The sequence below is a fragment of the Chlorocebus sabaeus genome, chromosome 5, assembly GCF_047675955.1.
Source record: "Chlorocebus sabaeus isolate Y175 chromosome 5, mChlSab1.0.hap1, whole genome shotgun sequence".
Lineage (NCBI taxonomy): Eukaryota > Metazoa > Chordata > Mammalia > Primates > Cercopithecidae > Chlorocebus > Chlorocebus sabaeus.
This window is the reverse complement of record NC_132908.1, coordinates 20,371,544-20,515,722: the sequence shown is the minus strand read 5'-3', so window position 1 is coordinate 20,515,722 and position 144,179 is coordinate 20,371,544. Positions and strand designations below refer to the sequence as shown.

The following is a 144,179-nucleotide window of genomic DNA, read 5'->3' as shown; positions in this document are numbered from 1 at the left end:
CGAGGGAGCAGAGTAAATAAAAGCATCAGGGAAAAAGGACACTGGGAACCAAAAAAAAAAAAAAATGATTTCTTTTCAACATCTGAACGTAATAAGCATAATTTATAAACTAGATTAGAAAAGAACTTCTCAGCACATTTATAATGAAAACTGCTGATGCTAATGAGAGCAATAACATTTAAATAGAAATCTGTTTACCTTTGGGAAATTCATGCATAACTTCGATGCTGTACTGATTGACTTAAGGACCAGGAGGGACTGGACTGATTAACCTTCCCGAGTTTTTGTTTTCAAAAGGGGAGTTGGCTAAGGTGCAACAGCCTGCCGAGAACTCAACAGCCTAAACCTGTGATTGGGAGTAATTGGAACCAGTGGAACCCAGGCCAAAGCAGCCAACCTGGCCATATGCTACAGTTCTTTCCAGTATGAGCATCCCAGGCTTCTTTGAAAACCTGAAGAAAGCTATGCTCCCCCTTCTCAGAAAAACACACAAAAACGCACACACCAAAACTTTTGCATTTAATTTGTTTTACATTGGAAAGGTATGTCACATCAGCAGAAGTTAAAAACTGTCAAAAAAAAAAAAAAAAACTCCTATTCGAATTATTTTATAACTTATTCTAAGATAAAAACTCCTGATCTAATTATTTTATAACTTATTCTAAGATAAAAACTCCTGATCTAATTATTTTATAACTTATTCTAAGATAGAAGTCCTATTTAAATGGCAAAGGAGGTCAATCCAAAATTGCAAATAAAACAGAAATGTTTAAAATTTTCTTCTTCTCAAAATCACATTTTAATGAGAATACTACAGTTTATTGACTTGAATTAAAAGTTGGCTTTGTGAAGTAGTCTTTGATATCAATCCCAAATCAATTTTAATTTTTCTATTAAATAGTACCAAGGGTCAAAAACGCTGAACCCCCAAAATGCACAGGAAAAGACAAAATTAACATTCTCATTGCTTGCTTTGCCAAGTTAGAGTGGGGCTATGTCAATAAACACCAAATCCTCCAAGACTTTGTAAATTAAATTCATGTCGCCTGTTTTCTTTTGTCCTTAAGTTAACAAGGCTGGGTCAATGAGGGAAGAGTTTATGAATCTATCATTAAATTTGAAGATGATCTGAGTGTAAGTGACCTTCAAACGACTTCATCAGTGTTTCAAGGTGTTTTCAGATTTGGCGCGCCATGAAATTTATAAGGCTGTCATTTTTGACTCCAATCTGCAGAAGAGCTTTCATTCAGCCTTGAGAAGTTTGCAGAGTTATCCCCCTACAGGGTAAGGTTTTGGTTCACACAGCAGTTCAGAACAGAGACTTAACCACTGCAGGTTAACTTTTTTGCCAAAAAAAGCTCATGATTTTTCTGCACTGACCGTAATAGTAACTGAAGGACCTTGCATGGAAATATTGACTTCATTCTGGTGAACAATAATTTCTTCCAAGTAAGTCCAGTGGTAAAAGAATTTCCTGCCAAATTGTTCTACAAAGGAGCTTTTCTTTTTATTATTATTATTATTATGCTTTAAGTTCTAGGGTACATGTGCACAACGCGCGGGTTTGTTACATATGTATACATGTGCCATGTTGGTGTGCTGCACCCATTAACTCATCATTTACATTAAGTATTCCTCCTAATGCTATCCCTCCCCACTCCCTATGCAGCTATAAGAAGGATGAGTTCATGTCCTTTGTAGGGACACGGATGAAGCTGGAAACCAACATTCTGAGCAAACTATGGCAAGGACAGAAAACCAAACACCGCATGTTCTCACTCATAGGTGGGAACTGAACAACGAGAACACTTGGACACAGAGTAGAGAACTGCAAAGCTTTTCATACTCTCATAAAGGTGAAAATTCTGCCCCATGTTCAATCAAGAGCTTGGGGGAATTGTTTTCTGGAAAGGCAGCATGCTTGTGTGTAAACAGGAAGAACACGATATTCTACATCCATTCAAGTAGCAAAAACTGCTCAAAAGGTCAGGTTTTAGGGCACGAGACAAGACTCCCTTCAGGATTTTGGCCGAGTCCCCATGCCAGTGTAGAAAGTAATGAAGCACGCAGCATCTCCATTAAAACAAGGAAGCCATATGTGTTGTAAGGCATGCCAGATGCTGTCATCCATACCCAGACGTTTTTCCCAGTTAAAGTTGTGTCTGAAGAAAATAAACTATTCAGGCATGATGTTTCCAAAGGGACCCGCCAAAAGAAAATGTTTCTTCTGAAGGCGTCAGAATGCACATAGTGGATGAAGGGTAGTACCTCCGCACTGAAAGGCATCGGCAGTTTCAAGCAGTTGCAAGCTGAAGGAAGGAGAAATCGCTGCAATTCCTGCTGTAAAATATCAGGAAGAAATAAATGTTCATCTTTTGGAGTAGGTGAGGTTATTTGATAGAGGTACTACTTTATTGATTTCTCTGCTCCAAGTCATAAACCAGCTTGATCACTGTTAAGGTACTGGTCTTCTCCAAGGTATCCCCAATTGTACAGATACTCTGTATTTTGGCAATGTGAGTGACAATGTTGTAGAATGTTTCTAGATACGGCATTGGGGCTGGAACAAACGTAAGATCAGGTGGAGTTCCAGCCTTTCCAAATTTAAGATTTGTCTCAGGAAACACACCTACACTGCAAGATGCTGAGATGGAAGTTGCTTCTCCGGTTGTGTTTGTTTGATGCACCCATTGATGAGCGATTTGCATTCACAGAACCATTGTGGCTTTAGTGTCCCATAATGTTCAATGAGGAAAGGGAAACCAAGGGATACGTCAGTTGCATCATGCTTTTATCTCTTGATACTTCCCAATTCAGCTAAGCTTGATGTGAACAAAGACAGATTCCCTTGAGTATTAAGGCAAGGCATATCTTCTTTAATTTTTGTCAATGAGAAATTAATATAGGCATTGACACAACCATAACCATAAACTTTGCATTTACCTTTCCACAACTGTTTGAAATGGAACAATACCTTAATCATATAATTTGACACCAAATTGTTTTCAAAGATGACTTTCAAAGTAACAGAAAGAAAACTGGAAGAAAAGCTGTGTGTGTGTGTGTGTGTGTGTGTGTGTGTGTGTGTGTGTGTGTGTCTGATTCACATAAGTCTTTTGAGATGGAGTGTCTCCCTGTCGCCCAGGCTGGAGTGCAGTGGCACGATCTCAGTTCACTGCAACCTCCACCTCCCAGGTTCAAATGATTCTCCTGCCTCAGCATCCTAAGTAGCTGGGATTACAGGCATGCACCACCACGCCCGGCTAATTTTTATATTTTTGGTAGAGACGGGGTTTCACCATGTTGGCCAGGCTGGTCTCGAACTCCTGACCTCGTGATCTGCCTGCCTCGGCCTCCCAAAGTGCTAGGATTACAGGCATGAACCACTGTGCCTGGCCTGATGCACAGAACTCTTGATACTCATCCATATACCCCTTATCTGATCCCTTCTTTCTCCTCCCCTACTCTAGGTTAAGAAACTCTGCAAGTAATATTGATACTAGACTCCAGCCCACCAATGCTTTTTTTTGTTTTGTTTAGACAGAGTCTTGCTCTGTCACCCAGGCTGGAGTGCAATGGTGCAATCTTGGCTCACTGCAGCCTCTACCTCCCCGGGCTTGGGTGATCCTCCCACCTTAGCCTCCTGAGTAGCTGCGACCACAGGTGCACTCTGCCTTACCCAGCTAATTTTTTACTTTCTTGTAGAAACAGAGTTTTGCCATGTTTCTCGGGTTGGTCTCAAACTCCTGGGCTCAAGCAATCCACCTGCCTCAGCCACAGTCATGAGGATTACAGTCATGAGCCACTGCATCCAGCAAATCCACCAATGCTTGTACAGACTACTGGGACAGCAACTTTAAGTGGGGATAATCAAATAGAGTTATAATGAATTGCTCTGACCAACCATACCAAGGGACAGAGATCTCTAGTCAACATACATTTCAAGCCCAAATTGGCCCACATTCCCTATTCTTTTCTGTTTTATACTCTAATGTTGTCCAACTCCTTATTAATAGACAGAGTTCTTCACTGATAACTGATGCTCCCTTCGTGATATCTGTAGAGCCTGGATTGTTAGAGCTTAGACCCTTCACTTTCTTCCTGAGAGGCAATGTAGCCTAGTGGTCGAGTGAATAGGTTTGAGCCAGGTATAGTGGCTCTTTTTAATCCCAGCACTTCGGGGATCCAGGCAGGTAGATCACTTGAAGCCCAGAGTTTGAGATCAGCCTGGGCAACAGGGCGAGACCCCATCTTTACCAAAAAAGGGAAAAAAAAGTGAATAGGTTTGGAAGTTAGATAGGCCAGAGTTTGACTCTAGTTCCACTATTTGATTTTTTCAATAGCCATGTGGCCTCTTTAAGCCTATTTTCTCATCTGTAACTAGATATTAAAGGAAATAATGTATCTATAATAATGTCACTCCATTTTTGATATCTGACTGCTGCTAGCTTTCAAGCCCCATCCTTTCCTCTTCCTCTTCTGCCTCACATCTTAACAGGCCAATAACAATGCCTGGGTGTTCTCTTCTTTGGTGACGCCAAGAAGTTCAACACTATACAAGCCTGACATGTGGGCAGGAACCCACAACCCAACCTTATCCCCCAGCTACCATCAAATCCAAGCCAACCTCCATTCTTTGCTTTCTCAAGCCATTTTGGACCTACTAGGGAAGGCTGCCTTGCTCATTACGTGAGTAATAAACCTTGTCATAGTGTGTGTGTGTGTGTGTGTGTGTGTGAGATATGAACAAATCTGGAGTGACAGAGTCCATCCCACTTTTGCAGGGTGACCACAACTGTGTGGGTAGCATGCCTAGGCAATGACCACCACCACCGGGGGTCATTCTTCTTTGGCTTTGACTTGTGAACAGGCCCTGCTGCCTGCTGGCCTGCATGCGCTTTGAGTTGTGCCGCTGCTGGCAGGCTGGCTTGCTCTTTGAGCTGAGCTGCTTTCTGCTGAATTTGCTGAGCTTTCAAGCCTCTGTTATATACTTAACCAACCTAAATCAGAAGTTCACTAATTGGCATTTAGAAACAGGAGCATGGGATTGGGGCCCTCCTTAAAGTGACCTTGGATCATGTGTCTAGACTCCTTTGTGTGTCTCTTCCAGCATAAACCATGACTGCCACTAGGCTCAGGGGAATGACTCTTACTCTGTTACCATTCGTTGTATGTCTCAACCAGACTAGAGCCCCCATTTTTTTTTTTGTACTTACAAATCTGTTTTTATTTTTATTTTTTATTTTTTATTATTATACTTTATGTTCTAGGGTACATGTGCACAACGTGCAGGTTTGTTACATATGTATACATGTCTAGCCCCCATTTTATAGAGTGCTTGGGGAAAGACGGATACCCTATGCCATATGCATGCCATCCAGTGGTCCCTTGCATGGAAGTATATGCTGAAGTCATACTCCTAAAATCAGGTGACTCACTAGGACCCTACAAAATGGTTTTGCTGCTGCCACTGCTGCCTATATGTTTGTCACAACGAAGATCTCAATCCTGAGAGTTAGATGGAAAAAAAATACGCTTAGGCCCAGTGTATGATGTTCCCCTTCCTGAGTCCAAGTGAATCTCGCCAACATGGCACAAGTATACATGTGTAACAAACCTGCACGTTATGCACATGTACCCTAGAACTTAAAGTATAATAATAAAAAAAATTTTTTTTAATTAAAAAAAAATTTTAAAAAATATGCTTAGCACCCTGGTGGCATAGCCAAAGGGTTAATTTAAACACAACTTAAATCCTGGGTTCTTAAACCCAATAAAGCAACCATTTCTAAAAGGGAGGCCCCTAATTCGGACTGCATTAATTTCAGGCTCTTTGGAAGACGAAATTTCTAAATATAAGCAAGGTAGAGAACACCCACTCCCTGAAGCATATCCAGTAACCATCAAAAAATAACAACAGTAACATCTGGCTCCCAGAGCCAGAGGAAACAATAACAGCAACAAAAATCAGAAACAGAGGTCCTCAATTTGACCCAATTGGAAATCCAAGATGCACCAAAAGAACGTATACCATAAAAAGATAAAGATTGGCCTTTACAGCTCTGCAGTATAGATTGTGAATTCACTTCAAAATCTCCTGAGATGTACCAGTTGGCAAATTTTAATGGTCTTCATCAACAAGGGGGCTGAAATTATGGTCATACCTGGGATCCCATTAAATGTAAACAAGGTACCATCTATAATCTTGGGAGAGTTACTGAACATAAATAGAAAACAAATAGGTATACCTCTCCTTAACCACCAGAAATATTGCCTTACCTAAACTCCCCCTAGCTAAAATGCCCATGGCCCCAAAATATCTCAGAGCGTGCATGGATGCTCTAACCCAAAGTGTGATGACTTAAAGTTAAGTTAGGTTTTTGGCACTTACAATGGGCTTAACCTCCCTGATACTAGTTAGAATATTTAAGACCTCCCTGACCCTAGTTAGAATATTTAATAAGATCTTGCCAGACGTGGTGGCTCACGCCTGTAACCCCAGCACTTTGGGAGGCTGAGACGGGCAAATCACGAGGTCAGGAGATAGAGACCATCCTGGCTAACACAGTGAAACCCCATCTCTACTAAAAATACGGAAAAAATAAGCCAGGCATAGTGGCAGGTGCCTATAGTCCGAGCTACTTGGGAGGCTGAGGCAGGAGAAAAACGTGAACCCAGGAGACAGATGTTGCTGTGAGCCAAGATCGCACCACTGCACTCCAGCCTGGGAGATAGAGTGAGACTCCGTCTCAAAAATATATATATATATATTTAATAAGATCCTGTATAAATCAAAACAAAGCATTTAAGATTGAAACTCATTATGCAAGGTCCATTTTGAAAAGGGAGTGATTATTCCCACTAGTTCTCTATGTAATAGCTCAGTTTGACTTGTCTTTTACCTTGGAAGGAAAGAATAGTGCCTCACTATAGATACTGAAGTCTTTTTTTCTTTTTTTGGGACAAGGTCTCTCTGTCACTCAAAGTGACTGTAGTGCAGTGGTGCTATCATACCTCACTGCAGCCTTGAAATTTTGGACTCAAGCAATCCTCCTGCCTCAGCCTCCAGAGTAGCTGGGACTACAGCTGTGTACCACCACACCCAGCTAATGTTTTTTTTTTAAATTTTGTATAGAGACAGGATCTCGCCATGTTGCCCAGGCGAGTCTCAAACTCTTGGCCTCAAGCAATTCTCTCACCTTGGCCTCCCAAAGTGCAGGGATTACAGGTGTGCAAAAACCATTGCACCTGGCTGATACTGTTATCTTAATGTCACAATGCCTTACCCATTGAGGTCTTCATACCCAATATTACTTAAATTATTGACTTCATCGAATCAACAACTTGTAAATACCTTGCAGTCATAGATTTAGCTAAATCTGTTATGTTCAATGTCTGTTTTTATAGTCTCTTAGCTGCGGTTTGTCTTCACCACCAAAGGGACATGATATACCTTTGCTGGAGCACTCAACAGGCTTGCCATTGCACACAGTCTTTGTGGGCAAGATCTTAACCACATTCAGTGTGATGGGGCTTGCTAGAAAGCTGCTGCATTCCATCCCTAACCAAGACATTTGTGAAAGAGGAGAGGACCCAAAGGTTAACACAATTGGCAGAACTTCAGGAAGTAATCTTAGCACGGGATGCCTGGGCTAATAATCAGTCCCATCCACACGTTTTTACAGACTCATGGACCACTGCCAACCGTCTGGCCATCTAGTCTTGCCAATGGCAGGAACAACAATTTCTTACCCGGAGTTTCTGCCTTTGGAGTACAGAACTCCATGAATCTCTAGCCTCATAGATACCCAGGATATAAAATCAAGGTCACACATGTCTCTATACATACACAAACCACAGTACAAAGTCTCCCTAAGACACTTCGTATATCGTTTTCTGTTCTGAACAAAGCGTGTATTGCACTTCTCAACAGATATAATGAGTCATTCAACGGGACTTTCAATTTCCTTACCAGCCTCAGGACACAAGCCTCATAGAGAACCATAATGGCTTAATTAAACCAGTTCAAACTCAATTAACTGAAACATGGCATGTTTTAGTCATCAGTCAAACATCAAGGGCAAATTGCAATGAAAGGCCTGCCAACAATTTTGACTCTGGGTATATAACCCAAAAGAATTGAAAGCAGATTATTGAAGAGATATTTATACACCCCTCCATGTTCATAGCAGCATAATTCCCAATGGCTAAAACCTGCAAGCAATCCAATGCTTATCCATTGACAGATAAATGGATAAGCAAAATGTGGTATATCCATTCAACGGAATATTATTCAGCCTTAAAATGGAAGGAAGGCCAGGCACAGTGGCTCACGCCTGTAATCCCAGAACTTTGGGAGGCCAAGGCAGGCAGATCACGAGATCAGGAGTTCAAGACCAGCCTGGCCAACATTGTGAAACCCCGTCTCTACTAAAAATACAAAAATTAGCTGGGTATGGTGGTGGGTGCCTATAATCCCAGCTACTTAGGAGGCTGAGGCAGGAGAATCACTTGAACCCAGGAGGCAGAGGTTTCAGTGAGCTGAGATTGTACCACTGCACTCCAACCTGGTTGACAAGAGCAAGACTCTGTCTCAAAAAATAAAAGGGGGAGGGGGAAGGAAATTCTGCAATATGCTACAACATGAATGATTTTGTAGGACATTACACTAAGTAAAATAAGCCAGTCACAGAAAAACAAATACTATATGGTTCTACTTAAAGGAAGCACATAGAGTTGTCAAAATTAGAGAGACAGAAAGTAGAATGGTGGTTGCCAGGGGCTGAAGAAAGAGAGAATGGGGAAATTATTGTTTAATGGGTACAGAGTTTTCATTTTACAGGATGAGGATGAAGAGTTACGGATATGGATGCTGGTGATGGTTGCACAACAATATGAATTTATTTTATACCACTGAACTGTGCACTTAAAAATGGTTAAATGGTAAATTTTATGTTGTATATTTTACCATAATAAAAAAATTGTAGAGGGAAAAACAGTCTGCCTCCACTTTTGATATAGGACTGCTAACATCTTCCATCCTGCCTCTCACCCTCTGCCCCACATCTGGGCAAGCTAAGAAAGCCTGCTGCTCTCTCCTCTGGCACCAGCAGAAAATTCATACCCAATAAGCACTAGCCCTCCCACCAGACCCATCCCATCCCCATCCCCATCCCTCACCATAAATGCTAAGGGAGTCTCCTTGCCTCGTTTTCTGAGGCCATATTTGGACCTGCTTGGGAGTCTGCCCTGCTCTCTCAGAAAGCTTTATTATATGATCTATAAACCTTTTCCTACCCTCTTGGTGCATGTGGTGTATCATCAGTCTTGATATCTAAAACAAATTTTGGGTGGTGAGGTCCATGTCTTTGCAGAGTGACCACAATAGTACCTGGCACATTATGTGTTTAATAAACAGAGATTACCGTCATATTTATTTTATTTTTTGAGATGAAATTTCACTCTTTTTGCCCAGGCTGGAGTGCAGTGGCACAATCTTGGCTCACTGCAACCTCCATCTCCCAGGTTCAAGTGATTCTTCTGCCTCAGCCTCCCAAGGAGCTGAGATTACAGGTGTGTGCCATCACACCTGGCTAATTTTGTATTGTTAGTAGAGACGGGGTTTCACCATGTTGGCCAGGCTGGTCTTGAACTCCTGACCTCAGATGATCCACCCGCCTTGACCTCCCAAAGTGCTGGGATTACAGGCGTGAGCCACCGTGCCTGGTCTCTGTTATATTTATTTCTCTACTTAAATTGATGGATATATGCAAACCTGATCATTATCATACTTATGCTTGGATACAAGAGATGCAATAAACTAAGTGATGCTTGTGATGCCAAAGATGTCAGAACACTTTCTGGGCCAATGGCAGATATCTCATGTCACCAAATGCTGAGGGTCCACGATAAAAAGAGCACTGAATGAAAACTTAGAGGATAAATATCTCCAGGTTGAGGGAGAAGGTTGCACATATTGGGTGCTCAATAAACATTTGTCGAATGAATGAATGAGTGAATGGCCACAGTCTGTGGGGCTTGGGAAGTGATTGGATATAGGGCAGAGAAAAGGGACAAGTCAAAAATAATTCAGAAATCAAGAACAAGCACGTTGCCTTGATACACTTCATTCCTACACTTGGCAAACTTTAGTGATTAAGGAAACAATGTTTTAAAAAAAGTTTTGGTGATGAGACATTCAGGAAGATCTATCAATAAATAGCAAACCTGATCCTTTTTAAGACACTGTATATAAAAAAATTCCAAAAAGATTAAAATCAGTGCAGAAACCAAAGAACCATTTTTTTCTATATCATATTGATCATTTCAAGTGGAACTGTTAGCTATCTTAGATAAATTGTGGTTCTCAATTGCTTTTGCCTCTAACTCTGAACCACCATTCCTAAAGGAAAACATTCAACCAGAAAATTTTAGCACATCACAATCTCTCTAAAGATTAAGAAGTCTGTGTGAAGGACTGAATGTATAAATTGAAAAATTTTTGCTGTCACCTTCAGGTATAAGTGAAATCATTCTTCATATCCCCTTCCTTTCCATCTGTAGCTCACCTATGTCAACTTTCCTCTCAGAAGTGAAACAAAATTAAAGCCATGACACTGAGTGTCAGTCATGGAGGGACACGTTCCCCGCTTAGCCTTTGCTGAAACGTTTCCAGAAACAACTATCTAATGCCAGGTCCTCAACTAGTGGGCTGCATTTTTCTACTCGTTTGTACATAATCCAGAAGTCACATTTTGGGTACACAGTTTCCACTGGGGTAACCTCATTAGGCCTGGCCACCTCTGTGCTTCTTGTGAAGTCTCTGATTTGAAGGATTAGTATCCTTTCCAGACTGTGTGGGTTGACTTTCACCCATCTGGAGTTGCTTGGAACAAAAATAACTACCTCAACTCCTTGCCACGAAAAAAAGATAACATTAGAGTTCTCAGAACAGGGTGTCATTACGGGTTGTGCCTTGTCAGCTACAGGTGAGATATTTGAGTGGCTCCTCAAGCCTCCCCACTCCCCTCTCCAACCTCGCTACATGGTCTTCTCAGGTCTGGTATTTGACCTCCAGACTGCTGCCCAGAAAGCAACTCAGAGCCCAGCAACACCATGATGGTGAAACACAAAGATCTGGGCCCCCAACTTCAGAGACTCCACTGGTTGCTTTTGTGAGCTCTTTCTATGTGACTTTCAGAATGGCAGCCAACCCTCTCGATTGTTGGTTGATCTGAATATGTAAAGCTCAGCCTTCAAATCCAGCAAACAGGATAGAGTTCAGGTGCTGGGGAATGACCTCGGTTGGCTGCTACATTGGAAACCCTGGTGACAATCATATATGGACCTGGGAAAGTAAAGAAACATAGGAGATCAGACTTTATGACTTTTCTAATCTCTCTATTGGGATCCTTTTTGGAATCAAGATGATTTTCCTTCTAAAAAGGTCGTTTTATTAGAGTAATGGGCAAGGTAGACATACCTCAATAGAGTACACTCAAAATTTCTTGCATGCATGTGCTTTCTCCTGCATGCATACGCTTTCTACCACAATGTGAATGAGCCTACCAAAGCTAGCCTAATGGAGGATGAGAGACCACGTAGAGGAGAGCTGAGGTGCCCCAGGCAACAGCTAGCCTACACCCACAGCTATTTTGCCTGTGTTCCACTTGTCCTATTTGCATAATATTATTCTTTAAGTTAACCCATTCTTAATTTATTGTTTTAATCTTAAGCAATAATATTCAAGAACTAATAAGTTTGGTGTATTAGTTATGTTTTCCCATAACGTATATTATACTAATAAATGTCCATTCAAATTTTTGTTTGACTGCTCAAGTGGGTATCATTTAAAATAATTCTATATACTATATATAACAGTTAAGATTTGGGCAACACAACAGAAAATGCATGAGTTTATTTTATCAGAATTTTTTAAACGGTATGGGAGAACTGAAGAAGTGAAAAAGGGAACCCTTGAGTTAACAAAGAGATAAAAACTATATGAAGCAGTTACTGCCCTGAAGGAATAAAGGGAAGAATATGGAAGTTTGGAACCACCAGGAGCTGGGACCCTATGAGGAGAGGGTTAGCCCCTGACAATGCTGGTCTCTCTAAGAGAGCTCGTGAGGCTGGTTCTAGCAGTATGGGGGAAGAAACTGGAAACAGGAACAATTTCCTCTGTAATCAATAGCTCTTACCAGGGTAAAGAATCACTGCTGAAGAGATGTTACTGGAAGAGCAAGCAAACAAAAAGGAGGGTGTCTCTTCCCCTTCTTCCTTCCTTCCACTCTCCCTCATGACAGAGCATCTGGCTGGTGACGGGAAAAGGTGATGTACAGAGCACCACCCCAACATCACACAGGCATCTGCTGACCCACAGCTGACTGCAGATGAGGGAGGTCAGCCTAGGTCACACAAATGCCTCCCAGCTGAGTCTAGCCTAAATTGCCAACCTGCCAAATCATGAACTCATGACTATTGTTTTAAGCCACTACCTTTAAGGGAATTCAGTACGCAGCAATAGATGTCTGATCCCTAAAGGCCTACAAGGCTATAGAAAAGCTATCTCCCGTAATCCCAATACTTTGGGAGGCAGGGGTGGGCGGATCAACTGAGGTCAGGAGTTCAAGACCAGCCTGACCAACATTGAGAAACGCCGTCCCTACTAAATACAAAATTAGCCAGGCGTGGTGGTGCATGCCTATAATCCCAGCTACCTGGGAGGCTGAGGCAGGAGAATTGCTTGAACCCAGGAGGCAGATGTTGCAGTGAGCCAAGATCGCACCATTGCACTCCAGCCTGGGCAAAAAGAGTGAAACTCTGTCAAAAAAAAAAAAAAAAAAAAAAAGAGAGAGAGAGAGAGAAGAAAGAAAGAACTCTGTCAAAGAGAGTGAGAGAGAGAGAGAGAAAGAAAGAGAGAAAGAAAGAAAAAGAAAGAAAAAGAAAGGAAGGAAGGAAAGAAGGAAGGAAGGAAGGAAGGAAGGAAGGAAAGAGGTAAGGAAGGAAGGAAGGAAGGAAAAGAGAGAGAGAGGAAGGAAGGAAGGAAGGAAGGAAGGTAGGCTATTGCAGAGAAAAGTCTAGAAGGGTGGGTTCATGGGTTCATTGAGAGACAATAGCTTAACAACCAGCACATCATAGTTGGCGAAATACTATCATTAAAAAAAAAAAAAAAAAAAGAAGGCTCCAAAGGGAAATGCCAGTTTGGGCAAATATGCTTGTGTGTTGCTAGAGAAAGAATTTGGAACAGGATTTTCAGACCCACTTAAGGCCCAACAAACAAATTATAATTTAGACAAGTCTGGGATTCTTCACAGCTCAGCTTGTGGTGATGGTATTAGCTTCGCAACTCCAAACAAGTTAAGTTGCCTGTGTGAAATCCCCTCAACAACACCTCACTGGCAAACCTGGAGGTGCTGAAAACAGAGCTTTCAATTCTTGTTTCCAACTAAGGGAGTTGAGTCAGCAGATGGGCATTATGTCCAGCCTTGAGAAAGGACATCGCAGAGTTTGTATCCTAAGAACTCATAACCATGATGGCAAGGTAAGACACAAACTCTTGAAAGTTTCCATCACAGTGCAGCACAAATGACCTTGGCCATGTGCCCTGTTATTGCTGGTTCCTGCTTAAAAATCTCCTGTGACTTCCAACCACACGAATTTCCTACCTGGTTGCAAAAATGTCCGTGATAATTCACCCCTCCCTCTATCCTGTCCCCTTTACAATGTGACTTGGCAGCTCCTCCCATCAAGAGTTAAAATCTATTTCTTTACCCCTTGAATTTAGGTTGGCCATGGGACTTGCTTTGGCCAATAGATGTGACCGAAATTATGGAGTGCCAGTTCTGAGCACAAGCCTCAAGACGCTTTGCATGCAGCCACTTTCTCTTAGAACCCTGCCACCATGTGAACAAGCCTGCCTGAGCTAGCCTAATGGAGGATGAGAGACCATGTGGAGGAGAGCTGAGGTGCCCCAGCCGACAACCAACCTACCCCAGAAGCAGAGGCATCTGCTGACCCACAGCTGACTCCAGATGCATAAGGGAGTTCAGCCTAGATCACAAACGCCTCCCAGCTGAGTCTAGCCTAGACTGCCAGCCTGCCAAAGCATGAAGTAATAAGTGACTATTGTTTTAAGTCACTACCTTTTGGGGGAATTTGATATGCAACAATAGCTCTCTGATACATTTCGGCCTACAAGTCTATAGAAAAACTACACTGCCTCTCTCTCCAACCACACAATTTCTTTCTCTTCTTCTCTTTTACTATTCTAATTCCTCTATGTTATAGTCTGTGTCCCAAAATTCACATGTTGAAATCCTAATCTCCAAGGTAATGGTATTAGAGAGTAGATCTTTGGTAGGTGATCAGGTCATGAGGGTGGAGCCCTCATTAATGGGATTAGTGCCCTTATAAAAGATAATCCAGAGAGCTCATTTGCCCCTTCTGCCATGTGAAGATACAGTGAAAAAAGAAGCAGGCCCTTGCCAGACACGAATTTGCCAATGCCTTGATCTTGGACTTCCCAGCCTCCAGAACTGTGAGCAGGGAGTTTCTATTGTTTATAAGCTACCCAGTCTATGGTATTTTGTTACAGCAGCCTGAATGGACTAAGACAGTCTACCTAGACCATTATTTCCCTTTCATCACCAACCAGCCAATTCCAGCACATCTTTTAGATCTCAGCTTAAATACTCCCTCCAAGACCTCCCTCTATCTGTAATATGAATGAAATCCATATCTCACATTCTTCACAGAATCCTCTACTCTTTCCTTCATGGCACTTATCATAATTTGTAATTATATATCTAGCTGTGAAGTTCTTTGTTGTTAAACATCTACCTCCTCCACTCTCCTAGAAACTCTACAAGGACCTCCCTGCACCCAGTGCCTAGGCAATGCCAGACACATAGCAGATGCTCCATTAATTATCTGTCAAATGACTGAATGGCTTCCAAGTTAGTTAACTGGGCACCCTTGATAGTAGCTTCTGGCCTATTTGAAGGATCAAAGAAGAAAGTGGTGCTACCTTCTCCCCTGCCACTATCTTGCCCACCTGTGGTGCCAGTTCAGAAGGCTTGGAATGGATGTGACTGATATAGATGTAGAATTATTGCCTTTCTCGGATCATAATTCTGCCAGGCTCTGAGTCCATGTGGCATACATGGCTAATTGTCCTCCAACATTTATCCCCTCTTCCTCCAGGTATACTCTCCCATGGAGTTTTAACAGGGCATGTGGCCACCCTACTGGGATCTCACTTCTCAGCTTCCCTTGCAACTGGATGTGGCCTTGTGACTAAATTCTCACGAACAGAATGTGAGTGCAAGTGATGTGTCAGTATCTTCATCACTTTCCTAAAAAGGGAACTGCTGGTCCTCAACTTCCTCTCTTTTACCCTTCCAATGAGCCAGAACATGCATGTGATGCTGGTGAGTCAGCTTCAGTCACATGAATAAAAACAAACCCCAGGAGATGACTAAGCAATAAGACAGAAGGAACCCAAGTCCCTAGATAAGTTCACGGAACCAAGCTACCTATCCAACCCTGGGCCCACCTGGATTATAACATGAGAGAAAAATAAGTCCTAATCGTAGTTTTGAAGCGTTGCATTTTAGGGTTTCTTTGTGACAGCAGCCTAGCCTCTAATCTAACCAATATACCTCACCAAGTCTCCTGCTCCTAAGGGAGACAAAGAAGCAAAAAGACTCTCAAAATATCATCCAAATGGAATAGATATAGACCGTTAATTGGCCAGGCATGGTGGCTCACACTTGTAATCCCAACGCTGTCAGAGCTCAAGGCGGGCGGACCACTTGAGGTCAGAGTTTGAGACCAGCCTGACTAACATGGCAAAATCCTGCCTCTACTAAAAATACAAAAATTAGCCGGGCGTGGTGGTGTGCACCTGTAATCCCAGCTACCCATGAGGCTAAGCCAGGAGAATCGCTGGAACCCAGGACGGGGAGGTTGCAGTGAGCCGAGATCATGCCACTGCACTCCAGCCTGGGTAACAGAGTAAGACTCTGTCTCAAAAAAGTAAATAAAAATAAATAGAACATTAATTAATAGATGTAGCCTTGGTCTGTGACCAAAGCTCAGAATGTTATGATATTCCTTTCCTATGTCACCCCAACTTGCCCCTGTCATCAGACAGGACAAATTCCCCACTGGTCCTTTGCACTCACAGCTGTTACTTTTGAAATGGGAGCTTAGCCTTCACTGCCCTGGTTCCTCCTTAGACTCATTTGGGAAACAGGAAACGTAATTATTTCAGCCATAACCTTTATCTCATGAAGTCTGACAGAGTGTAACTAATGGTAGGAATTAAAACATTCTAATTACCAACTCATGACAACTCCCGAAAAAAATCATTTTAACTCATTACACATATTAAATTATGACACGCTTAATGTCTAAACCTAATAGATTGAGTACTCAGGAAATCCCTTATACCGGTAGATACCTTCCCTCCTGTACTTTAAGAAAATCTTACACCAATATGCGGGACTTCTCGAACTTTTCTATCACAGTTTTCTTAATAGGAAGGAGAATTTGTGCCGAAAGACGTATGAGAATTTAGCACAAAGTAACCCTCTACAAGCAGAGGATTTCTTTAAAGTGTCATGTTTTATCTCAAGATTCCATTGCAAATGTTTATATTCTCTGCTTGTTTTAATCTGAAATACTTTTCCTTTGCTTGCCATCATTTTTAAGGAGTTGAAAATACAATCAACCTCACTCATAATAAAGTAAAAGCAAATTAAAACTATTATGATATATTTTCACCTATAAAATTGAGCACATCTTAAAATGTGATAATATTTCTATTAACAAGAGTGTGAGAAAACAATTCTCAGACAGAGCGTAGTGGCTCACACCTGTCATCCCACAGCTCTGGGAGGCCAAAGTGGGAGGATGGCTTGAGCCCAGGAATTCAAGACCCACCTAGGCAACATAGTGAGACTTTGTCTCTACAAAAAGTAAAATATAAATTAATTGGGTGTGGTGGCATGCAGCTACTGTCCCAGCTACTGGGGAGGCTGAGGCGGGAGGATTGCTTGAACCAGGGAGGGCCGGGCTGCCATGAGCCATGATCACGCCACTGTATTCCAGTCTGGGTGGCAGGACAGGACCCTGTCTCAAAAAAAAAAAAAAAAAAAAAAAAAATCCCTCTTCCCTGATTGGTGGGACTGTAAGCTGGTGCAACCTCTTGGGAGGAGTGGGTGGTTAGAAAATGCGTATCAGGCTGGGCGCGGTGGCTCATGCCTGTAATCCCAGCACTTTGGGAGGCCGAGGCGGGTGCATCAAGAGGTCAGGAGATCGAGACCATCCTGGCCAACATGGTGAAACCTCATCCCTACTAAAAAAATACAAAAAATTAGCCAGGCGTGGTGGCGGGCGCCTGTAGTCCCAGCTATTCGGGAGGCTGAGGCAGGAGAATGGTGTGAACCTGGGAGGCAGAGCTTGCAGTGAGCGGAGATCACACCACTGCACTCCAGCCTGGGTGACAGAGCGAGACTTCGTCTCAAAAAAACAAAGAAGAAAAGAAAATGTGTATCAAATTTTTAAATGGAAAATTTAAATCGACCCATAATTAGACCCTAGGAATTTACTCTCCAGATATTCTCATGCATGTGTGCAACATATATTTGCAAAGATTTGTATCCAGCACTATTTGTAATTGCAAAACTCCAGAAGCAACCTCAGTGTCAATCCTTAGAAGACTGTATACATGAGATACTGTACATGTTGGTTGGGTTCTCTGAGAAGCGCATGCCCAGATAGAATGCAAACGATTCATTAGGGAGTAACACCTCTACCAGAAAAGGAGAAGGGATAGGATTGGGCAAGAGGGGCCATTAGAGCACAATTTAGAGCTAACACCATTTCAGAAGACAGCAAAGATGACCTGTTAGAGAGATGGTCAGGCCCTTGTACCCTCAGTCACTGGCTGGGAGCCACTCCAAGAAGAGCACCACCATGACTTAACAGCTAAGGAGACCCTGAAGGAGCTCCCAGGTTGAGGCTATCAGCTCCCCACTCCCTGCAGCTGGACAGAGAGCCTTTTTTTCTTTTTGAGGAGGATCTGAGCAGCTCACCTCCAGGTATGGCACAAGGGTTATCCATAGGATGAAGATGAAAGACATGAATCTAGATGTATTAACATGGAACAATCTCCATGATAGATTTTTAAGTGAAAGAGTAATAGTAAATTGCAAAAGAGAACACAATGTTTTGGGACTAGGTAGAAGTGATAACCGAACAAGTGTGAATGGAGTAAAACGCCACTGAATTGTACACGTGGAAGTGGCTAATTTTGCTTTGTGAATTTCACCTCAGTTTTTTTGGTTTTGTTGTTGTTGTTGTTGTTGTTGTTGTTTTGAGACGGTGTCTCACTCTTGTTGTCCAGGCTGGAGTGCAATGGCATGGTCTCGGCTCACCACAACCTCCGCCTCCTGGGATCAAGCAATTCTCCTGCCTCAGTCTCCTGAGTAGCTGGGATTACAGGTGCCTGCCACCACGCCCGGCTAATGTTGTATTTTTAGTAGAGACAGGGTTTCTCCAAGTTGATCAGGCTGGTCTTGAATTCCTGATCTCAGGTGATCCACCTGCCTCGGCCTCCCAAAGTGCTGGGATTACAGGCATGAGCCACTGCACCTGGCCCCACCTCAATGTTTTAAAAGAGAGAGAACACAGCATGCTGTCTTTTGTGTTAATTTTAAAAAGGAAATGAATTTGTGTGCATGCATAAATGCTAGGCACAGAATCTCTCTGAAAGGAGCCATGAAATACTCGTAATATGGTCTCCAGTCAGGAAAGAGACTTAATTTTCACTGAACGCCCTTGGTGCTGCTTAATTTTTACCATGTGCATGTAATCACACCCCCTCTTTAAAAATAATTAAAGATGTTTAATTGTTCTGTGAAGGGAACATCACTTGCCATCAAGAAAAACGAATGAAAAATTTTCTGCGAGACTATTATTAGCAAGACCCTGTTGTATTGATCGTTCAAGTTCAGAAAATTCAGTCTGCATCAAGGGGCACGAACATCATATATCAGGTTCAGGTTGTCCTCTCTCTCAGGGTCAGAGTGCTTTAGGAACACAGACACAATAAGTTTCTGGAATCAAATGGCAAATATGAATACTTGCTAGAAAAGAAGAAAAGGATATATTATTGAAAATTCCTTCACCAGCTGCTATACCATTCAGCATTGGGAAAATCAGCATGCCTTCTTAGACTTCATTATTTTAAAGATGGCAAAATAGCCAAGTCACTGATGTCTCCCCTTTCATCAAAATGTAAAGAACTAGCTGCCTCTGGGACTCTTCACCAATTTTTAAGTATGTCTTTTGAACCCATTTGATGGTGTCACTCAATAAGGGCACCTTTTTCAACTTGGCTGCCTCTTTTTGACCCAAAATAATTTCAACTCTTTCTGCAGCTCCAGACTTCACCAGGATTTCTATTATTGCATGTACCTTTCACGGTGATTCTAAACCGACCTTGAATGAAGAGACAAACAATTTTTTATCTATTTGTTTGATTGCACTTCTCATTGTACTGCTCCAAGACAAGACTTGTCTTTCGAGTTGCAAAAAATACTAGCGCTGTATTTCCAAAGTCAAACAAGTGGCTTTTCAATGTCTCTGCAAGTGTTTTGTTTCATGCAGTCAGTGCTCTGACTTTTCTCGATGGAGAGACATATGGTTTGGGCCCATTTTAGCAACTCTATAATAAAACTGATTATAAAAATAAGCATCTAAGAATATCTTAGGCTTTTAAGATTGACACCACTGCTCGCTACTCAATTGCTAGTTGTGGTCGGCCGTGCACGCAGTGTTTTTGTGGTCAAGTTCACTGTGGCAAGCTCAGAGGTCATGTCAGATCACAACACAGGGACTTTGAATTAGGTGGACATCCGTTCATTACGTGGCACACATCACCAGCTTCAAGGTTTTGCTTCAAAAACTCTTCTGTCTTCTGGGTGAAAGTATAACTTTAAACCTACTGCTCTTTAAGAAAGAAAATGAAAAATGACACTAAAGTCCCAAAAGCCAGAATTGTCAGCAATCCTAGGTGCAGTTCCTTCATTCATGCATTCACATATTCATTCAATAAATATTTATGGAGGTCCCATTTACATGGCAGCACTTCATGGGGCCCTGGAAATACAATAGTGAGCAATAAAAACACACTCCCTCACCAGGTGGAGCCATGATCTATTAGGGAGATACAGATGTTAAATAAATTATCACACAGGCCGAGCTTGGTGGCTCACACCTGTGATCCCAGCACTTTGGGAGGCCAAGGCGGGCCTATCACCTGGGGTCAGGAGTTCAGGACCAGCCGGACCAAAATGGTGAAACTCCATCTCTACTAAAAACACAAAATTAGCCAGATGTGGTGGTGCACGCCTGTAATCCAAGCTACTTGGGAGGCTGAGGCAGGAGAATTGCTTGAACTGGGGAGGCGGAGGTTGCAATGAGCCGAGATGGCGCCATCGCACTCCAGTCTGGGCAACAAGAGCGCAACTCCAACTCAAAAAAAAAAAAAAAAAAAAAAATTATCTCACAAACAAGTACATAATTCTATATTGTGAAGTGTCCCCAAGAAAAATATGCTACTCTCAATAAGTACAGGAGGCTTACTTTAATTTGGAGAGTTGGAAAAGTGATGTTTAAAGTGAGAACTGCAAGACAAGTCATTTCGTCAGTGCAAAGTGGAAGGAAAGTATTTTAAGTAATAAGGAGAGCATGAGTAAAGACCGTAGAGAAGGAAAGTGAGGATGCAGTTGGAGAAACGAAAGGACCACATTGGTGGGGCACCAGGATGAAGGAGATGATGAAGAAGAGGTAACCAGAGAGTCTGGCAGGGACAAGGTCATGTTGGGTCTTGAAGGCCAGCATGAGCATTTGAGATTCTTAAAGTAATTGCAAGGGAGACTTTGAGGGTTTTAATGAGGGCAGTATCTTTATCAGATGTGCATTTGTTTGGGGTTTCTCTGGATTTTGTTGAAAGAACAGTTTAAGCAGGGGACAAATTAGGAAGTGAGAGAATCGAGAGGCTGTATATGTTGAGACACGATGGTAGCCTAGGGTGACAATGCAGGAGATGGGAAGCAGTGGATGAATTGGGGATATGTTTTGAAGGTAGAATAGATGATGGCTGGGAAGACAGTGACTGTTCAAGGACATGGGGGTTGGGGGAGGTATTAAGAACGTTGAGAATACAGCTAACCACATACCCTTTTAGAAACAGTCTTCTCTGAACATCTCTCCTGTCTCCAAGCCTCAGTTTCCTCATCTATGAAATAAGAACACTATTACTTCCTTTTTAAGGTTGCTAAACTGGTTAAATGAGATTACGCAGGGAAAGCATCACTAGTCAGTGCTCAAAAATATGCTTTTAAAAGTTTCCCCCCTTTGCCTCATACTCTCAACTTTGTCCTTTGTAATATTATTGTTCTTTAAGTGGGCCTGGTTTTGTCCTACCTTTGCCCATTCACTCACCGCCCCCCCACCCACCCAAATCCCCTCTGTATTCTGTTTATGCAAGACTGAGGTTACCACTTCTCAGTCCATTGACTTATCTCTCCTCACTCATTTACTTTCTTGTCCCAGGCAATTTATTCTGCAATCTTGGACAAAAATCTGAATTTTCAGCCACGTGTGGTGGCTAAGGCAGGTGAATCACTTGAGGTCAGGAGTTTGAGACCAGCATGACCAACATGACAAAACCCTGTCTCTACTAGAAATACAAAAATTAGCTGAGCATGGTGACATGTGCCTGTAATTCCAGGCATGCCTGTAATCCCAGATACTCGGGAGGCTGAGGCAGGAGAATCACTTGAACCTGGGAGGCGGAGGTTGCAGTGAGGCAAGTTCACACCACTGTATTCCAGCCTGGGCAACAGAGGGAGACTTCATCCAAAAAAAAAAAGGATTAATTATGTAATCCAGCTTTGAAACACTCTTTGGCTATACTTCTATATGCTTTAAGGAGGAACAAAACACAGATAGTCCCCAACTTACATTGGTTAAACCTACAATTTTTCAACTTTACAATGGTGCAAAAACAATATGCATTCAGTAGAAACTGTACTTCAAGTACCCATACAACCATTCTGGTTTGCCCTTTCAGTGCAATGTTCAATAAGTTATGTGAGATATTCCACACTTTATTATAAAACAGGCTTTGTTTTAGATGATTTTGCCTAACTGTAGGCTAATGTAAGTGTTCCAAGCACGTTTAAGGTAGGCTAGGCTAAGCTATGATGTTCAGTAGGTTAGGTGTATTAAAGCAAGTTTTACTTAAGATATTTTCAAGTTACAATGGGTTTATTGAGATGCAACCTCATTATAAGTCAAGGAACATCTGTACTTCAGAAGTCATCAAAGTTGCAAGAGCAGAACACAAGTCATATGAAAAGCCAGGTAGACACAATGCTATAAAAAATCCCTCCATTGGGCCAGGCGTAGTGGTTTATGCCTGTAATCCCAGCACTTCGGGAGGCCGAGGAGGGAGGATCACGAGGTCAGGAGATCGAGACCATCCTGGTTAACACAGTGAAGCTCCGTTTCTACTAAAAATACAAAAAATTAGCCAGGCGTGGTGGCGGGTGCCTATAGTCCCAGCTACTCGGGAAGCTGAGGCAGAATGCCGAGATCGCACCACTGCACTCCAGCCTGGGTGACAGAACAAGGCTGTCAAATAAAAAAAAAAAAAATCCCTCCATTGTCAGAGTGTGAGCTCCCAGCCCATTATCCCAGAAGCCCAAGATTGCAGCAGTTCTCAGGTCTTGTGATAAAGGTTGTCTCCTATCCTGGGGCTCTCAGGACCATGATGCAAGAGTCTCCCACCAAACCTGCCAGCCTCAAGGCCCTTCCCACCTTCCTCAGCCTAAGTCCTGAAAAGTTCACTGGGCCAAATGGTGAACCACACACTTATTCCCCCATAACCCTTGGCACAAATGTCTTCATATATATCCACCAAGCTTACCTGTAGTACTGAGAATAACAACAGTAGCTAGCATTGATTGGACACTTCTAAGCCACTTACATCCATTATCTTACTTAATTCTGATCAAGAGTTGGATAAAATAATCCACTCTCAAGCCAGCAAATCTAAACCAGCCACTCTTCCGTATGGATTCCTGCTCTTATGGTCACAAGGGCTTGCCTTCCCCACCTTTATTCCTAACCCTTCTGGAAAACCTCTGCTCCTCCTTTGCTGAGATGGAAAAATGTAAAAGTGAGAAACCATTCCATCTTTCTGAGGTGTGGAGGGAGGAAAGCAATCACTCCTGCCTTGAACTAAGAGTGTGAAAAATAAGCTTAACTAAACCTGAAATACATTGTCAAATGCCTTTGAAAAGACTTATAAATCAAATCACATTTGTCCATCTCTCTGCTCTTCAAATTATCATGCATGCACCTGAAGTTTAAGCAAAGAAATCCATTAAACAAACAAACCTAAAATCATAAAACCCAGATTTAGAGATTTATCCCCTCAGTCTAATGAATGTCCAATTCAGAACACCATTTTGTCTTCAAAGAGCCCTGAAGGCTCTTATCTTTGTTATCTTTCTGTACTGTTAACAGAAATATTACATCTTTGAAAAGAAGAATAACATTATTCCCAGAGCTAACACAGAAAAGGCTTTGAACTATTTTAGGAATAAATCAACTCACAGTTACCAATAAACCAAAAGGAATAAAAAAAGCCTATTTCAAACCAAGTTGACTACTCTTACATATATTCAAGTGTCAACTTACAAATCAGTGTTAAAACATACATATACACTTTCTAACTCTCCTGAAATGTCACCCAAGCCCCCATTCAATCAGTTAAAAACAATTTAATTCTTTCTCTAGGGAGGAAATCAAGTTATCAGGTAAGTAAACCTTAAATACCATTTCGAGGCCTGATGTGGTGGCTCACGCCTGTAATCTCAGCACTTTGGGAGGCCAAGGCAGGTGGATCACTTGAGGTCAGGAGTTCGAGACCAGCTTGGCCACATGGTGAAACCCTGTCTCTACTAAAAATACAAAAATTAGCCAGGCATGGCGACAGGCACCTGTAATCCCAACTACTCAAGATAATCTGCATACCACTTGTGGGTAAACATGGGCTTTTGTCCAAAGCCCTCCACAGACCCATTCCTTAACTACCATTGTCTCTCAGGCTTCAATCTCATTTGAAAGTCTGGATTTCCAGTTCCGCATACTGCAAACACAAGACCCATTCTTTCTGGTTCTTATTTTACTTGGAGATTAAAATATAGGCTGGGCGTGGTGGCTCATGCCTGTAATCCTAGCACTTTGGGAGGCTAAGGTGGGTGGATTGCTTGAGGCCAGGAGTTTAAGACCAGCCAGGGCAACATGGTGAAGCCAATGCCTCTACTAAAAATACAAAAATTCTCCGGGTGTGGTGGTGTGTGCCGACAGTACCAGCTACTCGGGTAGCTGGGGCATAAGAATCTCTTGAACCCAGGAGGCAGAGGTTGCAGTGAGCTGAAATCTCACCACTGCACACCAGCCTGGGTGACAAGGCGAGGCTCTGTCTCCAAAAAAAAAATTAAGTTTCTGTCTTACAATATCATAAGAAAATGGCTGGACAGGTTTTCACCAAAGTTGGAGGGTACTTTTGTGATGGGTTTGGTTTGAATTGGCTTAAAATATAAGACACATAGTCCATAGGGAATTCACCTATGGACTATGCTGCTAAGAGAATCTCAAAGAGATGCACTGCTATGCTCTGGAGTTTTGTAAGGTCAGGAGACACATGCCATATACATCAAGATGCTGTCAACAGAGAAAACCAGTGAGGTTTCAAACAGAAGCCCCAGTCCATTTAACTAAGCAGCCACTCCTCATTGCAGGTGCTGGCCTGGGCTTCGGCTGCTTCTCAATGGGCAATTCTATATACTCTGTTCCCGGGAGAAACGTAGCAAAGACCCACTTATTAAATGATGTTTAACAATCCTCCAGGCAATTGTGTGACAGCTGGAATGAAAAATCAGGGGCAGATTGTACATATAAGGGGACAATTGTCTGTATTTGTGAAAGTTACCCTCCAGAGTCTGCAAGTTAAAAGGCACACTTTAATCAATTTGGCAACTTGTGTGGCATTTTCCTCCACTATTTGTAGGATGCTGGTATCTCCTTAATAGGCACTGTTTTCCTTTGCAACACATAATGACTTCTTGAACACGTAGCAGCATTTCATTCATTCATTTAACAAATATCTATTGAGTTACTACTATGTGCCAAACACCATTATAAAGGTACTGAGGATACAGCAGTGAACAAGATGGACAAAAATCCCTGGCCTGTAGAGCTTACATTCTGGAGTGGGTGTGGGGAGACAGTGAACCAAAGACTAAACAAACTATGTATCGTGCAGGTGTGTCATGGGAAAAAACGAAGGAGGGAAGAAAAGTGGAAAAGCAGAAAATGTCAAGAATGCATTTTTGTAGGGGGTGGCCAGGGAGGTGGCCAAGAACTGATATTTGAATTAAAGGAGGTGTAAGTAAGCAAGCCATGAGGGAATTTGGCAAAAGAGTTTTGGAGGCAGAGGGCACAGCCAGCAGGTGCAAAGGCCTGGGCCAGGAGTGGGTCCAGGGCATGGGATGGATGGGGAGAAGGTCAGCATGGCTGAAGGAAGTAGGGGGCAAGCTCAAACAAGTCGCAGGTGGCAGACTGAGTGTGTTGGACCTTGTAGGCAATTTTAAGAACTTTAGTTTCCACTCATTAACATGGAAAACCACTGGAAGGTTTTGAGGAAAGGAATAACATAATCTGCCTTTTTTTCTTCATATGCCCTGAAACAGCATACTTCTTTGACCCTATCACCACTTCTACCTTTGGAAAAGTTATGGTGTGTTACCGGATGTTGAGGATAGCTTACTGTTCAATGTACAGTAACCAAACTGAATTTATTCTTTCTCAAGATAAGAGAAAGATAAACCAGGTATGGTGGCTTTCTTAGATAAGCCAGGTATGGTGGCTCACACCTGTGAGCTGAGGCAAGAGGATCGCTTGAGGCCAGGAGTTTAAGACCAGGCTGGGCAACACAGTGAGACCCTCATCTCTTAAAAAATTTTTTTTAGTTAGCCAGACATTGTGGCCACCTGTAATCCCAGCTCTTCGGGAAGCTGAAGTGAGCTATGATCATGCCACTGCACCCCAGCCTGGGTGACAGAGTGAGACCCCCATCTCTAATTTAAAAAAGAAAAAAGATTGGATAGGGTCTGGTTAATACAACTAACTCCCAAAAATTCAAGTTTTTCATGTACGTCTTTTTTTCAAACAGCTTTAATTGACATAAAATTCACCCATTTAAAGTTTACAATTCAATGGATTTCTATATATTCACAGTGTAGTACAACCATCACCATAATCTTCATTTCTTTCTTTTTTTTTTTTTTTTTTTTTTTGAGATGGAGTCTAGTTCTATTGTCCAGAGTTGGAGTGCAGTGGTGTGATCTCAGCTCACTGCAACCTCTGTCTCCTGAGTTCAAGTGATCCTCTCACTTTGACGTCCCAAGTAACTAAGATTACAAGCATGTGCCATCACGCCTGGCTAATTTTTGTATTTTTAGTACAGACGGGGTTTCACCATGTTGGCCACGCTTGTCTCAAACTCCTGGCCTCAAGTGATCCACCTGCCTTGGATCCAAAGTGCTGGGATTACAGGCATGAGCCACCATACCTGGCAGTAATCTACTTTAGAATTTTGTATCATCCCATCACCACCAAAAAGTCTTTGCCCATTAGCAATCACTCCCCATTTGCTCAACCCTCCCCACAAAACCCCCACCCAGCCTTGGACAACCACTAATCTACTTTCTATACATTTGCCTATTCTGAACATTTCATACCAATGGAATCATACAACGTGCGACATTTTGCGTATGGCTTCTTCGAATAAGATTTTCAAGGTTCATCTATGTTGTAGCATATACCAGTACCTCAGTCCTTTTGGTTTTTTTTTAACAATCTTCACCATTTTTAAGTGTACAGTTTCATGGCAGTAAGTATATTCACACTGTTGTGTAAACATACCCACCATCCATCTCCAGAACTCTTGTCTCCAAACTGAAACTCTGTACCCATTAAACAACTCCCATTCCCCGCCCCACCCCAGTCCCTGGACTGAAACTCTGTACCCATTAAACAACAACTCCCATTCCCCACCCCACCCCAGTCCCTGGCATGGCAACCACCATTCTACTTTCTGTCTCTATGAATATTATGACTTGTACTTCATTTTTTAAATTGCCAAGTAATGTTTCATTGTATGGATATACTGTGCAACAATGTATCTATCCATTCAGCTAGTGGACATTTGGGGTTTTTTTAAGCTTTTGGCTATCATGAATAATGTTCTGATGCTTCGTGTGTATGTATAGATGGATAGATAAATTAAATAGAAGATAGATAGGAGAGAGAGAGAGAGATTGGAGACAGAGTCTCACTCTTGTCACTCAGGCTGGAGTGCAGTGGCAGGAACACATCTCCCTGCAGCCTCGACCTCCCAGACTCAAGTGATCCTCCCACCTCAACCTCCCAAGTAACTGGGACTACAGGCATGTTTCACCACACCTGACTAATGTATGTATTTACTTATTTATTTATTTATTGTAAAAACAGAGTCTAGCTATGTTGCCCAGGCTGGTCTCAAACTCCTGACCTCAAGTTATTCTTCCCACCTCAGCCTTCCAAAGTACCAAGATTACAGGCACGAGCCATCACACCCAGCCTGATACTTTTTTTTTTAAGTATTATTCTGGTTGCTTTGTTGAAAATAGACCCCAAGAAAGCAAATCTGAGACAGAGAAAACTGCTAGGAAGTTCTTGCCGGAATCCAGGTGAGAACGGATGGAGGCTCACATTTGAATGAAGTAGTCAGAAATAGCCACATTTGGATGTATTTTTATACAATTCCTGCTCCTAAAGTCTTTCCCACTCCTGTTTTTTAGCCATTACTACAATTGCTTTGCTGCCTTTCTGCTGATTTATTGGATCACGTGTTTAAAACACTGATGTGAACACCTACATTTATCCTTCTTACTGGGTATGTGTTAGGTATTTAACAAAATCTTAGCTCTCCTGGGGTCTGCCTGCATGAACCAACCAAATATAAATCTGCAAAATGGGAACTCTACAGTGTCTCTTCAGTTTTGCTGTCAAGATTTCACAGCCTCAGCTTCTAAAATTACTTCATCAAGTTCAATGGATACATATTCTTGAACTCTTTTCTAGCCTATATTTTCCAACAATGTTGCTAACTATATTTCCATAGCAGTCTTCTTATCTAACATACTGGTTAAAATGTCAAAAAGCAGAGAGTTTAAAAAGCTTTCTCTGGTGGAATGTGCTTCTCCTTCACATATGATATAACTTGATTTGAACAATGTCATAAAGATATTTTCTCTGTTAGATTAAAATTTGTTTGCATGCATTTTTCAATAGCTTTAAGCAGTTGAATAGCAATATATGCAGGAAGAAACTGAGAGGCTTATCTAACAGATATTTCATATATCTATAACCCACACTGCTGCCCAGAAAAGGTGGCCTGCATTAATAGAGAGGATTTTTTCCTGCTGAATACCTTGAGGAGCTGGCCAACATGTTTGGGAGTAGAAGTCAGACAGGGCTAGGTGTGATGGCTCACGCTTGTAATCCCAGCACTCTGGGAGGCCACGTGCGGGGGATTGCTTGAGCCCAGGAGTTTGAGACCAGCTGGGGCAACAGAGTGAGACTCCATCTCTAATAAAAAAAAGTCATAAAAAACTAAAATTCTCTGCCAAATGGACACAGAAAAAACTGACAATCCAGAGAAAGATAATATGCAATGAAGCTAGACATGGCCAAATTAGAGAATGATGTTGAGAGAGAACAAGAGCAAGAAAGAGGAACCCTCAGCATTGAGAGGACTGAGGATGCACAGAAATGACTAATGGGTTGGTTAGTTAGTTACTTTTTGTGAAATGTGCAATGTAAATTTCACTTTGGTCTCCCCACTGGAATCATCAACTAAAGTCTACACTGCTATATCAGCTATCCATTGCTGTGTAACAAATTATTCCAAAACTCAGTGGCTTAAAACAACACACATTTATTATCTTAAAGTTTCTGCGGGTTAGAAATTCGAAGATGGGACCCCTGCTTCAGGGTCTCCCATGGGTTGCTATCAAGGTGTCGGCTAGGTTTCATCTCAAGACTCAACTGGGGCAGGATCGACTTCCAAGCGCACCCACATGATTATTGGCAGGATTTGTTTCTCATAAACCGTTGTCAGAAGCCGCTTTCAGATCCCTCCCTGCCACGTGGGCCTCACAACACAACAGCTTGATTTATCAGAGCAAGCAGGCAATGAGGCAGAACAGGGACCTCTCTTAGGGGCGTGCAGCACCCCCTCCAAACATAGAAATAAATATCTTAAGTTCCTTTAAGAAAAATTCCAGGCACTTAGCTAGCCCTTAAAAAATAAATAAGGCTGGGCATGGTGGCTCACGCCTGTAATCCCAGCACTTTGGGAAGCCAAGGCAGGTGGATCACTTGAGGTCAGGAGTTCAAGACCAGCCTGGCCAACATGGCAAAACCCTGTCCCTACTAAAATACAAAATTAGCCAGGAGTGGTGGCACACACCTGTAGTCCCAGCTACTTCTAGTCCCAGCTACTGTAGTATCCTGCTTCAAGAGGCTGAAGCAGGAGAATTGCTTGAACCCAGGAGGTGGAGGTTGCAGTGAGCCAAGATCATGCCATTGCACTCCAGCCTGGGCAATGGAGAAAGACTCTGTCTCAAAAATAAATAAATACATAAAGAAGCAACTTAATAAGCAAAAAGATAATAGTAGCTTAGAATAATGGGCAAGAAAGTTAAAATCATGGGATGTTTGGCTTCCCTATAAAAACTAATGTTCATAGATTGCTTTTCAAAAATGAGGACTCCCCACTAAATGGGTCCACTGACACGTAAGACTCAGATAAGGGGGAACTGAAGGCTAAACTCTTAACATTCTTCTCGGTTCTAAATTTCTTCCTAAGGGGCGTAGACGAAGTCACACCCCAGGCCAGAACTAACAGTCTGCTGATCTCAAATTTTTAGACAAGGCTTCTCTTCCTAAGCCAATTGCAAATCAAAACATCTTTAAATCTACCTTTCACCTATGGGTTCCCGCTTTGAGACGTCCTGCCTTTTTAGGTCAAACCAATGTACAGCCTCCCATATATTGATTTATAACTTTGCATGTAACCTCTGCCTTCCCATAATTATAAATTCTTACCTATAAGCCATCGGGGAACTTGGGACTTAAGCATTAATTCTCTCTGCTTGGTGCCTTCCAATAGATACCCTACTTGCTCTTGCTACAATCCCAATATCAATGTTTGGTTTTGCTATGCTGGGCAGGGGGACCCAAGTTAGGTTCAGTAACAGCAAGAAGGCAAGACAGAGTGTGTGCTAGCAAGACAGAAGTCCCTGTGTTTGGTAACCTAATCTCAAACTGAAATGTCATCACTTTTGCTGTGTTCTGCTGATTAAAAGCTAGTCACTCATGTGTTCATCGCAGCACTGTTCACAATAGCAAAGACATGGAATCAACCTAGGTGCCCATGAACGGAGGATCGGATAAAGAAAATGTGGTATGTATATACCATGGAATACTACACAGTCATAAAAAGGAACCAAATCACACCCTTTGCAGCTACATGGATGCAGTTGGCAGTCATTTTCCTAGGTGAATTAACGCAGGAATGGAAAACCAAATACTGCATGCTCTCATTTATACGCAAGAGCTAAACATTAGGTACACATGGATATAAACATGGGAACAATAAAAACTGAAGACTACAGCTGAGCACGGTGGCTCACACCTATAATCCCAGAGCTTTGGGAGGCCAAGGTGGGCGGATCACTTGAGTTCAGGAGTTCAAGACCAGCCTGGCCAACATGGCAAAACCCTGTCTCTACTAAAACTACAAAAATTAGCAGGGAGTGGTGGCAAGCACCTGTAATCCCAGCTACTCAGGAGGCTGAGGCATGAGGATCACTTGAATCTGGAAGGTGGAGGTTGCAGTGAGCCAAGATCCCACCACTGCACTCCAACCTAGGCAACAGAGCAAGACTCTGTCTCAAAAAAAAAAAAAAAAACTGGGAACTGCTAGATGAGAGAGAAAGGGAGGGACAAAAGGGCTGACAAACTATGCTCATTATTTGGGTGACAGAACCAATCATACCCCAAACATCAGCAACAGACAACATACCCATGTAACAAACTTGCACATGTATCCCCTACATCTAAAATAAAAGTTGAAATTATAGGCTGTTTGTAGTGGCTTATGCCAATAACCCCAGCACTATGGGAGGCTGGGGCAGAAAGATCACTTGAGTCTAGGAGTTCAAGACCAGCCTGGGCACCATAGGGAGACCTCCTCTCTACAATAAAATTAAAAATTAGCTAGGCATAGTGGTGTGCAGCTGTGGTCCCAACTACTTGGAAGGCTGAGGTAGGAGGATTGCTTGAGCCCAGGAGTTCAAGGCTGTAGTGAACCATGATTGTGTCACTACACTCATCCTGGGCCACAGAGCAAGACTCTGTCTCAAAAAAAGAGAATTTTTTTTTTTTTTTGAGACAGAGTCTCACTCCGTCACCCAGATTGGAGTGCAATGGTATGGTCTCAGCTCACTGCAACCTCCACCTCCCAGGTTCAAGCAGTTCTCCTGTGTCAGCCTCCCAAGTAGCTGGGACTACAGGTGCGCACCACCAAATCTGGCTAATTTTTGTATTTTTTTTTTAGTAGAGACAGGGTTTCACTATGTTGGCCAGGCTGGTCTCGAACTCCTGACCTCGTGATCCACCCACCTTGGCCTCCCAAAGTGCTGGGATTACAGGCATAAGCCACTGCGCCCAGCTGATAAATTTTTTTTTTAACGAAAATAAAAAAATAAAAGCTAGTCACTAGGTCCAGCCCACAGTCAGGGCAAGGGGTCACAAAAGGACATGAACGTGAGGTGGCAAGGATCATTTGGGGTCATCTTAGAAGCTGTCTACCACAATGTTCTACTATGGTATTGAATGAATGAATTATTTCAGAGGATTCACACCTAGGGCAAGGAGGTACATAGATAGTATGCAACTAGAAGGAGTCCTGAGACAGTCATTTGCAGGTTTTTGGTTTTCTGTGGCCATGGAATCAGGGGCTCCTCACTGGCTGATGGACTCAGCTGACACCCAGATTAATCTGAGAACTGTATCCACAGTCATCAACTATGGGGCAGTGCCCAGTTGTCCCCAAGCCAGAAGTAGGAGGTATGCATCTTCAGGATCTCAATGACAAACTTGATCAGATAAAATAGGCAGCATTCATTGAGCTGGTTCAGGCTACGCTGGAGATGGACTACCACTGGAAACAGAGAGACATTGGGGAAACTTCTCTGAGGATTCCCTTGCAGTCTTCAGGGGCGAATTCTTTGGTATCGGGTGTTTGAAATGGAGCAATCAGGCCCTAGCAAAAAACAGATGCACACTCCAGTGGGGTAACTGAGGACAGTTTAGGAAAGAGGTTATCTACAGAAGTGTGGACAGGATTGAGAGAAAACAAGGATGTGGAGTACACTGGTATTATCAACAGTGGGGTCTAAAAGGAAAGGAGAGAGAGAGAGAGAGAATCCTGGAACCCAGAGAAAGCTGTCACTGTAAGAAAGAGCCGCCCAACAGGAAGTGTGGCCTTTAGGGAGAAACTGAGCCACTGCAAACCCTCAGCCTGGAAGGAAAGAAGCCAAGGGAATAAATACCCGGACCTCCCTTTCCACCCTCCAATCTCCTACTGGGTCCCCATTGGCCAATCTGGCTCCCTGGGCACAGCAGAGTTGAGAAGAGTAGAGAGCGGATTTGGAGGCGCAAAACCTAGACAGAAAGCCAGGCAGCTTGACATGAGCTTTTTAAAAGTGTAGACGTCATACAAATTCTCCTGGGAATGAGCAAACACATGGGCTCTCAGAAGCTGAACACAAAATAGCTTTTAAAATGAAAGTCTGCTCTGGAAGGGAAAAGGTGGTTCCTGGCAATGTGCAGAGGAGGATTAAAGTCCCCACTCTCAACTCCAGCCTGCTGCATCTTCCAAGAGAGAACTCCCCAGAGCCTGGACTAGGGAAGCATTGGCGCTGCTGGGAAAAGCTACTACAGCTCTTGCTGGGCAACTCTTTCTCACAGCTACTGAAGCTGCCTTTGCCAAGATTATGACAGTGAGAGAATCTGGTGTGGCTGACTCCATCTCATTTCTAGTCTCACAGGCTAACTGTCCTCACTCATTCCTGGGTATAGACCAAGTTAATCATGGGAGGAATTTTTTTATTTTATTTATTTGCTTTTTGAGACAAGACCTCACTCTGTCACCCAGGCTGGAGTGCAGTGGCTTGATCATGGCTCACCACAACCTCGAACTCCCTGGTCTCAGGGTGGTTCTCCAACCTCAGCCTCCGGAGTAGCTAGGACTGCAGGCACATGCTAAATTTTTTTGTATTTTTTGTGGAGATGGGGTCTTGCCATGTTGCCCAGCCTGGTCTTGAACTCCTGGGCTCAAGCGATCTGCCTGCCTTGGCATCCCAAAGTGCTGGGACTGCAGGTGTGAGCTACTGCACCTGGACAGGAATTTAGTTTATAGTTTAACTTGAAAGCAAGGATGATAATAGTGTTCCACCAAAACTGATTCCCTCATTGTTTCAGGGCTGAAACCACCTTTGTAAAACTAAGGAAGGCCACAAGATCGGGGAGGGGCCTGAATTCTGCTAAAATGGAGGCATAGTCTTAGGCATAGTTTTAGAACCAGCCATTGTTCTATAAGTTACAAGATTTGTGACTTCCCCAGTTGCTCCTATAGATAACATCACTATTATTGAACCTAGGATTGGTCTTTTGAGATATTTTTCAGACTTTGCATTCTGGCAAATAACTGGACTTATGACTCATGACTCAACTGGTCCTGTGGCCCCTACCCAGAGGTGGACTCAGAGCACAAGGACCGTTTCCCACACCCCTGTTGTATCCCCAACTAAACAGCAGCACCCATTGCCTAGTCCTCTGGCCACCAAACTATCTTTGAAAAATCACAGGCTGGGTGCGGTGGCTCATGCCTGTAATCTCAGCACTTTGGGAGGCCAAAGCAGGAGGATCACCTGAGGTTGGGAGTTCAAGACCAGCCTGACCAATATGGAGAAACCCTGTCTCTACTAAAAATACAAAATTAACCAGGCGTGGTGGTGCATCTGTAATCCCAGCTACTTGGGAGGCTGAAGCAGGAGAATCATTTGAACCCGGGAGGCGGAGGTTGCGGTGAGCCAAGATCACATCATTGCACACCAGTCCAGGCAACAAGAGCAAAACTCCACCTTAAAAAAAAAAAAGAAAGAAAGAAAGAAAAGAAAAACCACAACCTCCAAGTTTCTGGGGAGAATGATTTGAGCAATAACTCCAGTTCTTCCACATGGCCAGCCTCAGGTTAATTAAACTCTTTCTTCACTGCAATACCACAGTCTCAGCAAACTGGTTTTGTCTGTGCAGTGGGTAGGAAGGTTGAGTAATCACACTACAGTTCTTTCTGGATTCCAGAAGTCTCTCTTCCCTTCCCTTTTAGACCTGGTTGGTAAGAGCTCCCTGCTGTTGACAGTTCCAGAGAAATTCACACCCTTTGTTTCATTTAACCCAGTCCATGCTTCTGTAAATACTCTCTTTGTTAAACTGTCCTCAAGTAATCAATTTTAATGTGCATATCCATTGCCTGCCAGGACCTGATTAGTCCATTTCAAGCATCCAATATCAAAGAATACACCCAAAACAAAGACACTGTTGGGAAACGCAGAACTGGCACTGCAAAGGTCTTTGAGCATGACACAAGGATGCTGCAAGAGCGGCAGGTCCAGAAGGGAGGTGGGGATGGAAGAACCTTAACAGCCTATTCACGGGGCTCAGTCCTATGGTTCAGCATCATGACATATCACCTTCAAGCTTCCATGCTTTCATTTGTATAGCTAAGCACTTGACAAGACTAGTGAGGGTGTCCAATGATGAGGACAGTCAAGGATGTTAAATTCCTGACTATACATCAACAAGGAGGAAAAAACTAACAAACCTGAATCAGTGTGAAGACCAGAAAGTCCTGTCCACAGAGTCAGATGACAAGGTACAACAAGCTGCCATTGAAAAAAAATCAGACTAGATAAGAGCAGGTTGCTGTGTGAGCAAACTCAGACCATACAAGAGAACTATAGGCCTCTCCCCTCCAGCCCAGAATTCCTGCCCTGAGTGATGCTAAATCAGGAGGAAGACAAGCAGGAGATGATATTGGCTACCCTCAGGGGACAGGAAGCATCACCTGGCTGGACTAGCAGACTGCCATTCAAATTTAGATACATAGTGTCGGTCGGGTATGACTCAGTCCCCTGAGGCCAAATGTCAGCAAGGAGAGTGGGAGGAGTAAATCTCTCTCCTCCAATTACAGTTGTCTCTGGAACAAACCCAGGTCTCAAGGCAAAGGCCTCACACACGATTCTGCTATTTTGTCACCCACCTAAAATTTTCAAAAACAGGATCCCTATAGCTCATCAGGCTCTCAGGTGCATCAAGGCTGACTTCAGGGTAAAGATTGATGCTGTGGCCCAGGAAGCTGAGATGCCCATACTCTCTCTGCTCAGGTTATACAGAAAATGGGCACTTTGTGATCACTTATACCCGTAATAAAAACAATCTGTGCGCATCCCATGAGCAAGAAAAATAAACAGAAAAAAGAAAGCAACCCAACTACTTGTAAGTATCAGGAAATCCAGCCCAAATTTGTCCATATAACTGAAAGGTCCAAGAGCAAACCTGCAGGTACAGTTTGATGCAGGTGCCAAAATCTTTTGCCAGGACCCAGTGTTTCTCACACCATTTCTTTTTTCTTTTTTTCTTTCCTTTTTTCTTTCTTTTTCTTTTTTTTTTTTTTTTTTTTAAACAGGATCTCACTCTGTTAACCAGGCTGGAGTGCAATGGTGCAATCTCAGCTCACTATAGCCTCAACCTCCCAGGCTCAAGCAATCCTCCCACCTCAGCCTCCTGAGTGACTAGGACCACAGGCATGCACCACAATGCCCGGCTAATTCTTTTTATTATTTGTAGAAACAGGGGGGTCTCTCACTATGTTGCCAGGGCTGCTCTCGAACTCCTGGGCTCAAGTGATCCTCCCTCCCACCTAAGCCTCCCAAAGTTCTGGAATTAAAGTGTGAGTCACCGTGCCTGACTCACATCATTTCTTAACTCCATTCTTCTCACTCTATTTCTTAATTTCATTCCTTTATAAAGCTTCTCTTCTTACTATTCCAAGATGGCTGCCCAATTCATGTGCAGAGGAAAGAGAAGTTCTTTCTCTTTACTCTGACAGTTGAATAAAAAATCCAAAGCCTGGCTTTCTTTGGTCCATCCCTGAATCAGCCATAACGGCCTGGGGAAATGGAGTATGCTAAGTGGCTTAAGGGAATCAGGGCCTAGCACTGGAGTGAAGGTGGGGCTAACGCCACCTAATCCACTGGAGAGTACCAAAAGTGTGCTTCCCCAAAGGAAATTCACAATACTGGAATGTACTGATGAATTGATCCTGAGTCACTATACATGACAAATGCAAAAGATACACACATACCAGGCCCCACTCCTTGCAGGAAGCAAAAGATCCTAGAGGGAGAGGCTGACATGGAACAGGATGCCTGACCAATAAAACTTCTTCCAGTGAGGATTCGGAGACATAGTCATACCTTCCAGGCTAAGTGAGGCTCAATTCCAGGCAGCTGTCTGTCTCAGCTCCTCATGCACATCCGTCGCTTTTGACTACCCAGCACTTGTTTCTCCCTTATTCAGTTCTCATTGCCGTGTAACGAATTGACAGAAGTGCGTCAACTAAAGCAACACAAATGTATTATCTCACAGTTCTATAGGTCAAAATCCAAGCATGGCTCAACTGGATTCTCTGCTCAGGGTCTCATGGGGCTGAAATCAAGTTTGTTTGGGTGAGGGAGAAGGGACAAAATGGAGGAGGGTGAACAAGATGGAGCAGTACCTGTTGTTTCCGGGTTCTTCATCACCAACTTACCCGCGCGCGGGAAAAGGCAGCCCGCGCCCGGGAAAATGCAGATCAACTGAGCAGGCGCTGCGTGACCTCTATCTGAGGAAACCGAAACTTACCCGGCCACGCCTACGGAGACGCCCCTATCACGCCCTTATCCCGCCCACTGCCCGCCCCCTTCCAGTACCGATGCATAAAAGTCCGCAGCAGGCAGGAGCCGGTGTGACTTCTTCGCCTCCTGCATTCGTGGACCGGAGAACATCACCTGCACCGGCGCGACTTCCCTGGGCCCCCCCCCCCCACACCTGAGGACCAGAAAACCTTGCCGGAGAGTGTGTGCATATTTGCAATAAAAGACTGCCACTTTCTTAGGTACTTTGGCCTCATGTTTAATTACTTAGCTCTCCTAAATTAAGTTACATTAAATTAAATTAAGACAAAGTTGTCAGCTGGAGCTGCAGTCTTATCTAAAGCTCAGGGTCTTCTTCCAGGATGACTGGTTGTTTTCAGACTTCCGCTCCTTCTGATTATCTTGAGATAGGAGGCAGGACTTGACTCTGTACATGGGGCTTGGACACCAGGCCAAGTTCGGGACTAACTAAAACAGAGCCGGGAGGGAAGCAACTTTCCCTAAGACACACCCACCAGTGTGCCAGGTCAGTTTACCGTTGGCACGGCAATACCTGGGAGTTACCATCCCTTTCCATGGCAATGACCTGATGACCTAAAAGTTACTACCCCTTCCCTAGAAATTTCTGCAGAAACCACCCTTTAATCTGCATATAATTAAAAGCAGATATAAATATGACTACAAAACGGCCCTGAGCTGGTATTCTCTGCTTATGGGGTAGCCCTGCTCTGCAGGAGCCATCATGGAGCTGTAACACTGCAGGAGCTGTAACACCACTGCTTCAGTAAAGCTGTTTTCTTCTACCTCCAGCTTGCCCTTGAATTCTTTGCTGGGCAAGGCCAAGAACCCTCACACACTAAGCCCCAGCTTGGAATTCATTTACCCTGCATCACTATGACTGAGGTCTTGTTTTCTTGCTGGCTATCGACCAGAGACTTCTCTTACCTCCTAAAGACCACCCTAGGTCCTTGCCCTGTGGCCTCTCCATAGGCTTTCTCACACTTTGAGTATCTCTGACTTCAGGAAGGACCTAGTCCCTTTTAAAGGTGCACCCGATTAGGTCAGGCCCACCCAGATGCTCTCCCTTTTGATTAACTCAAAATCGACTAACTAGTAGCCCAGTCATGGCAGGGCTATTCCATCACATCCTCTAATTGTGCAGCACTGGAGAGGAGGAGATTGCACAGTGTGCACACCAGGGAGCAGGGATCTTGGGGGCCACGTCAGAATTCTGCCTACCACATTTTAGTAGTTGATCTCCTCTGGAATCAGTCCTTTCCCACTCAGTCAATGTTATTTGTAGTAGCATTTAGGGTAATCAGACCTAGCCTTGGCCAATTGGTGTAACCATTGTCTGGGCCACAGTGGTCAGATCAGAAATGGGCACCTGCCTCAAGCAAGCCCAATCAGACCTAATCTGGGGACTTTCGCTGAAGTAACCAGGAAAGATCAATCTCTCTTTCTTGTTATTGTGGAAGTGTTAGGCTGTAATCTTAGAGCTGATGGTGGACACCATGTGCTATGATTCAAATGACCACTCCAAAACTCATGTTGAAACTTAATCCCAAATGTGGCAGCATTGAGATGTAGGAACTTTAAGAAGCCATTGGATCCCTCTTGAGGGCAGAGCCTTTCCTGACCACCTAATGTTTTATTAAAGCTTATTCTCCACCACCCCTATCCCTACCACCACCATCTGGAGCTCTCAATTCTTTCCTCCAGATTTCCTTTGCTCCATAATATTTATCACTATCTGATATAGGGGTGTGTGGATATGAACATGTATGTGTGTGCATGTGTGTGTTTACGGTCTGCCACTCCCGGCCCCCAGGAGACTGTAAGCTTCATGGAAGGAGGGCTTTGTGTACTGTTGTTTCTGTAGCATGGGGTCTGCCAAAAAAAGTAGGTTCTCCATAAATGTTTGTTAAATGAATATACTCTGATTCTATCTCCTCCTCTCCTCCAGAATGGATCTAAAGTTTCCCAATCTTTGCCTGAGTGAATGTCCTACTGAGTTCAGTTTTGTTTGAGAAAGGATGTGTGTATGTTCACCCATACACTGCACAAATATGTAATGGACATCAGCCACGACCAGCCTACTGGGGACTGCTTGGCAGTAGCAACACAGCAGTGAATAAGCAGATGAGCCTCCTGCCCACAGAAGCTTACATTCGGGTGGAATACAGGCTGGTGAGTTGCCATGTCGATTCCTCCAACCCCAAACCCTTTCCAGTATGGCAGGTCCTGGAGCTGGACTGGCCACCACTGAGAATCCACCCAGCTGCCCATCAGCATCTCAAGTTCCCTGTTGCAAGATGCCAGGGAGCATGAGAGAGGACCACGGTGGAGAGTGAGCTCTCAATGAACCTGGTGTGGTAGGGAGAAGATGAAGATGGGGCAGATCCCCAGGGGGAAGACAACTTAAGGGCAGACTTGTTGAACTAAGTCACTTCAAAGGGCCTTCCATCTTCCAGCATGAGCAGAGAAGATGACCACACACCTAGGGGAGAGTCAGATGGCTTCTTCAACTGGAATGTTCTTCCCTAAGGATGAGCTAATATATCACATGACCTGAAAATCCTTCTGGGAGACTCCAGGTAAAGGGGCCTTGACTGTACCAGGGAGAAAAGCTAAGTTATAGATTTGGGGGAAATGAGTTTGTGCTCAAGGTGAAGCAGTTAAGTGAGTCATGAGATACAAAGTCTGCCATGGCAAAGTAGGTGGAACAACCATGTTATGAGTATAAGCTCTGACCCCAGCTTTCCTGTGATTTCTACAACCCCTGATCTTGGAGATGGGAAATCAATGGGTACATAACAGAAGTTAAAGACCATTATCAGGTATCAAGTACCATAGCACTTTTTGGAGGCAGAAGAGCTTGACAAATGGGCATAGCGTGAATAGTAAATGATGGTAAGGGTAAAGGATAAAACGTATCATCTTCCTATCATCAGAATGGGACCAGCACTGTGTAAGGTGGGCATGTTAATGACATGATACATAAGACAGCTTTTGCTACAATAACAAATAACTCCCTAGGCCGGGCACGGTGGCTCATGCCTGTAACCCCAGCACTTTGGGAGGCTAAGGCGGGTGGATTACCTGAGGTCAGGAGTTCGAGACCAGCCTGGCCATCATGGCGAAACCCTGTCTCTACCAAAAATACAAAAATTAGCCAAGCATGGTGTCACATGCCTGTAGTCTCAGATACTCGGGAGGCTGAGGCACTAGAGGCGCTTGAACCCAGGAGGCAGAGGTTGCAGTGAGCCAAGATCACTCCACTGCACTCCAGTCTGGGTGACAGAGCGAGACTCCATCTCAAAAAAAAATTTTTTTAAAGAGAAATAACTCCCAAATCTCAATGGATCCCTATAACAAATACTTGTTTCTTCCTTCTTCAGTCTTCAGGTTGGCTGTGATTACACTGGGTTTGGCTTGGCTGAGCTCAGCTAGGTTCTGCTGAGCTCAGCTTGGCTCAAAGGTTTGGACTGAGTTCAGGTCTGCTCCACATGTCTCTTCACATGAGAAGCAATTACCAAGAGGTCAAGCCAAATCATGCAGCACATTTAAAACTTCTGCTGGGGGAAAGTGTTGCGTCTGCTCACATTCCAATGACCAAAGCCCAAAGTTAGAAGGGCAAGGAATTAGACTCTACCTACTGAGATAACTACAAAGTCACATGGCAAAAAGCTCATAATTCTAATAAAGGAAGTAAGCAGAATCATTGGGAACAATCATCTAGTTTGCCACACACGGAGATGTGCCACAGGGACTCAGAGACTGGAAGGAATTCCCAAGGGCCAGAGTTCTCCTGGGAAACTACAGCGCCCACCATTGCCTCCCAGATTTTATCAGCATCTCTGTAGTCTGGCTCATCAGAGGCCACAATGGAGATAAAGGCAAATAAAGACTTCACCTGCTGGCAAGCTGCAGATATCTCTATGGATCAGTCAAGCCCATGTCCCTTTCTAAAACAATCAGTAATCAGGGAAGTGACAGAAGAAAAGTGTAATACAAACTACTTACGGTATTGGAAGAATCCTAGGAATCGTTGGAGGTCTTGAATGAATTTGAGGAGGGTACTCACTTCAAGACTACTTTAAGACACACACTTTGTAGATGTCCCAACTAGACACCATGTGGCCTGGGAATTCTGCAACGTTTACTTTTTTTCAATTATATTACATTATGTTATGTTATATTTATAAGTGATACATAATCTTATATATAAGATTATTATATATTGTATATAATACAGATATATAACATAGATATATAATATAGATAATATTTTATATATTATCTATATATAATATATTTATATATAAATATATATAATATAGCTATATATAATATATATTATAGATATCTATGTATCTATAATATATAGCTATATTAGATATATAATATAGATATCATATCTATATAATATATATCATATCTAAATATAATCTTATATATTATATGTATCTCGTATATTATCTTATATATGATATATTGTCATATACATGAGTTATATGCATCTCATACATATTATCTTCCTATATATGAGATATATAGCTCTCACATATATAAGATATGAGATATTATATAGCTATATCTTTTATATATATATACATACAAATAGATATAGATACAGATATAGATATAGATATAGATCATTCCATCACCCAGGCTGGAGTGCAGTGGCACAATCATAGTTTATTGCAACCTCAAATTTCTGGGCTCAACCGATCCTCCCACTTCAGCCTCCTGAGTGGCTGGGACTACAGGCATGTGTCACCAGGCAGGGGCTAATTTTTCTTTTTTTGGATACAGACTCTCACTCTGTTGCCCAGACTCAGATGCAGTGGTGCGATCTCGGCTCTCTGCAACCTCCACCTCCCAGGTTCAAGCAATTCTCCTGCTTAAACTCCCAAGTAGCTGGGACAACAGGCACATGCCACCACTCCCAGCTAATTTTTTGTATTTTAGTAGAGACAGGGTTTCACCATGTTGCCCAGGCTGGTCTTGAACTCCTGAGCTCAGATATCTGCCTGCCTAGCCTCCTAAAGTACAGGGATTACAGGATTGAACCACCCACTGCCCCCAGCCTTTTTTTTTTTTTTTTTTTTAGGGACAGCATTTCCCTATGTCGCCCATGCTGGACACGAACTCCTGGCCTCAAGTGATCCTCCTACTTCAGCCTCCCAAAGTGCTAAGATTATAGGTATGAGCCACCACGCCTGGCCCAATATTTTTAAAGGCCCCTCAAGAGGCAAAAGTGCCTAGTATTGAATATTAAGATGTTTACTGTGTTGTAACTCTCTTCCACGACTTCAGTAAAACAGAGTAAACACACACACGCCCCAAGACACAGTAACCTCTCTTTGGTACTACCAGAGATGTTCACCCATCACAAGCAGCTGTGGCTGAACCCCTGAGTACCAGGACTGGAAAGGATAACTTCATTCTAAGTTCCACTGGATGTTAGGCTGAAGTTGCAGCCCCCATCAAGCCAGGCTTGGTGTCTGGAGCGGGCCTGAAGGTGGAGATTCTGCAAAAGTATCTAACTGGGGTGAAATTCAAAAAATGTAGAAGCCAGAATGGCACAGGTCCTCACCGATAAGAACCAAAGACAACATGCTGTGATCTGCATACAAGTGCCAGTGATCCCTGCCTCCAGCTGAGGAGGGCTTTGGAGGATGGAGGCTAGAAATCCATCAGGAGAGCTGACATTGAAAGGTGAATGGGAGCAGCACCTGCCAGCATGACCTGCTGCTTTCCTGCATGCAAAGGACTGTGCATTTCAACCTGAGACCCCGAGGTTTCTGCAGGGCATCAGCTAGATTTGTCTTTCTGCCTGGGGCGATCACCAATTATATGTGCTGTGAGGCAAACTGGCCTCCCGCCAGAGGAGGAGGCGAAGGGATTTACAGACTCTCTCTCTGATCTGACTTATTAGAGAAGTTAAAGGACACCCGTCCAGGAGGCAGCACAATGCAGAGATAAAGAAGTCAGGATTCGAATTTGTGCTATCTGGGAAGCTTAGACCAGAGCTCCGTAATATCTCTCAGGCTCAGTTCCCTCATCTGGAAAATGGGAATCCCTAACAGTGCCTACCTGGCAGGAGCATGGCCACAATGAAATGAGCTAATGACACAGTGAAAGCCCTTAGACAGCCTGACCCAGAGTCAGCCCTCTGTAATGGGAGTGATTATTCAAGATGGGAGGAAAGAAACAGGAATTAGATCAGAAACAAATGACCAGAAAGAGAAATGAAATACAAAAGCCACATGAGGTTGGCAGTGTGAAGCCTGACTCACAGGAGAGTGGATTTTGTTTGCTTTTTCTTGTCCAGGAAAATCCAAGACCGGCAGAAAGTGAGAATACCGATTGAGATCCAAGGACATCCTCATGGGAGTCTGTGCAGACACGTTCTCGTCAAGCACCCCTCTCCAAGCAGCTGGTCTAGTCCAGCTAAAGTGGAGGCTGCTGTTTGTAAGAAAATTAATGTTCTGGGCCAGGCACAGTGGCTCATGCCTGTAATCTCAGCACTTTGGGAGGCCAAGACAGGCGGATCACTTGAGGCCAGGAGTTCGAGACCAGCTTGGCCAACATGGTAAAATCCTATCTCCATCAAAAATGCAAAAATTAGCCAGGCATGGTGGCGCATGCTTGTAATCCCAGCTACTCAGGAGGCTGAGGCAGGAGAATCTCTTGAACCCAGGAGGTAGAGGTTGCAGTGAACCAAGATTGTGCCACCGCACTCCAGCCTGGATGACAGAGTGAGGCTCCATCTCAAAAAAAAAAAAAATTAATGTTCTCTACTTGAGAAGCACCATTTGCTGCCACTTCCCTACCAGGATGAAGGAAAACCAAGTCAGACCTTAAATAACACCTGTAGGATCACACCTTTCACACTGCAGTCTTAGTTTTCTATAAAACCACGTGACCTCTGAAAATACACTCGAGCCTCTGCAATACCTACTCATGATGCTTCATAAAATCCACCGCCTTTTATGGGACACCACAGATTTTCGGAAACATGCAGGGTTTTCTTCTTATCTCCAGATGAGATGCCTACTGTGGATGAGTGACTAGGAGGAGAACCCAAGGTATGCTGGTGGCAGAACAGAAGCGCCTAGGATGCCACCAGAGAAACGCCCTGCCAAGCAGCTGTGATGCTGTGTTCGAGAAGGTGTTTGCAAACACCACTGCTGCCCCCCTTCCCTGAGCCCTGACTTCCTAAACCTAAGGCTAAAAGCATCTTGGCAATTCCCAGAAGTAACTTCTTTCTAGAAGGATCGAGCCAGTGGGTGGAGTTTGCTCAGCCGCACCAGGATCACACCAGTGACTGACTTACCCAACATATTTTTATTTTATTTTTTATTTCAGCCCATTCCCCAAAGCCCAGAACAACTTAAAACCAGAAGAGCCACCACCATCTCCACCAAAAAAAGGGAATATTTTGAGAGCTTAATGATAATTTCACAGCCATCCATTCAGCTGAGTCCCAAGGAAATGGAAGACATCTGAAAAATGTATTTTTAAATTGATTTAACGTTGAGCCATGTTAAATGTTTTAATTTCCAACCAATGCAATGCCCACCAAAACATCAATTAGTCCCAGCAATCAGCCAAGGATATTGGCTTCTGCTCAGGGATTCATTTATTTCAGCTCTGCTAAATATCGTAGGGGAGAAATCCAATGTAGCCTGTAGCTTCAAGAAAGTGAAATTAAGCTCAAGTAGAAACTAGATCAGGCCCTGGCTAAAATGGTGCCTTTTCTTGCACAGCCTCTCTCTGGTATCTCTCTAAAGCGAGGGCAGCAACTTGTTTGTAAGGGCCTGTACTGCTAACAGAAAACACCATTCCTTCCCCACAGGTTCTCTGTCTCCAAGCTGGAAGACAAAAGAGGCTGCAATGGGACAGAGAAGGGCTTCCCGCTGAGGAGATGAGTGGGCTTAACAATTTGCAAGATCAAAAATCAAAACAATTAAACCCGTGGAGATGGAGGAGAAGGACAGTGAACAGAGGCTGGGAAGGGTAATGGGAGAGTTGGAGGGGGAGGAGGCCGATGGTTAACGGGTACAAAAAAATAGAAAGATGAGTAAGACCTACTCTTCCATAGCACAACAGGATGACTATAATCAACAGTCGTTTTTTTGTTTTGTTTTGTTTTATCGAGACAAAGTCACTCTGTCACCCAGGCTAGAGGGCAGTGGCACAGTCTCTGCCCACTGCAGCCTCCGCCTCCCCAGTTCAAGCGATTCTCCTGCCTCAGCCTCCCGAGTAGCTGGAATTACAGGTGCACACCACCATGTCCAGCTAATTTTTGTATTTTTAGTAGAGATGGGGTTTCACCATGTTGGCCAGGCTGGTCTTGAACTCCTGACCTCTCAGGTGATCCACCTGCTTCGGCCTCCCACAGTGCTAGGATTGTGAGCCACTGCACCAGGTGAGCCACTGCACCAGGCCCTATAGTCAATAGTAATTTAATTGTACATTTAAAAATAACTGAAAGAGTATAATTGTATTGTTTGTAACACAAAGGATAAAGACTTGAGGTGATGGATACCCCATTTTACATGATGTGATTATTACACATCGCATGCCTGTATTAAAACATCTCATGTACCCCATAAATATATATACCTATTATGTACTCATGAAAATTAAAATTTAAAAAAATTAAAAATAATTTGCAAGATCATTTTTAATAATTATTTTTCTGTTTGGATGCATTTTCACCATCATGGCCCCAGGGTCTCCCTGCCCTAGATGAGGGTCTGGATCCAGGGAAGGGTCTCCCACCGTCTGAAGCATCGTGTCTCTACACGCGTTGGCCAGCTGCTTGGGGCAACACAAGACGATGCGCTCAGGCCACTCACCACAGAAGCTTGGCCATTAGAACCAGCAGAGGACAACCAAGCCAAAGACCCCACGACAGGGGAGCTCCTAAAAGCAAACACAAAGTAAGAGTACACATGAAGTCCCAGCAGCAAGCAGGTGGACACGTCTCGTCCAACTCCCCGAGTCTCTCTCTGGGACCACTTGATGCAGAGCCTTGATTTGTTCATCTCTTAAATGGGAACAATGACCCTCAAAGAGGAGGAGAGGTGGGGGAGTGAGAATTAAATGAGATTGTGTCAGTCAGCATGTACTAGGGAGCTTATTAAAAACACCAATTCCAGGATCCCCTGGAGATTCTGATTTAGCAAGTCTGCCAGGAGGCCCGGGAATTTGTATTTTAAGCATCTCTCCCAGGTGATTCTGATAATTAAGCAAGTTTAGGAAACAAAAGATTAGGGCTCTGATCCATAGGAAGGGTTCACCCAATGGCAGCCCTCACTTAGGCCTTTGGGGTGAATGAAGGAGGAGCATCTAGGATCTTGCCCAGCCAGGGACATGCAGGGGACATCTTTGTAAGGCACACTCATCACTTTCTGACATTGCTGTTTCAAGGGAAAACCCATCACACCTTTCTGCAGGGGATTTGACAACATCCATTAAAAAAAAAAATTCAGATAAGAGTTTCGCGCTGTCATCCAGGATGGAGTGCAATGGCACAACCTCGGCTCACTGTAGCTTCTGCCTCCCAGATTCAAGCGATTTCCCTGCCTCGGCTTCCCCAGTAACTGGGACTAAGGCACGTGCCACCACACCTGGTTAATTTTTGCATTTTTAGTAGCGATGGGGTTTCACCATGTTGGCCAGCCTCATCTCAAATTTCTGACCCCAAGTTATCCGCCTGCCTCGGCCTCCCAAAATACTGAGATTACAGGCGTGAGCCGCCACGCCGGACCAACATCCATCAAAATTATAAATGCAGACCCTGTGATCTAGCAATCTCACTTTGAAGAGTTTATCCTACAGACATATTTGCACAGATGCAAATTATATCAGGTCAGGAACTGCAGCATTATTCATAACAGCAAAAAAAAAAAAAAAAAAAAAAAAAAGAGACAACCGAAATGTCCATCTACAGACCTCTGGTTGAATACAGTTATGGCGTAGCCATAAAACCAACAATGGCACAGCTCCTCTGCACAGATACAGAATTTCCTCCAAAGTGTATTGTTAGGTGAAAAATGCAAGGTGCAGAACAAGGTGTACAATAAGCTTTTGTGAAAAGTGCGGAGATCATCTATATTTGATTTGCTGTGTATGCATAGAATATCTCTGGACAAATACACAAGAAGCTGGAAACATTGGTTGCCTCTGGAGAGGGAACTGGGTGGCTGGGGGACCCAGGATGGAGCGAAAGGTTTCACTACGTGCCTTTCAGACTTTATATATTTGGAACCCTGTGCATTATCCATTGTGCATATTATCTATTCGTGCAAAATGTTATAACATTTACAAATAACTTTTAAATATATGCATATCGTATTTCAATGAAAATTTTGTTGTTGTTGTTGTTTGTTTGTTTGAGATGGAGTTTTGCTCTTTTGCCCAGGCTGGAGTGAACTGGCAGGATCTCAGCTCGCTGCAACCTCCGCCCCGAGTGTTCAAGCAATTCTCCTGCCTCAGCCTCCCAAGTAGCTGGGATTATAGGTGCCCACCACCAGATCCAGCTAATTTTTGTATTTGTAGTAGAGACGGGGTTTCGCCATGTTGGCCAAGCTGGTCTCAAACTCCTGACCTCAGGTGGTCCACCTGCCTTGGCCTCCCAAAGTGCTAGGATTACGGGCATGAGCCAATGTGACAAGCCTCAACGAAAAGTATTTTAAAGTAATAATATAATTCATCAAAAGGCATGGTTTGTGTTTTCAAGTGCCACTTCTGGCCACTGTGGCTGCAGAAATGGGGAATACCCCAATTCGCCATCCCTGTGTGAAGGCAGGGTAGGGAGACATTCAAGTCAGGAAAAGGTAGAGTGGAGGTTTTAGTCAAGCACCAAGTCCTCTGTCTTCTCTGGGTACTTGTCCATGCCGGTACCTACTCCTGGGACACTGTCCACCTCGCTAAGTCCATCTTCTTCTCACCTTGAGTCTCACCTGAGACATCACTGACTTTAGGAGGTTTCCTGACCCATGTGTGTTCCCTGTATGCTCCCCATCTCAGCACCCAGCAACTGCCTCATGCTCACCAGGACACATGTCTTCCCTCCCCGCCAGGCTGCACTGAGAGCTCAATGAGGGCAGGGGACATCTCTGGCTTGTTAGAAGCTATCTCCCCAGAGCATGGTCCAAATGTGGTGTTAAGAACAGAAGGCATCACAAAGAAGTGAGAAAGTGAAGGGGAAAGGGGGAGAGATGTAAGAAAGGCATGGGGGAGAAAAAGGAAAGAAGGTTGTGTTCCCAGGATCCAATGCCACTCCTTGGGGAGGCTTCTCTATCTTAGCTCAGCCCTTAGTCACTATCACCCTCCCTGGTCTTGTCAGATTTGAAATATCTTCTTCATTTACAAGAGGGCCTTATCTATCTTGCTCACCTCTGTATTCCCAGCCCCTATGGCAGACTTGGAACATAGTAGGTGCCCAGTAAACATGGATTGAATTAGTTAATATCGGACAAGGCCGGGCGTGGTGGCTCATACCTGTAATCCCAACACTTTGGGAGGCTGAGGTGGGCAGATCACCTGAGATCGGGAGTTCAAGACCAGCCTGGCCAACATGGTGAAACCCCATCTCTACCAAAAATAAAAAAATTAACCAGGTGTGTGGCACACACCTGTAATCCTAGCTACTTGGGAGGCTGAGGTGGGAGGATAGCTTGAGCCTGGGAGGTGGAGGTTGCAGTGAGCCGAGATCGCGGCACTGCACTCCAGCCTGGGCGACAGGGCGAGACTCTGAGTCAAAATAATAATAATAATAATAGTTAATTATTATTGGATAGTGAGGAGGGAGTTTGCAAAGGAACCGCTAAAATGAATGTAGTCCTGAGATTCTGATGGGATTCGTTCTGGGTAGGGGCCAGAGAACTGGAAGATTTTTAATGTCCACCACCCAAGTGCAGCCATAGTTGAGAATCATTAATCCTGAAGCTTGGTAGGGAAGCTTGATAGGAACTTTGGGTTTTTCACTGAGGGCAGAATCCCCAGTGACTGTCAGAGACCCCGCCCTGAATCTTAAGAATCTTCCCACCCCAGGCCTGACAGGGAGGACAGGGAAGGAAAGTGAGGCTGGTACACGGGGCAGAGGGCGGCTCTGCTCACCTGTGGGAGAACGCGAGGATGAGGTCCTAGTGGGACCTGCGCTAGCGGGCGCGTCCTGCCAGGAGTGAGGCTTGGCGCCATCTAGCGCCTGCTGGAGGCTCTGCAGCTGCAGTGGACTAAGCCGCCGGCGCTGGGCGTGGGACACCGCCGCGGCGTTCTCCGGACCCAGGGAGGCGATCTGCTCCGCGGACAGCTCCTGCGGGAGGCAAAGGGGCAGCACCTTCACACGGGGCCCCTCCTTGGACTTCCCACACCTCGGGCGTCCGGCACAGGATGCGCACAACTTTGTCATCCCCTTGTGTGTATCATGTGTGGTCCTCTTTAAGATGTTTCCTTAAAATTAGATCACTCTTGCACTACCAAAATAAATGCATTTAAAAATAGAAATTTTAAAATGGAAATTTCCAAAAATGGAAAGCCGCAGACTTGCCATAAGCAAGCATTAAATAGGAGCCGCAAAACAAAGATAAAACAATATTGTTGAATCCTAGCTAGATTTGTCCGCCAACAATATCTGAACCCCTGGCCTCTTAAAAAAAGAGAGAGAGAGAGAGAGAGAGAATATAAAATGTACTATATAGGTGTTAAATTGACACTTCTTCCTTGAGGTAATTAGAAGTACTAACGGAGAGTTGAAAGGGAGGCATGATTTCCTCCCTATATGGCAATATTGTTTAATGCAATGCAAGACAGCTTCCCAGTGCTTCAAGTCTTCCACCTCCTGAAACACTGATGTGGAAGGGGAAACACAGGTCTTAAAGACCAGAGGCCCGAATTTGAGCCCCTGCTCTGCCACATGCTTGCTGTGTCACCTTGGAAAAATTACACAGCCTCCCTGGGCTTTGGGGATAAATGTGAGACAGCATAGAGAACTCATCTCCTCTGCTGACTGATTCTGATCCTTTGGTTTGATTGCCTGAGCACCATGTGATGAGCTCTGTGAGGGCTCCACGGAGGCAAAATGCAGTCATCTATTGGTGGTATCTGCCATGGACAACATGAGTAGGAAATTCTGCTGGCCAGACTATGTCTTCAAAGACTGTGAAGAAGGTGTCTTCTGAAGTCACTTTCAGATCAAAGGACTTGGTGACTTGTTCCGATGGGACTGGAATACGTTGGGATGGCAGGATGCTGCTCTTGTAAAGGGGACTCTACATAATCGTGTTTATTTTCTAAAGGCCCTGAACAATCTGGGAAAGATGCTTATGCTCCCTTATCCCTTCCTCTCCTGTCAGTCGCCCTCTCCTCCTCTTTTATCCAGGTAGATACTTCCCTGGAATCATATCCCTCTGCGTAAAGCCCTTCCAGGCACCTCATTCCAGAACACAGTTCAGGCTCCTGGAAAAAACTCTGCCCACCTCTCCAGCCTCACACCTGGCATTCTTCACTCCAGGAGGGTGAGTGCCAATATTTACAGTTCCCGAGAGGCAGCACCTTTCTGTGCACCTCCTTCTGCCTGGAACACTTTTTTCTTCATCACTAGCTGTCCTCAAAGATGCAGCATCTGGTCGGTCAAGAACCGTGGCTCATGCCTACCATCCCAGCACTTTAGGAGGCTGAGGCGGAATGATAAACAGGCCCAGGAGTTTGAGACCAGCCTGAGCAACACAATGAGACCCCTATCTCTACAAAAAGTTTTTCTTAATTAGCCAAGTGTGCAGTCCTAGTTACTTAGGCTGACATGAGAGGATTGCTTGAGCCCAGAGGATCAAGGGTGCAGTGAGCCATCATTGTGCCAGTGCACAGCCTGGGCAACAGAGTAAGACTTTGTCTCAAAAAAATTAAAATTCAGCATCACCTCCTCTCCTCTCACTACACACACACACACACACACACACACACACACACACACACACACGGTGGGGTGGGCACATAGGTGCTTTTTTGGCTTCCATATACCATTAACACAGAGTCTGTATTCTAAAAATTATCTCTTTTATCAATGTTGCTGACTTGCGACCCACAGGCCAGATTGAATCTCTGGGCCTGCAGCACTGTGTTTTCAAAAATAAATTCAGATTGGCTGCCAACATTTAATTATCAAGCGATTCCATATGAAAATGAAGATTTCTGACTTCTTCTTGAAAAAAGTAAAAAGGAAAATTCAGCAATCCTGGGCCCACGTGGCCACACTGCATGAATGTGCTAGGGATGTGCAGCCTCCACATTTAGACAGGGCTCTCCAGTTCACTTCGGTCTCTACCCAGCCTACTGCACCTTGTGTTACCTTTCAGGCCCCTGAAGGCACTGTGTGATAACCCCTTCACCTGTGCATCCTTAGGTGCACCTACCCTGGAGCCTGCCACAATGTAGGTGATCGGTAGGGATTTCTGGAATAGATAAATACCTGTACAAAGAAGCAGCACAACAGCACTCCAAACAAGACCAGAAGAAAGCGCTTAGCAAAATGCCAGCATCCAAGACCAGGCTGCTTGTCCCATGCAGAGTGCCCCAGAGGGGAAACAGGTATTTGCTCAATGGCCTTAAGGACTGCTATTTATTGCCCTCAAACAGCTATTATGCCTGCAATGTGCTCAGAACTGTCCGAGGTGCTGAAATGATTGAAGGTTGGCTATCTTTCTTGAAATGAACAAGTGATGTGGCACCAGGGGTTTGTTGAGCCTGATTTGTGTGTTTTATCCAGAAGTGGTGGACAAAATGTATTCCCACATTACCCAGCAAACAGGAACACCAGGATCACTGCCTCCTCATCAGAGACTATTCACACCAAATACTCCCGTAATCTTGTACACAGACAGAAAAAAAAGGACCTGTCATTAGATACCCTGCTTCCCTTACTTCAATTGATCCAATTCCACTCTCTCAATTTATTCCATAGCAGTTTTTCACTTGTCCTCTTGTGATTTTCCTATTTTTCTTTAAATCAACTAAAAATATACAGAGAGAGAGAGAGAAAAATATATATACACACACACACACACACACACACAGAGAGAGAGAGAGAGAGAGAGAGAGAGAGAGAGAGAGAGAGAGAGAGAGAGATGGAGTTTCGCTCTTGTTGCCCAGGCTGGAGTGCAATGGTGTGGTCTCGGCTCACTGCAACCTCTGTCTCCTGGATTCAAGCAATTCTCCTGCCTCAGCCTCCCAAGTAGCTGGGATTACAGGCATCCACCGCCATGCCCAGTTAACTTTTTATTTTTCATAGAGATGAGGTTTCACCATGTTGGCCAGGCTGGTCTCGAACTCCTGACCTCAGGTAATTGGCCTGTCTCAGCCTCCCAAAGTGTTGGGATTACAGGTGTGAGCACCGTGCCTGACCTAAATCAACTAAAATAATTTTATTTAATTGTATTTTAAAAGGAAATATTACAAAGGTCCACAATCCCTCATCTACAATTCTGAAGTCCAAAAATAATCTGAAAACTGAAAGTTTTCCCCCAAAGTTTAAGTCAAACTTATTTATCAGCAAAACTTGACCTGATGTGAGACTATTTATTTATAATCTCTATTTATTCCAATTAGTGTGGCTTCTCACAGATTTCTTCACAGAAATATTAATGTGTTTGCTTACAAGGTGTTTCCCCAGGCACTGCTGGGGGTATGAAGTTACATACAGTAAATGTACAGGATAATCTTTTTAAAATCTGAGAAATTCTGAATTCTGAACTATATCTGTCCCCAAGGGTTTTCGTAAGGGTTTATGAACCTCATACCACCATAAATAGAAAATCAGTACCACCTGCTAGAAGAAGAGAAGGTGACCATAAAAATAAATATAATTAAAACATATATGTAATTTTAAGAAAAAATGTTTTTTAAAAACACCTAAACTCATATAGATCTCCTCTGACCCCATTAGCAGAGTCTGGCCACAAGTCTAAATTCTAAGGCCCATCATCTGTTTCCCTGTGTGATTTGAAATGGGGTCAAGCTCCCCTTTCTCCTTGAAGAACTGAGCACCTACTTTGAATATCTCATCAGGAAGGCATTTTATTGCTGATGGCTGGAAATATGGCATCAAATCCTTGTCAAGCATCCGGAGCTCTGCCTTAGTTAATCCAGCTGGGGAGAAAAAGGAATCACAGGGGTTTAGTTCAAGCCATCAGAACTCCGCTTGTTTTATTAATGGTGCTTCATAATGCTCAGATCTGAGTGTTCTAGGCAAGCATCATTCCTTACAAAAGGCCCTGGAAATCACACTGGGGAATCAAGTTCCTTCATCAACTCAGAAAAAAAAAAATGTGGGTCACATTAGACCTGATTGGCCTCCTACAGTGAAACGCATGCCCAGAAGGAACTTCAATTTACACACTTTCAAATTTTGTATAAAACTACTTAGGGGCCAATTAAATCACATTCTAAACTAGTGGTTTTCCAAACTTTAGTGTACACAAGAATCTCCAAGAGAGCTTGTTTTAAAAGCAGATTTGCAGATTCACCCTCTGCAATTTCAAATCATGAAATATAGGTTCTACTGTAACGCCACTGATGTTTGCTACATGTGGCCAAGGATCATGTTTTATTTTGTGTCCCCACATTTAAGTTTGGAAAGGGAGAGAAAGGCATGCTCAGGGTGAGTCTTACCTGCAATGGTCCCAAGCTCCTGCAAGACAGAACTGGTCCACTCAGTGGGATCCCCAAACACGACTTCAGCCTTCCTCTTAAACTCAGCCAAGACATGCGTGCTGCAGAGCAGGGTCCCAATTCTGGCCACTACCACCCTGGTAGTGGTTAAAGTGGGAGGGATATTATCTGAGTTTGGACTCTTCAGCCAAAACCAAACAAACAAACACACACACCACACACACACACACACACACACAATGTGCAGAAGTTAGGTAGGCTCAGCAAGCAGAGCAGATCCAGCTTATCCCATTAGCCCAGTGGGATTTTAGCCCAGAAAGGTGCCAAGTATCAGGAGGTGGAATATCTAGATGGATGGATGGATGGATGGATGGATGGATGGATGGATGGACCCATTTGCCATTTTGCACATTCATATTTTAGTTACCTGAATTCTGAGATCTTTATAAGTGGGATTTCAGTTATGTTTATAGCACACAGGGTTGTACCAAGTCCTACCAAATGAAAGCTCTTCAGGTCCTGGATATTGTATCCTGAATCATCCAGGAACCCTTGCAAAATGGATTCAGCCTAAAAAATATAGTAAGAATAAAAGATAAACTATCCAGGAATGATCGAGGTCTGCAGGCCTGAGGGGATAAATAAGCTGTTGCTGTAGTCTCCTGACTGATCTCCCATCCTACTCCTCAGGAATCCCCACTCCAAACCATCCTGGCCTCTGCATCCAAGTTAATGTCCTTAAGATGCTACTTCAACTGAGTATGTCCCCTACTGTGGAGGTGTCTTCAGGCAATGAATCTCTTATATCCTTCACCAATATTAAAGGCACTTGTGTCCTGTGTCTGTGTCTGCTGCTTAGTTCCTTCAGTCACTCTTATGACCTTCAGACAGTTTGGACATACAACTTCTTCTGCATCAAGATCCAAACTTTTCCAGCATCTTTTTCCACAATGTTTCTTTTTCTTTTCTTTTTTTTTTTTCTTTTTTTGGAGATGGAGTCTTGCTCTGTCACCCAGACTGGAGTGCAGTGGTACACTCTCAGCTCACGCAACCTCCGCCTCCCCAGGTTCAGGCAATTCTCGTGTTTCAGCCACCCAAGTAGCTAGAATTACAGGTGCACATCACCACATCTGGCTTTTTGTATCTTTTGTGGAGACAGGGTTTCACCATGTTGCCCAGGCCGGTCTTGAACTCCTGACCTCGAGTGATCTACCCACCTCGAGATCCCAAAGTGCTGGGATTACAGGCATGAGCCACCACACCTGGCCTTTCCACAACCTTGCAACAAAACCTTATAATTTCCTGTCTCTTTGCCTTTGTTCAAACCCGTCCTTTCATCTGAAATGCCCTTCTGCACTTCCAAGTGCAGCCATCCTTTTTTTGGGGGGGGGGGAGGGGCAGTGTCAACTCAAATGTCACCTTCTTCATGACGTTTCAGCCAGAATGATTTTTTCTTCCTCTATGGTCCTGCAGAAATATGTTTACCCCTTCAATTCCAATGTTTACTCTTCAATTCCAGGGAGTAACACACAAAATGCTTTGGTGTCAAAATATTTTAAACTAAGCCTTGATTTAAGGGGGCTGATGCATAGGTCTTCATAATTCTAGCAGTGGCTATTCATCATTCATGACTTCCTCTGGAGAACCACCTCTCTTGTATTCCTACTTCATGTGGTTCAGTCAAAGCTAACTGCACCGAGTTCCAGGAGTGATGAAATTCAATTCATACCTTAGCCTAGCTGCAGTCACTGGTTCTGGATAGGACATGTGATTTAACCAGAGTCAACCAGAACCAAATTTTGAGTGGAGCATTAGGAGAAGAGCTTTCTTTACTCTGGACTTGAACTTAGAAGGATATACACAAGGATCTGCTGGAACCTACCACATGCAGGAATAGAGCCTGTCTCTCAAAGAAAAGCAAAGTTCAAAAACATGATAAGAAACAGATTCCCACCAAGAGTGTTAAAGATCCTGGATCCAGCTGTACCTGAACACTACCCCTGAACTTTCCAGTTATGGGAATCAATCAATTCCCTTTTTATTTATTTATTTATTTATTTTTTTTTTTTTTTTTTTGAGACAGAGTCTGGCTCTGTCGCCCAGGCTGGAGTGCAGTGGCCGGATCTCAGCTCACTGTAAGCTCCGCCTCCCGGGTTTACGCCATTCTCCTGCCTCAGCCTCCCGAGTAGCTGGGACTACAGGCGCCGCCACCATGCCCGGCTAGTTTTTTGTATTTTTTAGTAGAGACGGGGTTTCACCGTGTTAGCCAGGATGGTCTCGATCTCCTGACCTCGTGATCCGCCCGTCTCGGCCTCCCAAAGTGCTGGGATTACAGGCTTGAGCCACCGCGCCCGGCCTATTTTTTTTTTTTTGAGACAAGGTCTCACTCTGTCATCCAGCCTGCAGTGGCATGATCTCTGCTCACTGCAACCTCCCTCTCCTGGGTTCAAGCGATTCTCATGCCTCAGCCTCCCAAGTAGCTGGGATTACAGGCAGGCACGAACACACCTGGCTAATTTTTGTATTTTTAGTAGAGAAGTAATTTCACTGTTGGCCAGGCTGGTCTCAAACTCCTGACCTCAAGTGATCTGCCCGTCTCAACCTCCCAAAGTGCTAGGATTACAGGTGTGAGCCACCACACACTGTGCTCAGCCCCTTTATTTGATCAAGCCAGTTTGTGTTGGGTTTTCTGCCACTTGTAACTAAACATGTGCTGATTTATTCGATCTACCTGTGTAGGACCTGAGAAAGCATCCAAGTCAATCCTATGAAGATCAGCTATAAAATAAAGTCTAGACTGGGCACGGTGGCTCACCCCTGTAATCCCAGCACTTTGGGAGGCCGAGGCAGGAAGATCACTTGAGGTCAGGCGTTTGAGACCAGCCTGGCCAACATGGTGAAAGCTTGTCTCTACACAAAAATACAAAAATTAGCCAGGCGTGGTGGCATGTGCCTATGGTCCCAGCTACTTGGGAGGCTGAGATGGGAGGATTGTTTGAGCCTGGGAGGTGGAGATTGCAGTGATCTAAGATTGCACCACTGCACTCCAGCCTGGGTGACAAAGTGAGACTCTGTCTCACAAAATAAAGTCTGGTTCCTTCAGTGCTCATGGGAGCAAGTAAAAGAGATTATGAGACCTCACAAGGCAAAGATGAGGAGACATCCAAGGACAAACCGCTAATTGAAAGTGAAAATCACAGGCTAGAGTCAATCTTCCCATCTCTCTCTCTCCCTGTCTGTCTTTTTTTTTGGACAGAGTCTCACTCTTTCACCCAGGCTGGAGTGCAGTGACATGATCTTGGCTCACTGCAACCTCTATCAAGCAATTCTCATGCCTCTGACTCCTGAGTAGCTGGGATTACAGGCATCCACTACCACACCCAACTAATTTTTTGTGTGTTTAGTAGAGACAGGGTTTCCCCATTTTGGCCAGGCTAGTCTCAAACTCCTGACCTCAAATGATCTACCCACCTCAGCCTCCCAAAGTGCTGGGATCACAGGCATGAGCCACCATGCCCAGCCCCCATCTCCCTTTAATGTTAGTCATCCCCATCACACAATATAGATCATTAAGGTGTTGAGAGAAAGTGTTGAGGAAGATTGTGAAATGTTGCAATGAAATTCCATTTTCATGGGCTGGTGCTTCCCACCCCTCAGGTCTGTTTAAATGCTACCTACTCAGAGAAAACTGCCCTCTGAACTCTTTCATCTCAAACAGCCCTTCATTCCACTATTCCCATGAGTACCTTGTCCATTTTCTGCATCACTTATCATGATTTTTCAAATTTTTCACTTTGATTACTCACTTTTTTGTCTGTATCACCAAGTAGGCACCCAAAAGAAAAGGACCATATCCAGGTAGTTTACCACTGAGTCCCCAGCACCTAGCATAGTGCCTGCCACACAGTAGGAGTTCAGTAAGTACTTCTTGAGTAAATGAATGAATGAACGAAACAACATCTGAGTGAGTGACTTACAGAAGTCATGGGCAATATATAGTCTTTGACATGCTTCACTTTGCTGCCTTCATGTAATAGACTGGCTTCAGGAAGACTTCTCATGTTTCTGAAAATCGGACTGGTCAGTGTCCTCATCAAGTTGTCCTCCATGATTACAAAGCTCACAGCTACTATGGGGGTGGGGGATTCAGTAACGCCATGCTTAGACTTATATGTCATTGACTTAATGGGACTGTATATCAAAAGTGGTAATAGCTAACATTTATTGAGTGCATACTGTGTGCTGGCACTACTTTGACCACTTTACACATACTATCTCATCTAATCCTCCTAAATAACCCTATGAGGTAAGTATTAATAGTTTCCCTAGTTTGCAGATGAGCAAACTGAGGCATGGAGAAGTGAAGTAACTAGGCCAAGATCACATAGCTAGAAAATGATCATTCTGGCCGGGCACGGTGGCTCACACCTGTAATCCCAGCACTTTGGGAGGCCAAGGCGAGTGGATTACCTGAGGTCGGGAGTTCGAGACCAGCCTGACCAACATGGAGAAACCCTGTCTCTACTAAAAATACAAAATAAGCCGGGTGTGGTGGTGCATGCCTGTAATCCCAGCTAATCAGGAGGCTGAGGCAGAAGAATGGCTTGAACCTGGGAAGCAGAGGATGCAGTGAGTGGAGATCTTGCCATTACACTCCAGCCTGGGCAACAAAAGCAAAACTCCATCTAAAAAAGAAAAAAAAAAAAAAGAAAGAAAAAAGAAAATGACGGTTCTAGCATCAAAACCCAGGCAGTCTGAATCCATGGCCTATACTCTTAGCCAGTGAAGGTGTTTGGCTGTGGAGAAAAGATGGAGATTCAAGTTAGCTTTCAAATTTTTCTTATTAAGTCTTCACAATCAGGTTTCGCTAGTTGACTCAGAGCAATTTGGGCTCCTCAACTATCAGGAATGCTCACTTTAAAATGAAAGTGCAAAAATACAATTTAAATAAAATTACTTTGAAGATGTGGTATTAAATTGTCCTTGCCACTGAAACCCGGAAAATGCAAGCTCAGCCTGCAAGGTGATAAGTTAAAACATATTTCCTTGAGTGACTAGACCAGCGTATATGTAATGATTCCAAGACAATTAACACCAACACTTTTAGGAAATATTAACTGTTGAAAAATGAATAGCTTTAAGATTTCAATCCCTCTGTTCATCCCTCTGGCTTCTATAATAGTTATTTTCCTTATATTGGTTTTTGAGCTGAACTATCTGTTAATGTAGTTCCGTCAGGTCTGACTATTAATCTAGAAACATGCATTTAAGGTTTGATTGGGAGCTAAAGTTGAAGAACTGACTGCAAATGATACATGCAAATGTTAGGTTTTCATATCCTCTTCAAACATATTGATAAATCTCACTGCCATCCATGAGAATTAAAATCGGTGCGAAGGGAAAGAGATACCCTAGTTTCTAAGTTGGATGTATTTTTCCGTTTCTCCCAGACTGCAAATAGAATGATTTTAATAGCACAGTGTGATGTGGCACTTCTCAAACTAGTCAAAACCAGTTTTAGAGTCAAAGAACCATGGGACGATAGAATACCAGACTGAAAGGAACCTCTGAGTGTTGGGGCTAACCCTCTCATCTTGCAAAGGAGGAGACTAACCCAGAGAAATGGGCTGTGATGATGATGATAATGATATGATGATGTTGATAATGACAATGCAATGATGTCAATATCAACTATGAAAACAGCTAATTTTTATTGAATACTATGTACCAGACATTGTTCAAAACGTTTTCAAGTATTTAACTCATGTAATCTTCATGGCCAGGATCTGCATGTTGCCCAGCAATAGGGGGGCACCACTCACACTGTATTCTGTTTGAATGGTGCCACTCAGAGTTATGAAACAAGGCAACCATGATTACAAAAAGCTCATAAGAGTAGGGGGACATTCATTGGTTTTGGCTGCTCAGCATCCACACTTTTCTTTGGAAAATTACCCTCTATTAGCTTCCTATTGCTACTCTACCAAATTACCACAAATACAGTGGCTTTAAAAAACACACATTTATTCTCTTATAGTTCTGGAGACTGTACATCCTAAAATGGACTAGAAGGATAGGTTCTTTCTAGGAGATCTAAGAATTCATTTTCTTGCTTTTTCTAGCTTCAAGAGGCCACCTGCATTTCCTTGGCTCACAGCCCCATCCTCCATCTCCAAAATCAGCAGCAGAGCACCTTCAGATCTCTTTCTAGTCCCTCTGCTTCCATTATCATGTCACCTTCTCTATCTATGACCCTCCTTGCTCCTTCTTAAAAGGACCCTTGTGATTATATTGGGCCCACCCAAATAATCTAAGACAACCTCCCCATCTCAAGATCCTTAATCACATCTTCAAAGTCCCTTTTGCTCCATAAGTTAACATATTCACAGCTTCTAGGGGTTCAGACATGGATACCTTTGGAGGACCGTAATCAGCCTACCACATATCCTTCCCCACGTGGCTCATGTGGTCATGAGATGCTGATAATGGACTCCACTCCCTGATGCAGGCCTTGCCAACCAACATATTCAACCCCTGACCAGAGTGGTTGCTCAGGGGTGGGCAACTCCATGAGTGGAGTCAATGCTGGGGTTTTTCCAAAAACTAATAAAGAAGTGGCACATTTTTATGGACTTGTTAATTAGTTTGTATATAAGCCTAGTGCTGAAAATGACTGCTGAGAGAGCTGCCTGAGAATGAAGATAACATGAAAGGGCTAAGATTTCCCTTTCCAGCAGTACAGTGGATTAGACACCCTAAACTTCTCTCCCAATCAAAACAATTAAAATTCTGGGTAAACTTCTTTAGCCCATGAAGGATTAATTAACATAGGAATTGTCCACCCACCATAAACAACTAGAAAATTTAACAAAATATATCAGAAAACTGCATCCGGATATGGAACAACACAGAATCATAATCCCAAAAGAAGAAAAACAAACAAGATCAGCCCTAAAATTACCCTCACTTACTGCCAAAAAGCAGTTTCCAGGACATAGATCAGGAAGAGGAACCACAACACACCCAGTGGCCCAGTCGAGTTGAGGATACAGAGATCCAAGTTGAGAGAGGCCAGGGCACTTATCACTTGTGGGGCAAAGTATTAGACAGGAGGAAACTGCAGAGAGTTCCAGAAATCTGCAGAGATGTCTAGTACTGACTGCTAATTTGCACATGCAAAGAGTGAAACTCCACATAGGCAGGAAAAGAGTCATCAGTAATCAGAAAGGATTAGGCTGAGCAACTTCCAGAGCTCATGTGAAGCTGGAAATAGTTCATGTTCTCACCAGCCAGAGTAGAGAGGTCTTGGATACATGGAGCATTAGGTAGTGTCCTCAAAGGAATCATGTCACAGTAATGATGATAAATTAACCACAGAATAAAGGTCACTCTAGACTTGCCCTAACAAAACTCAAAAGGAAGTATCAAAAGGATCAAGCTGATTTGAAAGTAACTTAAGAGTACGACAGAACAAAGCCCAATACTCTTCAAAGAACTACAACTAAATCAAATACTCAACAATGTAAAATCCACAATGCTCATCACCCAATCAAAATTGCTAGGCTTGCAAATAAAAAAAGAAAATACGACCCAGAACTAAGATAAAAATCAGTCAACAGCAACAGACTCAAACATGACAGTGATGATGAAATTAACAGTAAGGATACGAAGGCAGCTCTTATAAATACGGAAGAGTTAAAAGACCCAGAAACATCCACCCACCTGTCTCGGGCTCCATTCTGTTTGCTGGGTTAGAAAAGCCACAGTGTCTATGGAACTGAGGTTCAGCTGCTCCAGCTCACTCTCATTAAGAGCCAGAGCAATGCGCCCTAGGGAGGCGATATGGTGTTCTCTCCAGTAAGAAGGCATGTCCCAAACCTTTAGGCAAAAAAAGAAAACAGAATAGATTGAACACTGGTGATGGTATTTACACTATGATTTGAATGTTTGTACCCCTCTAAAATTCATATGTTAAAACCTAATCTCCAATGTGATAATATTAGAAGGTTGGGCCTTGGGAAATGATTAGGTCATAAGGGTGGAGCTCTCATAAGTGGGATTAGTGCCCTTGTAAAAGAGCCCCCAGAGAGCTAGCTACAAGCTAGCCCCTTTCCACCATGTGAGGACACAGTGAGAAGGCACCATCTATGAAAAATAAGCCCTTACCAAACATTGGATCTGCCAATGCTTCAATTTTTGATTTCTCACCCCCCAGAACTGTGAGAAATAAATTTCTGTTTGTAAGTCATCAGTCTACGATATTTTGTTATAGCAGCCTGAATGGACAAAGACAGTATCTAAAACAGACATAAGGAGGCCAGGTGCGGTGGCTCACACCTGGAATCTCAGCATTTTGGGAGGCCAAGGCATGCAGATCACACGAGGCCAGGAGTTCAAGATCACCCTGGCCAACATAACGAAACTCTGCCTCTACTAAAAATACAAAAAAAACAAAAATTAGCAGTGCATGGTGGCACACACCTGTAATCTCAGCCACTCGGGTGGCTGAGGCACAAGATTCACTTGCAGAAGTTGCCATTAGCCAAGATGGGGCCACTGCACTCCAGCCTGGGTGACAGAGCGAGACCCTGTCTCAAAAAAATAAAAATAAAACAGACATAGGGAAACCTACTGTGCAGCATGGTGACCATAGTTGATAATAATGTGTTGAATACTTGAAAACTGTGAAGAGAGTAGATATTAAATATTCTCACAACAAAAACTGACAGCTGACAAGTATGAAAGGTGATTGACATGTTAATTAGCCTGCTTTAACCATTCCCCAATGTATACATATATCAAAACATCATATTGTATATATGTATATACCATAAACATATATAATTTGTATTTGTTAACTATCCCTTAATAAAAAATAATGAAAAATTTAAAAGACACAGGGTAAATCTTAATATAAAGCTCTCTTTTAAATCAATAATAAAAAGATAACTATATTTGTTTTAAAAATAAAAGAAGACATCAACAAGGAATTCGCAAAAGAAAAATTAAATATATGGGGAAAAGTTTATTCTCAGTCATAATTAAAGAAATATACATTAAAAACAATCAGAGAAGACCATGTTGATTCATCATATGACAAGAAGTAAAAAGAATTATCATCATTGATGATGCTGGAAAGATACAAGGTAAGGGATACCCTCATTTGTTGTAGTTGAGAATATAAGTTGGTACATGCTGTTGAGAGGGCAATTTGGCTATCTGTATCAAAAGCTTTTAAAGTATTTATATTCTTTGACCCAGAAATTCTACCTCTGGGAATTTAGCCTGAGTAAATGAGACAAGTACCCAACCGTATATGTATAAAGGCACACCTTGAGGCATTTTTTAAAATGCAACCTGAAAGTCTAACAATTAGCTAAATAAATAAGAACTAACCATAAATAAAATGCAGTTGCCCCTGTGGATACCTCCACCGAGGATTGGTTCCAGGACTCCTCGAAGATACCAAAATCCACGGAGATTCAAGTCCCTTATATAAAATAGTGTAGTATTTGTGTATAACCTATGCACATCCTCCTGTATACTTTAAATCATCTCTAGATTACTCGTAATACCTGATGCAATGTAAGTGCTATGTAAATATGTACAAAATGGTATGTCAAAAGTGCTACTGTATTTTTATGTGTATTGTTTTTTATTGTTATTTGGAGTGTTTTTTCTAAATACCTGAAGTTGGTTGAATCTGCAGATGTGGAACCCACTGATATGGAAGGCTAATTGTATTACAAAGCTATTTAAAACACTGATATAGACTGGGCACGGTGGCTTAAGCCTGTAATCCCAACACTTTGGGATGCCAAGGCAGGCCTTGAGGTCAGGAGTTCAAGACCAGCCTAGTCAACATTGTGAAACCCCATCTCTACTAAAAAAAACAAAAAAACAAAAATTAGCCGGGCATGGTGCCAGGTGCCTGTAATCCCAGCTACTTGGGAGGATGAGGCAGGAGAATTGCTTGAACCTGGGAGGTAGAAGTTGCAGTGAGCTGAGACCACACCATTGTACTCCAGCCTGGGCAACAAGAACAAAACTCCATCTCAAAAAATAAATAAATAAATAAAATACTGACATAGATTTACATTTTGGATATGAAAAAATATGCAATCTGTACTGTTGGGTGTAGAAAGCAAGTTATTGAATAGTAGGTAAGTGTAATATTTTTGTAGAACATGAGATATGTGTATGAAATATACAAAGTAATATTTTTATATATACAGTTTTGGAGTCTGGTAAGCTTCAAAAGAATATACGAAAATATCAACAGTACTTATCTGTTGATCAATGCTTATCAAAATATCAACAGTAAGTAAAAGATTATCACTGATTTTCTTCTTTATTATTTTCTGACTTTTCTACAATAAACTTGAAGTACTCATATAATACACAAATACAGTTATATTTATAATTTTAAGAAATTGAATTGTTTAACCCTTGAGGGTAACTAGATATTCTACAACCATGTAAAGAGCTAAAATGGGCCTGGGCGCAGTGGCTCATGCCTGTAATCCCAGCACCGTGGGAGGCCAAGGTGAGCAGATCACTTGAAGCTAAGGGTTTGAGACAAGCCTGGCCAAACAAACCCCATCTCTACTAAAATACAATTATTAGCCAGGCGTGGTGGCTTGTGCCTGTAGTCCCAGCTACTCATGTGGCTGAGACACAAGAATCACTTGAACCCGGGAGGCAGTTTGCAGTGAACCAGAGATCATGCTGCTGCACTCCAGCCCGGGCGACAGAGCAACACTCTGTCTTAAAAGAAAAAAAAGAAAGCTAAAACAGGCCACAAAGCAACCTTTTTCTTTTTATCTATTTATTTGAGATGGAGTCTCGCTCTGTCACCAGGCTGGAGTGTAGTGACACAATCTTGGCTCACTACAACCTCCGCCTCCCGGATTCAAGCAATTCTCTGGCCTCAGCCTCCCAAGTAGCTGGAACTACAGGTCCTTGCCATCACACCCAGCTAATTGTTTGTATTTTGAGTAGAGATGGGGTTTCACCTTGTTGGCCAGGCTGGTCTCGATCTCTTGACCTCGTAATCTGCCTGCCAAAGTGCTGGGATTACAGGAATGAGCCACTGTGCCCAGCCTACTTTTATTTTGTTTTTGAGACAAAGTCTCAGCTCTGATGCCCAGGCTAGAGTGCACTGGCACAATCTTGGCTCACTGAAACCTCCACCTCCTGGGTTCAAGCAATTCTCCTGCCTCAGCCTCCCGAGTAGCTGGAACTACAGGCACATGCCACCATGCCCAGATAATTGTCGTGTTTTGAGTAGAGACGGAGTTTTGCCATGTTGGCCAGCCTGGTCTCGAACTCCTGACCTCCCGTGATCCGCCCGCCTCGGCCTCCCAAATTGTTGGGATTACAGGCGTAAGCCACTGCACCCAGCCAACAAAGAACCTTTTTAAAGATGGAAAACTACTTCCAGTCCTCTTTTTACTCCTTTCTGTTATATTTTCAGACAAATTTGCAACAGATTCTGAGAAAACCTGCTGTGAGCTGCAGGTGGGGCTCTCCATGTGAAGGAATAAAAGGGCTAATTCTTGCAAACCGCCTTGGTCAGAGGCATTGGGACATCCACAGAACTTTATTCACTGAGCATCTGCTAGATGCCAAGACACATCTCATCCCATTCTCTGCCACAGTCCTAAGAGGGAGGAACTGGAAATTTCCTCCTTTCTCAGATAAGGAGATCACAATATCACTGAGCTGATGCAGTAAAATTTCAAGATGATATATGTGAAAACTCCTTGAGGAGGGCTCTATGTGCAGAAATGCTGAACTGGTTTTGGTGTTTTTCTTTTTTCCTCTGTTTAACATTTCCTCCCTGAGGTGGGCTTCACCTGTATTGCTTTCTCCTTCAGGGTCATCAGCTGAGGCCGGCTGAAACCCTGGACAGCTCCCAGCAGTTCCACAGTCCTGATGAATGTGTCTTCCTCCATGCACCGCAGGTCCTCCAGGGCCCAGCAGGCATTGGCTTCGGCCAACTTGAAGATGTCATCGGAAGAGGGGGCCGCGACTCCATGGCAACCTGAAGAAAGGGGAGATGCAGGGAAGGAGAAGAGGAAAGAGAATTTCAGGAAATGTTAGTCTGTGTATTGAAATGAGTAACATTCTTTGCCAGTCAGATTTATGCATGGAAGGGACTATAGAGTAAAAGTGGAGAGCAGGAGCCCAGGGACTAGACTGAATCCCACTTCTGCCATTCTTACTAATTATTGGGTAACAAAGTCATGGAAATGTCAGCTTTTTGCACATCCACATGCACAAACTAGGAGCAGTGCAACATTACAATTAAACTACAAATTCCTTGAGGGCAGTAAGAGCTGGTGGTGAACAGTCCTGACTTTCGATTCAAATCCAAGGCTATTTAACCTCTCTGTATTTCAGTTTTCTTGTCTATAAAATGGAAATAAAATCACCTCATAGCATGGTTGTGAAAACTAAATGTGTTATATATAAAGCACTTAGAACAGTGCCATGCATACAGTAAGCACTCAATACACAATTTCTGTTGCCTACCTCACCCCCTATGCCTTTGAGTTTGCAACCCAGCATAAAGGTTCCAAAATTATGAAGGAGCCTTCCTATAAAAATGGGAAGATGGGCTGCACGGTGGCTCATGTCTTCAATCCCAGCACTTTGGGAGGCCAAGGCAGAAGGGTCACTTGAGCCCAGGAGTTCAAGACCAGCCTGGGCAACATGGCAAGACCTCACCTCTAAAAAAAAAACTACAAAATATTACCTGGGTATGATGGCACATGCCTGTAGTCCCAGCTACCCAGGAGGCTGAGGTGGGAGGATCACCCGAGCCTGGGAGGTCAAGGCTGCAGTGAGCCATGATCATACCACTACTCTCCAGTTTGGGTAACGGTGAGACCCTGTGTCAAAATAAAATAAAAAATAAAAACTAGGAAGATGAGTTGCTGTCCATGAAAATCATAGTGGGGGTTGTGGATTTCCCATCCCAAGAGAAAAGAGAAATGAGCCCTTTGCACTTCCCTTGGCAAGAGGAAAAACAGCCATTTCGGTCTTTGAATAACATGAACCTTACCTACTCAAACCAGTTACCAACCAACATGCAAAGCAAATGAGATATTGTCTTTGCTGGCTCCGATGTGCTCAACCTGGGAGAAAACTCTAGGATCCTTAAGAGCAACCATGGATTTCTTGTCTTAGCAGCAGACCACCACTGATGCTGACAGATGCACCAACCCCACCCAAGGCCAGGGCATTTCCCAAAGCCCCATGGCCTCTCTCTTCTCATTGCACCTTCAATGGAAATTCACTGCATTCCAATCAAGAGGCAAAAGTAGACCAGATCAAAGATGCCAGTTGTGGTCCTCAAACATCTTTATCATAAGCCACTTGGAAGGGACTAAAGATCCATCCCTCCCTAGGCCAACCCCTACCCCACTCTCTAGTGAAAACAACATCAGTGGTAGCACAGAACTAGAGAGGGCAGAATGGTTGACTAGTACATCAGGGACTTGGTCGTATCACTGTGTCTGTCCAGGGCTTAGAATAGAGCCTGGTACATAGTAGGTGTTCAGCAAATATCTGTGGGTGAATGAACACACACACATACACACAAACTAATATAAAACCAAGCAGTAATTCTGCTAATTCATTAATCACTAAAGCATAGCAGCAATTAATACCCAGAACCAACTGAAGAACACTCAAACTATACACTGATACCAGAGCTTCCTTCCCCTGAGCGTGGACAGCCTTACTTTTGTGTACCACATGCACACAGTAAGAGCTCTGCAATATGATGACATGGACTGCCAGATGTTGAGGGCAGTGGGAGCCAGTGGTGCTCACCATCAGCTTTGGATACAAATCCAAACACTTCCATTTACTAACTCTGTGACTTTGGACAAGTCCCTTAGTCTCCTAAGCCCCAGTTTCCTTCATTTAAAAAACAAGAGAACACCCAAGCCTGGAAATCCACAGCCCTAAATGGAATAGGCATTCCTGTTTTCACATCCAAGTGTTACCTTTTGGCCTGCCACATCCCACTATCCTGTACCCATATAAACCCCAAACCCCAGGGTCCATGAGCATATAAGCAGATGAGCAGATGAATAAAGAGAAGAGGAGCAGAAGAGCAGCATAGCAGAGAAGGAGAGAAAAGAAGCAGCATCTGAATACCAAGAAGAGTTTGGCTGGGGACGGTCGGAGAGGAGATTGGCCACAGGACAGCCAAACTCCAGGGGAAGATCATCTTCCCACTCCATCCCCTTTCTAGCTCCCCATCCATCCCACTGAGAGCCACCTCCATTACCCAATAAAATCCCCATATTCACCAAGAAAAACAAAACAGGAGAACAATATAATGCATGAGGGATAATCACCCAAGGTACACATAAATCCAATTGTGACACTTCTTTGCTCAATGTCACATGATGTCTCCATCCAGAGTAAAAGCCAAAGTCATTAGGGTTTCCTTTATCAGTCCCTACATGGCTGGCCTTGTCTCTCACTCCCCTCCAAACACACTGGTCCCTACCTCCCACTCACAGAAGTGATCCTGTCGCACCCTCTGCCTAGAAGACTCTAACTGAAAATATTCACATGGCGCACTCTCCCTTGGGTCTTCATTCAAATGTCACCTTCTCAATGAGATGTTCCTTCATGGTTCTCTTTTCACATGATAGTCCCCCTCCCAACACTCATGGCCCGTTCCCTTGCCTTATTTTCCTTCTTGGCACTTTTCATATGATATACCATATATTTCACTTATGTATGGACTTTATTGTCTTGCTACCCTCCATTTGAAAGTAAGCTCTTTGTTCACATAATTAGTGATTAACTAATATTTGTTGGGTGGATGAAAGCAAGCACTGACTGTCAACTACTACCATCGGATCTGATTAACTTTGTCTCCTCATGCCTGGCCCCAGTCTGCACTTAGTAGGTGCATGGTAATGATAATAAAATATCTAACACTTGGACAGGCATGGTGGCTCACATCTATAATCCCAGCACTATGGGAGACCAAGGCAGGATGATCACTTTAGTCTCAGAGTTCAACATGGCAAGATCCTATCTCTACAAAAAATAAAACATTATCCAGATGTGGTGGTGCATGCCTGTAGTCCCATCTACTTGTGAAGCTGAGGTGGGAGGATCTCTTGAGTCCAGGAGGTCGAGGCTGTAGTGAGCCATGATTGCACCACTGCACTCCAGCCTGGGTAACAAAGCAAGGCCCTGCCTCTATAAAATCAAATTTTAGGCAGGGGCGCAGTGGCTCACGCCTATAATCCCAGCACTTCGGGAGGCCAAGACGGGTGGATCACCTGAGGCCAGAGTTCAAGACCAGCCTCGCCAACATGGTGAAACCCCACCTTTACTAATAATACAAAACTTAGCCAGGCGTAGTGGCACATGCCTATAATCCCAGCTAGTCAGCAGGCTGAGGCAGGATAGTTGCTGGAATCTGGGAGGCGGAGGTTGCAGTGGGCCGAGATCATGCCACTGTACTCCAGTCTGGGTGACACAGTGAGACTCCACCTCAAAAAATTTTTTTTAAATCAAATTTTAAAAATATCTAACACTTATTAAGGGTCTGCTACATGCCAGACATTCTTGTAAACATGTTTCTGGGCTTAAACCCATTAATTCTCACAATAACCCAGTGAGGTAGAGACTTTCATTATCCCCATTTGATAGAGGATGAAAGCTGAGGCACACAGAGGTTAAAGAGCTTACCCAAAACCACACAGCCAGTAAGTGGCAGACTCAGGAGTGAAATCTAGCCAGCTCAGCCCTGTCACTGCAATGTTAAACCATTAATCCATGTTGGTCCTTTAAGTCAATCCTACTGAAATGTTTGTTACACGAATTCACTCATTAAACCTACTAGCCTGGGTATGGAGTAAGGGACATGATTCCGGGTTACTTTACAAAAGTGTAACTCTTTTTTGTTTTGTTTTGTTTTGAGACAGAGTCTCGCTGTCACCCAGGCTGGAGTACAGCGGTACCATCTCAGCTCACTGCAAATTTCACCTCTAGGTTCAAGCAATCCTTGTGCCTCAGCCTCCGGAGTACCTGGGACTACAGGCGCGCACCATTATGCCCGGCTAATTTTTGTGTTTTTAGTAGAGACAGGGTTTTGCCATGTTGGCCAGGCTGGTCTCAAACTCCTGACCTCAAGTGATCTGCCTGCCTCAATCTCATAAAGTGCTAGGATTACAGGCTTGAGCAACCGCGCCTGACCCAAAAATGTAATTCTTTGCCTATAGATTTTGTCATTCTATTGCTTTGCAGACATTTCATCCAGTTCCCTGCATAAGGAGGCCTCTTGATGTCAGAGACCCTGCCCAAAACACTGCCACCCCAGCAGCGGCTCAGATACCCTGGAAACACTCACCAGGCATAGGGTCAGAGCTGGGGATCTTGTCACTGCTGTTCCGAACAGATCCAAAGACAGCCCAAAGGAATTCTTTAGGGGGCAAGGTCCTGGCCATCTTAGAAGCTGCTTGTAGAAGGATCTCAGGAAACTGTGTGAGAGAAGATGAAAGAAGATGAATAATAATTAAAGCCCCTTAAATACAGATTGAAATCAGAATTGAAACCGTCACACTACTTACTGCCTTCATTCTTTGTTATAGCAACTTCTCATATAAATCTAATCCCTAGTCCCACTAATGTGGTCTCTATAAAGAACCCTATAAAATGATACTCAACCTCAATAAAAATCCAATAAAGGCTAAAAAACATAAATACATCACTTTTCACTAGATAGTCAAAAATAAAATAAAGTGCTAATACTTAATGTTGGGCACATTCATTTTTCTGTGGGACTGTCAAATTATGCAGTATTAGCAGAGCAATCTGATAATATCAACAAAAAATGTAGGCTAGGCCAGGTGCAGTGGCTCACACCTGTAATCCCAGCATTTTGGGAGGTCGAGGTGGGCAAATCACTTGAGGTCAGGAGCTCAAGACTGGCCTGGCCAACGTGGTGAAACCCCGTCTCTACTAAAAATACAAAAATTAGCCAGGCGTGGTGGCATGCGCCTGTCATCCCAGCTACTTAGGAGGCTGAGGCAGAAGGATCACTTGGGCCCAGGAGGCGGAGGTTGTAGTGAGTCGAGAGCATGCCACTGCACTCCAGCCTGGCGATGGGAGTAAAATCCTGTCTCAAAAAAAAAAAAAAAAAACCTGTATATGTACCTACTCCTTTTTTGGTTTGGTGTTATTTCGAAGTTTTTACTAAACTTTATGTTTGATATACTTTGAATGTGTACCCCACCCAAATCTCATATTGAAATGTAATCCCCAGTATTGGAGGTGGGGCCCAGTGAGAGGTGATTGGATCATGGAGGCAGATTTTTCATGAATGGTTAAATACAATCCCCTTGGTACTGTCCTCACAATAATGAGAGCGTTCTCTCGAGATCTTGTTGTTTAAATGCATGTAGCACCTCCCCCATCACTGTCTTGCTCCTGCGGGGGCGAAGTAAGAGGTGCCTGCTCCCCCTTCGCCTTCCGCCATGATTGTAAGTTTCCTGAGGCCTTCCCAAAAGCTGGGCAGATGCCAGCATCATGCTTCCTGTACAGTCTGCAGAGCCATGAGCCAATCGATCCTCTTGTCTTTTTTTTTTTTTTTTTTTCCAGACAGAGTCTCACTTTGTCACTCAAGCTGGAGTACAGTGGTAGGATCTCCACTCACTGCAACCTCCACCTCCCAGGCTCAAGTAATTCTTGTGCCTCAGCCTCCTGAGTAGCTGGGATTACAGGCATGCAGCACCAAGCCAGGCTAATTTTTTTTTTTATTTTTAGTATAGATAGGGTTTCACTATCTTGGCCTGGCTGGTCTCAAACTCCTGGCCTCAAGTGATTCACCCACCTCGGCCTCACAAAGTGCTGGGATTACAGATGTGAGCCACTGTGCCTGGCGGTGTTTGTTTGTTTTTCGTTTTTTGAGATGGAGTCTTGCTCTGTCACCCAGGCTGGAGTGCAGGGTGCGATCTCAGGTAACTGTAAGCTCTGCCTCCAGGGTTCACGCCATTTTCCTGCCTCAGCCTCCTGAGTAACTGGGACTACAGGCACCCGCCACCACGCCTGGCTAATTTTTTGTATTTTTTAGTAGAGACGGGGTTTCACCGTGTTAGCCAGGATGGTCTCGATCTCCTGACCTCGTTCCACCCACCTCGGCCTCTCAAAGTGCTGGGATTACAGGCATGAGCCACTGCGCCTGGCCCTTTTTATTTTTTTAATTTAACTTTTATTTTAAGTTCAGGGATACATGGCAGGTTTGTTATATAGGTAAGCTTGTGTCATGGAGGCTTGTTGTACAAATTATGTAATCACCCAGGTATTAAGCCTAGTACCCATCAGTTATTTTTGCTGATCTTCTCCCTCCTCCCACCCTTCACTCTCCAATAGGCCCCAGTATCTGCTGTTCCATTCTATGGGACAATATGTTCTCATCATTTAGCTCCCACTTATAAGTGAGAACATGTGGTATTTGGTTTTCTGTTCCTGCATTACTTTGCTAAGGATGATGGCCTCCAGCTCCATCCATGTCCCTGCAAAGAACACGATCTCATTCTTTTTTACAGCCACATAGTATTCCATGTAAACCTCTTTTCTTTATAAATTAGCCAGTCTCAGGTATTTCTTTATAGCAATGCAAGAATTGCCTAACACAGGTCAGGTGCAGTGGCTCACACCTGTAATCCTAGCACTTTGGGAGGCCCAAGCGGACAGATCACCTGAGGTCAAAGGTTCAAGACCAGCCTGGCCAACATGGTGAAACCCTGTTTCCACAAAAAATATAAAAATTCGCTGGGCATGGTGGTGTATGCCTGTAATCCCAGCTACTCAGGAGGCTGAGGCAGGAGAATCACTTGAACCCAGGAGGCGGAGATTGCAGTGAGCTGAGATCGTGCCACTGCACTCCAGCCTGGGCAACAGAGCTAGACTCTGTCTCAAAAAAGAAAAAGAGAATTGCCTAACAACATTTATCATGAAAAGGAGGTGAAGAAGGGTTGTCTCAACATCCTGGATGGAGACTAGCAATGAGGGGACTTAGGGGACTTTGGGTTGCCTTGGAGAAAGTGCCGTTTCTCATTTAGAACGAATACACTTTGTCAAGACTTGGGATATTATTAGGAGGCCTGTCCGTGGGCCCAGAGAATTCATCAAGCCCTGCAAACAGCTATGCCTCTCTGGGTCCCAGCTCACCCAGAAAGAAAGCCTCTCAGCCTATGTAGCTCCCCTTTCTAGACTCATCTTCAGAATTAAGAGTCACAGTCTAGGCCAGCAGTTCTCAACCCTGACTGTACATAAGAATCACCTGGGACACCCAGAGCCAGCTCCTACAGATTCTGACTAGTTGGTCTGGGCTAGATACCATGGACTGGTCCATCTTGGAATCTCCCCAGGTGATTCTAATGTGCAGCTAAGGTGGAAAGCAACTGCTCTAAGACAGTTAACTTTTAGAAAGCAATGTGCATAACGGAGTGAATGGTATTTTCCATTTTGTATTTTTTAAAGAAGAGTATATATATGCTCTTGTGTTTTTAGTAGAGACAGGGTTTCACCATGTTGGCTTGTTATATAGATATTTTTACACTTATATAAAACTTGTTATATAGGTAGTCAGGATTTTTCTGAAAGGATGCAGAAGAGACTGGGGACAGCAACTGCCTCTGAAGAGGGAAGCAAGGGAACTACAAGTCTGGGGTGGGAGGGAGACTTGCCTCTCATCTTATTACCTTTAGTGCAATTGGGATTTGTTAATCAGGAGCATGTATTACTTGTTTTATTAAACATTTCCAGTATTTAAAAAAAGAGTATACAGAATAATACAACAAAACACTCATGTCCTCACAACCCAGCTTAAGAAATAAAACATCACAATATAAATAATAAGTCCCTCCTTCACTCTTTGCCTTCCTCCTTCCCCAGAAGTAACTGTCACTCTGAATTTGGCATTCACTTTTACACTTCTCTTACATATAAACTTGGTTTACATATGCTTTAAATTAATTCAGCTAGTATTTATTTATTTACTTCATATCCTACTATAGATATTCTTTTGCAACCTGGGTTTTTTTTAAATCCTACACTGTGTTTTTGAGATTTCACAGTGTTAATACAAGACTTTTTCAATTTCAGAAGTTGATTTTTTTAAGATTAGATAGATATATGTATGTTCTCACTGATATGTGGGAGCTAAACTATGAGGACCCAAAGGCATAAGAATGATGCAGTGGACTTTGGGGACTTAGATGGAAGATTGTGGGGGACAAGGGATAAAAGACTACAAATATGGTGCAGTGTATACTGCTCGGGTGATAGGTGCACCAAAATCTTACAAATCACCACTAAATAACTTACTCCTGTAACCAAGTACCACCTGTACCCCAATAACTTATGGAAAATAATAAACATCTAAACATAGAAAAAACAAGGAAGGAAAAAAATAGATGGATATATAACATTTGTGCATCAGGGCCAGGCAAGGTGGCTCACGCCTATAATCCCAACACTTGGGAGGTCAAGGCGGGCAGATCACTTGAGGTCAGGAGTTCGAGACCAGCCTGGCCAATATGGTGAAACCCCATAGCTACTAAAAATATATAAATTAGCCAGGCATAGTGGCAGGCGCCTGTAATCCCAGCTACTCGGGAGGCTGAGGCAGGTGAATCACTTGAACCTGGGAGGCGGAGGTTGCAGTGAGCCGAGATTGCATCGCTACCCTCCAGCCTGTGCAACAGAGGGAGACTCCATCTCAAAATAAAATAAAATAATAAAATAAAAATAAACATTTGTGCATCAACTGCTTATAACCATATATTTGGACATCCAGAATATGATTTTACTGTGACTGGACTTAAGAATGTGTGCTGCACATGTGTAATCCTAGGTGATGTTCTGTGTGTTCAGGCCCTGCTGAGTATGTGCGACTATGTGTACCTTGCGCCTGAAAGTGCAGGTATGAGAGTGTGTGGATATGCTTTGTGGGGAATCTGATTGTCGTTCAGCAAACATTCACTCCTTTCCTACCCTCCACCTCCTGCCCCATTAAAGTTGGTCTTGGTCATGTAACTTACTTTGGCCATTGGATTGTGGCAGAAGTGACAGCGTGTCAATTTCCAGCCTAGGACTTAAGGAGAATTGTACTTATCCCTTCTCTTTTTGGTAGTTTCACACCTTCATGGTGAGAACAAGTTCTAGAGGCTGGGCTCCAAATGCAGCCTTATAGAGCAGGGCTGCTCCAGTGACCCACAGATCAGGCAGCAAGAAACATATGCGAATTGTTCTATGCCCTTGAGATTGTGTGGCTTTGTTACACAGCAAAAATGACTAATTCATGCTTATTTTCCATGTCCCTTGACCTAGACTATCTAACTTCTGGAGCCTTACTCCAAGAAAAGTGTCATGCCCAAATGTAATAATCAATAAAGACTTGTTATTGGATTAAATGTGGCTGCACATGTGATTGCATACACTGGACATATATGTGCATGTGCCTAGGGCACCAGCCAGTATGAGAGCCAGAACAGATGTGGGTGTGAGACGCACACTAATAGCAGAGTGGTAGCTAAGTGATGCCCGTCTGCACACATCTGCCTGGGGGGGCCACACAAAAGGGCCTGAGTTCATTTAGCTGTGGCCTCACTCCCTTTTCCAGAACCTTGCACATCCTGGAATGGAACTGGAAACATCTTAGCCCTTTGAGGCAGGGAGGAAGCTTCCAGAAGCTTAGACAGCAGTATAATTGACCACACTTTCTCTCCCCTTCAAACTCCTTCCGGCTTCTTAAGATGGAGCACAACATTACCTTTGTGGCTATAGAGTTTAATTCATCTCCTGAGAAAAGTACTAGAAAGGGTCCCAAGTCCTTCGTGGTCTCGGCTGTCCAGTGCTGAGGGAGTCTAAAAAGAGATAATAACCAGTAAAGTGAAAAAAGCATGCTGTGGTTGACATCTGTTGCCTTTTCCCCCAACACTCTTGTCTTTCAGGAACAGATTGTCTTATACTCAGAGAAACTGTCAATCACATGGTCCCACTTCCTTGATCAAGAAAATTGGCATGTGATACAGGCTGACCAATCAGAGTCATCCCTGGGAATTTTGATGGAACTCTCAGAGAAGCTCTCCTTTCTCTGGTATCTCTGGCTGTAAAGAGGATATTGGAGGACATTCGTATTACGAAGTGGAAAAAGTAAAGACCACACCAAGGAACACAGAGTTGAGGGATGGGAGGAACGTATTCCTGATGATGTCATTTGAGACACTGGATTCAGCCACGCCTGAAGACCACCAGTGGAGTTTCCCATTCCATTCCATTCCTGAATTCAATACATTCTCATTCTCTTTAGTTTGAATTAAATTATTGAATTTCTGCCATTTACATCAGTGTTTCCTTCCTCCTCCTCCCCGATAGAAGAGTAATTATATCTCTTCCTTTTAATTTACCATAACAGTCTTCTCCTAGAATAAGAAAAAAAAACTTTCTCTTGAACTTGGCAGGATAAAATAAAAGCACTGACCCAGAATCCACTGTTATTCTTATGTAGATCATAAATGCCTACAGTAAAGAGCATTACACTATCTTTGGTGACATCTCTAAAGGAGGTCTGCCCAATTAGCAGTGACAGCTGGTGGCAATGCAAAATCATACAGCCACTTTGGAAGAACTTTGGTGGTTTCTTACAAAAGCAAACATGTTTTTGCCATATAACCCAGCAAACACACTCGTTGGTATTTACGCAAAGGAGTTGAAAACTTATGTCTACATGAAAACCTGTATATGGATGTTTATAGCAGCTTTATCCATAATTGCCAAAATTTGGAAGCAACCAAATGTCCTTCCGTAGGTGAAGGGCTAAATAAACTGTGGTTCATGAAGACAATGAAATATTATTCAGCACTAAAAAGGAGTGAGCTATCAAGCCAAAAAAAGACCTGGAGAAAACTTAAGTACATATTACTAAGTGAAATAAGTCTATCTGAAAAGGCTATCTGCTGTATGATTCCAAATATATGATATTCTAGAAAAGGCAACAGTATCAGTGGTTGCCAGGAATTAGGAGTGAGGGAGGAATGAACAGGCAAAGCCCGGAAGGATTTTTAGGGCAGCGAAAATACTCCAAATGATACTATAATGGTGAATACATGTTATTATATACTTGTCTGAACCCATAGAATGTAAAGCACCAAGAGTGAACCCTAATGTAAAATACAGACTTCGGGTGACAATGAGAATCCAATGACAATAATGTCGACATAGGTTCATCAGTTCTAATAAATGTACAGCTTTGGTGGGGGATATTGATCACGGGTAGCTTATGCGTGTATGGGGTCAGAGGGATATGGGAAATCTCTATCCTCTCCATTTTTCTGAGAACCTAAAACTAGTCTTAAAAATAGACTCTAGGGTCAGGCATGGTGGCTCACACCTATAATCCCAACACTGTGGGAGGCTTAGGTGGGTGAATCCCTTGAGCCCAGGAGTTCGAGACCCACCTAAGCAACATGATGAAATTCCATCCCTTAAAAAAAATACAAAAATTATCTGGGTACAGTGATGTGCACCTGTGGTCCCAGCTACTTGGAAGGCTGAGGTGAAAGGATCACCTGAGCCAAGGAGGTTGAGGCTGCAGTGAGCTATTACTGTGCCACAGCACTCCAGCCTGGGTGACAGAGCAAGACCCCATCTCAAAAATATATATATATATAGTCTTTAAACTAATAATAATAATACCACTGCTGTGCATCTGTAAAGGGCCATGTTTTCCAAATTTCCCCTTCATATGCCAAGCTGTGTAAGTAACAACTCTTTGAGATTTGTAGGGAAGCTACTATTGATTCCATTTTACAGCAAATCTGAAGCCAAGGCCAGGCATGGTGACTCATGCCTGTAATCCCAGAATTTTGGGAGGCCGAGGCGGGTGGATCACGAGGTCAGGAGATCGAGACCATCCTGGCCAACATGGTGAAGCCCTGTCTCTCCTAAAAATACAAAAATTAGCTGGGCGTGGTGGCGCATGCCTGTAATCCCAGCTACTCGGGAGCCTGAGGCAGGAGAATCGCTTGAACCAGGGAGTCAGAGGTTGCAGTGAGCCAAGGTTGCACCACTGCACTCCAACCTGGCCACAGAATGAGACTCTGTCTCAAAAAAAAAAAAAAAAAAAAAATCTGAAGCCAAAAGAAGAAAGGTCACATTTCCAAAATAAGCCTAAGAATTTTATCTCATCCTAAGCCAGAGACTCTGTTTGCAGGGCAGGAGAGCCAAGGTTGAGTGTTCCTCCACAGAGCATACCACAGCCCCAAAAGCCAAGCCCGGCCACTCCTCACCCGTACTGTCCCAGGAGCTTGAGCCTCACTGCAGCCTTTTGCTCGGGGTTGAGGTCTGGGCAGTCTCTGAGGCCGTGTAGAGCAGTCGCCCAGGCCCTGGGGGAGATCCCCCTGTCGATGATGGCTGCGGGCAAGTGACACAGCAGGTTCCCCATGATGTCCACAGTGTACTCATCGGCAATGGAGTTGTCCTGAACTCGAAAAGTGGAGCCAATGGGCAGTTCCAGCAGAGCATAAGATCATGAGCCATTAGAAATACATCCTGTGAGGTGGGCACTGTGGCTGACACCTATAATCCCAGCACCCTGGGAGGCCGAGGCAGGCAGATCATTTGAGGCCAGGGGTTCGAAATCAGGCTGGCCAATATGGTGAAACCCCATCTATATCAAAAATACAAAAATTGGCCTGGCATCGTGGTGCATGGCTGTAGTCCCAGCTAGTCAGGAGGCCGAGGCACAAGAATCACTTGAACCCGGGAGGTGGAGGTTGCAGTGAGCCGAGATGATCATGCCATTGCACTCCAGTCTGGGTGACAGAGGAAAACTCTGTCTCAAAAAAGAAAAAAAAAATTCCAATCTCAAACTTTTTAAAGATTCCAGGATCTGAATTGCCTACCTGCCATGGATTCCTAGAGATGGAAGGGGACCTGATCTTCCCCAGGGATGCAGGCCTCAGAAATCTGGAAAACCCTGGCTTGGCACACCAGGAGCACTCAGTAATTGAGCACTGCTGTCATTGTTACTGCTCTAAGAATATTCCAGAGTTCAACCACCATTATACTATTAGCACCACAACAACGAAAACAGCACTTCAAAGTCTGTGTGCCACTTGAAAGCCTTCAAAGCTCTTTTGCACTTTTGCAAAATGACAAAAATTGTTGACATTTATTGTGTGTTTCCTATGTGCACTGTCCTGAGTATCTACGGGTCTCAATCTAGTCACCTTCAAAGTAACTGTAAGAAGTAAGTACTACTATTATCCATTTTTTAAAGAAAAAGAAACTGCCAGCTAGTGGCAAGGCTAGGATTCACACCCAGACAGTCTGGCCTTTGAGCCTCTACTGTTAAATAACACATTGCCCATGTCATGCTCTCAATACCCTATGAGGAAGCTGGGTACGGTGGCTCACATCTGTAATCCCAACACTTTGGGAGGCCGAGGTGGGTGGATCACCTAATGTCAGGAGTTTTAGACAATCCTGGCCAACATGGTGAAACCCTGTCTCTACTGAAAATACAAAAAATAGCCGGGTATAGTGGTACACACCTGTATTCCCAGCTACTTGGGAGGCTAAGGCAGGAGAATTGCTCAAACCTGAGAGGCAGAGGTTGCAGTGAGCTGAGATCGCGCCACTGCACTCCAGCCTGGGTGACAGAGTGAGACTCTGTCCAAAAAAAAAACCTCTATGGGGGATGTGCTATTACCCCCACCTTACAGATGAGAAGACTGAGGCTCAGGGAGGAAAGGTGATTCACCCAAAGCCACATAACCAATCACTGGCACCCAGTCTCTGGGTGCTGTGCTCTTTCCATTCCTCCAGAGTAGCCTCCCCTCCTTTGGACCCTGGAGCAGAAGTCTCCAGAACCAATGGCCAAGATTGTTCCAACCAGCAGCTTTAGAGTAAGCTTCAAGACCCACAAGTCAGACTTCTGGCCATCAGAGCAGGCTCAAGATCCCAGCCAGATCCCTCACAGGGCTCCCCAAGATGGCCACAGACACCCAGAGGGAGGGGACGCCCAAGAAGAGTTTTCTTACCAGGCACTGCTGCACTTTCCTGAGGACTGAAGTCTTTTTGTGGGAATCTAAAACCAAGGAATCCGACCAGCTCTTCCCCAGGCTGATCAGAAAGGGCACACACTGGGAGGCTGGGACAGAAACCAAGTATCGGGCCCTGGAGAGGGATGTGGAGAACAAGAGGAGGAACACGTGGCTGCTCCTGTTGACCCCTAAAATCAGGGTCCACATGCCCAAGAGGTCATCCCAAAGACGTTCTTTAAATGTTTGTTCTCCCCAGTGATGCTTTGGCTCCCGGCAGCAGGTAGCAAGTCTCCCACCCATCGTGCTCCTTTCTATGGGTAGGAACAAACTTCCCATCATGCTCCTCTTCTATGAATGGGCAACAAACTTCCCATCATGCTCTCTTCTATGGGTGGGAGCAAATTTCCCATCATGACCCTCTTCTATGGGTGGGAACAAATTTCCCATCATGCTCCTCTTCTATACCCCAGAGCATTGATCAGATAATGGGTTCTCCATAAATAAACATGTTGATTGATGGACTGGTTGAGGGGAGATGAAAAAGAAAGGAAAAAGTAGATGAAAAAAGAGACAAAAAGGAGAGAATAAGTAGAAAGTGAGAAAGAAAGATAAGAAAAAGAGTGGAAAGAGAAATTCTGTCATCTCCAGTCCAGAACTCTGCCTTCAGCTCTTGACCATGTATTCTCAACAGGGTCAAGGTCACCCTCAAAAAGGAGAAACTGGTTTGGATGGGGGATAAAAAAGACCATTATGACAATGATCTGTGACCCACTGAAACTCATTCCTACTCAGAATATTTTTCCTCAGTGTATAATTTCTTTCATTCAGGAGAAATTAAAATTTTCTCCTTTGGAAGGCAATAATAAAAGTTGAGAAAAGCTGCATGAAACCCATCCGGCCTACTCAACCCCACCACTCGACTGTTCCAAAACCAGATTCAACATCTTCCCCCAAACATGTTCTTCCACCTCTGTGCTATCCCACACTCCTTTTTTTCTTTATCCCAAGACTGTTATTGCTATCTCCTTAGTATTATCCCAATCTGTTCTTACTTCTGGCTGGGTGCGGTAGCTCACACCTATAATCCCAGCACTTTGGGAGGCCAAGGTGGGTGGATCACCTGAGATCAGGAGTTTGAGACCAGCCTGAGCAACATGGTGAAATCCTATCTCTACCAAAAATACAAAAAATTAGCTGGGCATGGTGGCATGCACCTGGGGTTTCAACTACTCCAGAGGCTGAAGTGGAAGAATCACTTGAACCTGGGAGGCAGAGGTTGCAGTGAGCTGAGATCGCACCACTGCACTCCAACCTGGGTGACAGAATGAGACCCTGTCTCAAAACAACAAAAATCTATTCTTACTTCTCCATTCCCAGTACCACTGTCTTATTTATATCTTCATTCATCCAGCAAATATCTACAAAACATCTACAGTAAGCCAGGCACTATTCTAGGCACCAAATATAACAATGAACAAGACACAAGTGGTCCTGCATTCATGGTGCTTAATTCTAGTAGAGAGAAGAAACACAGAAACCAATGAATAAAACAGGTCATTTCAGCTATTAATAAATGTAAGGAAGAAGGCAGGCACAGTGGCTCACGCCTGTAATCCCAGCACTTGAGAGGCCAAGGCAAGCAGATCACCTGAGGTCAGGAGTTTGAGACCAGCCTGGCCATCATGGTGAAACCCTGTCTCTACCAAAAAATACAAAAATCAGCCAGGCGTGGTGGCACACACCTGTAATCCCAGCTACTGGGGAGGCTGAGGTAGGAGAATCTCTTGAACTCAGGTGGCAGAGGTTGCAATGAGCCAAGATTACACCACTGCCCTCCAGCCTGGGTGACAGAGGGAGACTCTGTCTCAAAAAGTAATTAATTAATTAATGTAAGGAAGAAAATAAAATGGCTCTGTAAAAGAGAATGACAATGGGGATAATCAAACGAGCCCCTTCTAAGGCAGTTCCATTTGAGCTGAGACATGAATGAGTGGAAGAAATGCCATGCCAAGATCTGGGTTACTGAAATAATCTTCAGCTGTCTCCCTTCTTTCCATTCATCCTCCCTGCATTCTGTCCTCCATGTGGGTAGTGGCGATGATCGTTCTGAAATATAAATCTGATGGCTGCACACAGAATATGAGTGAAACTCCTCACTTCACAAATCCCCCATGATCTGATGTTCCTTACCTCTCTGGCCTTCTCTCCCCTATCTACTCCGCAGATATACCCCCATGTGTTCCCAGAGTGATTTGCTTTTCTTACCCACTGCTGAACCGGACATCCCCATTCCACTGCCTGGAATGTCCATCTTAAACTCTTGATCTAGCACTAGTTCAGTCTCCTCTGTCTCTCCAGTCTATAGGTGATATTCCCTCCTCTGTGCCCAGTGCTCATTATCCCTCTCCTTTGCCTCTCCTTTGGAAAGCAATAAAAAAGTTGAGAAAGGCTGCCTGAAACCCATCTGGCCTACTCAACCCCACCACTTGACTGTTCGAAAACCAGATTCAACATCTTCCCTGAAACATGTTCTTACACCTCTGTGCTAACAGAGGTGTAGAACAGCACTTGGCTTTCTAGGAAAGCACCTGGTTTTTCTCGGAAAACCATCTCTCTCACTCTAAGACCTTATTGTTTCTCTCCAGCCCCAGGGGTGCAATACAGATTAAAGTCAGTCAAAGTTACCCGTCCTCCCAACCTCACTGATTGGTTCAAGGAAAACAAATTTGCCCAATTAAGGTCAATGAGAGTCAAACCCAAGACGTGTATTGAGAACGATGGGAAGAGAATGTTTTTCTCTTTTCCCTGAAAATGAAGCTGGGAAAATTTAACCTTAGATCTGCCAGGGTTTCCACTGAGAAAGAACTTGCCTGATAGTGAAGCCAGCAGAGATAAGCTGGGACAAGAGACAAATGACATCATTTGAACCCCTAGATCCAGCCATGCCTGAAGTCCCTCTCAACTTTCCAGTTACCTGAATCAAAAATTCCCTTTTATTGCATAATCCAGTTTCAGTTTCAGTTCTGTTGCTTTCAACCAAATATCAACCTGATACTATAATTGGCTTCATGTTTGTCTATACCCTCTCCCACCATGAGATTATAAGGTCTGATAAACTAATAGGAATTTCTAAATTTTCAGATAGAAAATTTAGCTATCTGAGAACTAGCATACAGCAAGTACTCAATTTTTTTTTTTGAATGAATGAAGACAATAAAAGCAAAATAAGGTAGAAGGAAATAAAGAAGGAGAAAAGGAGAGAAACAATGTCCAGATCATGTTTGAAAAGCAGGGCTACCCTGCAGGCCTGAAAGCTCACACATGCCAGGAGAAACACCTACTACTCCCATCAGCCCTGATTCCCCTGAAGCCTGGCACAGCCACAAAGCCAGGCCAGATGGGACCTGCCTCACTGACACCCAGTCAGGCTTCGGTTGCTTTGGCTTGGTTTCTACATAACATGAAAAGCAAGAAGGTCTGTCTGAAATGTCTATATGATACTCAGAATTGAAATCCTGGATCTCAAGGGTTTAACTGTCTAAGGCACGCTCCACTCTGCCTCTAGTTCCTCAAGAAAACCCAGTGGTGAGAGAATCACTTTGACTTCAGTGATTCCCACCGATCTTACTGCTGAGCCAGAAAGTAGGGGCTGATGTTCACTTACGGGAGTGCAGCCAAGAGGAAAGGTGGCATAGACAACCTGGAAACTTCCCAGTATTTCCACGCCAAACAATTAACCTGAAAGATTAAGCAGTTCTGGGGATTTAGTGCAGTAAGAAGAAGAACAAACACAAGTAGTGCTTTCCGTGTGCCAGGCACTATTCTAAGTGCTTCATATGTGTTCACTTATGCAATACAGCACCCTGTGATGTAGGTACCACTACTCTGCCCAGTTTATGGATAAGAAAATTGCAATAACAAACATGAACACAGACATTTAAGTGTGATGCTCATCGCAATTGTTTTATATCTGCAAGAAAGGGAGATATAATTTTAATATTCCTCATCAGGGGATTGGTTAAGTAGATTATGGTATATACATACAATGGAATAGTGCACCTACTTTGTTTTAAATGAGGTAGATTTATATATATGAACATTAAATGATGTCTGTGCTATTTTATGCATGTGCATATACATATATAGTTATATTATAATGTAAAAACCACAAATGAGCTCATATTCTACACACTATTCTGTTAAACTATATATATAGCTTAACTACACACATAGTTATACAGTTATATTTAACTATATATAGTTATATTTAATTATATATAGTTACACATAGCTTAACTATATATATCATTATATATATAGTTACATATCTATATATATATCTTATATATATAAACAGAACAGTGTGTATAGTATGAACTCACTTGTGGTTTTTTTTTTTTTTTTTTTTTTTGAGGCAGAGTCTCACTCTGTCACCCACTGGTACAGTGGCGTAATCTCAGCTCACTGCAACCTCCGCCTTCCTGGTTCAAGCAGTTGTCCTGCATCAGCCTCCCAAGTAGCTGGGATTACAGGCACCTGCCACCATGCATGGCTAATTTTTTTTTTTTTTTTTTGTATTTTTAGTAGAGATGGGGTTTCACCAAGTTGGCCAGGCTGGTTTCGAACTCCTGACCTCAGGTGGTCCACCATCTCAGCCTCCTAAAGTGGCATGAGCCACTATGCCCAGCCCACTTGTGGTTTTTATATTACATGTAAATAGATACGTTTTTTTTAATTTGGTTTAGAGTTAGAGTCTCACTCTATCACACAGGCTGAAATGCAATGACTCGATCATAGCTCACTGCTGCCTTGAACTCCTGGGTTCACGTGATCCTCCTGCCTCAGTTTCCCAAGTAGCTAGGACTACAGGCGTGTGCTACCACATTTGGCTAATTTTTGTACTTTGTGTACAGTTAGTCTTGCTATATGTTTCCCAGGTTGGTTTCAAAGTCCTGTCCTCAAATGAACCTCCCACCTCAGCCTCCCAAAGTGCTAGAATTGCAGGCATGAGTCATTGCTCCTGGCCTATATTTTATATGTAAAAGAAAACTCTCAAAAATGATAGCAAACTGTTCTTTATAGTTACCTCTGAAACACAGTTGCTCACCTCAGTATTATTGACATTTTGGACCAGATACCTGCATGTACCGGTGCTGTCCTACGCATTGTAGGATGTTGAACACCACCCCTGGCCTCTACCCACTAGATGCCAATAGCTCTGCTCCAGTTGTGACAACCAAAAGTGTTTGCAGACATGGGCCAAAAGTCCCCTAAGAGGGCAAAAGAGTACTCTGTTGAGAACAACTGCTCTGGGAAAAATTTGGGGAAATTTTACTTTCTCTGTATTGTGGTTTTTTGTTTTTGTTTTTGTTTTTTTTGTAATAATTATGTGTTTTCAGGATGGGCATGGTGGCTCATGCCTGTAATCCCAGCACTTTAGGAGGCTGAGGCTGGTGGATCATTGGAGGTCAGGAGTTTGAGACCAGCCTGGCCAACATGGTGAAACCCCATCCCTACTGAAAATACAAAAATTAGCCAGGTATGCTGGTGGGCACCTAGAATCCCAGCTATTCAGAAGACTGAGGCAGGAGAATCACTTGGACCCAGGGGCGGAGGTTGCAGTGAGCCAAGATTGAGCCACTGCATTCCAGCCTGGGCAACAGAGCAAGGTCCTGTCAATAATAACAATAATAATAATAATAACAACAACAATAATAATGTGTTTTTAGTAAAAATATAAATGAGAAAGGCAAATTATCTAATTAACTGGTATGTGAAGGCTCTGAGAGCTGGAAGCCTAGGGAAAGCACCTTTACTGGGGTAACTCTTCCTGCTCGAACATGTAGGTCTTCCTCAAAGCAGGTCTTGCCTCCATCCATTTGCTCAGTTATTGGCTTACCCACCTGGGCAGGTCTTTTAATATAGTTCAGTGGTTTGTACCAGCAAACCGATTAGAAATGCAAAGTCTCAGGCCTCACCCCTTACCTACTATATGTAAAACTCTGGGAGTGGGGCCTCCAATTTGTGTTTTTACAGCCTTCCAGACAATGCTGATGCAAGCTCAATTTTGAGAATCACTAACAGAATTAACAGCCCAAGGGAATGAGAGAGCTTCATTAAAACTTTGCATATTCCTCTAATGATCTTGAAGGATTATACAGCAAGCACTCAATGCTTCCTGATTTTCTGGGAGATAATTTCCTCTTTGGAAATTCTTCATTCTAGTCTGAAACGCAAGGCCAGAGTTGAGAAGGTGCTTTTTCTATCCATTACAGGAGTCTGTAAGCCAACGGTTCACACCAAAAGTTCAAATGCTGCAAGGCCTGTGTTTACTAGCTTAGACCCTGTGAAAAATCAGTCACTGGCTGGGTGCAGTGGTTCATGCCTGTCATCCCAGCACTTTGAGAGGCTGAGGCAGGAGGATCACTTGAGCCCAGGAATTTGAGACCAACCTGGGCAACATATCAAGACCCTATCTCTACAAAAAAATAAATAAATTAGCCAGGCATGGTGGTGTGTGCCTTTAGTCCCAGCTACTCAAGAAGCTGAGGCGGGAGGATCTCTTGAGCCCAGGAGGTTGAGGCTGCAGTAAACCATGATCGTGCCACTCTACTGCAGCCTGGGTGACAGGGCAAGACTCTGTCTCAAAAAAAAAAAAAACATCAGTTACTGCTTCTAATCTCCCCAAAGGGTTAAATAGCCTCCATAATCTTTTGGAAAATGAAGTTTTAAGTGAGAAAGAAAATGTTCTCAGAGTACTGTTCGCATTCACAGCTCCTCCTGGAAAATGTTGGAATATTAGCTAAAGGATCACCTTTCATCCTACGAGAACGTAATTACGAACACGCAAAATAATCTCCCCTGTGAATATATTTTAAGGTTCAAATTTGAGTATGGAATAACCAATCTGTTGATACTCTGGCTGTAGAGATGTGGGTATTTGGAGCTGTTTAAAAAGAAACTGGAAAAAACCTGGCTCAATCTTTGGCCCTAAGTCATCACTTGCATCTAAATAATTCTGGCATAAAGATCTTTAGATGCCACAGCTAATTCAGCCCCAGTGACTGGGGTAGGGAGTGAGAATTAGAAGCTGAAAAATGCTTTAACGGTACCTGATACGGTGAAAGCAGGGCGAAGTTGTTCTGAAAATCCTGGAAATGGGCCAGAAAGAAGTCAGTGCTCATGGCATCAATGTGTGAGCAGGTCACGCCTTTGACCAGCTGCCCAGCACTAGAAAACAAAACAAGGGACTCAGGAGAGGAAGGAGGTGAGGAGGAGAGGAAAGAAAGAGCAAGAGAAGGCAGATATGATCAGACACAAGCTACAGACGTGACTGCCTAACTCCCCCTCCTGGGAAAGTAGGCTGCTCTGGCAAAACGTTCTGAAGGGCCTGTTCGGCACCCAGGCCGAGTTACATTTTCCTACCTCAAAAGCTCCTCAGGCCTTCTGGTGGTCTTTAACAGAAGCTCATACAGGAACAGAGCCTGCGAGAAGAGAATGATCGACAGCACTGATGGTACACTCAGCGTGTGTCCAACACTGTGAGGCCCCATCAGGCAGGTGCTCCACAATCCCGTTTTACAGATGGGAAAATGGAGGCTTAACAGGCTATGTGAGTTACCTAGGACTACACCATCGCTAAGTGGCAGTGCCTGGATTTGAACCAGCGTCAAGGTAATTCCAGAGCCCTGTTCTCACACTCCAGGTGATTCTCTACGCCCCATGAGGCAGATGAGAGGCAAAGAAGTTGGTGGCAGGGCTGGAGTTTTACTTCCTGTGATTTACAAAACTGCTGACCAGTTGAGAACTCCCTGTGGCTCCTACTTACACGTGCGCCTGCCAGGTCCTGAACACCAGGCATCCCAGAATAGACCAGGATGGGCTAGAAAGCACCAGCAATAAAGTACCCGCAGCCAGCAGCATGCACTCCCTTCAAACCACCCCCCAATGAGCACTCTAGAACAATGCCAAGTAGACAAGGGAGTCATTTGTTTTAAGGAACATAATTTTACAGAATCCCTAACTTGCAGATGCAATCAAGTACTACATTTGTCTATTTTATAGACTCTGAAACTTTGGGCATCATTCCCCAAACAGAATAAATTATGAGCTAGCGTTAGATATGGTAGCTGAGAGCCAGAAAGCAGCACAAAAGCCCAGGCAAAAGGAGTGGGTGATGGAGGGAAGTTCTGGACACTGTTTGTGGCCCCAAAGATTTCCTTGGGCACGGAGTCAAATTCCGGGACCCTCCCACGGTCTTTCCCCGTCTCAGGAAATGGCAATCCCATCAGCTCAGTGGGACAAAAGTATCTTGAAGTCTTTGGTGGCAGGATGTATTTTCCAAAATAAAACTATTGGCCGGGTGCCCTGGTTCACAACTGTAATCCCAGGACTTTGGGAGGCTAAGTCAGGCAGATCACTTGAGGTCAAGAGTTCGACACCAGCCTGGCTAACATGGTGAAACTCTGTCTCTATAAAAAACACAAAAATTAGCCTGGCATTACAGCGTGTGCTTGTAATCCCAGCTACTCAGGAGGCGGAGCCATGAGGATTGCTTGAACTCGGGAGGAGGAGGAGGTTACAGTGAGCCAAGATTGTGCCACTGCACTCCAGCCTCGGTAACTGAGAGAGACTCTGTCTCAAAAAATAAAACAAAATAAAATAAAACGGTTGCCACTGTTACTAAATTTAGAGGTGGTTTGTGACACACCAATAGATAACCGGGATATCATCCAGCCTCATGAGAGACCCTGAGCAAGAGCCCCTGCAACAGACAGGGATTTGTGTCTGGGATTTCATTCAGTTTTGCACTCTCAGCACTGTGAGTGGTGCCTGGCGCATTGTTGGGCGGTGCTTGATAAACATTTCCTGAGTGCATGTAATGAAGATTGACTGGATACAAAGGAAGTCAAGGACGGTACTAAGGCAGAGCATCCACTTCAACAGCACCATCCCCCCAAGTGGCCTCAATGCTCACAGCATTTAATAACACACATAATAGCCGCAAATATTTATAGCACACAACCCACGTGGCATATAACAGTGACCCTCATTTTATTATCAAAATTATCCCCATTTTGCACATGAGAAAACTGAGGCCATATAAGGACCTTCTCCAAAGCTAATAAATAAGTGGGAGCCAGAATTCATGCTCAGGTGTTGTCTAACTTTTTTTTAAGAGACAGGGTCTTGCTCTGTTGCCCAGACTGGAGTGCAGTAGTAGCATAACCATAGCTCACTGCATTGTGGAACTCCCAGGCTCACATGATCCTCCTGCCCCAGCCTCCTGAGTAGCTGGGACCACAGACATGCATCACCACGCCTGGCTAATTTTTTAACTTTTTGTAGAGACAGGGTCTTGCTACGTTGCCCAGGCTGGTCTCAAACTCCTGGCGTCAAGCGATCCTCCTGCCTCAGCCTGTCCAACTTCTTAACACTATACTATTCTGCCTCCTATACTAATCACACAGAAATAAATTTCTTTTATCAAATTAACCTTAAAACAGACCATTCATTCTCACAAGACAGAGAGTCAGAAATACAGGATCGATCTGTGCTTCATGGCAGTACCTGGCTCCTTCCAAGTTCCTTATCCTTCAGGACTGTAGAGTTGAATCCAGGTTGCCTCCTTAAATCAAAGAGAGACACTTCCTTAAAGAAAGCCCCTTGTATCTCCACAATGCCTGAGGCAGTGTCTCCAGCTTCCACCATCTGCCAAAAGTGAGAAGCATCAAAACAACCTTGTAAAAAATGCATTGAGCTTTAAGGAAGGGCCGGACACTACAACACAGGCAATAAAATCCATCAGACCGGCTCAGCAACCCTAGGAAGTGGAGAGTAGCATCATCCCCATTTCACAGGTGAGGAAACAGAGACTTAAAGTGTGATGAGTTGAAAGTCAGTAAGTGAGATTCAAGCCCAAGTCTGTCTGATTCCAAAACCCATGCAACCCATGCTCTTCATTTCTTTATTTTAACTGTATGGGCTACTTGCTATCTGTAAGATGTTGGTGTTTTAGGCCAAACCCCTTAAGTTTTGGGGTTTTTGGGGTTTTTTTGTTTTTGTTTTTGTTTTTTTTTGATATGGGAGTCTGGCTGTGTCACCAGGCTGGAGTTCAGTGGCACGATCTTGGCTCACTGCAATCTCCACCTCCTGAGTTCAAGCAATTTCCCTGCCTCAGCCTCCCGAAGAGCCGGGACTACAGGAGTGCACCACCATGCCCAGCTAATTTTTTTTGTTTTTAGTAGAGACGGGGTTTCACCATGTTGGCCAGGCTGGTCTCAATCTCCTAACCTCATGATCTACCCACCTTGGCCTTCCAAAGTGCTGGGATTATAGGCGTAAGCCACTGCACCTGGCCAAGTTTTGGTTTCTTAACAGATTTTGCCATTGGACAGAACAGACCTGATAGGGCAAGATGTCAAAAGACTCCCTGACAAGTAAAAAAGGGGCCAGGCATGGTGGCTCACGCCTGTAATCCCAGAACTGTAGGAGGCCAAGGCAGGTGGATCACTTGAGCCCAAGAGTTTGAGACCAGCCCAGGCAACATGGCAAGACCCCATCTCTAGAAAAAACACAAAAATTAGTGAGTGGCACAGGTCTGTAGTCCCAGCTACTTGGGAGGCTGAGGTGGGAGGATCACTTGAGCCCTGGAGGTGGAGGCTGCAGTGAACCAAGATCATGCCACTGCATGCTGACTGGGGTAATAGAGGAAGACCCTATCTAAACAAACAAACAAAAAAACAGAATACAGACATGGCTGTGGACCATGAAAAGGGCTTTCAGACGCACCCTAGAACTTTGGGGTTTATTTTTAGATTTGAAAAACAAATTTTAGGCCAGGCACAGTGGCTCACACCTGTAATCCCAGCACTTTTGGAGGCTGAAGCAGAAGGATTATTTGAGGCCAGGAGTTTGGCAGCCTGGCAATAGAGCAATACTCCATCTCTACGAAAAATGAATAAATTAGCCAGACATGGTGGCTTTAGGCCGGGAGTTCAAGACTAGCCTGGGCAACATAGCAAGACCCTGTCTCTACAAAGTTAAAAAATTAGCCAGGCATGGTGATGCACGCCTGTGGTCCCAGCCACTCAGGAAGTTGAGGCAGGACGATTGCTTGAGCCCGGAAGACTGTGATGAGCTATGATCGTACCACTGTACTCCAGCCTGGGCAACACAGAAAGACTGTCTCAAAAAAAAAAAAAAAAAAAACTTGAAGTGTTATAAGATCAGGAAACCTGATTTAAGAAAAGTCTTCTAGGCCAGGCACCGTGGCTCAAGCCTGTAATCCCAGCACTTTAGGAGGCAGAGGCGGGTGGATCATGAGATCTGGAGATCAAGACCATCCTGGCCAACATAGTGAAACCCCATCTCTACTAAAAATACAAAAAATTTGCCAGGCGTGGTGTTGGACACCTATAGTCCCAGTTACTTGGAGGGCTGAGGCAGGAGAACGGCGTGAACCCGGGAGGCGGAGCTTGCAGTGAGCCAAGATCGCGCCACTACACTCCAGCCTGGGTGACAGAGCAAGACTCCGTCTCAAAAAAAAAAAAAGAAAAAAAAAAGAAAAGTCTTCCAGATTAGACTGTCTGGGAGAACAAAGGGGTCTGGGAAGAATGACAGCATGACCGAAGGGCTCTGTCTGGAAAGGAGGGAAGGTGTACCACCAGGAGAAGGCAGAGCCACCACAGACACCAACGACTGAGACAATCCCAGCCCTCGGTTCATGGTCCAAAGTCACAACCCACTCACCAAACCCCAAAAACACACCCCGTGACATGTGGCTGAGCACCAGACATCATCCTCTCACCTTGCTGAGGATACCTTGCTGCTGGGCAGGTGACAAGTCAGACACGTACTGGGAAACGGCACTTCTCAGGACCTGCGAGAGGTCCTTACAATTCATGCTGCAGAAGGCCTGGGTGCTGACCCCAGCCAGCAGCGCGCCCATCTGGCTGACATTGTAGAAAGACAGCACCTGGAAGAGGAGCAGCCGCACAGTCAGGCTCTGCTCCCGCCTTTCACCTCTCCAACATGCACTCAGCCCATCTATGTGTCAAGTATCAGGATGAGTGACACATTAGGGGCACAGCAGTGAGCCAGACAGATGCTGCCTCCACAGGCCTTCCTTCCTTCTATCAAGAAAGAGAGTTTGCTGGGTGTGGTGGATCACACCTGTAACCCCAGTACTTTGAGAGGCCAAGGCAGGTGGATCACCTGAGGTCAGGAGTTCGAGACCAACCTGGCCAACATGGTACAACCCCATCTCTGTTAAAAATACAAAAATTAGCCAAGTGTGGTAGCAGGTGCCTATAATCCCAGCTACTTGGGAGGCTGAGGCAAGAGAATTGCTTGAACTCAGGAGACAGAGGTTGCAGTGAGCCGAGACTGTGCCATTGCACTACAGCCTGGGCAACAAGAGCAAAACTCCATCTCAAAAAAAAAAAGATAAAAGAAAAGAAAGAAATTATACGTGGGTTTTTTTTCCTTCCTTTAGAGTGAAGATGCTAGAAAGTTTTCCATATAATCAAGGACATGCTTTGGTTCTATGAAAAGACAGCTGAGTGGGTTCCTTCAGTTATTCTGTGTATAATGGGTGATCTCATGCTGTCTTCAAAGAAGGCATGACCTTTTGACCTCTTGCCTTCTGAGTAAAAGTGGCCTCACCCCTCAGTAGGAAGAGTTGGATATTAGAAAAGAAACAAACCACTTTGTCCTGGGCTGGGAGGGAACAAAACAGTCTCCCTAACTCCCTAAAACCAAATCAGAGAGGACTGTCAAGGTGGACCCATGGAGCCCCAATCAAGGTCCAGAAACAAGGATTCAAAGCCTTCAGCGTAAAGTCACCATGAGGCTAGAAGAGACCAGATGAATGGGCTGGCCTGGTACCTGAGTCAGAAAGTGGGAATGGGTGGGCATTGGTCATGGTGCCATGCTGGAGACAGTGAGCGCCAGAGGTAAACAAGACGCCTCTGAGGCCAGGTGCCCTGGGTTCAATCCCAGCTGCGTGACTTTGATGTGGCCTTTTCCAGTTCTCTTACACACTCTGTACCTCACATGAATGGACCGGACAATGAAGATGATAGCACTACTGACTTCAGAGGATTGTTGGATTAAATGATTAACTCACTTAGAACACAACCTGGCACATAGTAAATGTTCAGTAAATGTTTGTTATTCCACATCCCCCTCCCTTAGCCCCGCGATGGAGGAAGCAGGCTAGGACCAGCCCTCGGAGCTACAGCTGCCCTTCATCCCCCCTTCGCCCTCCCTACCAACATCCTGCTCCAGTTCCCACTTGGATTTACTTTGGAGAATGTGGTTGAAATATAGCTGGCTCAGAACCATGACATACCAAACCTAGCTTTAAAAATGAAGAAATTTAAAAAGACTTGGATGCCAAGAAGAAATCCCCTACTCCTGCTCTTTGGGCGGCCAAGGCAAGTAGATTGCTTGAGCCCAGGAGTTTGAGATCTGCCTGGGCAACTCTGCAAAATCCCATCTCTACAAAAAAATACAAAAAACCAGCCCAGCATGGTGGCACACCCCTGTGGTCCCAGCTACTCAGGAGACTGAGGTGGGAGGATCACCTGAGCCTGGGAGGTCAAGGCTGAAGTGAGCCAAGATGAGACCACTGCACTCCAGCCTGGGCAACACACTGAGACCCTGTCTCAAAAAAGAAAAAACGGGGAAGAAACCCCTCAGTTCCTGCGGCCGACTCCAGCACTGCCTTCTGGGTGCATGGATTCTACTCTATAACTCTTAAACCCCTTTACCACCTGAATCAAAAGATTTTGTTTTCATTTCCAACCTCAATGATTTTCTTCTTTATGAGACACTGTGGTATTTCGCTTTAGAGCAAGCAAAATGGAGCCCCTTACATTTTCAACATCTTCACCTCTTCCCATATCCTCCTTCCAGCTGCATGGGAGGTACTAACACTGGAATTATGGTGCTAGGTTAGTAAACATGACCTTTATGGAGTAGTCTCTCTTTTATTCTTTGAGATTTCTACTACTTTTTTTTTTTTTTTTTTTTTAAGACAGAGTCTTGCCCTGTAGCCCAGCCCAGTCTGGAGTACAGTGGCACGATCTCGGCTCACTGCCACCTCCTTTGCCTCCTGGGTTCAAGCGATTCTCCTGCTTCGGCCTGGAAGCAGCTGGAATTACAGGCGTGCACCATCGTGCCCAGCTAATTTTTCTATTTTTAGTAGAGACAGGGTTTCACCATGTTGTCCAGGCTGGTCTCAGGCTCCTAGCCTCAAGTGATCCATTCATCTCAGCCTCCCAAAATGCTGGGATTACAGGCATAAGGCACCATGCCCAGCCTGCTACCTTTCATCAAAAGAAAAATTGATGAGTTTTGTATAGTTAGTCAGACACAGTTAATACTCAATTCACAGTTTAGCAATTATAATGGATGCTTGTCAAACATCTGACAGTAAATTATGTTGTTTCAAAGTAATTAAAATTAATATCCAGAAGCCAAAAATAAATAAATGTTTGTTATTATTATTTGATTGGAATGGGTCCAAATCCAATCCTTGTGAGCCAGTTTGCATCCTGGGAAGTGGCCAGGAGTGTGGACTAAATGAGAAGGACACCAAAGGCCAGGTGCGGTGGTTCACACCTGTAATCCCAGCACTTTGGGAGGCCAAGGCGGGTGGATTACGAGGTCAGGAGTTTGAGACAAGCCTGGCCAACATGGCAAAATCTCATCTCTGCTAAAAATACAAAAATTAGCTGGGTGTGGTGATGGGTGCCTGTAGTCCCAGCTACTCGGAAGGCTGAGGCAGGAGAATTGCTTGAACCTGGGAGGCAGAGGTTGCAGTAAGCTGAGGTTGTGCCATTGCACTCCAGCGTGGGCGACAAGAGCAAACAAAACAAAAAAAGAAGATGACACCAAAATGCTTAGAACTCAAGTCTCTCAGATTTGGAGCCCTCTGGACTGGACCCAACCCAGGGACACTAATTGTCCCCAAAAGAATGTCCATTGTCTACCCCAGGAGCAGCTAGAACACAGATTAAGACTCATGTCCCCACCAAAGAGGACTGTCTGCCTGACAGTTCCTTCTCTGCAGCCCAAGATTGGAATAAAATAGCATCATCCCTAATCCCAAAGTAATGGCAAAAACTGTGATTGCTTTTTGCATCAACCTAATAGCAGTTCAACAGCAGGCAGGAAAATCCTGGGATGAGTCCCACATGTTGATCCCACTCAGTGATGGCTAACGCCCCTTGAGCTCATACTCTGTGGTGTCACCTGGTGGTCTAGCTTCTTCATGTGTACCAACTCACATAATATTTGCAGCAATGCTGCAGGGTAAGTGCTACTGATTTGTTATTGTTGTTGTTGTTTAATTTTTTTTTTTTTTTTGAGACAGGGTCTTGCTCTGTTGCCCAGGCTGGAGTGCAGTGGCACGATCTCTGCTCACTGCAACCTCCGCCTCCCAGGTTCAAGCCATCCTCCTGCCTCAGCCTCCCGAGCAGCTGGGATTACAGGCGTGCACCACCACGCCCAGCTAATTTTTGTATTTTTAGTAGAGACGGGATTTCACCACATTGATCAGGCTGGTCCCAAACTCCTAGCCTCAGGTGATACTCCACCTCAGCCTCCCAAAGTGCTGGAATTGCAGGTGTGGGCCACGTTGTCCAGCAGTAAGTGCTATTGTTGTTCACATTTTACAAATAGAGAAACTGAAGCAAAGTGAAAATAAGCAAATTGCCCAGTGTCACACAGCTAGTAAATGGCAAAGCGAGGATTTGAACCCAGGCAGTCCTTCTCAGCATCATCTTCTTACTGATTGGTTGCCCCTGCTGTGTGTATATAACTGACTGTTATGGATTAAATATTTGTGTCCCCCAAGAATTCGTATGTCAAAGTCCTAACCCCCAATGTGATGGTATTGGGAGGTGAGGCCTTTAAGGGTTAGATGATGTCATGAGATAATGATGGTCAGGTGATGGTCAGGATCCCCTGATCCAATGGGATTAGTTTCCTTGTAAGAGGAAACACCAGAGAGCTTGCTCTCATGTGGTCGGGTGAGCACACAGCAAGACGGAGGCCACCTACAGGCCAAGAGAAGAGGCCTCAGAATAAAACCTACATTTGTGACACCTTGATGTTGGACTTCCCAGTCTCCACTATTGTGAGAAGTAAATGTATGTTGTTTACGCCTCTCAATCTACAGTATATTGTTATGGCAGCCTGGGAGGACTAATACACTTAGGTCATCTCAGGGGAAATAAAGAAGAGTTTAAAACTCCAGCTGACCTTCTCATGGGCCAAGTATTTGGCAGACAAGACGATGACCTGGCTCTTGGCCCAACCTGAGACCTGGTTGAGGGTGGAGATGGCTCCGTGCACAGCCTCGGGGGAGAGAGATTCCAGTTGGCTGTAGGTCAAACCTACAACCGCATCCGACAAAGAACCCAGGGTCTCATTGAGCGTCTGGTTCTCTGTGGCAATGTCCAGGAGTTCTGCTTTGAGCTGGAAGGAGAGCAAATGAGAATGAGTGTTGACAGGAAGCAGGGCGGTGGCTCCCTCTGACCACATCCAGGGCTATTAGGACTCCACAGCATCCTCCCTGGACCTTGTCCCATCAAAGCCTCCAGGCCCAGAAATGAGGAAGGAAAGAGGCTCCCGCCATGCCCAGACAGTAAGACACCACACGGAGGACACCTTCTCTGGCCTTGGCTTTCATGTGCCGAAAATTCTCTGTGTGCTTCATTTAAATATTAATTTGTTATTAAATCAACCTTAATCCATGTCAGAAATAAATGTTGTTCCCTTTATAACTCCACCACACTCTTATAGCATCTATTGTCCTCTGGTGACCTTGAACTCTATATCCATATATATAAGCTGTTTTCCTTTCATGAAATAGCCAGGGCCCTTTTCAAGATAATTTATAATCTGTGTAAAAATAATTTTTTTTTCTCTTAAGACAGAGTTTTGCTCTCGTCGCCCAGACTAGAGTATAATGGCGTGGTCTTGGCTCACTGCAACACTGCAGCCCCCACCTTCCAGGTTCAAGTGATTCTCCTGCCTCAGTCTCCTGAGTTGCTGGGATTACAGGCACTCACCACCACACGAGGCTAATTTCTGTATTTTTAGTAGAGACTGGGTTTCACCATGTTGGCCAGTGTGGTCTCGAACTCCTGACCTCGTATGATCTGCCTACCTCAGTCTCCCAAAGTGCTAGGATTACAGGCATGAGCCACCACACCCGGCCAAAAATAACTCTTCACAGTTCAAGAAAGTAAAAGTCTCCTGAACATCCCACCTCATAAAAATAACTGTGATTAGCAATTGGGTGTATATGTTTCCAAGACTTCTTATACTTTATAAATATAGATATACTAGGTAGTTTTTACAGAGTTGTGATATGAACAGAAGCACAATTTGCTTTTCTGTATTTCCCCTTAAAATTATCTCTTGCACCTGTCTGCACATTTCTATGATCATTTTAATAATTATTTTATTGCAATATGCCTGCCTAATGATAGTAAAATGTGCGTTCCAACTGCTTTCGGTAAGGAACATGATAAAGTCACCTACCATACAAGGAGCTCTGTAACAAAAAACAAGAATGGTTCATGTTTTAACACCCGAATTTACGTATTAACGTTGTCATTTCAGACAGGTGCCCAAAACGGGTTTCTGGCAATATTGAAATAGCCACTGGGGGGCAGCAGAGCGAAGTAGAAGAAACAGCTGTCACAGCACCTGGGTTCTCTAAATTCAGCAACTCCCTTCCCTAGAGATCAGTTTCCACATCTGTAAAACGAAGGGGTGGACTACAGCGGCAGCTCTCAAAGTGTGGAGCACACCCAGCGGCATCTGCACCACCTGGGGACGTGTTAGAAATGCAGATTGCCAGGCTGCTCCCGGACCTCCTGAATCAGAGACAGTGGGGCTCTGAAATCCAGGGATCCCCAGACCCAGGGCCATAGATGGGGACCACCGGGACCCTGGTCTGTTAGAAACTAGCCACAGCAGGAGGTGAGCAGCAAGCCAGTGAGCATTACCGCCTGAGCTCTGCCTCCTGTCAGATCAGAGGCAGCATTAGATTCTCATAAGAGCAAACCCTATTGTGAATGCAAGAGACCTAGTCTGTGCGCTCCTTATGAGAATCTAATGCCTGATGATCTGTCATTGTCTCCTATTACCCCCAGATGGGACTGTCTAGTTGCAGGAAAACAAGCTCAGGGCTCCCACTGATTCCACATTATGGTGAGTTGTATAGTTGTTTCATTATATATTACAATGTAATAATAGAAATAAAGTGCACAGGCTGGGTGCAGTGGCTCACACCTGTAGTCCCAGTACTTTAAGAGGCCATGGCAGGCAGATCACAAGGTCAAGAGAATGAGATGATCCTGGCCACATGGTGAAACCCCATCTCTACTACAAATAAAAAACATTAGCTGGGCGTGGTGGCATGCACCTGTAGTCCCAGCTACTGGGGGGCTGAGGCAGAGAATTGCTTGGACCTGGGGGGCAGAGGTTGCAGTGAGCCAAGATCGTGCCACTGCACTCCACCCTGGCAACAGAGAGAGACTCCATCAAGAAAGGAGAGGAGAGGGGAAGGGGAGGGGGAGGGAGGGGGTAGGAAAAGGGGAGGGGGAGGGAGGGAAGGAGGAAAGAAGGAAAAAGAGAGAGCGAGAAAGAGAGAGGGAGGGAGGGAGGAAGGAAAAGAAAGGAAAGAAGGAAGGAAGGAAGGAAGGAAGGAAGGAAGGAAGGAAGGAAGGAAGGAAGGAAGGAAGGAAGGAAGGCAGGCAGGCACGCACAATAAATGTAATGCACTTGAATCATCCTGAAACAATCCCCTGGCCCCAGTCCATGGAAAAATTTGTCTTCCACAAAACCGGTCCCTGGTGCCAAAAAATTGTCTTCCACAAAACTGGACCGCTGCCACAAGCTGTATTTTAACAGGCCATCCCTGTAATTTAGATGCATTCTCCAGTTTGAGAATGACTGAGTTAGATGATCCCAAAGGGCTCCCTCATATCTAATCATATGCGACCTTCTCCTTGGTCAGGGCTGCCACATGTTGAGACCCCGGGGCCTTAACATATATTTGTCTTCTTATTTTTGCTTGAGCTTGCTTGGGAGGGATTCTTTTCCTTGGAAACAAAAATACACATTCACAGTCCAGGCTCAGTGGCTCAGGCCTGTCATCCCAGCACTTTGGGAGGCCAAGGCAGGCGGATCACTTGAGGTCAGGAGTTCAAGACCAGCCTAGCCAATATGGTGAAACCCCATCTCTACTAAAAATACAAAAAATTAGCCGGGCGTGCTGGCACGCACCTGTAGTCCCAGCTACTCTGGAGGCTGAGGCAAGGCGGAAGTTGCAATAAGATGAGATTGTGCCACTTGAACCCGGAAGGCAGAGGTTGCAGTGAGCTGAGATTATACCACTGCATTCCAGCCTGGGTGACAGAATGAGACACACAAAAAATGAGTCAAAAAAAAAAAAAAAAATGCCCTGACCAAAATAGATGGCCACAATCTCAAATGTCAAATGTGTTTGAGGACTTTACGGTGATGTGTGGAAAACTGCTCTGAAATTATGGATGGCTTTATCAAAATTTCATTTAATATTGTTTTCATGTCATCTTTTTTATTTTAAGCAAATTGAGAAGGGCCACAAAAAGTGGAATGGAAGGGGTAGAATTGAGACTTGACTGGATGGAAGAACAGAGAGATGGAGAGGAAGGAAAATGAGAGACAGTGTGTTTGCTCCTTTGTTCAGAAGCTGGCCTTGGGAACTCATAACCACCCTCCAATCCAGTGTTCTCAATCCTGGCTGCATTGAAATCACCTGAGAAGCTTTAAAATCAGGCCATACCCCAGGCCACATCCCCGAACAATAACATCAGAATCTCTGGGGATGGCACCTGGCAGGGATATTACTAATCTAGAGGCAGGTTCGAGAACCACTCCTTTATCTCCTGCCACCCCAGGCATGCTCACCAGAGCAGCGGTTTCAGAATCACCTGGAAGCTTGTTGGAAGTGCAGTGTCAGCTGGGCACAATGGCTCACACCTGTAATCCCAACACTTTGGGAGGCCAAGGGAAGAAGGAGGAAGAAGAGGAAGAAGAGAGAAAAGAAGAAGAGAGTCCTGGGCCTCAATCAAGAGCTCCTGAATCAGAATCTGCATTTAAGATCCCCAGGTGATCTGTATGCATATTTAAGTTAGAGGTAGCTATCCCTTTCTTTTCTTTTCTTTTCTTTTTTTTTTTTTTTTTTTACATAGGGTCTTGCTCTGTCATCCAGCTGGAGTGCAATGTCACTATCATAGCTCACTGCAGGCTGGCACTCCTCGGCTCAAGTGATCCTCCTACCTCAGCCTCCCAAGTAGCTGGCAGTATAGGCATATGGCTTTTTTTTTTTTTTTTTTTTTTTTTTTTTTTTGAGACAGAGTCTCACTCTGTCACCCCCCAGGCTGGAGTGCAGTGGCATGATCTCAGCTCGCCACAACCTCTGCCTCCCAGGCTCAAGCAAGTCTCCTGCCTCAGCCTCCTGAGTAGCTGGGATTACAGGCGCATGCCACCACCCCTGGCTAATTTTTATATTTTTAGTAGAGATGGGGTTTCACCATGTTGGCCATGCTGATCTCAAACTAACCTCAGGTGATCTGCCCGCCTTGGCCTCCCAAAGTGCTGGGATTACAGGTGTGAATCACCGTGCCCAGCCATTTTTTAATATTTTTTGCAGAGACAAGGGTCTCATGATGCTGACCAGGCTGGTATCAAACTCCCGGCTTCAAATGATCCTCCCACCTTGGCCTCCCAAAGTGCTGGGATTACAGGCATGAGCCACCACGCCTGGCTGAGACGGCTGTTCTGATTAAATTTTCATCTCCCCAGGGTCTGTTCCTTTGCTAATTTCTGTCTGGGCTTCGATGTTACACTTATCTCAGTATTTGAGGTGCCATCTGCTGTGACCGGACTTAAATCAGTTGTACTGTGTGTTTTCTCTCAAAGGCTAAACTAAGCTCCCCATTTCTCTGTCTAGCGAAACTGAGGCAGAGGCCTCAGGGCCTTGCACCCCAGCTGTACCTTCTGGACGCCAGCCTGGAAGCCCCTCAGGTGGCTGCATTTGATCATCTGGTGAAGCAGGACTTGGGCCACAGTGGCATCCAGCAATTCCAGGTCATTGTAGAAACAAACCAGCAGCCCCAACCTGTGTGAGAAGAGGAGGGATTGTGGTAGAGGTGTAACCGCAGAACCAGCCCATTCCGGTTCCGTTTTGTGTAATAAAACGGTGAGTTGTTTTTCAGCTGCCACGGACTCCCAGTTTGAAGGTCACATAACCTGAACATCCTCAGATGAACCAAATATGCAACCAGAGGTGGAACCTAAGTGCTCAGGCAGGACCAAGGAATGGGGGCTGAATTACGAAGTGGACACCACTTGGCGTGGTCCACGATCCAATCAGATTGAGCCCTGGCATCACCTCATGGCATGATCCAATCAGATCACACCTCCCGGCATCACCTCATAGCAAGACCCAATCAGATCAAGTCTTATTACCCTCTGCCTATAAAACCTGCCCCAGTCCCCAGCTCAGAGACACACGTTTGAGCACTGCCTCCTGTCTCCTTGGCGGTTGATTCACATATATGATATTGACGTATTCAGACACGCCCACAGGAGAGCTGCCAGCTCCAGGGAAAAGAAAGTGTCTCATAAGGAAAAGGAACCTGCTTAACTTCGAGAAAAGAAGACTCAGGGGAAGTGAGGGGTAAGTGTTAGTAACTATGTTGAGAATAACAATTCACAATAGCCAAGACATGGAATCATCCTAAGTGTCCAACACGTCAGTGGATGAATAGATTTTTTTTTTTAATTTGGTGGATACACAATGGAATGTGCTTCAGCTTTGAAAAAGGAGGAAATTCTATCATATGGGATAGCATGGATGAACTTGGAGGATCTTATGCTGAGTGCAATGAGCTAGACACAGAAAGACAAATACTGTATGACCTCATTTATATTATGAATCTGAAAAACAAACAAATAAACAAATGTCATATTCATGGAAGCAGAGCCTTAGAATGGTTGTTACCAGGGGCTGGAGGTGGGAAAGGAGTTGGAGAGACTTGGATAAAGGATACAATGTTTCAGTTAAATAGGAAAAGAGGTTCTAGAGATCTATTGTACATGCTGACTACAGTTAATAACAGTGTATCATATACTCGAAAATTATTGAGTAGATTTTAAGTGTTCTCATCACAAAAAAAGCATGTGAGGTAATGATAACTTAATTAGCTTGATTTAGCCATTCCACAAAGAATATATATCTCAAAACATCATGTTGCACACCATAGATGTAATTTTTATTTATCAATTTAAAAAAAATAAATTATAAAAGAAAAAATAGGCTGGGCGTGGTGGCTCATGCCTGTTATCCCAGCACTTTGGGAGGCCAAGGCGGGTGGATCACAAGATCAAGAGATCAAGACCATCCTGGCCAACATGGTGAAACCCTGTCTCTACTAAATATACAAAAATTAGCTGGGCGTGGTGGCAGGTGCCTGTAGTCCCAGCTACTCGGGAGGCTGAGGCAGGAGAATTGCTTGAACTCAGGAGGCGGAGGTTGCTGTGAGCTGAGATTGCACTACTGCACTCCAGCCTGGCGACAGAGTGAGACTCCGTCTCAAAAAAAAAAAAGAAAAAGAAAAGAAAAAATATTTCTTGAGCACTTACTATGTGTCAAGTGTGCAAATCCCTACAAAGACCTTAATGCAGCAGACATATTTTTATCTCCCATTTTACAGATGGGGAAGCGGAAGCATAGAGAGATGATGTTAAAATGGCAAAGATCATACCATTTGTAAGCAGCAGGGCCAGGATTAAGCCACAAAGTCTAGCTCAAGGTCCCATGTTCTTAATCATGAGGTTGTTTTTGTGTGTGTAACCATAGAAAAATGGGATCCATGATAATAAGTGGAAATTACTAAAGATAGGTGAAAGAGATGTAATTGTTTCCTATGAATACATTGCCTAAGAGTGGTTCATTTGAAAAACCTTAAGGTAATATGGGATGGGAGCAGTGTGGCAAAAAGACCTTGAGAAATGAACACAAGAGGATTGAATGATGGCTCAGCACAGTGAGTGGTTCACGCCTGTAATCTCAGCACTTTGGAAATCCAAGATGGGTGGATCACATGAGGTCAGGAGTTTGAGACCAGTCTGGCCAACATGGCGAAACCCAGCCTCCACTAAAAATACAAAAATTAGCTGGGTGTGGTGGCACACGCCTGTAATCCCAGCTACCTGGGACGCTGAGGCAGGAGAATCTCTTGAACCTGGAGGTGGAGGTTGTAGTGAGCTGATACTGCACCACTGCACTCCAGCCTGGACAACAAAGTGAGACTGTGTCTCAAAAAAATAAATAAATAAATAAAAGAAGAAGAGGATTGAATAGGCCAGGTGTGGTGGCTCATGCCTGTAATCCCAGCACTTTGGGAGGACAAGGTGGGTGGACCACCTGAGGTCAGGAGTTCGAGAGGTCAGCAGTTCGAGACCAGCCTGGCCAAAATGGCAAAACCCCATGTCTACTAAAAATACAAACAAATTAACTGGGCATGGTGGCACACATCTGTAGTCCCAGCTACTCTGGAGGCTGAAGCACGAGGATTGCTTGAACCCAGGAGGTGGAGGTTGCAGTGAGCCGAGATCAGGTCACTGCACTCCAGTCTGGGTTACAGGATGAGACACTGTCTCAAAAAAAAAAAAAAAGTAAAAGGAGAGGAGATTGAACAGTACTCACCACCCCCTTCCCATTGCCCACTCCCTTCCTGACACCCCTGGCATGTAGAGTTCCTGTCCCTCCTCCCCTGCTGGGAATGGTTTTAGGGAGGATCACATTACAGTCACTAAATTCTAGAGCTGATCTCATCCAGGGGCTCCCCAGCTAAGGTCTGATAACAAGCGGTTCTCAAATGTGGCGACCCATGAGGTATTTCCAACACTTGATGCAACTTAAATGGAAATCACACATTCACTTTGGAACAGGACCCAGTCCTGAGTATTTAAAATGTTTCATTTCTGTGCTGAGAGCCAGAATTAGCACTTGTTAAGGTGGCATTAAATGCCTGGCACACAGGAGATGCTCTGAAAACATTTACCCTTTCACCCTGCTTCATAACCTCTTCATAAAAAGGTTGCAGACACCTCACATGCACAGAGAAACATGGGACTATTGAAAGAGATGGACTAGGCACCTCCCTTCCCTCCCTGGGTGTTCTGCTGCTCAGAGAATTCTGATGCTTAGATCACACCTTAGGAAAGAGCTCCAGGGCCCAGAGCCCAAGGCCTTGCCTGTGGATGGTGGAGGTATTCCTCATGTTAAAGTTGGAGGAGCTGATCCTCTCCAGAAATGCCTGGGCCAGCTCAGGTGTGATGTCATAGACCGTGTCCAGCTGCTTGGTGGCGTTGTCATAGCTGATAAACAGCCCAATCTGGTTGGTAGACAAGGACGGGATATCAGTGAGGAGGGTGGAAGTGGCCCAGTGCGGCCCTACCCTGGTGGTCTGCACTGTGCCCCATCATGGACACTTGGATACACCTCCTGGTTCTCATTGTCATTGATGTCTTTTCTTTTTTTTTTTTTTTTTTTTTTTTTTTGATGGAGTCTCACTCTGTCGCCCAGGTTGGAGTGAAGTGGCATGATCTCAGCTCACTGCAACCTCCACCTCCTGAGTTCAAGCAATTCTCCTGCCTCAGCCTCCAGAGTAGCTGGAATCACAGATGCCCACCACCACGTTTGGCTAATATTTGTATTTTTAGTAGAGACGGGGATTCACCATGTTGGCCAGGCTGGTCTCGAACTCCTGACATCAAGTGATCCACCCACTTCGGCCTCCCAAAGTGCTGGGATTACAGGTGTGAGCCACCATGCCTGGCCTCATTGTCATTGATTTCTTAGTGGTCTATAATAGCTACTTTGGTTTCCTCCTGAACCTAACTATTCTTTAGGAAAGTATTATTTTTTAATATCTGAGAAACTGGGCTTTTTAAAAGCTAATCTTTGTACATTTATTTCTAGATTTGTTATATTGAGGTCAGAGAATGTGGTCCACAAACTTTCTGCTTTGAAGAATCAGAACTTTTTAAATAGATGAATGAGTTTATAAATGGCCTTTGGGCGATGGAAAAATGTATGTGTTCACTTTGTAAGACACAAAGTTTGGTGCATATATATTCAGCTTATTAAATATACTATTCAAATTACCAATATCCTTGTTCCTTTTTGGCCCACATGTCCAAGGGTGCCATGTGCAATCTTCTACTACAGGACTCATATCTATCTATTCTTCCTTGTATTTCTAGCAGATTATACATTATATATATAATTTTTTTGGGACACAGACTCACTGTTTTTATTTTTATTTTTATTTTTTTTGAGATGGAGTCTCACTCTGTCACCCAAGCTGGAGTGCAGTGACACGATCTCAGCTCACTGCAACCTCAGCCTCCCAGGTTCAAGTGATACTCCTGCCTCAGCCTCCCGAGTAGCTGGGATTACAGTCATGTACCACCATGCCTGGCTAATTTTTGTATTTTTAGTAGAGATGGGGTTTCTCCATGTTGGCCAGGCTGGTCTCGAACACCTGACCTCACAAGATCCACCCACCTTAGCCTCCCAAAGTGCTGGGGTTACAGGCGTGAGCCACCACGCCTGGCCAAGACACAGTCTCACTCTTTTACCCAGGCTTGGGTGCAGTGGTGTGATCATGGCTTATTGCAGCCTCGACCTCCTGGGCTCAAGTGATCCTCCCACCTCAGCCTCCCAAGTGGCTGAGACTACAAGCACACACCACTACACCTGGCTAATTTTTTAATTTTTTGGTAGAGATGAGGTTTCACTATGTTGCCCAGGCTGGTCTTGCACTTCGGGGACCAAGTGATCCTCTTGCCCTGGCCTCCCAAAGTGCTGGGATTACAGGCATGGGCCACGGCACCCGGCACAGTCTATATTTTGAGGCACTATTATGCTGCGCTCAAAGGGGCTCATAAAGTTGTCTCTCCTTTATGGATTGTACTCTTTGTCTATATAAAATTCCTTTTTAGGCTGGGTGCGGTGGCTCACACCTGTAATAACAGCACTTTGAGAGGCTGAGGCAAGGCAGATCACCTGAGTGAAGAGTTCAAGACCAGCCTGGCCAACATGGTGAAACCTCATCTCTACTAAAAATACAAAAATTAGCCAGGCATGGTGGCACGTGCCTGTAATCCCAGCTGCTCAAGAGGCTGAGGCAGGAGAATCAATTGAATCTGGGCGAAGGAGGTTGCAGTGAGCCGAGATCACGCTACTGCACTTTAGCCTGGATGACAGAACGAGACTCCATCTCCTAAATAAATAAGTAAAAATAAAATAAAATAAAATTCCCTTTTAGCAGTGTTATTCTTGACTTCTCCCTTCTCTACATTTTTAGAGAATAAAAAGTTGCAAATGATTGCTTGATCTTAGAAATTTCCTCTAGGGGGCCCAGCTTTCTAAGAATTTAAGCTATTACCTACTCAAAGCAACTCCACATTGAGAGAGTAAATGGCAGTGGGGTGGGGGGTTAATTCTAGGACTGCGGGTTGTAAAAATCGGAAGACACTTGAAATACTCCCAGCACCCCAGGTAAAAGAGGGAAACCTCGTTCTGCCTCTGGTTTCATAATAACCAGACATTGCTGGGTCAATGGGTCCTTGAACAGGTCAGTCATTTGATGGAAACACTTCTCTCACCGGCCAGAAGTGTCAGGGCACATATGATTTTTAAAAAAAAAAGAAGAAGAAGAAAAATTGGAAGCAAGGCCCACAGTCTCTTCATGAATCCTTTTGTGTTGGCAGCATTCTTTGGAGACTGCATTCAAGAATCATGATGCCCAAGGGATTTGAGTGTCATTGGGTCAACATCAAAAGGAGAGGGACAGGTTAACTAGTGAGTTAAGTAACCCTAGAATGTGTACATTTCTCCACTGTAAACTCTAGAATTAAAATCTAACCATTGCTCATGCTCAAGTGGCTATTAACAGAAGTAGCTATAAATAGAAGTAAATATCAATCCATGTTGTTTTTTCTTTGAGTTCATGCTTCCAAGGACAGGAAACTTTGTATCTTTTGTCCTTGGCCTTCTCCAGTACAAAAATACCCTTAAGTGATTTTTGGTTCATAGCCAACAATCCCTTTAAATCGTGTTTGCTCACATCAGAGATGTGATCTTAATTGTCCACAATTCTTTTTCTTTTCTTAGCCCTTCCACACTAAAACACAATCCCATGACTGTCCACTTGAAACTTTCTTCCAGTAGTTTTCTTTAGAGGCCCAAGCTCTATTGGGATGAGGAGGGTATACAGTTTCCAAGGCACCTTGGCTGGCTGGATAAACATTAGAGTTTGAGAATACACCTTACCCCAAGTGTATTAGTAATGGTGACGTACAAATGTACTTTTCCAACTCACTTCTATAGGACTAATTTTCATAATTTCTTCAAACGATAGGTGAACCATGTATCTGCCCAAAATCCATAAGTTTTCCGCAGTGACCCATGAAACAGAATCATCTACAATAAATAAAGAAATGAATAAATGAGTAAATAAATAAATAAAAGCCTTTACACTGGTATGTGATAGTCAACAGCATCTTTGCTGTCAGGACCTCCTTCTTGCATTCATTAATTCTTTATTTTGTTTTTCACGGTTTTTTGAGATGGAGTCTCACTCTGTTGCCCAGGTTGGAGTGCAGTGGTGTGATCTCAGCTCATTGCAAGCTCCACCTCGCAGTTCAAGCGATTCTCCTACCTTAGTCTCCCAAGTAGCTGGGATTACAGGTGCCCGCCACCATGCCCGTCTAATTTTTGTATTTTTAGTAGAGACAGGGTTTCACCATGTCGGCCAGCTGGTCTCCAACTCCTGACCTCAGGTGATCTGCCCACGTCCACCTCCCCAAGTGCTGGGATTACAGGTGTGAACCACTGCATCCAGCTACATTAATTTATTGTTAACTCATTCAACAACCATATATGTAGGGCCTACCTGTGAGATCACACGTAGGATGTGACCACAGATTCACACCACCTTGGACGTTGTTACTCAAGAGTGTGGTCTCTGGACTTCCAACATCAGTGGCACCTGGCCACTTGTTAGAAATGCAGATTATTCTTTCTGGCCAGGCACCTGTAATCTCAGCACTTTGGGAGGCTGAGGCAGGAGGACTGCTTGAGGCCAGGAGTTTGAGACCAGCCTGAGCAACATAGCAAGACCCTCATCTCTACAAAAAAAAAAAAAAAAAAAAAGCCAGTGGCAGTGACATGCACCTGTAATCCCAGCTACTCAGGAAACTAACGAGGCAGGATCGCTTGAAACCAGGAATTTGAGGCTACAGTGAGCTGTGCACTCACTGTACTGCACTCCAGCCTGGGCAACAGAGTAAGACCCTGTCTCTTTAAAAAAATTATTATTATTAAAAATAAATAAGAAATGCAGATTATTTTTAATACTTAAAACCCACAAAATGTAGTTTTATTTTTTTGTTCAATTGGTTACTAAATAACCTGGAAACATGAGGCCAGGCGCGGTGGCTAACACTTATAATCACGAAATCCCTGCTCTACTAAAAATATAAAAAAATTAGCCGGGTATACTAGCACCTGTAATCTCAGCTACTTGGGAGCCTGAGGCAGGAGAATCTCTTGAACCTGAGAGGTAGAGGTTGCAGTGAGCCGAGATCACGTCCCTGCATTCCAGCCTGGGCGACAGAGTGAGACTCTGTCTAGTAATAATAATAATCTGGCAACATGAAATATGTTTGACTCTCTTGCATCACTACCACTAATAATGATCATCCTCACTGATTATCACCATGTTACTATACTTGAACCAAACCAAACTACTTGTAATTCCCCAAAACATTCTCCAAACCTTGGCTGGCCTTGGCCCTTTTCACCACCTACAATGCTTTTCCTTAACCCTTCTGCATCTAAATCCTACTTTAAGATCAAGCTCAAATTTTCCTCTCCCTTAAAGTCTTCTCTTATCTCCTTCACGAGAAGTATTTTCTCCCTCCACTGAATTCCCAGAGGACTCTCTCTGACACCCTGTTCTAGCTTTTGAAATTCCCCATCACTGAGATGTCAGTGGAATTTTAAAAACCATCAAGTTGGCTGGGTGCAGTGACTCATGCGTGTAATCCCAGCGCTTTGAGAGGCCAAGGCAGGTGGATCACGAGGTCAGAAGATTGAGACCATTCTGGCCAACATGGTGAAACCCCATCTCTACTAAAAATACAAAAATTAGCCACGCATGGTGGCGCACGCCTGTAGTCCCAGCTACTCAGGAAGCTGAGGCAGGAGAATCGCTTGTACCTGGGAGGCAGAAGTTGCAGTGAGCTGAGATCATGCCACTGCACTCCAGCCTGAGTGACAGAGCCAGATTCCGTCTCAAAAATAAAAAATTATATATATATATATCTCAAGTCTAGGATCAGACTTCAAGTTTCACTGAGCTGGAATTGACTGCCAATGCTCCCCAGTTCTTTAGCAAAAGACATTTACACACATCGACATTGTATTGGAGGCATTTGGGGAAAATGAAAGAAGTGGGGAGCATTTACAGTGTACAATGACTCTAACACCAAGAGCTATTTGCAGAAGCCGTGGGCAATGACAGATGCCCAAACGAGATGGAGAAATAACTTCTGTATGGACTGATTCACAAGAACATATGGAGTGCCTCCCCCAAACCAGAAATCAACGATGTTGGGGTGACACAGGCAGACTCCTATGATCCTGTAGATGGGGACCCTGGACATTTGCCTTGCCTATATAGAGGGCTAGAAAATTTTGAGGCTAGAACCACACATTCACAAAAAACCAAGCTGAGTTGTTTATCTTTTAACTAATTACTAAGCATGAACTCTATTTCCACAGATCAATCATCCCCAAGCTTGGGAATTTTTTTTTCCTCTGTTATCCAGGCTGGAGTGCAGTGGGATGACCATAGCTCGCTGAAGCCTGAAACTCTTGCCTCAGCCTTCCTAGTAGCTAGGACTACAGGCACACACCACCACACCTGGCTAATCTTTCAATTTTTTTGTAGAGAGAGGGGTCTCAGTACATTGCCCAGGCTGGCCTTAAACTCCTGACCTAAAGCAATCCTCCTTCCTCAGCCTTCCAAAATGCTAGGATTACAGGTATAAGCAACCATGCCTGGCAAGCAAGGTTGGGATATTTTTAACAGCCACCATATCTCCAGTTGCCTCAAGGGACTTCATGGAAAATAAATAAATAAATAAGTCCTAACAGAATTAATTTTAACTCACTGTAGTTTAATAATGAAGCAAACCGTATAGGAATTTTAGAAGGAAAGTCTGTGCCTAATTAAACTCTGGCAATAAAGACAGAGAAGTCTGAAGGTTGAGTGGCTTTTTCATGGTTACCCAGTGTGAGACTCTGATTCCTGGAGGCCATAATTATGCACCAGGCAGAGGGAATTCTACTATGCATTTGAGACTTTGATTACGATCTTGTTTAACGTTCATTATGCACAAATCTCAGAGCTGAATTCCAGGAAAAGGATTGATTGGCATTCCCCATCCTCCAGCCCCATCTGCTCTCCTTATGTTTTCCCCACACAGAGCTCATTCCCATCTCAGGGCCTTTGTATTTCCTGGGATCTCTCTCTGGGATGCCCTTTCTCCAGAGCCTTACATGACTGGTTCCATCTCCTCATTTTGGTCTTGATTCAAATGTCACCCATTTGAGAGGTCTTCCCTGATTCCTTAGTCCAAGAGTTGGCAAACTGGTCCATGGGGCAAACTCAGTCCGTCACCTGTTTTTATACAGCCTGTGAGCCAAAAATGGTTTTTACATTTATTGTTTTGGAGTTTTTTTAGAGACAAGGTCTTGCTCTGGCTCCCAGGCTGGAGTCCAGTTGCGCCATCATGGCTCACTGCAGCCTCAAACTCCTGGGTTCAAGGGATCCTCCCTGCCTCAGCCTCCAGAGTAGCTGGGACTGCAGGCATGTACCAGCACACCGGCTAATTTTTTAAAAATTTTTTAAAAGATGGGGTCTTGCTATGTTGCCTAGGCTGGTCTTGAACTTTTGGCTTCAAGCATTCCTCCTGCCTGGGCCTCCCAAAGTGCTGGGATTACAAGCATGAGCCACTGCCCCCTGCCTCGTTTTTACAGTTTTTAAATGGCTGAAAGGAAAATCAAAAGAAAAATCCCATTTGGTGACACATGAAAATTATACAAATTTCAAATTTCAGCATCCATAAAAAAAGCTTTACGGGGACACAGGCATGCTCATTCAGCTATTGACTACAGCTGTTTTCAAGATGCAATGTCAGAGCTGAATAGTTGAGGCAGAGATGGTAGGCTTACAAAGCCTAAAATATTTACTTGGTCCCTTACAGAGAACATCTGCCAAGCGCTTTTCTAGTCTAAAGTACCTATAATAATCCTTTCTGGCTGGGTGCAGTGGCTCATGCCTGTAATCCCAGCACTTTGGGAGGCCAGGCCAGGTGGATCACTTGAGGTCAGGAGTTTGAGACCAGCCTAGCCAACATGGAGGAATCATGTCTCTACTAAAAATACAAAAATTAGCTGGGCATGGTGGCAGGCACCTATAATCTCAGCCATTCGGGAGCTGAGACAAGGGAATCACTTGAACCCGGGAGGCAGAGGTTGCAGTGAGCCAAAATTGTGCCACTGTACTCCAGCCTGGGTGACAGAGTAAGACTCCATCTCAACAAACTATTTTATTTTCTTCATAGCAGCTACCAGTATCTAAATTTCTAAGTTCTCTCTCTCTCTCTCTCTCTCTATTTACTTACATGTTTAAACATTTTTCTCCAGCAACCCTCCCACAATAACACAATAGGGTCGTAAGAGCGGAGACTTTGTTTCCTTCTCTATCTTCAGCTATTGATACATAATGGGCTTTTAAAAAGTTTATTCTGTTTACATTACTGACATTAAAGGTTAACAAATTGAAGCTATCTGACAAATTGTTTGTACTGCTAATCTATACAGCCATTCTTTTCTATCTGTTTTGTTTTTGTTTTTGTTTTTGTTTTTTTGAGACAGGGTCTCACTGCATCACACAGGCTGGAGTGCAGTGGTACAATCCCAGCTCACTGCAACTTCTGCCTCCTGGGTTCAAGCAATTCTCCCGCCTCAGCCTCCTAAGTAGCTGGGGCCACAGGCGTGCGCCACCATGCCTGGCTTTTTTTTTTGTGGGGGTGGGTAAAGACAGAGTTTTGCCATGTTGGCCAGGCTGGTCTCAAACTCCTAACCTCAAGTGATCCGCCCATCTCAGCCTCCCAAAGTGTTGGGATCACAGGCGTGAGTCACCGCACTTGGCCCCAGTTTTCTTTTCTTTTCTTTTCTTTTTTTTTTTTTTTTTTTTTTTGAGACAGAGTCTCACTCTGTCACCCAAGATGCAGTGCAATTGCGTGATCTCAGCTCACTGCAACCTCTGCCTCCTGAGTTCAAGTGATTCTCCTGCCTCAGCCTCCCAAATAGCTGGGATTACAGACACACACCACCACGCCAGGCTAATTTTTTGTATTTATCGTAGAGAGGGGGTTTCCCCATGTTGGCCAGGCTGGTCTCGAACTCCTGATCTCACTTGATCCGCCTGCCTCAGCCTCACAAAGTGCCGGGATTACAGGCATGAACCAACCACACCCAGCCCACTAGGCCCCATTTTTAAGTGTATAGTTGAGCGGTAGTAAGTACACTGACATTCACATTATTGTGCAACCGTCACCACCAACCATATCCAGAATATTTTGCACCTTGCAAAATTGAAACTACCACCATTCTAATTTCTGTCTCTATGAATTTAACTGCTCTAGGACACAAGGAGGCTTTAATCAACATCCATCAAATAAATAAATCCTGACCTACCTGCTTTGGTTGCCAGGATGCTCAGAGTTAAATTTCTGTGCTTTATTGCCTAGATTTCCTCACAAAATTCTCTTCTCTCTCTCTCTTTTTTTTTTTTTTTTTTTTTTTTGAGGCAGAATCTTGCTCTGTTGCCCAGGTTGGAGTACAATGACCTCAGCCTCCTGAGTAGCTGGGATTACAGGTTCCCGCCACCATGCCCAGCTAATTTTTGTATTTTTAGTAGAGATAGGGTTTCACCATGTTGGTCAGGCTGGCCTCAAAGTCCTGACCTCAGGCAATCCTCCTGCCTCAGCCTCCCAAGTGCTGGGATTACAGGTGTGAGCCACCGTGCCCAGCCTCTTCTCTCATTTTAATATAGATTTTTTAATACAGATTTTGAACTTGTAACCCTACTCAAGGTTCACATTGAATCTAAGTTACCATCATTATTTATATTCCACTAAAAAATTACGACACAACATGGATTGTGAAATACAGAAATACCGACACATCATTATATCAGAGACTTCCACATGTGCGAATTGCATTAACGAAATGGGGTATATGTTTTACTCCATAAGCCACATCAAACTGTTTTTCGAAGTGGTGGGAGGTGGTAAAAATCAGAAGAGAACAACATCAAATCCATGTTTTTGGAGATGAAGCACCGCTTTTGAAGATATTCTTCCCCCAAAAAGTGATCCCACCTCCAAGTACAGGCTCACCAGTGGCATTGGAGGATGTCTGCAATATCCCACTCATCCAGGAATAGAGAGCTCTCTGGGAATGAGCCGAGGTTTTGTCGTAGAGATCTTTGAACACTGCGGATCTAAATGACACAAACACGGGCATCAATTAATAACAAGCAGGTGGGGGCTGCTTTAAAGACGGAGTCACAACAGCAAATGTGACCCAAAGCTGTCTTGTGTTAAAACCCTTCCCTCTCCTGTACGTGGAGAAATAGGAACACTTTTACACTGGTCGTGGGAGTGTAAATTGATTTAACCATTGTGGAAGACAGTGTGGCGATTCCTCAAGGATCTAGAACCAGAAATACCATTTGACCCAGCCATACCATTACTGGGTATATACCCAAAGGATTATAAATCATGCTACTATAAAGACACATGCACATATATGTTTATTGTGGCACTATTCACAATAGCAAAGACTTGGAACCAACCTAAATGTCCATCAGTGATAGACTGGATTAAGAAAATGTGGCACATAAATACCATGGAATACTATGCAGCCATAAAAAAGGATGACTTCATGTCCTTTGCAGGGACATGGATGAAGCTGGAAACCATCATTCTCAGCAAGCTATCACAAGGACAGAAAACCAAATACCGCATGTTCTTACTCATAGGTGGGAATTGAACAATGAGATCACTTGGACACAGGGAGGGGAACATCACACACCAAGGCCTGTCAGGGGGTGGAGGGCTGGGGGAGGGATAGCATTAGGAGGCATACCTAATGTAAATGATGAGTTGATGGGTGCAGTAAACCAACATGGCACATGTATACCTATGTATCAAACCTGCATGTTGTGCACGTGTACCCTATAACTTAAAAGCATTAAAAAAAAAAAAAAAAAAACCCTTCCCTCTCCTGAATGTAAATTAGTTCAACCATTGTGGAAGACAGTGTAGTGATTCCTCAAAGATCTAGAACTAGAAATACCATTTGACCCAGCAATCCCATTACTGGGTATATACCAAAAAAATATATAAATCATTCTGTCACAAAGATAAATGCACACATGTTCATTGCAGCACTATTCACAATAGCAAAGACATGTAGTCAACCCAACTGCCCATCAATAATAGATTGGATAAAGAAAATGTGGTACATAGATACTATGGAATACTGTGCAGCCATAAAAATGAACAAGACCATGTCTTTTGCAGGGACAGGAATGGGCCTGGAAGCCATTATCCTCAGCAAACTAATGCAGGAACAGAAAATGAAACACCCCATGTTCTCACTTACAAGTGGAAGCTGAACAATGAGATCACATGGACACAGGGAGGGGAACAACACACACTGGGGCCTGTTGGGGGGTGGGATGAGGGAAGGGAGAGCATTAGGAAAAATAGCTAATGCATGCTGGGCTTAATACCTAGGTGATGGGTTGACAGGTACAGCAAACCACCATGGCACACGTTTACCTATGTAACAAACCTGCACATCCTGCACATGTACCCCAGAACTTAATAATAAAAAATATGCCCACACACACACTCCTTAGCTATATGTAGCTATTTTTCCCATTTTCCTCTTCCCCTTCACAGCTAAACATCTTCCAAAGAATATTCCATACATATTGTCTCCACTCGCTCACCTCTTGGTCCTTTTTTGGGGAGGTGGGGGACAACTCTGTTGAGATATAATTCACACACCTTACAATTCACCCATTTAAAGTACACAATTCAGGCAGGCAATGTGGCTTACGCCTGTAATCCCAGCAATTTGGGAGGCCAAGACGGGCAGATCACCTGAGGTCAGGAGTTCAAGACCAGCCTGACCAATATGATGAAACTCTGTCTCTACTAAAAATACAAAAATGAGCCAGGCATGGTGGCATACACCTGTAATCCCAGCTACTTTGGAGGCTGAGACAGGAGAATCGCTTGAACCTGGGAGGCGGAGGTTGCAGTGAGTCGAGATGGCACCATTGCACTCCAGCCTGGGCAACAAGAGGGAAACTCCGTCTCAAAAAATAAAATAAATAAATAAATAAAGTACACAATTCAGTGGTTTTCAGCATATAAGATAAAGAGCCAAAGATGTTCCCGATCGCATCATTTGAGTCTCTGGATCCAGCTGTGTCTGAAGTCAGCCCTACACCTAAAACTATTCAATTACATGTTCCACTAATTCCCTTTTTGCTTCAAGCCAGTTTGAATGGGTTTTTCTGCCACTTGGGTTTACTACTCACTCTGGTGAGCAGTAACCAATAAACTCTCTCTCCAATGATATTTTTTTCCACAACCTGAATGAATGGCGGAGGGAGGAGACACTGAATTTAAACGGAATAGTGTAATAGCCTGCAGAGCAAAAGGGTTTCATGTATATACATCTTAGTGAAAAAAACTGACACCCTAGAGAAAAGATGAAGTCAGTATACTGTCTGTTTCACCTACTGCCCTTTGGCTGCAAAAGATAAAAGGAATCTCCCACATTGTTATCATCATATTGGGCTTTTCCTTCTTCTAAATCATTTTTAGATTTAGAAAGAGTGTTTTATGGCCGGGCGCGGTGGCTCACGCCTGTAATCCCAGCACTTTGGGAGGCCGAGGTGGGCAGATTACGAGGTCAGGAGATCCAGACCATCCTGGCTAACACAGTGAAGTCCTGTCTCCACTAAAAATACAAAAAATTAGCCGGGCGTGGTGGCGGGTGCCTGTAGTCCCAGCTACTCGGGAAGCTGAGGCAGGAGAATCGCTTGAACCCAGGAGGCAGAGCTTGCAGTGAGCCAAGATCGTGCCACTGCACTCCAGCCTGGGCGACAGAGCAAGACCCCGTCTCAAAAAAAAAAAAAAAAAAAAAAAAAAAAAAAAGTGTTTTATGGCCAAAAGTGCTATGATTAGTAAAAGGAGGAAGTTGGCGGTGGTTGCAATGCCTATGGCCCTTCAAGTCCTAGACCCAATCCTCGAATTTGGTTTACATCAAAGCGCAATTTCATGCAGGGCTGGCTGTAACCAACATATGCTGGCATGGCATCTCAAAAGGAGAAAAGTCCTCCTTTTTCAATGCTCTGTCACTCCTCCTGCTGTCCCTCAAGAAGGTCTCAGTTTAGTGCCAATGAGTCTTTAAAACACATTCAGATTGTTTTTAAATCAATAGAACAAGACCCAGGTTCACAGCCTTGGTGCTGTGGACTGAAAGTTTGCGTTTCCCCAAATTTCATGTGTTGAAATCCTAACTCCCAACATGATGGTATTAAGAGGTAGAGTTTTGAGGAGATGATTAGTTCATGAGGCTGGATACCTCATGAATGGGATTAGTGCTCTTATAAAAGAGATCCCAGAGGGCTTGCTCACCCCTTCCACCACAAGGGGACACAGCGAGAAGGTGCCACCTATAAATCAGAAAGTGAGCCCTCACCAGACACCGAGTCTGCCAGTACCTTGATCTTGGACTTCCCAGTCTCCAGAACCATGAGAAATAAATGCTTGTTGTTTATTAGCCACATAGTCTATGGCATTTTTGTTATAGCAGCCCAATCTGACTAACACACTTAAGCAAGCAACATATCTAGCTAGGATTTAGTGACACTTTTTTCCCACTGTATTTGTTTATGTGGTTTTTTGTTTTGTTTTGCTTTTGTTTTTGTTTTGATATGGAGTCTCACTCTGTCGCCCAGGCTGGAATGCAGTGGCACAATCCTGGCTCACTGCAACGTCCAACTCCCAGGTTCAAGTGATTCTCCTGCCTCAGCCTCCCAAGTAGCTAAGATTACAGGCACCCGCCACCATACCTGGTTAATTTTTGTATTTTTAGTAGAGACGTGGTTTCGCCATGTTGGCCAGGCTGGTCTCGAACTGCTGACCTCATGATCCACCCACCTCTGCTTCCCAAAGTGCTGGGATCACAGGCGTGAGCTACCACACCCAGCCTAACTCTACAGATTTTAAGCTTTTGCTCCAGAACATGCATATAAGCCTGTCCCCACCTGCCTTCTCCCTGCTGCCAGGTGGATACCTCTTTGAATTCTCACTACAGCCCCTGAAGGATAGCATGATTAGTTAAGAAGATGGGAGTGGCTGGTGTGGTGGCTTACGCCTGTAATCCCAGCGCTTTGGGAGGCCAAGGCAGGTGAATCACTTGAGGTCAGGAGTTCCAGACCAGTCTGGCCAACATGATGAAATTCCATCTCTACAAAAATACAAAAATTAGTTGGGTGTGGTAGGCGCCCCTGTAGTCCCAGTTACTTGGAATTGAGGCAGGAGAATCACTTGAACCTGGGAGGCAGAGGTTGCAGTGAGCCAAGATTGCGCTACTGCACTCCAGCCTGGGTGACAGAGTGAAACTCCAGCTCAAAAAAAAAAAAAACAAAAAAAAGTGGGAGAAACCACTCACAGGTTCTTAAAGGCATCCTCGCGCAGGTTCCGAGGGAGCCGCTCTGTGATGTCTGGCTGGAGAAAGCTGCCTGAGGACCCCCTCAGCACCTTTCCCAGGATCTCCACACACTCCAGGGAGTTCATCACCTGGAAACACCTCTCAAGTGTGATGAGAAACAGGCTGCGGTTCATGCCAGGGCTCTGCAAGGCTCGTTCTCGAATCTCTCCTAAGTCGATGATGATGTCTTTCAGGTCCTAAAGCAATGAGAAAAGCCAGGGTCAGCTTGAGAGCTGCCTTTCAATTTGGAAACCCTGGGAGGGACCACACATTGCAACAGTGGGGAAAGTCAGGATCACTGTTTAACACCATGCTGCTATATTGAAACTTCTAGAGCTTTCCATTCCCTGCAGAACAAAGTCAAGGCCTTTATCTGCCCCACTCACTCTGGAACCTTCCCAGTCTCCAGATACATCTGACCAGCATACCTCAGGCCCTTGGTCTACCTGGAATTCTGCATCTCTCCTTTTTCTGGTGAAATCTAGCTCATCCTTTAAGGCTGGGCTCCATTGCCATCTCCTTGGTGAAGTCTCTGATCCCTCCAACTTCCTCCTTCAAATCAGATTTCCTTCCCTTATGTGCCCCCAGGTCATCTTGAACCAAACTCTATAATGCATTAAAGGTACTCATGTGTCTTTCCTCCAAGCCCATGGTTCTCACCTCTGGGTGCACATCAGAATCACCTGGGGACCTTTTTTAAAGTTTGATTTTATTGTTGAGACAGGGTCTTGCTCTGTCACCCAGGCTGCAGTGCAGTGGTGTGATTATAGCTCACTGCAGCCTCAACCTCCTGGGCTTGAGCAATGCTCCCACCTCAGCCTCCCAAGTAGCTGGGACCACAGGCACACACCACTACCACTCAGCTATTTTTTGTAGAGATGGAGTTTTGCCATGTTGCCCAGGCTGGTCTCAAACTACTGGGCTCAAGCAATCTGCCTACAACCACCCAAAGTGTTAGGGTTACAGGTATGAGCCACCATGCCCAGCCCATCTGGGGAGCTTTTGGAAAGGACTGATTGGCCTGGTGCAGAGGCTCACATCTATAACCCCAGCACATCGGGAGGCCGAGGCAGGTGGATCGCATGAGCCCAGGAGTTTGAGACCAGCCTGGACAACATAGGGAGATCCCATCCCTACAAAATAAATGTTTAAAAATTAGCTGGGTGTGCTGGTGCACACCTGTAGTCCTAGCTGCTTGAGAGGCTGAGGTGGGAGGATCACTTGGGCTTAGGATATCAAGGCTGCAGTGAGCTATAACTACACCACTGCACTCCAGCCTGGATGACAGAGTGAGCCCCTGTCTCTAAGGAAAAAAAAAAAAAAAAAAAGCTTCCATTTTACTGAGCATTGACTCTACTGTGCCAAGCTTGGAGCAAACATGCATCATCTGATTAATTCTCATGACAATCCTACAGGTTAAGACCCATGGGTACTAGGGTCAGGCATTCCCAGGTTCAAATCCCAGGGCCTCCATTATCTGTATGTCCTGAGCAAATAACTTACCTTTTTTAAGTCCCAGTTTTTACAGTCTCAGAGGCCTTGCTTTGTGATATCCTTGGATCACTAACCTCATTTTGTGGAAATTAACTGCTTCTGTTTTTTGTCTCCCATCCAGACTGTGAGCTCCTTGAGGACAGGATCTCTGTGTCCACTGGTGCATAGTAATTTTTATTAGTGGATGTTTATTCACCCAAACAATCAGGAGATTCTCAGATCCTCAATTAGAACCCCTCATTTCTTAGTACTCACAAAAATATGAATTAGGCCAGGCATGGTGGCTCATACCTGTAATCCCAGCACTTTAGAAGGCCAAGGCAGGCAAATGACTTGAGGCCAGGAGTTCCAGACCAGCCTGGCAAAATCTCATCTCTACTAAAAATACAAAAATTAGCCAGGCATGGTGGCACACACTTGTAATCCCAGCTACTTGGGAGGTTGAAGCACAAGAATCACTTATACCCAGGGGGCAGAAGTTGCAGTGAGCTGAGATTGTGCCACTGCACTCCAGCCTGAGTGACAGAGTAAGACTCTGTCTAAAACAAAAATAAAATAGAAAATTATAAGGCTCTTCATTTTAACTTTGGAGAAAGTAAGTGAGAAAACTTAGATCCTAAAGCTCCCAGGGGGTTGGAGGAGGCAGAAGGAGAGAGGAAAAGACAATGAAGGGCCAAGGCCTAAGTCAGGCTCCATTTTATTCAATTCAACAACACCACGTGGTGCTGGACTTCCTCTATCCCCGGGATGCCAAGGGCGCCTCACCAAGCGGTCCTTCTTGTCTTCTAAGAGGCATTTCATAGCGGTGCGGAACTGCTGGGCATCTGTCTTCCTTAGGTCCTCCAGCAGCTTCTGGGGCTGGTGCAGACGCTGCTCCAGGTGGTTTTCCACGGCTGCCTGGATTGGGGGTGTTGGGAGAGTTGGTGAGAACAGAAAGAGCAGGAGCACATGGTCAGCACCATGGCCAGCGGCCCAGCCCAGCCACCTCATTCCCTGCAGAGACCACAACTGGTGGCCAGCAGTCTGGTTGGGCCAGCTCCAAATTCCTCATTAGCCACCAACATGTAAAAGTGAGGGGCCAGGCGCAGTGGCTCATGCCTGTAATCCCAGCACTTTGGGAGGCCAAGGCGGGTGGATCACGAGGTCAAGAGATCAAGACCATCCTGGCCAACATGGTGAAACCCCATCTCTACTAAAAATACAAAATTTAGCCAGGCATGGTGGCATGCACCTGTAGTCCCAGCTACTCAGGAGGCTGAGGCAGGAGAATCACTTGAACCTGGGAGATGGAGGTTGTGGTGAGCTAAGGTGGCACAACTGCACTCCAGCCTGGGCAACAGAGCGAGACTCCGTCTCAAAAAAAAAAAAAAAAAATTACTCATTGTTTATTTGAAATTCAAATGAAATTGGACATCTGTTTTTTGTTTTTGTTTTAGAGACGGGGTCTTTCTCGGTTGCCTAGGCTGGAATGCAGTGGTATGATCATAGCTCACTGTAACCTCAAACTCTTGGGCTCAAGCAATCCTCCTGCCTCAGCCTTCCAAGTAGCTGGGACTACAGGCCACACCACCACACTCAGCTAATTTTTTGTTTGTTTGTTTGTTTGTTTGTTTTTGTAGAGACAGGGTCTCACTATGTTGCCAGGGCTTGTCTCCGACTCCTGGTATCAAACAATCCTCCCACTTACGCCTCGCAAAGTGTTGGGATCACAGGCATGAGCCACCATGCAGATCCGCATCTGTATTTTTATTTGCTAAATCAGCAACACTTCTTGTGGGCCTCAGTTTTCTTACTTGCAAAATGGAGGCAATAAGAGAACTTACCACATAGGGTTATTATGAGGATTCAGTGTGTAAAGTGTTTTCAATAGTGGCTAGCACACAGTAAGTGCTCAATAGTGCCAGCTATTATTCTCTATCTTGACCAAGGTGAATAATGGCTTACTTAAAGCCTCACCCCTAAAATGAAAGGTCCTGTGGGTAGTATCATGACTGTCTTGTTCTCTACTGAGACCTCAGTGTCTGGAGCCATGCCTGGCAAAAAGCAGTTGTTAACTCAGTAGATATTGAATGAATAAATGAATATGGTATATACACAGGAAGAGATATATCAGGTTAAAGTAGATACATCTCATGAGTATCCATTACTGCTAGAGAAAGGGGGCAAGCATTGCTTCTCCTTCAGTTGCCCTGACTGATGAAGAGAAGAAAAGCAGATGCCATGTGGGGCCAACAGCTACCTCCAGCTAATGGCTGTCCTGGGACCTGGCAGACAACAAGCTTTCTGAGTATATTTGTGACATCAATGTTGGTTGATGTTTCCATTTTCAATAAAACGTAAGTAAAAATGGAAACAATTAAGACATGTCAGAACTTTATTCATTAATCAATGACATAAATGGCCTTTTGCTAAACTGAATAATTGTTTCTCAATACTGAAAGAATTTTTCCCCAATTTTCTGTGTTATCCACAGTGTGATGAAAAAGACACAACATGCCACACTAGGCTAATGGTCAGGCAGGTGCTGTGCAGTTCACCATAGTCACCACCTCAGGCATGAGCCCTATTGCCCCTTAAGGCAAATACCCTTTGCCACCTTTCAACATGCTTGTGGTATTGTTTTCATTACAGTAGAGTTAAAAGAGAAAAAAATACATTTCTTGGACCCATGGTAGAAAGACTGATCACTATATCCAAATATCCACTCTCTCACTGCTCTTCATCAATTGAACCCTTCAACTTTTAGTTGGGTACATGTCTCCTTTGCAGTAAGATGTGACTATGATGTGTGAGCCAAGCTAATGTGTGCAGAGGGAATTGTGTAACTTGCAAGTCATATCCTCAGAAGAGAAGATGCTTACCCTTGTCTTCTTCTTCCCACCCCTCCCCTGGATTGGAGAAGGGGTGTAGTGTTTCCACCACATGGGCAGTAACTCCCCAGGAGATGACAAAGCAAAAAGATAAAAGGAACCTGGGTCCTTGGATAACCTCATGGAATACACCTGCCTTTTCTCTGTGGCTCTCCCACTTAGCTCTGGACTATTACATGAGAAAGAAATAAACTAAACTGTTTGAGCTGTTGTTCTCTGGGGGTCTTTTTGTTATAGCAGCTCAGTCTATACCCAAATATATCATGTCTCCATCAAAGGTGGGAAAATGAAAGAAAGACAAAATATCTTATATCACGTTTCAAGAAGAACTGGACAGAACCCTTTTCCTTGCAGAAGTAAAGACTGTCTCTACATCCAGCCCACTTCTCCAATTTACCTGGCCCCTGAGTTTGCAATCCCTGAGCACTGAGATGGGAACATAAAGATGGGTCTCAGGTACACACCTGCAGGCTGGAGATGGTGAAGGCAACATTCCGGGAATTCAGATAGGCCAGGACTCTGTGGGACAGGTCATCCGTCCACACGTGGGAGCTTCAGTTGAAGACAGATGGGAAAAGATCACAATGACAGATTCTCCTACAAGCACTACTGTACTAGCTAAGTGCCCAGGGGACAGGTCGGGATGGACCAGGGGTGTTAGAAACTTTGTGCTTGGAAGTGTGAGGTTTCTCTTTTCTTTTCTTTCCTTTTTTCTTTTCTTTTCTTTTCTTTCTTTCTTTTTTCTTTTCTCTTTTTTTAACAGGGTCTTGCTCTGTTGCACGATCACAGCTCACTGCAGCCTCAATCTCCCCAGCCCAAGTGATCTTCCAACCTCAGCCACCCAAGCAGCTAGGATCACAGGTGCATGCCACCACACCCAGCTAATTTTGTTTATTTTTTGTAGAGATGGGGTCTCACTATGTTGCCCAGGATGGTCTCAAACTCCTGGGCTCAAGCAATCCTCCCACCTCTGCCTCCCAAAGTGCTGGGATTACAGGAGTGAACCGCAGTGCCCAGCCTGAAGTAAAAAATTTCTTAACCAGGCACAGTGATAGAAGGGTTTCCAATTCTAGGAATCTGCCTGGATCCCATTCTCTCAAAGCCAATTCCCAAATTTCTAAGCTGTATGCAATATTCTAATTTCCGTAACAATCTACTTAGATTGACTACAATCCAAACTGATAGAGTTAGAAAGATGTACATTTAAAAAGCAGATGCTAGGTATACCATGAGAGGCTGGAATAGCATAGTTAAGAGTGTGGGCTCCAAACTGGATTTGAATCCTAGTTTCATCACTTAGCTGTGTGACTTGAGACAATTTGCTAAATTTTTTGTGCCTCAGTTTCCCTTTCTATGAAATATGGCTAACAACTTAAAATTTGTTCACACATGAAAACTGCGTAAGGTAGTGCCCAACACACAGTAAATGCTCATAGATAGCCTTTCTTTCTTTTTTTTTTTGAGACAGAGTCTCACTCTGTCACCCAGGCTGGAGTGCAGTGGTACAATCTCGGCTCACTGCAACCTCCGCTTCCTAGGTTCAAGCGATTCTCCTGCCTCAGCCTCCCAAGTAGCTGGGATTACAGGTGTGCACCACCACACCCAGCTCATTTTTGTATTTTTAGTAGAGACTGAATTTTGCCACGTTGGCCGGGTTGGGCTGGAACTCCTGGCTTTAAGCGATCCTCCCAACTTGGCCTCACAAAGTGCTGGGATTACAGACGTGAGCCACCATGTCCAGCCTATGAATAGCCTTTTGTAATCTTTTGTTTGTTTGTTTGTTTGTTTGTTTCTTTCTTTCTTTCTTTCTTTCTTTTGACACGGAGTCCCGCTCTGTTGCCCAGGCTGTAGTGCAGTGGCTCAATCTTGGCTTATTACAACCTCTGCCTCCTGGGTTCAAGTGATTCTCCTGCCTCAGCCTCCCGAGTAGCTGGGACTACAAACACACAACACCATGCCTGGCTAATTTTTGTGTACTTTTAGTAGAGACAGGGTTTCATTATGTTGGCCAGGCTGGTCCCGAACTCCTGACCTCGTGATCTGCCCACCTCGGCCTCCCAAAGTGCAGAAATTACAGGCATGAGCCACTGTGCCCGGTCTGTAATCTTATAAAGAGACGGATGAATGGATTGATGGATGGATGGATGGATGGATGGATGGATGGTTAAATTAATAAATAAAATACTTAGACAGAAAGAATATATCCAAAAGTAACCATTGGTGTTATCTTAGGGAAAGGAGTGGCTATGGGGATCTTTCACTTCAACATAACTGGGTATCTCTGACATGGGGCCCCAAGACCTCTATTTCTTCTCCATCATAGTACTCATCATATTAGAATTGTTTATTAATATTGGCATTTCCACACCACCTACCTCCCTGCCCCATGTCCCTGGTATCTCTCTATATGCAGCTTATAGAGCAAAAGTAAAGGGAATGGGTCCTGGAGCCAGGCCAGTGGTTCACATCCCAGTTGTGTGGCCTTGATTTACCCTTCCTGGACCTCAGTTTCACTGTTGTGTGCAATGGGATAACAACAGGACCTACCTTGTGTGGCACTTGTGAGGATTAGATTGTTTCTATACCAAGAACTTAGTAGAATACCCACTACACAGAAAGCACTCAATAAATTTCAGCTCTTAGGCCGGTCACGGTGGCTAACGCCTGTAATCCCAGCACTTTGGGAGGCTGAGGTGGGCAGATCACCTGAGGTCAGGAGTTTGAGACCAGTAGTGAACCAAGATAGCACCACTGCACTCCAGCCTGGGCAACAAGAGTGAAACTCCGTTTAAAAAAAAAAAAAAATCGGCTCTTATACTAGAGTGAGGAGGAATGATGTCTGTGGAGCAAGGGTGTTGACTTTTAAAACATTGTGCATTGATTGACATTTTTTGTAATGAGCACATATTACTTTTTATAATTAAGAGACTTCCATTAAGAATTTTTATTAAAAATCTATCCCATCCCTTCCCCTCTCCTCTAGGGCAGGTTACCTTTGAAACTGTATGAGATCCAGCAGTGCTACAATGGGAATAAAATGAAAAGACATCTTTAAAAGGAATCATTCCAAAGAGATCACAGCCACATTCTGTTTGAAATTCTTAGAAGAAGCAAGCGGAGACCGAGGGGGCACATTACCATTCAGATAGCTTCCATCTATTATTTCTTCCTAAAAGGCAAAGAGATAACATCAAGTATAACATCCAAAAGTTGGCAATTCCAGTAGAGGGGATTCTGATTAAGAGAAAATAGAATACTCACCGCCATTTTTTGCAACAATGGATGCAAATCTGTAAGAAAGCCATTGAATGTATAACTAGAATTGAATTGTGTGACCTTCAAAACGACAAATACAGGTTAGGGGAAAAGCCCCAGAAAGCCACTCATAAAGGAAATTTTTAGTGAATTTGAATTATAACTGTCCACTCTGAGAAAACCGTGGCTTGAAAAATCCTCTTAGAATAATCCTGAAAAATCATACATGCACACACCCCCCCCCAAAAAAAAACAACTTACAGCATCATGTACCTAATGTATCTATCCCACCACATTCCCTAAACTGTGTGGAAACCACAAAGGGTGATTCTTCCCTCAGGACTTACCCTGCCTGGAATTTGGCACTGTATAACTCGACACTCCATGACTCAGAAAAAGGAATAGGAAAAGGGAGTATGTCGTGGGTTCCTGAGACATTCTCCTGTAGTTAATTTAAGCATAGAAGTGATTCAGGTTTTAAAATATATATATATATATACACACACACACACACATATTTATACATGTATATAAACATACATATATATAGACATTCAGAAGACAAAAGAAAAAACCAAGTAGACCCAGAATCCCTTGAAATCTTTTTTTAAAATAATTTTTAAATTCACCTACTTTCCTCCATCTAAACCTGCATTCTAGTCTAAGACACTATCATCTCTCTCCTTGGTGACTACAATGGCCTGTTTATCTTACCACTACCTCTGACTCCTCTCAATCCAGCAAAAAGGCATGGTCAAAAGTAGACTCTGGGCCAAGCATGGTGGCTCACACCTGTAATTCCAGCACTTTGCGAGGCCAAGGTGGGTGGATCACTTAAGGTCAGGAGTTCGAGACCAGCCTGGCCAACATAGTGAAACCCTGTCTCTACTAAAAATACAAAAATTAACTGGGTATGGTGGCGCATATCTGTAGTCCCAGCTACTTGGGAGGCTGAGACAGGAGAATTGCCTGAATCTGCGAGGTAGAGGTTGCAATGAGCCAAGATTGTGCCACTGCACTCCAGCCTAGGCAACAGAGCGAGACTGTGTCTGAAAAAAAAGTATAGACTCTATTTTATCTGCAAGAAATGTATATACAGAATATAAAAACTACTCTTATAATTAAATAAGAAGATATAAAAGCCAAGGGGAAAAAAATGTAAAAACAATATGAAGTTAGCCAGGTGCGGTGGCTCACGCCTGTAATCCCAGCACTTTGGGAGGCCGAGGCGGGTACATCATGAAGTCAGGAGATCAAGACCATCCTGGCTAACACGGTGAAACTCCGTCTCTACTAAAAATACAAAAAAGTTAGCTGGGCGTGGTGGCACACGCCTGTAGTCCCAGCTACTCGGGAGACTAAGGCAGGAGAATGGCGTGAACCCGGGAGGCGGAGTTTGCAGCAGTGAGCCCAGATCATGCCACTACACTCCAGCCTGGGTGACAGAGCAAGACCCTGTGTCAAAGAAATTTTTTAATAAATAAATAAAAATTACCAGGCATACAAGGAAGCAGGAAAATATGGCTGATTGTCAGGAGAAAAATCTAATCAATAGAACAGATCCAGAAATGACACAGAAGATCCAATTAATGGACAAGGATGTTTATTATAAATACACTCTGTAAGGTCAAGAAAGTAGGGAAAACAGTGAGCATGTTAAAGGGAGAGACAAGGTAGGTACAAAATAAACCCCAAGATGAACTTTTTAGAGATAAAAATACAATATCTGAAATGAAAAATACACTGGATAGAGTTAACAGCATATTAGACACTGCAGAAGAAAAATTAGTGAACTTGAAGTCATAGCAAAATAAATTATCCAAAGTAAAATGCAGGGGGAAAAAGACGGAAAAAATTAAGAGGGCTCTGGAGCAATATGAGGGCTCTGGAGCAATATGAAACTATTTGAAATATGTGTAATTGGAGTCCCAGGAAAGGAGGGGGTGGCAGAAAAGTATCTGAATAAATCGTGAGCGGGGCACAGTGGCTCACACCTGTAATCCCAGCACTTTGTAAGGTTGAGGTGGGCAAATCACTTGAGGCCAGGAGTTCAAAACAAGCCTGGCCAACATGGTGAAACCCCATCTTTACAAAAAAAAAAAATTAATTAGCTGGATATGGTGGCTGTAATCCCAGCTACTCAGGAGGCTGGGGCACAAGAATCACTTGAACCCAGGAGGCAGAAGTTGTAGTGAGCCAAGATTGCACCACTGCACTCCAGCCTGGGTGACAGAGCGAGACTGAAAGAGAGAGAGAGAGGAAGGAAGGAAGGAAGGAAGGAAGGAAGGAAGGAAGGAAGGAAGGAAGGAAGGAAGGAAGGAAGGAAGGGAGGGAGGGAGGGAGGGAGGGAGGGAGGGAGGGAAAACATGATCTCATGACCAATTTGTGTAAAGTTTGATAGAACTATGGATCCATAGATCCAAGAAGCTCAACCAACCCCAAGCAGAGGAATCATGAAGAAAGTCATGCCAAGGCATATATAATAATCAAATTGCTTTAAAAAATGATTTTTTAAAAAATCCAACAAAAAGGAGTTGCATCTAGACTATATGGAAAAAAAACTCTCAATACTAAAAAGTAAATAAATAAGCAATCCAATCAGAAAATAGGCAGAAGACATGAGTAGATACATCATCAAAGTATATATACAGATAGCAAATAAATACATGGGAAGATACTCAGCATTTTTAACCATTAGGAAAATTACCATTGAAACTACAACGTAAACCTATCAGGTGGCTAAAATAAAAAATAACCATAATGAGGCTGGGTGCAGTGAATCACACCTGTAATCCCAGCACTTTGGAAGGCCGAGGTGGGTGAATCACCTGAGATCAGGAATTCGAGACCAGCCTGGCCAACATGGTGAAACTCCATCTCTACTAAAAATACAAAAATTAGCCAGGTGTGGTGGCTCATGCCTGTAGTCCCAGCTACTCAAGAGGCTGAGGCAGGAGAACTGCTTGAACCAGGGTGGCAGAGGTTGCAGTGAGCCAAGATCGCGCCACTGCACTCCAGCCTGGGCAACAGAGTGAGGCTTCATCTCAAAAATAAATTAAAAGATAAATAAAACCATAATGCCATTAACTGGAAAGGATGAGGAGAAACTGGATTACTCACATATTGCTAATGAGAATACAGTGAAACTCCATCTCTACTAAAAACAGAAAAAATTAGCCGGATGTGGTTGTGGGCACCTGTAGTCCCAGCTACTAGGGAGGCTGAGGCAGGAGAATGGTGTGAACCGGGGAGGCAGAGCTTGCAGTGATGCAGTGAGCCAAGATTGTGCCACTGCACTCCAACTTGGGTGACAGTGCAAGGCTCCATCTCAAAACAAAACAAAACAAAACAAAAACAACAACAACAAAAAACCTGTACACAAATGTTCATAGCATCTTTACTCATAGTAGCCAAAAAATTGAACCAATCTAAATGTCATTCCATAGGTGAATGGTTAAACTGACTGTGGTATGTCCATGCCATTGAATACTACTCAGCAGTGAAAACGAACTATTGATACAGGCAACAACTACTGATGGACCTACAGGGAATTATGCTGAGGGAAGAAAGCCAATCACTGAGAGTTATATACTGATGATTCCATTTATAAAACATTCTTGAAATAAAATTATAGAAATGGAGAACAGATTAGTATTTGCCATGGGGAAAGGGAGATAAGGCTATCAAGGGATGTATGAAGGAGGCTTGTGATCACCAGGAGAGTTCTGGGTCCTAGTTAGGGTAGCTGTTACATTAATCTACACATGTCACAAAATTGAAGAAAATGATATAAAATATACACACAAAGAAGTCCATGTAAAACTAGTGAAATCTGAATAAGCCCTGAATTTGTACCATGATTTCCTGAGTTTTATATGGTACTGTTGTTATATAACATGTAACCAATGGGGAAAACTGGGTGAAGAGTACACAGGATATTTCTTTTGCAACTTTCTACGAATCTCTAATTATTTCAAATTCTTTTTTATTTTTTTGAGAGACAGAGTCTTTCTCTGTCACCCAGCCTGCAGTACAGTGGCATGATCATGGCTCACTGCAGCCTTGAACTCCTGGGTTCAAGCAATCCTCTGGCCTCAGCCTCTTGAGGAGCTGAGAATACAGGCATGTACTATCATGCCCAGCTAACTTTTTTAGTTTTTGTAGAAATGGGTTCTTGCTATGCTTCCCAGGCTGGTCTCAAATTCCTGGCCCAATCCTCCCACCTCAGCCTCCCAAAGTTCTAGGAATACAGGCATAAGCCACCATCCCCGGCCACACAATTTTTTTTTATTTAGTTATAGTATTCTGTACCACTTTGGATGACAATAGTTAACAATAATATATGGTTTCAAATACCTAGAAGGAGGATATTGAACAGAAAATGAGACATGTTTGAGATGGTACACATGCTAATTACCCTGATCTGATCACCATACATCATACACATCAAAACATCATTATGTACCCCATAAATATATGCAATTATTACATGTCAATTTTTTTTTTTTTTTGAGATGGAGTCTCACTCTGTCACCCAGGCTGGAGTGTAGTGGTGCAATCTCAGCTCACTGCTACCTCTGCCTCCCAGGTGCAAGCGATTCTCCTGCTTTGGCCTCCCAAGTAACTGGGATTACAGGCATGCACCACCACACCCAGCTAATTTTTGTATTTTTAGTAGAGACGGGGTTTCGCCATGTTGGTCAGGCTGGTCTGGAACTCCTGACCTCTGGTGATCTGCCCGCTTTGGCCTCCCAAAGTGCTGGGATTACAGGCGTGAGCCACCATGCCTGGCGTATATGTCAATTTTTTAAATAAATAAAATAATACATTTTTAAGCATCCAAAAGGAAAAAACACACATTATGTGCGTAGGAAAAGGAATACACTACCGATATAGGCAACAACACTGATGAACCTCAGAAACATCATGCTTATGCTGAGCAAAAGAAGCCAGTCTAAAAAGACCACACAACATATGATTCCATTTCCGTGAAACTCTAGGTTATGCAGAATAATCTTCAGTGACAGAAAACAAGTTAGAAATGGTCTGGGACATTATTAGGGTGCAATGAGAAAAGTTTATTGCAACAGGGCACAAGGAAACTTCTTGGGGTGATGGAAAATTTTTTTTGTAGAGATAAGGTCTCATTATATTGCTCAAGCTGGTCTCAAACTCCTGGTTTCAAGCAATCCTCCCACCTCAGTTTCCCAAAGTCCTGGGATTACAGGTGGATGCCATTGCACCCAGCCTCCATTTTCTATATCTTGATTATGGTGGTTTTCACACAGATACATACATTTATCAGAGAACTGTACACTTAGCATGCATTGTATTGCATGTAAATTTATACCTCACAGAAGTCAGTATCAAATAGAAATGGAAAAGCATGGACTGTGGAGCCAGTCACCTGTTCTGAATCACATCTCTGCCACTTACTAGCTGTGAGATGTTGGACAAATTTCTTTCTCTTTTTTTTGATATGGAGTCTTACTCTCTTACCCAGGCTGGAGTGCAGTGGTAAAATGTAGGCTCACTGCAACCTCTGCTTCCCAGGTGCAAGCGATTCTCCTGCCTCAGCCTCCTGAGTAGCTAGGATTACAGGTACCCACCATCACACCAGGCTAATTTTTGTATTTTTAGTAGAGACGCGTTCCCACCATGTTGTCCAGGCTGGTCTCAAACTCCTGACCTCAAGTGATCCACCTGCTTTGGCCTCCCAAAGTGCTGAGATTACAGGCGTGAGCCACTGTGCCTGGCCTTGGACAAGTTTCTTAATCTCTCTGCACTCCAATTTTCTCATCTGTAAAATGAGATTAATGATGGTACCAGCATCATTGTGTCGTATGAGGGTAAAATGAGTTGTTAATAGTGAATCACATCAAACAGGGCTTGACACAAAGTCAGCTCTGTCTGCAAGCTTATTAAATAAGCAAATAAACCAGATTGCTGTTTTCAAACAGATGCTGTTTTGAAAAACACCATCTCAGTAAACTCATGTCACCCTCCTCCTCTCCCCATTACCCTCAAGATAAAGCCCAAAGCTTTTTCAGTGACTTTATCACCTGCCTCTTTGCCCCTCATTCCCCAGAGTTCCTGCCCGGGCCATCTATCTGTCCCTCCAAGTTGCTATCTTCCCCAAATTAAGACCCTCTCACAGGCTGTTCCTCGGCCCAGAGGATTCTGCCCCTCTCTTTGCACAGCTAAGATCAATTCATTGTAAATTTCAAGTCTTCAATGAAGCCTTCCCTGAATTCTCTGACCAGGCCAAAGAATTAGCCAGAAGAAAAGGCCAATACTTCTCTTTTATAGCACCAAGCACAGCTATAATACATATTTATGTTTGTGTAATTATTTCATGCTTTCATTCTTCAAATATTTGTTGAGTACTGCTGTGAGCCAGGCATTATTCTATGCTCTGAGATTACAGCAGTTTACAAAACTAACTCCCTGCTAGTGCGTTGGAATGAACCAGGCAGAAAATAAATAGATAATCAAATAACTATATTATGTCAGGGAGTGATGAGTGCCATGCAGAAAAATACAACCGGGTAGGAAAAAGGAGCCAAAGAAGGACCAGGTACTGTTATAGACAGTGTGGTCAGGGAAGACCTGAGGAGGTGACATTTAAGCAGAGACCTCAGGAAGTGAAAGAATGAATCACGGGAATATCTGGAGAAAGTAAGTTCCAAAAAAAAAAGGAAATGACAGTGCAAAGGCTTTGGCATTAGGAGCATAATTTGCATGTTCTTCAGTAAATTGCATGAAGAGCATGCAACAGTAGGACATGGGGTTGGAGAGATATCAGGGCCAGAGTGAGTAGGGTCTTTCAGGCCATTGTGAGCACTCTGACTTTTACTTGGAGGGAGGTGGGAGCCACTGAAGGGATATAAGCCAGGATGGATGCTCTGACTTGTTTTTGTTTTTTGTTTTGTTTTGTTTGAGACGGTGTCTCACTCTGTCGCCCAGGCTGGAGTGCAGTGGCACAATCTCAGCTCACTGCAACCTCCGCCTCCCGGCTCAAGCGATTCTCCTGCTTCGGCCTCCCAAGTAGCTGGGATTATAGGTGCCCTCCACCACGCCCAGCTAATTTTTGTATTTTGGGTAGAGACAGGGTTTCGCCCTGTTGGCCGGGCTGGTCTCCAACTCCTGACTTCAAGTGATTCACCCACGTCAGCCTCCCAAAGTGCTGGGATTACAGGCGTGAGCCACTGTGCCTGGCCCTGACTTTTATTTTAACTGGATCAAACACATTGATCGCTGTGTGGAGAATACCCTGGAGTGGAACAATGGCTGTAGCAGGCAGACCAATCTAGGAAAGAGATGACAATAACTTGGTCATTGATAGCAGTGAAGGTGGTGAGAAGTGGTTGGATTTTGGAGGTATTTGGAAGGCAGAATCAAAAGATCGAATGTAGGGAATAAAAGAAATAGATGGGTCAAAGACAACGTCAAGGATTTGGCCTGAGCATGTAGAGAGGGACATGGGAAAACCATAGGAGTTCCGAGTTTAGGGGAGAATCCCTGGAGCTCAGTTTTGGACATACTAAGCTTGAGAAGCCTTTTAGAGTACAGATAGCACAGCAAGTAGGCAGTTTGATGTTTGAGCCTGCGGGTCAGGGGAGAGGTGCAGTCAGAAGTAGCTATTGAAACAGAGATGGTCAGTAGTTTTTTCATTTGTTTGCTTTTTTGTTTTGGGGTTTTTTGAGTGGGGGACAGAGTCTCCCTCTGTCACCCACGCTGGAGAGCAGTGGCGCGATCTCAGCTCACTGCAACCTCTGCCTCCCGGGTTCAAGCGATTCTCGTGCCTCATCCTCCCGAGTAGCGGGATGACAGGCTTGTGCCACCACGCCCGGCTAATTTTTGTGTTTTTAGTAGAGACAGGGTTTCACCATGTTGGCCAGGCTGGTCTCAAACTCCTGACCTCAAGGGATCCACCCACCACAGGCTCCCACAGTGCTGGGATTACAGGCATGAGCCGCTGCGCCTGGCCCCAGATAGTCAGTATGTATTTAAACCCTGAATGACATCACCAAGAAAGTAAGTTTACGGAGAAATTAGGTGAGTTTTAAGGACTGAGACGCCCATGGCACCCCCATTGCCAAGACTTTTGTCAGTAGACTAGGTGCAGTCAGAGAAATCAAGACTGTGGAAAACTCCCCAAAACAAACAACCTAGTTTCTTTAGCCAATATATTACAGAGAGAGAGAAAGAGAACCTGTGGACTCAAAAACAACTTAAAAGATAGATCACTTGTAGAATCTAGACTTTATTTGGATCCTGATTCAAACACATCATGTCTGTGTGTGGTGGCTCACACCTGTAATCCCAGCACTTTGGGAGGCCAAGGCGGGCAGATCACTTGAGGTCAGGAGTTTGAGACCAGCCTGGTCAACATGGTGAAACTCCATCTCTACTAAAAATATAAAAACTTAGCTGGGCATGGTGGCACATGCTTATAATTCCAGCTACTCGGGAGGCTGAGGCAGCAGAATCGCTTGAACCCGGGAGGCGGTTGCAGTGACCCGAGATCGTCCCATTTCACTCCAGCCTGGGCGACAAGAGTGAAACTCCATCTCAAATAAAAAAGAAAGAAACAAAACAAACAAACAAAAAACACCACAAAATAAAACAAAAATTAGGCCCGGCACAGTGGATCATGCCTAATCCCAGTGCTTTGGGAGGCCAACACAGGAGGATTGTTTGAGGCCATTTTGAGACTAGCCTGGGCAACACAGCATGACTACGTCTCTATAAAAACATTTAAAATTTAGCCTGGCATGGTGGTACACACTTGTAGTCCCAGCCACTCAGGAGACTGAGATGGGAGGGTCTCTTGAGCTCCGGAATTCAAGGCTGCAGTGAGCTATGATCACGCCATAGCACTCCAGCCTGAGTGACAGAACAAGATCCTGTCTCAAAAAAACCCCCAAAATTGTGAGACAATTGAGGAAATTTGAACCCCTGAATAGATATTTGAAGATTTTAAAGAATTATTGTTAATAGTTTTTTAAGTTTGATAATGAAACCGTGGTTATATTTTTAAAGGAGTCCTTATTATTTCAAGGAGGGGTTAGTAAAATACCACTCACAGGCCAAATTGAAATGGCTGCCTGATTTTGCATGGCTCATGAGCTTAAAACAATTTTTAGGTTGTTTAAATAGTTTTTTAAAACCAAAAGAATAATATTTATTGGCATATGAAAATTTCCTGTGTGAAATTTAAATTTCAGTGTCTATAAATAACATTTTATTAGCACATGTCTATGCCCACTCATTGGCCTATTGTCCATGGCAGCTTCCTGCTACCATAGCAGAGTTGAGTACTTGGGACAGGGACCATACGGCCTCCAAAGCTCAAAATATGTAATCCATGTTCCCTTACTGAAAAAGTTTGCCAGCCCTTCTTTTATTTTATGTATTTTTTAATTGTGTGTGTGTGTGTGTGTGTGTGTTTTAAGACAGAGTCTCTCTCTGTTACCCACGCTGGAGTGCAATGGCCCAGTCATGGCTCTCTGCAGCCTCGACTTCCTAGGTTCAAGTGATCATCCCACCTCAGTCTCCTAAGTAGCTGGAACCATAGGCACATGCCACCGCACCTGGCTAACTTTTTTTTTTTTTTGGTGGAAACAAAGTCTTACTATGTTGCTCAGGCTGGTTTCAAATTCCTGGCTTCAAGTAGGACCTTCAAGGAGGTCCCACCTCGACCTCCCAAAGTGCTGAGATTACGGGTGTGAGCCATCATGCCCAGCCTCCAACCCCTGTTTTGAAGTTACGTCCTTACATATTTACAGAAGAAATGATGTGATGTTTGGAATTGCCTCCAAAATAATGCTGGAGGGGGGAAATGGGTGGGAGGTGGAGGCAAAGATGAAACAAGGATGGCTATGGGTTGGCTATCATTGAAGCAGAGTGCCAGGGACATGGATGTTCATTTTATTTTTACGTCTACTTTCGTATGTGTTTGAAATTTTCCACATAACAGTTTTTAAAAAGGAAAAGGAAAACAAAAGAGATCATGCGTTTTAACAAAAGAGGTTAGACAGAGGAGGAGGAACTAAGGCGAGGGCCTGAGAGGAAAGGCCAGAGGCCCAGGAGAGAAACCAGGTGAGTATGGTGTCCTTGAGGTCAAGTGGAGAAGGAAGAGGGTCACTAAAAGCTGCTATAGAGGGTCAAGTCCAGTAAAGACTGGGAACTGCATCACCTGGCTCTCAAGTGGCCCATACCCCAATTATGTGACACCACCCTCTTTCATTATTTGTTTTTCATTTGTTTTTGTTTTTGAAACGGGGTCTCACTCTTTTGCCCAGCCTAGAGTGCAGTGGTGCAATCTCAGCTCACTGCACCCTCCACTTCCCAAGCTCAAGCAATCCTCCCACCGCAGGCTCCTGAATAGCTGGATCTACAGGCGTGCACCACCACACCTGGATAATTTTTGTATTTTTTGTAGAGATGGGGTTTTGCCATTTTGCCTAGGCTGGTCTGGAACTCCTGGGCTCAAGCAATCCGTCCAACTCACTTTTGTAAAGTGCTGGGACTACAGGCGTGAGCCACCATGCCCAACTGGTATTTTTTAAATGCTTAAAAAAAAGAGATAGGATCTGGCTATGTTGCCCTGGCTGGTCTCAAGCTGCTGGCCTCAAATGATCCTCCCACCTCAGCCTCCAGGCTCACTGGGATTACAAACACAAACACCACGCCGTGACTCTTTCAGTATTAACAGGAACTTTCCGTATTAAAGGAAATGCATAATGCACGCTCATGGTCTCCTGAAATTATTTATAGGCATCCCAGCATTCTTTAATACAAATTTCCCCCGTATTGTATAACTTGTTATGGAAATGTATTATTTTTCCCCCAAGGGGACGTCCACAACCAGCTTGGAAAACAATTATGCTCATTTTACTGCCCAGAACAAAAACAGTAAAACTTTTGAAGTCCCCAGACACCAAAAGCCATGCATTCTAACAGGTTTGGAGCAAACCTGATCCCAAAGCACTTTGTAGGTGTGTTGACCCACCATCACCATCCTGTAACTGGAATGCTCAACTTCAAGTAGAAGTCTTCCTGGTTTGCGTCGTTTGGGGCTTTGGGGAACCTTTGGCCCTTTTTTCTCCCTTCCCTTTGGGCAGTCGCCCTGGGGCATTGGCCCCATTCACAATTCTCCAGTTTCCCAGACAATGTGGCTTCTTGTGCTCTTTGCTTGGGCCCCTCTATTAACCCTACAGTGAGGTTTAAGGTTACTGAAACAGACGCCTTGCTTTCTGCTATGCATAATGTCTTTGTTCCAGCGAGAAACTGCAGCACATCAGGATTTGGTTTTCATTAAAGACCCTTTGGGTCACTTTTTTTAGCAGATTGGTCAAAAGGACTGAAAGGATTGGGCAGGGCGATGGTGATTTGGGGGTTGATAGCTTTCTCTATGGGCCATACCCCTTACCCACCGAAAGATTCCCCTGCTGCAGACTAGAGGAAATCAGTCAGGCAAGGATCCCAGTGGTGAAAACTACTCGAAAACAGCAACAATAACCACAAACCTGAAATGAAGACAATTTCCTGAGAAACTACGAACGTTTGGATGCGCAGGGTGATCAACTCTCCCAGTTGCCCAGGACTAAAAGGTTTCCCAGGACTCAAAACTTTCCATTTTAAAACCAGAAAGTCGGCCGGGCATGGTGGCTGGACATGGTGGCTCACGCCTGTAATCCCAGCACTTGGGGAGGCCGAGGCAGGCAGATCAAGAGCTCAGGAGATCGAGACCATCATGGCTAACACGGTGAAACCCTGTATCTACTAAAAATACAAAAATATTAGCCGGGCGTGGTGGCACACGCCTGTAGTCCCAGCTACTCAGGAGGCTGAGGCAGGAGAATGGCATGAACCCAGGAGGCAGAGTTTGCTCTGAGCCTAGATCGGGTCACTGCACTCCAGTCTAGGCAACAGAGCAAGACTCCATCTCAAAACAAAACAAAACAAAAACAGAAAGTCACAGGCAAACCGGGGGCGTTGGTCAACCCATGGATCAGAGTCACTTCATCTTCTGTGAAATTTGCAAAGAGGCTGAAAGGTTCCCCTCCTGCTGGGACACCCCAGCCCAGACACACATCATTAATTCACAATTACATGGAGTTTCACTGTCTGCAAGGCTGCTCCATTTAAGCTCTGGGTCATGAACACATAACTCTAGGCATACTGACACTAGCTGGGAGATTTTTCACCAAAAAAAAAAAAAAAAAAAAAGGCCATTTCATGACTATTAACGCAAAATAGGCAAATGTGTGTGGCTCATAGAATACCAGCCTGATTACAAATGCTTGGTGTTGGAATGGCCCAGTTCACAATGGTTGTAGAAGTCCACTGGGGCCAGGCTTGGTGGCTCACGTCTGTAACCCCAGCACTTTGGGAGGCCAAGGCGGGAGGATCACTTGAGTCCAGAAGTTCAAGACCAGCCTGGGCAACATAGGGAGACTATTTCTACAAATAATTTAAAAAATTAGCCGGGTGTGGTGGTGTGTGCTTGTAATCCTAGCTACTCAGGAGGCTGAGGCAGGAGAATTGCCTGAGTCTGGGAGGTCGAGGCCACAGTGAACCGTGATCACATGTCACTGCACTCCAGCCTGGGTGACAGAGCAAAACCCTGGTTTAAAAAATAAATAAATAAATCAAAGAAGCCAAGGGGATGGGAGCTTGGTGGACTAGAGATGCCTAGGCTTGAGTTCCTGTCCCAGCCCTGCCCCTAGTAGTGAGACTTCAGGCACAGCTATTCCCCTTCTTCTCTCCTAAGTCTCCTGAGAACAAATGGTTTTGGATTCAATGAGGAAAAGAAGGAAAGAAAGGAAGAAACTGGTCTCACTGAGCATCCTCTATGAGCCAGGCATCATGCCAAACCCTCCCTGCCATTTACTCTTTCCACCAGCCTTGAAGGTTTACCATACTCAGTTTCACAGATGAGTTCAGTGGACATGAATGATCACACAGCAAGCCAACGGCAGAGAGGGGGTTATGATGCAGAGCTGCTGGGCTCCATAGTAACCTTAATCCCAGCTGTCATTTAATGAGAGAGAACTAAGTATACGCCCCTCTAACATACATTGTCTTGCTTAATTCTTGCAGACTCTTTCAGGCAAGCATTACCATTATCTCTACTTCACAGATGAGCAAATGGGTTCTAAGAGGTCAAGTGACCTGCCCAAGGTCACACAGCTATGCATGGACAGCCGGGTGGCAAACCCAGAGCTAAATGATTCCAGCGCTTACTGGCTTTGCTCTCCAGTCTCAGCTCAGCAGCCCTGAACCTAAAACTCCAGGTGGCAAGTGCCACGCCAGGGATAAGACCCCAGCTTTAACCTGAACCAAGCCTTAACCAGCTGTGTGCTATTGGGCAAATTCCTTAACCTCTATAGGCTTGCATTTCCTCCTCTGCATAATAGGCATGGCACTCATACCTCCCTCCAAAAAACTATCAACTTTATTTATTTATTTGTTTGTTTATGTATGAGACAGAGTCTCGCCGTGTTGCCCAGGCTAGAGGGCAGTGGCCTGATCTCGGCTCGCTGCAACCTCCACCTCCCGAATTCATGCGATTCTCTTGCCTCAGCCTCCAGAGTAGCTGGGCTTACAGGCGCCCGCCACCGCACCTGGCTAATATTTGTATTTTCAGTAGAGATGGGGTTTCACCATGTTGGCCAGGCTGGTCTCAAACTCCTGGCCTCAAGTGATTCACCTGCCTTGGCCTCCCAAAGTGCTGGGATTACAGGTGTGAGCCCTGGCCTTTACCAGCATTTTTCTATTTCTTCCTCACAACTGCTATGAGGTAGGTATTACTTTATACATAAAATATGTAAAGAAGTAAGCCAGCACTGGCACATATAAGAATGCAATAAATCGTAGCTATTATTATTATTGATGCTATTGTTTTTACTGCTGCTATATTATTATAACAAATAATAATTGTGATAGTTTTTGTAACAGTTGTCATCGCTGTTATTATTATTACTATTACTAAGTAGTTTTGGATTCCTTTTCTCGAAGTTTCGTCACTCCCTGCAAGTGCCCTCTAATCCCAGAAGCCCTTAAAGCCGCTGCACCCACACTTTGCCCACCCTCTTTCTCTCGGTCCGCCCCCTACCCCATCCATGCACACCTGCGCCCCTTCCCTAGGGAGGCCCAGCAGTGAGCGCCCACCCGCTCCCCGAGCGCTTTGCCCCGCGGGTCCTCCGCCCCGGCCCCCGCGCTCGCCTCACCTGCAGAGCCCGGCTTGGCTGCACTGAGTCCCACGGGCTGGCAGGTGGCGCAGGGCGGGGCCGGGCGCCGGCAAGCAGGGGAGCGGAGGGGCGGCGCCAGCCGGCAGGTCTGCAACCTCCTCCCTGCAGCGGCCCAGGTGGGAACCCCGCCAGGGCAGCGGTGGGGGTCACAGTCCCCGCCTGGGGCTTCCTGTCTGGACCCGAAGCGTGCAAGACGCACACATGCCTGCTGCCCAGCCACTCTTCTGAGCAGCAGCGAGGAAGCGAGGACGGAGAGCGCTAGAGAGCTATCCACCGATCGCCACGTGGGAACTTTATTTAGATCTGAATTCAAATCGTTAAAAGAAGTTATAGGACGGGCACGGTGGCTCACGCCTGTAATCCCAGCACTTTTGGGAGGCCAAGGCAGGCGGATCACTTGAGGCCAGGAGTTCGAGAGTAGCCTAACCAACAGGGCGAAACCCTGGCTCTACTAAAAGTACAAAGATTAGCCAGGTGCGGTGGCGGGCGCCTGTAATCCCAGCTACTTGGGAGGCTGAGGCAGGAGAATTGCTTGAACCTGGGAGGAGGGGGGGTTGCAGTGAGCCGAGATCTTGCCATTGCACTCCAGCCTGGGCGACAGAGCAAGACTGTCTCAAAATAAAAATAAAAATAAAATAAGAAAATTGGAGCAATGTGGTTGCTGGATATTTAATGGCTGGGTTTCTTTCTTTTGTTTGTTTCTTCTTTTTTTTTTGAGACACAGGATTACAAGCGCCCACCACCACGCCCGGTTATTTTTTTTGTATTTTTAGCAGAGACAGGGTTTCTCCATGTTGGCCAGGCTGGTCTCAAACTCCTGACCTCAGGTGATCCACCGGCCTCAGCCTCCCAAAATGCTGGGATTACAGGCGTGAGCCACCGCGCCCAGCCGGGTTTCTTAATGAATAATTGTAATGTGGCTATGTTTTCAGAATGGTTATCTTTTACAGCTATATATTTACAAAACTGAAATGATACCTCTGGGATTTGCTTGGCAATAGTGGAACCAAGGAGTTGTGGGACTAGGGATGAAACAAGATGGGCCAGGAGTTGATAACTGCCTAAGCTGGGTGGGGTAATAACCTTTCTTTTTTATGTACTTGGAATTTTCCATAATAAAAATAATTAATAGTATGACCTATAATAGATGTATACATACACGGAGTAGTAGAAAAAAAGTCATCCTAAATGTCCACCAATAAGGAAATGTTTAAATAAATGGATACATAAACGCTGTGGATTACATAGTAATTAAAATTGTTCTCAACAAAGACCACATAATTAGCACAAGGAAATAATTTTATATCCAAAACAAAAAAGCCAAATGTTAAGAAATACATGTATTTGAACTTTTATTAAAACTAGAAGCTAGGGGCTGGGTACAGAGCCTCACAACTGTAATCCCAGCACTTTGGGAGACCAAGGCTGATCACTTGAGGTCAAGAGTTTGAGACCAGCCTGGCCAACATGGTGAGACCTCGTCTCTACTAAAAATACAAAAATTAGCCGGGCATGGTGGTAGGTGCCTGTAATCCCCATTACTTGGGAGGCTGAGGCAGGAGAATTGCATGAGCTGGGGAGGCGGAGGTTGCGGTGATCTGAGATGGCACCACTGCCCTCCCGCTTGGACAACAGAGCAAGACTCTGTCTCAAAAACAAAACAAAACAAAGCAAAAAACTAGAAGGCAAGGCCGGTGGGGTGGCTCAGGCCTGTAATTCCAGCACTTCAGGAGACTGAGGTGGATGAATCACTTGAGGTCAGGAGTTCAAGACCAGCCTGGCCAACACAGCAAAACCCCATCTCTACTAAAAATACAAAAATGAGTTTGCATGGTAGTGCACACCTGTAATCCCAGCTATTCAGGAGGCTGAGGCAGGAGAATCCCTTGAACCCGAGAGGCAGAGGTTGCAGTGAGCTGAGATCATGCCACTGCACTGGGCAACAGAGTAAGACTCTGGCTCAAAAAAAAAAAAAAAAAAAAAATTAAAAAACAATCTGGAAGGCAATGCATGAAAATATTAGCTTTGCATGACAAGATTAGGCATAACTGTTTTGTATCTTTCCTAATGAAAATATAATTGTGGACTCAAGAGGTTTCCTTGCAATCCTTCACATTTAATGAAACACGTCTAATATCCATAACATTTCAAAGTAATTACTGAAATGCCCAATGCTAACATTAGTTTTTCAGTGGCACAATTAAAACATTATCTTCAGAAATGGCCAACTGTAGCATTCTGCTGCCCATCTGATAGTAATTTATATAACACTAATGTCCAGCATCCTCAAAAACATCCTTTTATCCCCAGGGTCTTTGTTTAGTCATTTAAATAAAAAAGCTGAACCTCGGTCGGGCACGGTGGCTCACGCCTGTAATCCCAGCACTTTGGGAGGCTGAAATGGGCAGATCACGAGGTCATGAGATCGAGACCATCCTGGCTAACACGGTGAAACCCTGTCTCTACTAAAAATACAAAAAATTATCCAGGCGTGGTGACAGGTGCCTGTAGTCCCAGTTACCCGGGAGGCTGTGGCAGGAGAATGGCATGAACCTGGGAGGCAGAGCTTGCAGTGAGCCAAGATCTTGCCACTGCACTCCAGCCTGGGTGACAGAGTGAGACTCTTTCTCCAAAAAAAAAAAAAAAAAAAAAAAAAAAAAAGCTTAACCTCAAGCTTTAAATGACAGGAAATGGGTTCCATCCTTTGTCAATTTTTGATTTATAATATAGGTGTCTAGGAGTCCCACATGACTCGTCTCAGAAAAATAAAAGGACTTTTTCATTTTTACATATTTTAATGTTTAAAGGTTTATAAATGTGTGTATACATACATGCACAGAAAAAAAAAGTCTGGAAGGCATAAACCAAATTGTCAGTAGTGGTTCTCTCAAGGTTATGGGGTAAGTAAAGTTAATTTTCATTTTATACTTTTTCTGCAATGAACGTTGATATGGTTTGGATTTGTGTCCCCACCCAAATCTCGTGTGGAATTGTAATTCCCAGTGTTGGAGGAGGGGCCTGGTAGGAGGCGATTGGATCATGGGACTGACTTCCCCCTCAATACTGCTTTCGTGATAGTGAGTGAGTGCTGGGTTGTATTTTATTTATTTTATTTTATATTTTATTTTATTTTATTTTATTTTATTTTTTTTTATTTCATTTCATTTTATTTTATTTTATTTAGAGACGGAATCTTGCGTCTCCCAGGCTGGAGCGCAGTGGCACGATCTCCGCTCGCTGCAAGCTCCGCCTCCCAGGTTCACGCCATTCTCCTGCCTCAGCCTCCCGAGTAGCTGGGAGTACAGGCGCCCGCTGCCACGCCCGGCTAATTTTTTTGTATGTTTTTTTAGTAGAGACGGGGTTTCACCGTACTAGCCAGGATGGTCTCGATATTCTGACCTCGTCATCCGCCCTCATCAGCCTCCCAAAGTGCTGGGATTACAGACGTGAGCCACCGCGTCTGGCCGTGCTCGGTTGTTTAAAAGTGTGTGGTACCTTCTCCTTGGCTCTCTCTTAGTCCTGCTTCTACCATGTAAGATACGCTGGCCTCCCCTTCACTTTCCACCATGATTGTGAGTTTCCTGAGGCCTCCCTAGAAGCAGAAGCCTATACACCCTGCAGAACCATGAGCCAATTAAACTTCTTTTCGTTATAAATTACCCAGTGTCAAGCATGTCTTCATAGCAGTGTGAGAAATGACTAATACAAACGTGTTACTTATAATGGAAAATAACAAGATGGAGGCTAGGCGAGGTGGCTCACACCTATAATCCCAGCACTTTGGGAGGCCAAGGCGGGTGGATCACCTGAGGTCAGGAGTCTGAGACCAGCGTGACCAACAGGGCAAAACCCCATCTCTACTAAAAATACAAAAATTAGTGGGGCACGGTGGCACATGCCTGTAATCCCAGCTACTTGGGAGGCTGAGGCAGGAGAATCACTTGAACCGGGGAGGTGGAGGCTGCAGTGAGCCGAGATTGCACCACTGCACTCCAGCCTGGGCAACAGAGGAAGGCTTCATCTCAAAAAAAAAAGAATAAAATAATTGCCAGTGTATTCGCTTTAACTCTGGCATTTGGAAAAGTGTTGAGACTTCACAGTCATTTAAAACCAACGTTCTGTGTTGAATCCTAAACAGGATATAAGAAAACAGCATTTGGGCATTCTATCTGTCCTTATTTCCAGAACTTAAGAAGTACAGGTATATAAGACATCCCAATTTACATGGTCATTTACTTGAGAGAAAAAATATTTATTTT

The 144,179-nt window shown here is 44.2% G+C and overlaps 1 protein-coding gene across 1 annotated transcript; it reads right to left on the bottom strand.

Moving 5' to 3' along the window:
- Positions 1 to 45,917: 45,917 nt before the first annotated feature.
- OTOA (otoancorin) lies at positions 45,918 to 126,124 on the bottom strand. The gene is made up of 28 exons (XM_037989751.2): positions 126,007 to 126,124; positions 125,666 to 125,694; positions 125,543 to 125,573; positions 125,398 to 125,425; positions 122,869 to 122,956; positions 120,300 to 120,431; positions 118,002 to 118,237; positions 113,639 to 113,742; positions 107,485 to 107,585; positions 104,309 to 104,490; positions 101,084 to 101,207; positions 96,290 to 96,505; positions 91,827 to 91,994; positions 89,588 to 89,728; positions 87,443 to 87,501; positions 87,130 to 87,247; positions 83,682 to 83,755; positions 80,015 to 80,150; positions 78,260 to 78,450; positions 75,742 to 75,835; positions 70,315 to 70,444; positions 65,780 to 65,967; positions 61,644 to 61,799; positions 54,349 to 54,491; positions 53,922 to 54,058; positions 53,302 to 53,399; positions 49,377 to 49,572; positions 45,918 to 46,175 (listed from the first exon to the last, which is right to left on the bottom strand). Exons 1-28 carry the CDS (start codon positions 126,095 to 126,097, stop codon positions 46,105 to 46,107), a joined length of 3,462 nt encoding a protein of 1,153 aa, XP_037845679.1. The 5' UTR covers positions 126,098 to 126,124; the 3' UTR covers positions 45,918 to 46,104.
- Positions 126,125 to 144,179: the final 18,055 nt, after the last annotated feature.

Coding starts and splice junctions, on each gene's coding strand:
- OTOA (XM_037989751.2), bottom strand. CDS start 126,097: ATGTCTCAGGAACCCACGACATACTCCCTTTTCCTATTCCTTTTTCTG. Junction 125,426..125,542: donor AGATGGAAGCTATCTGAATG/GTAATGTGCCCC, acceptor TTCCCATTGTAG/CACTGCTGGATCTCATACAG. Junction 53,400..53,921: donor GGAGCTTGGGACCATTGCAG/GTAAGACTCACC, acceptor TTTTCTCCCCAG/CTGGATTAACTAAGGCAGAG.